Source organism: Oncorhynchus keta, chromosome 34, assembly GCF_023373465.1.
Source record: "Oncorhynchus keta strain PuntledgeMale-10-30-2019 chromosome 34, Oket_V2, whole genome shotgun sequence".
Lineage (NCBI taxonomy): Eukaryota > Metazoa > Chordata > Actinopteri > Salmoniformes > Salmonidae > Oncorhynchus > Oncorhynchus keta.
In genome coordinates, this window is record NC_068454.1 from 57,194,155 (window position 1) to 57,338,333 (window position 144,179).

Genomic DNA, 144,179 nt, shown 5'->3' on the forward strand with positions numbered 1-144,179 from the left:
AATCAAAATATATTTTATATTTCAGATTCTTTAAAGTGATCATCCTTTGCCTTGATAACAGCTTTGCACACTCTTGGCATTCTCTCAACCAGCTTCATGAGGTAGTCACCTGGAATGCAATTTCAATTAACAGGTATGCCTTGTTAAAAGTTCAATTGTGGAAATTCTTTCATCTTAATGCGTTTGAGCCAATCAGTTGTGTTGTGACAGGGTAGGGGTAGTATACAGAAGATAGCCCTTTTTGGTAAAAGACCAAGTCCTTATTATGTCAGGAACAGCTCAAATAAGCAAAGAGAAATGACAGTCCATCATTACATTAAGACATGAAGGTCAGTCAATCTGGAAAATTTCAGAAATGTTTCTTCAAGTGCAGTCGCAAAAACCATCAAGCACTGTGATGACACTGGCTCTCATGAGGACCGCAACAGGAAAGGAAGATGTAGAGTTACCTCGGCTGCAGTTCATTAAGGTTACCAGCCTCAGATTGCAGCCCAAATAAATGCTTCACAGAGTTCAAGTAACAGACACATCTCAACATCAACTATTCAGAGGAGACTGTGGCCGTCATGGTTGAATTTCTGCAAAGAAACCACTACTAAATTAAATCAAATGTATTTGTCACATACACATGGTTAGCAGAATGCTTGTGCTTCTAGTTCCGACCACGCAGTAATATCTAACAAGTAATATAACCTAACAATTCCACAACAATTACCTTACACACAAGTGTAAAGGAATGAATACGAATATGTACATAAAAATATATAAATGAGTGATGGCCGAACGGCATAGGCAAGATGTAGTAGATGGTATAGAGTACAGTATATACATATGAGATGAGTAATGTGGGGTATGAAAACATATAAACCGGCATTGTTTTAAAGTGGCTATTGATACATTACATCAAGATGGCAAGATGCAGTAGATGGTATAGAGTACAGTATATACATATGTCGTGACGTTGTATTAGTTAATATGACGACTGTTGTTCATCGAAAGATTAAAAGTTTCTAATTGCGTGATTAACTGAATCAAGCAATTAGAAACTCATTAACCTGGGGCACCATGGGAAAATTAGTTTTTATTGAGTTTCTATTTCCCAAATTAACTCAAAGAACATCAGAATTTCGATTTTACAGCCGCTAATTAACCAGTTACCTCTACAATCTCGGTCTGAACGCCGTATAGTCCGTGAATCTGCACGGACCCGGGTCTCACCAATGAGTTCGTACCACACCAATCTTAGTTGAATATTTATTTACAAGAAAGCCAAAATGATGATAAAAGATACACATAGACAAAACACAATATAGGCTATTGATTAGAACTTAGTTTAACAGCCAACACACTATGGCGCGTGTTACTGAAAATGGGGATTTCAAAGAGAGAGAGGAAAAATAAAGTACACAAGAGAAATATACATTTGGGTGAATTTGTCAGCTATGCTATTCTAACCCAAGCCTTGCCCCAAACTGCCGCTCTTATGGGTCAGAATATAATCATGTAATTACGTGGGGAAGACCTCTGAGGATTCTCTGCGTGGACCGTTCAAGGGACCGTTCAGGCTGCTCGATGACGCACTTCTCCGGCGCACCTTTCTGGTCATCCTCACGATGTCAGTGTCATTTTGGCTTAGGAGTCTGTTCCCTCACCCTTGCTCTGGAAGGGGTCTTCTGAGGACAGACAGCTCTGTAGCTCAGAGAATAGGAATGAAACTGTTTAGATACCACGATTCGCTGAGATTGGATGCTAGGGGGTCCGGCTTGAATTCATCCGCTTAGACACAGCTACTCATCTGTAGCTTGGGTAGAAAAATAATTATTTGTCTTCAAACTTGTGTTGCGTTCTGGGTTCGTTGACTTTTTAGACATTGGCTGCAGCTTGGGTCACGTAGTCTTGTCTGTAAATTCTTTACTCACAGGTTTATACCCTTGGGTCAGAAGTGGGCGTAACCGCCTTTAGGGCAATTCTCTGGGCGTACCAAGTTAAGAGCAAGGTCTAGGTTTTTCTCAATTCCAATTTTAGACAACTAACTTCACATTTCCTCTTTACCAAAACATTCCCTTTGATTTGGACATTTTCCACACAACGTACAATGTATAAACATCAAACATATACTAGGAAAACTCTTCAAGTTACAATATTTTCATAATAACGTCATCTATTAACCTCTTTCAGCTAGGGGGCACTATTTTTATGTTTGGAAAAATAACATTCCCAACGGCCTATTTCTCAGGTCCAGATGCTAGAATATGCCTATAATTGACAGATTAGGATAGAAAACACTCTAAAGTTTCCAAAACTGTCAAAATATTGTCTGTGAGTATAACAGAACTGATATTGCAGGCAAAAACCTGAGGAAAATCAAACCAGGAAGTGGCTTATATTTTGAAAGCTCCATGTTCCATTGCCTGCCTTCACTCCATTTAAAGGGATATCAACCAGATTCCTTTTCCTATCGCTTCCTCAAGATGTCGTCTTTTATTTTGAAAAATTTGCGAGAAAGATAACATCGCATCAGTGGATAGCTGGGTGTTCGCATGAGTTTTGCTTGCCCAACAGAGTGGGGCAGCCATTGTCTCTCCCTCTCCTACTGAAAAAGAGAAAGTCACAGTTGATATATTATACATTTACATTTACATTTAAGTCATTTAGCAGACGCTCTTATCCAGAGCGACTTACAAATTGGTGCATTCACCTTATGACATCCAGTGGAACAGCCACTTTACAATAGTGCATCTAAATCTTTTAAGGGGGGGGGGTGAGAAGGATTACTTTATCCTATCCTAGGTATTCCTTAAAGAGGTGGGGTTTCAGGTGTCTCCGGAAGGTGGTGATTGACTCCGCTGTCCTGGCGTCGTGAGGGAGTTTGTTCCACCATTGGGGAGCCAGAGCAGCGAACAGTTTTGACTGGGCTGAGCGGGAACTGTACTTCCTCAGTGGTAGGGAGGCGAGCAGGCCAGAGGTGGATGAACGCAGTGCCCTTGTTTGGGTGTAGGGCCTATTATTATTATATTATATTTATATTTATTTATTATATTATCAATTATATATTTTAAAAACAACCTGAGGATTGATTATAAAAAACGTTTGACGTGTTTCTGTGGACATTACGGATACTATAGCCTGTGGATTTCTTAACATAACGCGCCAAAAAAACTGAGGTGTTTTGGATATAAAAACAATCTTTATGGAATAAAAATAACATTTATTGTGTAACTGGGAGTCTCCTGAGTGAAAACATCAGAAATTCATCAAAGGTAAGCGATTCATTTTATTGCTTTTCTGATTTTCGTGACCAAGCTACTTTGATGCTAGGTGTTCATAATGTTTTGTCTGGTGATCGATAAACGTACAAACGTTTGGATTGCTTTTGCTCTAAAGCATATTTTCAAAATCTGACACAACAGGTGGATTAACAAAAAGCTGAGCTGTGTTTTCTTATATTGCACTTGAAATTTCATGAATATAAATATTTGTAGTATTTTTTTATTTATGTGGCGCTCTGCAATTCAGTGGTTGTTGATGAAAATGATCCCGCAACATCCCGTTGCTTCAAGAAGTTAACCTTTAATAACGAAACAAAAATGATATGCATTTTCATATTCCATCTATCGTCATGACCACCATTGTGGCTAACGGAAACCATTGTTCCAAATTCCTTTATTTCATGTTTAAAGTTCTGAGGCTGGTTCTCCATAGTAACAGGACAAAGGAATTTGTCTGTGGCCTGAGATTTACCAGGGGCGTGAGGGGTCATAAAACCCCCACATCTTCAGACCCCTAGATCTCTCCTCCTCTGTTGGAGTTGAGAGATAATCCATAGGGTTGTGGTCTCCTGTAACCTGATCTGATCAGGACAGTCATGACACATATGAGATGAGTAATGTGGGGTATGAAAACATTATATGAAGTGGCATTGTTTTAAAGGGACTAGTGATACATTTAATTACATCAAGATGACAAGATGCAGTAGATGGTATAGCGTACAGTATATATACTTGAGATGAGTAATGTAGGGTGTGTAAACATTATATGAAGAGGCTAGTGATAAATTGAATCACATTATTAAAGTGCCTGGAGTTGAGTCAATATGTTGGCAGCAGCCACTCAATGTTATTGATGGCTGTTTAACAGTCTGATGGCCTTGAGATAGAAGACGTTTTTCAGTCTCTCGGTCCCCGCTTTGATGCACCTGTACTGACCTCGCCTTCTGGATGATAGCGGGGTGAACAGGCAGTGGCTCGGGTGGTTGTTGACCTTGATGATCTTTTTGGCCTTCCTGTGACATCGGGTGGTGTAGGTGTCCTGGAGGGCAGGTAGTTTGTACCCGGTGATGCGTTGTGTAGACCTTGCTGCCCTCTGGAGAGCCTTCCGGTTATGGGCAGAGCAGCTGCCGTACCAGGTGGTGATACAGCCCGACAGGATGCTCTCGATTGTGCATCTGTAAAAGTTTGTGAGTGTTTTTGGTGACAAGCCAAATTTCTTCAACCTACTGAAGTTGAATAGGCGCTGCTGCGCCTTCTTCACCACGCTGTCTGTGTGGGTGGACCATTTCAGTTTGTCCGTGATGTGTACGCCGAGGAACTTAAAACTCTCCACTCTCTCCACCACTGTCCCGTCAATGTAGATAGGGGGTTGCTCCCTCTGCTGTTTTCTGAAGTCCACAATCATCTTCTTTGTTTTGTTGACATTGAGTGTGAGGTTATTTTCCTGACACCACACTCCGAGGGCCCTCACCACCGTCTTGTCGTTGTTGTAGTCTGCAAACTTGATGACTGAGTTGGAGGCGTGCATGGCCACACAGTCGTGGGTGAACAGGGAGTACAGGAGAGGACTGAGAACGCACCCTTGTGGGGCCCCAGTGTTGAGGGTCAGCGGGGTGGAGATGTTGTTACCTATCCTCACCACCTGGGGGCGGCCCGTCAAGAAGTCCAGGACCCAGTTGCACAAGGAGGGGTCGAGACCCACGAGTTTGAAGGGTACTATGTAGTTAAATGCTGAGCTGTAATCGATGAACAGCATTCTTACATAGGTATTCCTCTTGTACAGATGGGTTAGGGCAGTGTGCAGTGTGATGGCGATTGCGTTGTTTGTGGACCTATTGGGGCGGTATGCAAATTGGAGTGGGTCTAGGGTTTCAGGTAGGTTGGAGGTGATATGGTCCTTGACTAGTCTCTCAAAGAACTTCATGATGATGGTAGTGAGTTACCTTAATAACTTCCTGCGTCGATCCATCCCGGATCCGGTATCGTGACTACAGCCTCAAGCTCATTACCATAATGCAACATTAACTATTCATGAAAATCGCAAATGAAATGAAATTAATATATTTGCTCTCAAGCTTAGCCTTTTGTTAACAACACTGTCATCTCAGATTTTCAAAATATGCTTCTCAACCATTGCAAAACAAGCATTTGTGTAACAGTATTGATGGCTAACGTAGCATTTAGCGTAGCATTTAGCATTAGCATTCAGCATGCAACATTTTCCACAAAAACCATAAAAGCATTCAAATAAAATAATTTACCTTTGAAGAACTTCAGATGTTTTCAATGAGGAGACTCTCAGATAGCAAATGTTCAGTTTTTCCTGAAAGATTATTTGTTTAGGACAAATCGCTCCGTTTTCTGCGTCACGTTTAGCTACAAAAAAAAACCTGTATCCAGGATTGTGTAAATCTATCAGCAAGCTCATTAGCATAAAACAACGTTAACTATTCATGGAAATCGCAAATGAAATGAAATTAATCTATTTTCTCTCAAGCTTAGCCTTTTGTTAACAACACTGTCATCTCAGATTTTCAAAATATGCTTCTCAACCATTGCAAAACAAGCATTTGTGTAACAGTATTGATGGCTAATGTACCATTTAACATTAGCATTCAGCATGCAACATTTTCCACAAAGACCATAAAAGCATTCAAATAAAATAATTTACCTTTGAAGAACTTCAGATGTTTTCAATGAGGAGACTCTGTTAGATAGCAAATGTTCCGTTTTTACAATTTTTTTTATTTGTGTCGACTAATCGCTCCATTTTGTTCATCGCGTTTGGGTAAGGAAAAATAATAATAATAAGTCATTAAAACGCGAACTTTTTTCCAAATTAACTCCATAATATCGACAGAAACATGGCAAACGATGTTTAGAATCAATCCTCAAGGTGTTTTTATCATATCGACGATAAAATCCATTGTGGCAGTTTACTTTCAATTCTGAAGAAATGGAACGCGCATGGACATACAGATTACGCACACAGGACACCGGGCGGGACACCAGGTAAATGTAGTCTCTTATGGTCAATCTTCCAATGATATGCCTACAAACATGTCACAATGCTGCAGACACCTCGGGGAATAGACAGAAAGTGCAGGCTCATTCCTGGCGCATTCACAGCCATATAAGGAGACATTGGAACACAGCGCCTTCAGAATCCGGGGCATTTCCTGTATGAAACTTCATCTTGGTTTTGCCTGTTGCATTAGTTCTGGGGCATGCACAGATAATATCTTTGCAGTTTTGGAGACTACAGAGTTGTGTCTTTCCAAAGCTGTCAATTCCATGCATATTCGAGCATCTTTTCGTGACAAAATATTGAGCTTAAAACGGGCACGTCTTTTTATCCAATAATGACACAACGCCCCCATAGGTTCAACAGGTTAACTTTCTTGGGAACAAGAACAATGGTGCCCCTCTTGAAGCATGTGGGGACAGCAGACTGGGATAAGGATTGATTGAATATGTCTGTAAACACAGCAGGCAGCTGGTCTGCGCATGCCCTGAGGACGTGGCCGGGGATGCCGTCTGGGCCTGCAGCCTTGCGAGGGTTAACACGTCTAAATGTTTTACTCACATTGGCTACAGTGAAGGAGAGCCTGCAGGTTTTCTACGGCGCCGTTGTTTTGAGTTACCAGCTGGGATCCGATCCATTGTCCTGGGTGGTAGGTCAAATAGAGGATCCGCTTCGGGAAATTCGTATTCCTGATCGTAATGTTGGTGAGTTGACGTTGCTCTTATATCCAATAGTTCCTCCGGACTGTATGTAATAAAACCTAAGATTACCTGGGGTAACAATGTAAGAAATAACACATAAAAAACAAAATACTGCATAGTTTCCTAGGAACGTGAAGCGAGGCGGCTATCTCTGTCGACACCTAAAAGACACCAGTAAGAAGAGACTTGTTTGGGCTAAGAAACATGAGCTATGGACATTAGACCAGAAGAAATCTGTCCTTTGGTCTGATGAGTCCAAATTTGAGATTTTTGGATCCAACCACCATGTATTTGTGAGACGCAGAGTAGGTGAAAAGATTATCTCCACATGTGTGATTCCTACCGTGAAGCATGGAGGAGGAGGTGTGATGTTGCTTTGTTGGTGACACTGTCTGTGATTTATTTAGAATTAAAGGCACATTTAACCAGCATGGCTACCACAGCATTCTACAGCTTTACGCCATCCCATCTGGTTTGCGTTTAGTGGGACTATCATTTATTTTTCAATAGGACAATGACCCAATACACCTCCAGGCTGTGTAAAGGCTATTTGACCAAGAAGGAGAGTGATGGAGTGTTGCATCAGATGACCTGGTCTCCACAATCACCTGACCTCAACCCAATTGAGATGGTTTGGGATGAGTTGGACCGCAGAGTGTAGGAAAAGCCGCCAACAAGTGTTCTGCATATTGTGGGAACTCCTTTTTGGTTACTACATGATTCCCTGTGTTATTTCATAGTTTTGATGCCTTCACTATTATTCTACAAAGTAGAAAATAGTACAAATAAAGAAAAACCCTTGAATGAGTAGGTGTGTCCAAACTTTTGACTGGAACTGTAGCTGGTGTGCCAAGCAGAGAGCCTCTGGGTTGAACCTCACAATGCCCAGGCCTATTCTCTCTCTCTATTTGTTATCTCTCTCTCTCTCTCACTCCCTTTTCCTCCTACCAGTTGTTGTGACTTTGGCTATGGATATAGAAGATGATTTACTGGAATAATTAATTGATCTAATTAATTAAGTTATTTTATGCAAAGTAACAAGTGCACCATGAAGAGTTTTGATTTAGAGAATCCCCTTGAATTAACTCTATTAGAAGTTATTTAACCATTTTACCCGTAATCCTACATCAACAATAGTCTTAATCAACAGGCAATTTACTATATTCTCATTCTGAATGGTTGTCGAGCTCTCAGACTTCAAGAATCCAATCGCTTGTTAAGGACTTCAATGCAACAACGGATTTACTTCAAATTTGTATTACTAGAGTAACATAGTAACATTGAAAAGGAGGTAGGTACAGTTCTCTTAATAGACACAAGATACAAACGAAAGGTAGTACCATTGATGTGGGGAACTCTATAGATTAATTGAATATGCTTATGTAGCCTACTCGCAGGCAGATATGACAAGACGTTAAAAGGACTTTGGAGAATTGGAAATTCTTATTCATGAAAACAGGAGAAGTGAAGGAGAGACTGCATCAGTAAAATTTCACTGCTGTGAAACTATAGGCTCCCTAATCAGGTTAACATCCACCAAGGACAGTGCAGGGATAGTATTGGTTTTTCATATGGAATTCAGTCTTACAATAATAAGTTACTGCCACCACTTTTAAACAAACACAGTGTCCCCCAAAGGGAAATTAAATGCAATGATGTATTTACGTGTATTTTTTGCTGAGTGTCGTCTGGTTCAGTTGGGTTTCCGTTATGGCAGACGAAACAGGGAAAAGGTCAGTGTTCCTGGCATTGGAGATTACAGCTGAAGAAGCTTTATCCCTCATCAGAGCTCGTCGGTCTCGTCGTTCTCTCTCAATTTGTTGTCAACTCCGTTCAGATAAAGTTTGTTGAAACTTCTTGACGCACCCATCCCTTTAGCGCAATCATTTTCATCAACACCCGATGAATTGCAGCGCACCAAATTCAAATTAAATTACTAAAAATATTTAATTTACATGAAATCACAAGTGCAATATAGCAAAACACAGCTTAGCTTGTTGTTAATCCACCTGGCGTGTCAGATTTCAATACAGCTTTTCGGTGAAAGCATAACAAGCGTTTATGTAAGGACATCTCTCTCAGTAGACAAAATATTACAAACACTAGCAGCCAAGTAGATTAGTCACGAAAGTAAAACAAAAGCAATAGATTAAATCGCTTACCTTTGATGATCTTCGGATGTTTGCACTCACGAGATTCCCAATTACACAAATGTTATTTTGTTCCATAAAGATTATTTTTATATCCAAAATACCTCCATTTGTTTGGCGCATTGTGTTCAGAAATCCACAGGCTCGAGCGGTCACGACATTGCAGACGAAAATTCCAAATAGTATCCGTAATGTCCACAGAAACATGTCAAATGGGTTTTATAATCAATCCTCAGGTTGTTTTTAAAATACATCAATCGATAATATATCAACCGGGACTGTCGATAGGAGAGGGAGAGACAATGGCTGCCCCACTCTGTTGCGCAAGCAAAACTCTGCGAACACCCAGCTATCCACTGACACGATGTTATCTTTCTCGCTCATTTTTTAAAATAATGTCTAAAGACTGTTGACACCTTGAGGAAGCAATAGGAAAAGGAATCTGGTTGATATCCCTTTAAATGGAGGCAAGGCATCCAATGAAACAGAGAGCTTTCAGGAAAAACAGCACTTTCTGGTTTGTATTTTCCTCATGTTTTCGCCTGCAATATCAGTTCTGTTATACTCACAGACAATATTTTGACAGTTTTGGAAACTTTAGAGTATTTTCTATCCCAATCTGTCAATTACATGCATATTCTAGTTTCAGGGCCTGAGAAATAGGCAGTTTCAAATGGGTATGATTTTTTATCCAAAAACAAAAATCCTGCCCCCTACACTCAATAAGTTAAGGCACTAGGGTGCAGTAGAAGGTTTGGGTCTCCATAGGTGAGATAAAAGCTCAGCGGTTTGTTGTGAGTGAGCAGAATGCAGGTTCAGCAAGTTCCTATCAGCAGATGGCTAACTCTCTGTGCGTCGGATGGTGCAGGTCAGAGTTGCGTTAGGTTTGTCAAGGCGATAGATCATCGAACTGCTAAGGTGTGGCCACACCTCACGAAGATCTAATCTAACTAGTCTGAGTACTCACTAAGTCTCACTAATTATAGTGTGGGAGGACTCAGCCAGGAAGTGTCTCGAAGACTGCCCTTTCGTTCCTCTGAGTTTAGCATATGGCATGGCAATATTAGAATATAATCTGAGATTTGCTCATGAGTGTACACACTACATAGAAAAACAGTTCACATTTCCTAAAAGGAAATAAGCAACTCTTTGATTCTAAACATCTGGAATAAGATACATACATTTTATGTAATATTGAAAAATTGCACATTTAATAACATAGGAAAAGCAGAGGGAAAATATCACAATGTACACTAAACGTACAACACATTGGGAACACCTGCTCTTTCCATGACAATCTAGGTGAACGCTGTGATCCTTTATTGATTTCACTTGTTAAATCCACTTCAATCAGAGTAGATGAAGGGGAGGAGACAGGTTAAATAATTATATTTAAGCCTTGAGACAATTAATGCGTGGATTGTGTATGTGTGCCATTCAGAGGGTGAATGGGCAAGACACAAAATTGAAGTGCCATTGAACAGGGTATGGTAGTAGGTGCTAGGCGCACCGGTTTGTGTCAAGAACTGCAAAGCTCCTGGGTTTTTAATGCTCAACAGTTTCCCATGTGTTTCATGAATGGTCCACCACCCAAAGGACTTCCAGCCAACTTGACACAACTGGGGAAGCATTGGAGTCAACATGGGCCAGCATCCCTTTGCAACACTTTCAACACCTTGTAATCCATGCTCTGACAAATTGAGGGAGAAAGGGGGAGAAACTCAATATTAGTAAAGTGTTCCTAATGTTTGGTATACTCGTGTATATTGGGTTCATACCAATTATGTGGTGAGCCATTCATTTTTATACAGTGTTTAGTAAAGTGGTAAAACGTCCCATGTCGCATTTGGTGTTATTTCCCTCATTTGAACAGGAAAAGAGGATCAGGCAAAATATTTTTTCATTAGAATTAGCACATTTGCTGTAAGAAGGGTAAAACACAGCCAACCAGTCTCTGGTGCTCCACAACAGGAGAAGCCTATGGAGTGGCACCCCAACACCACCACCACATGGCCATGGCTCACAGGTCACTCCAGATGTTCTGGGATCAGGACCACATTACCCCCACCAGGCTGTCAGCCCACAGGCCTCAGCTGATTCCCAGGCTCCTATAGCCTCGTCCAGCTGAACCTGGATCAGATCCTGGATCAGTCCCCCTCCATTGACATGCCTGCAGTTAATCAGATGGATCTGTATATGAATCGATCTCCCATCACCCCCATGCTAGAAGCTAGGGCTCATAACACAAATCCTTGCCCAAATCAGTTCCACCCTACTGGATGAGTCACAAGTTACCATGATGGTCTTGACAACTGTCCTCCGATCAATTCCCATCCCACTAACCAGCCTAAGGCGACCTTCGTACATCTATATCCAAGTCAGTCATCTTCTCCGATGGACAGCTGTGTGGCTGCTGCCGCTGTTCTGGATTAATGGTGGTCCCTTCCATAGATGCCTTCTACACACAACAAACTGCAGACACCATCTGGCCCTGCCCTCTGGACACAAATATAAAACAAATGGGTTTTAGAGGAAGACAGGGCAACAGTCCATTCGGAAAGTATTCAAACCCTTACGTTACAGCCTTATTCTAGAAATTGATTAAATTGTTTTTAATCTACACACAATACCCCATAAATGTTTACAAATGTATTAAAAATGTAAATCTGTAATAATACATTTACATATGTATTGAGATCCTTTACTCAGTACTTTGTTGAAGTGTGTTTGGCAGCGATTACAGCCTCGAGTATTCTTGAGTACAGGGCCACTGAAGTAAATTCAGAGACTTCTTCCGAAGCCACTCCTGCGTTGTCTTGGCTGTGTGTTTAGGGTCATTGTTCTGTTGGAAGGTGAACCTTCGCCCCAGTCTGAGGTCCTGAGCACTCTGGAACAGGTTTTCATCAAGTATCTCTCTGTACTTTGCTCCGTTCATCATTCCCTCCATCCTGACTTGTCTCCCAGTCCCTGCCGCTGAAAAACATCCCCACAGCATGATGCTGCCACCACCATGCTTCACCATAGGGATGGTGCCAGGTTTCCTCCAGACATGACGCTTGGCATTGAGGTCAAAGACTTCAATCTTGGTTTCATCAGACCAGAGAATCTTGTATCTCATGGTATAAGAGTATTTAGGTGCCTTTTGGCAAACTCCAAGTGGGCTGTCATGTGCATTTTACTGAGGAGTGGCTTCCGTCTGGCCACTCTACCATAAAGGTCTGATTGGTGGAGTGCTGCAGAGATGGTTGTCCTTCTAGAAGCTTCTCACATCTCCACAGAAGAACTCTGGAGCTCTGTCAGAATGACCATTGGGTTCTTGGTCACCTCCCCAACCAAGAACCCTTCTAATATAATAATAATAATAATATATTGTTCCATTTGTTCCATTTTGCTGGGCGGCCAGCTCTGGGAAGAGTCTTGGTGGTTCCAAACTTCTTCCATTTAAGAATGATGGAGGCCACTGTGTTCTTGGGAACCTTCAATGCTGCAGACATTTTTTGGTACCCTTCCCCAGATCGGTGCCTCGCCACAACCCTGTCTCTGCTTAAGATGCAACGTCAACTATGGGACCTTGTATATACAGGTGTGTGTCTTTCCAAATGATGTCCAGTCAATTTACCACAGGTGGACTCTAATCAAGATGTAGAAACATCTCAAGGATGTTGTTCAGATGATGGATATACTTTTTATAATTAATTATACTTCTTATTTATTTATTTACTTATTGTCCTATCATGGTGGAACAGTTTTAAAATAAATTATACATTTAATGTATGTATTGTCCTATCATGGGAACTAAATTTAACTAAATTATATCTAATTTATTTATTTATGACCCTATATTGATGGAACGGTCCACAACCCTTTACCCTAGACACCCACCTGAATGACCCAGATATTAAGGAGAAGTCCCTAACTGTTTTATGGGCCTGCTGTAAGCGGTCTGTATGCAGCCAAAATGCAGTCAGAGACCTAGAGCAGCACTGCCCCCTCAAGATGAGCCAGCTTGGCAGGGTTGGTCCTGCAAATTCAAAGTCCCCAAAAGGGAGAGCATACTATACAAGGACATTCTCAAAGCTGCTAATGAGAACCTTGACGATCTTGTACCTAGCCAGTGGGGAATCCAGTGGGGTGCCCCCATCCAGGCAGTGGCAGTGCTTGCAACACTAGCTGCAGTAACCCATGGGGAGGGGGTCACACACGGACATCTAGAGAGGGGGAATATTATTGTGGCCCTGGTGGCACAAAATCAAAAGTCTGACTGCATGGAGATGTTTGGGAATATGGTCAATACGGGGGACCGTGTTGTGGGTGTTTCAGGGAAAGGTGTACATTTGACCTCCATCTAGGATGTGACAATGGTTAATAAAATCTCTCCATTTCTGGTAATTTTTTTGCACGGCCTTGTCATACAGCTGCAACTGTAAATCAAGACCATTCTTGAGTTGGGCTCTGGGATGGTGCAACTGTTGAGAATGTGAGCCTTTGGTTGTGTGCGGGGAAAGGGTTGAGTGTGTATGAGTGTGTGGGTGTATGTGTGTATCCCACAACTGCTGAGAAGGAGTAAAATATGTTAGGGACAATAGAGGATGATTCACAACAACTGTTTGCTAATATAATAATTGCTTGTAATTATGTAATTTTGAAAACGGCGAGACTGGTGAGAGGTAAAATCCTTTTTATAAATTGCCTACTACAATTATGAAACAGGATTCTCATATATATATATTGATGGCTTTATATAATACAAATCGAGGGGAGGGCGATGGAAATGTACTTGGCAGTTGATCTACTTCTGTAAATGCCACTATGTGCTCTTTTCGAAGGATGGATCCCATTCTTTTCAGGGTTATGGGATACGGGGCGTCGCGGGTGGTCTGCCGGGCATTGGGATGACAACCCAACTTGGGATGAGGAGGGCTCTGGGGAAGAAAGACCCAGAGTTGCCTCTGCCGCAGAGGATAAGTCCATTAGAGTTACCAGCCTTAGACATTTCAGCCAAAATAAAGGCTTCACAGAGTTCAAGTAACAGACACATCAAGTAACAGACACATCTCAACATCAACTGTTAAGAGGAGACTGTGAATCAGGCCTTCGTGGTCAAATTGCTGCAAAGAAACCTCTACTAAAGGACACCAATAAGAAGAAGACACTTGCTTGGGCCAAGAAACACAAGCAATGGACATTAGACTGGTGGAAATCTGTCCTTTGGTCTGAGTCCAAATTTGAGATTTTTGGTTCCAACCATTGTGTCTTTGTGAGACGCAGAGTAGGTGAATGATCTCTGCCTGTGTGGTTCCCACCGTGAAGCATGGAGGAGGATGTGTGATGGTGTGGGGATGCTTGCTGGTGACACTGTTTGTGATTTATTTCAAAGTCAAGGGACACTTAACCAGCATGTCTACTACAGCATTCTGCAGTGATGTGCCATCCCATCTGGTTTGCGCTTAGTGGGACTATCATTTGTTTTTCAACAGGTTAATGAACAAACACACCTCCAGGTTGTGTAAGGGCTAATTGACTAAGATGCTGAGTGATGAAGTGCTGCATATGATGACCTGGCCTCCACAATCACCTGACCTCAACCCAGTTGAGATGGTTTGGGATGAGATGGACCGCAGAGTGAAGGAAAAGCAGCCAATAAATGGTCAACATATGTGGGAAACATGGCCTTTAAAACCAGTTAAAGCGAGGCGTCCCTCTCAGGGTCCGCCACCCCACCTTGTTCATCTACCCAGCATGTCAGATTTTTTAAGTGTTTTACAGCAAAAACACAGCACATATTTATATTAGACCACCACCGAAACAAAGACAAGAGGCAGCCATTTTGTCCCAGAAAATATAAAATTATAAAAGCAGGATTAAAGAATAAATCATTCACTAACCTTTTGAAAATCTTCATCAGGTGACAGTCATATGACATGTTACACAGTACATTTATGTTTTGTTCAATAATATGCATTTTATAAGCAATATTTCTCCGCTAACAGAAACTTCATCAAGCTTTACAGATGGTTTTACATATAGTTGAAGAGGAGACTGGTTCTGAAAGGCCGCTGTGTCAGATTTGCTAAAATACTAAATGTTGAGTCAACAGAAAGACAAAATTACAACATAAATATTCCCTTACCTTTGATGGTCTTCAATCAGAATGTAGTGGAAGGAGTCATACTTACCCAATACATCGTTTTGTTTCAGTTTGTGTGTCCTTATAGTAGCATCTGCTACCACTTTCAGCTGAAATGCATCCAAAATGACTGGTCCCGAACAGTTGCGCATCAAAACTTCAAAATTACATATTATATGTCGACTAAACTGGTCAAACTAAGTGCAGAATCAAGCTTTAGGATGTTATAAACGTACAAAACAATTCTCAATTCAACCGGACAATCATACTTCTTCTCAGGCAAGCTGGAACAGAGGAAGGTCTGTGTCCAATTCGTGCCCGAACGCACATGTATTTTCTCGCGACACCCACTGTTTTTCCTCCCAAAGGGTTAAAGCTCGCGGGATTTGCACAATTAAACGCTCTACTGAATGAGGACATCTAGCGGAAGACATAGAAAGTGACTCCAGATCCATAGCTGGTTGGGAAGGGTGGGAGCGATGACGTCAAAGTTGCCCCAAGTTTCAGGCTTCCAAAACTAGTTTGGGAGATTGCCTGCCCTGTAAGTTCTGCTATACTTACAGACATAATTCAAACGGTTTTAGAAGCTTTATAGTGTTTTCTATCCAATAATAATTATTATATGCATATATTAGCAATTTTGGGCAGATTTCTTTTCAGTTTACTATGGGCATGCAATTCATCCAAAGGGGGCAGTATTATGCCTAGCCTTAACACGTTTAACATTGTGAAAGAATCCATGTGTCCTGGCTAAATTCCCATTCTGGCCTTCATACTGTACCATCATGGCCACCTAATCATCCCCAGTGTACAATTGGCTCATTTATCCCACTCTCCTCTCCCCTGTAACTATTCCCCAGGTCGTTGCTGTAAATGAGAATGTGTTCTCAGTCAACTTACCTGGTAAAATAAGGGTTAAATAAATCAAAACAAATAAATGTTACACAGAGCAAAAATATACCCAAATGATCTAACCTGGACTGGTTAAGCTGATAGATTGTACATAATTTTGACAGATGATGAGTTCATTTGAGTTGTTACATAACCTCACAGCATTCACCACGTATCTCAGCCCGCCATTCTCCAACTACTACATTCAGTACCATGCTGTAGCCATGAATCTAGAGAATTATTCGGATAACATTTTCTTAGATGGCAGTAATAAGGCAAAGAACATAAGACACGGTTATTGATGAATGTGTATTTGTTTATCTGCCTCTTGCTTGAGTCTCATGCCCTCTGTATGGACTAATTAGTCCCTGAATGCAAAGTTACGCTGAGGGAGGGTGGAGGAGGATGGGGGAAGGTAGCACAGTGCAAATGTGGAATTCACAGCATCTAAATTAGTCCTGACAGGTGACTGCATCCCTGCTGCACCCTGGCTCACATCACATAACAGCCAGCCATGAGGGGGGTATTTGTTCTGGAATATCATTGGCGATATTTGACAACAAGTTTTCTTCCCTAATTGGGACAGAATATAAAGGAGCCATCACATTGTCACTGTTAATTATCACTGTGTGTTGTCTCTTTGCCGTGTCTCGACACCGCGCTTCGCCTCAACTCATTTGGAAAGTACAGGGATGGCGACAGATTGTGTCCCAACAGTCATTGTTCAGTCGGTTTAGAGACGAGAAGGGTAGAAAACAAGATTTCCAAATTAATTGTTGTGCGAGACTCTGCCGGCCCGATATCTTGCTTTTCACTTTAATGAATGTTGTTTGAACACAGGATGAATTGGATGACTTGGTAATGTGGTAATGCAAAGACAAAATAGGTTCTTCTCTCTCAAACTCACCCACCCACCCACACACTCTCTCTCGCTCTCTCTCTTACTTTACCACCATTCCTCTCTCCAATACCATCTATTCCTATTTTATTCTAACTCTATTCATTATTCTAACTCTATCTTCCCCTCCCTCTCTTCTCCCTCCCTCCCTCTGCTGATTGAAATTCATGCTGTGGGCTAGCTTCAGCCCTAGAGCCTCCAAGAGCCTGGTGTCTGATGACCACACCGGCAGGCAACAAAGGTAGTGGGAGGAGAAGGAGGGAAACAAATGTGAAGACGAGTTCAAGACAGGCTATCCTGCCTCTGAAATAAAGATGGTGACCACACCGGCAGGCAGCTCAGGTAGTGGGATGAAGAGGAAGAGGAGAGGGGAGGAGGAGTAGGAGGATGTGGGGGAAGATGTTAATACAAGTTCAAGATTCAGGCTATCCCCTGAAACAAGAGGGCAATAATGAGTCATCAGCCGAAAGGCCAGTGGCTACGTGGAGTTGCCAAGGGCAGTAGGGGAGGGGGAACGGGGGACTAGGCTAGACAATGCTAAAACTCCAATACTTCCTCAGGCCTTCTACCTCAGTGGGCAGCGATGGAGTGAGCAAAGCAAAAAAAAAATACACACACATAGACACGCACACAAACCACTGCAAAACACACACCTGGGCAAATATTTTTTACTGATTCAGGGATTGGGGCTTAAGAGGTCAATGTTCAGCAATTCAATACACGCAGTAAACACTCTTAATTGGATTGTGTGCTTATGGGCTTTGATGTGTTTCAATCCTCAGAGGACAGCGTATTATAAGGCCTAATTGATTTTAATATATATTAACATGGGTTTAGGACAATTAGCCGAAAACAAACCTCTGGGAAAGAGTTATAATTATGTGTCCAATCGGGAGTATATGCCCGATACAGTCCAGTTACAGACCTTTATTTTTTATTTCCATAATAGTTGTGGATGGTTGTCGACTGGTGGTTAACCAGAGAAGTATGGGTCTAAGTGTCTTCCAGGGCCAATCCTGTGGAGGTGACATCGAATACCCCGGCTAGCCACAAATTGGTCCCCAGAGGCGAGACAGAGGCCAGGGGGGCCAGAGTGTGGGGACCAGCTTCAACCCTCCACGGCTGACACTGTACCCCCAAAGGGCTCAGCCAAGCTCATGCAGGAATGTCGGTGAAATAAGCCCCCTCGCTAAACCTCCACTTGGGATATGAATCGTGTTAACACTGTCCACCAATCACAAATTTGAGGGAAAGAAGGGAAAGCAGTCTGAAGGTGAAACAATTTACTTTCTTTTTTTCCCCCTCCTTCACAAGGATACTTACATTTGAAGTTGGTTTGGGCTATACTTTTGAACACACATTTATTTATCCTTTATTTAACCAGGCAAGTTCATTAAGAATCAGGCAAGTCAATTAAAGGGATACTTCGGTATTTTGGCAATGAAGCCATTTATCTGTCTTCTTCCATAGAGTCAAATGAACACATGAATACCATTTTTATGTCACTGTATCCAGTATGAAGGAAATTAGAGGTAGTTTCGCAAGCCAATGCTAACTAGCGTTAGCGCAATGACTGGACATCTATGGTATCTACTTGCATGCTAGCAGTTACTATAGACTTCCAGTCATTGTGCTAACGCTAGTTTGCAATTGTGCAAACGCTAGTAAGAATTCTGCACGCAGAGACATAAAAATGGTATCCACAAGTTCATCTGACTCTGGGTAAGTAAATAAAGGGCTTATTTGCCAAAATCCTGAACTCTCCCTTTAAGAATGTATTCCTATTAACACAGAGTAATGTAGGTACAGTCAATCTAACCTATGGTAATGTAAATATGCTTTCTGATTATAAAGGAACAATACTGTAGGCCGTCCTTGGTCCTCGGAAGGTTGCTCCATTAGATTTGGATACATCTCTTCCCCAGTGACACCCTGGCCAGGAGAAATGTGAGCTCCTTGGCTCAGCAAGCGTTCACATCCTTGGTTTCATATCATCTTCAATTTGAATTCCATTACCTGCTGTGCCACATTTCAAATAACGGTAAGCCTTATTAATTACCAAAGTATGGGTCTAGGGTAAAGGTGAACGTGCAATTACAGAATTAAATCAAGCCGCCGTTTAGCTTGTCAGTCCTGACAGAAATAATTTGGGTGAATTATTAAATGCCTCTGCTGGTCTACTTAGCTTTATCGTCAGACATCCCCACACTGCACGAGTCAAAGCAAAGTATTTTCTTCCCTTTAATGAAATAAAATGAATCATGTTTTTTTTCTCCTATTAGATTTCTACAGTCTTCCGAAGTCGCTGAAGTAACACCAAAACATGTATTTTTTTACTGACCAAATATATCTTGCAAGGGGGGTCGGTCATCTGTCGTTCATTTCATCTGAGGCGATTGTGGGCCTTTAAGTCTAATATTTTTCCAAATGGCAGATTATCATGATTTTCTGTCCATTTAATTGCTAAATGCAATTACTGCATCTACACAAGGTACTACCATAGGAAAGCACTGTCATAGGAAGCTTGTGGATCACATCACATTTGGTAACAAAACAAAAATAATGTGTATATTTGGGAATTATGAAAATTGTGCGCACCTATGATTACTCAGCTTTTTACCTCATTCTTACCAATTCGAATATGAAAGTCAGGGCCCGTATTCACATGATTTATTCTGAAATTAAAAGCTAAACTGATCCTCGTTCAACTGAGATGCTTTGGCTGCGTTTAGACAGGCAGCCCAATTCTTATTATTATTATATTATATTTTGTTCCACAAATTGGCCTTTTGACCAATCAGATCAGCTCTGAAAAAGCTCTTATGTGAAAAGAGCTGATGTGATTGGTCAAAAGACCAATTAGTGGAAAAATATCAGAATTGGGCTGCCTGTGTAAACACAGCCATAGTCTGTAATGATGATGATTTTTATCATATTCGTTTTATCATTTTTATCCTGCATACGTAAAGATTGTAACATTCCACATTCAAAAGACCTGTTCAATTCAAATCATGCTTTACAGCTTACTTGCATGTTAAAAAAAATGGATGGTTAAACCACATATATATAGAACACTGTTTAATATCGATGGGTTAAACCACCACAATACTGCCGCTGAGCACACATTTCTATCTAATCAGCTGGTGTAATGAAGCAATTTGCCTAATGGTTGAGTAAATTAAATGTTTGGGTTCGGTCTCCATGACAACCAGCTGTCCATAATTAGTTCATCAAGACAGGCAGAGTTGAGGCTAGAGTGGCTGCATGTCAAGAGGTCGTAAGGTGCTTGAATCATTTGGTCATCAGGTAGTTTGGGTCCATACCACTGAAACAATGCATCGAGCTCTGCCCATTTATCTAAGGTAATGTTTGTGGCTCTTTAAAAATGCTTATCTTACTAGATCATGCATTTGTATTGAATTTCTTTATCTCTTGCAGTTCTCTTTTGATTGGCTCTGTCTTTGCTGGAGGTTCCTGGTGTGCCAACACAGCAAGAGGTACCCTGTGCATGTCCTCCATGTTGTTCCTTCATGTCATTTTTGCGTAAGATACTTACACTAACATTTCTGTTTTGTTGCTGTCTTTTCACTAGCCCGAGCAGCTGCCCTGGGTTTGGTCCTCCCTAGGACCCAGTTTGTCCCTTCCAGCCTTCGACCAACACGCCATAGGAGTTTTGATCCCAGAAAAACCCACTATGAAAATAATGATGGGCCCAAAGAGGCTGAGTTTGAGCCTAGCCTTCTGCGCAACAGTAAAATCCAAGGGGATGGCTATCCAACTGACTGGGCCTATGGACAAGTCTTCGCCAGAGGCTTTCAACCCAAACCGTATTCACCAAACTATCACGGTTCTGATCCCAGTTTGGCTGACTCCTCTGTCAGCCATTCTGTCTACACTCCCAAGGGAGAACTTGTTAGCAGCCACAAGCCCAACTTTGAGCAAGTCAAGAATTCTGCGCCTCGATCAAATGTAATGGTAGCCCCTGGTCAGTTTGAGTACTCAGACAAAGTGGACATTCGCAATTACTATAAGCCTGTTGTAGTTCAGCCTTTCCCCAGCAGACGTAGAACAACCCAGAGTGTGGTTCCACGACCCCAGAGCAGAGGTGCTGTACCCTATGGAAAAAGTATCCTATGGTCCTGGCCACAGTAGAGACTTATCCTCTCCACCATCCCAGAGTGGACTCATCAGCCTCCGGGCTAAAGAAAAATGTTGCCAGACCCTGGTGTTGTCCATTCAGTGATCAAAGAGCCAAAAATTAAGTGTCAGAAAAGAACAGATCCTGTTGGTTAATAAGCTCCTAATGGACAAACTCTCCTTTGCAAACCACCTTTGGCTCCTCAGACATGCATACCAGTGGTGAGCAAATCCGTGACCTTGTGCACTTTTAAGGGCAAAACATGTAAGCTGTGTTTTGAAGTCATTACATTTAATTATCCATGACATCACTGTTCTGAATCACTATTTGTTTATGGCTCTTCCCCCACTGCCCAGTGTTTATCCTTCAAATAAAATGTCTGTTTTTCAGATTGTGTTATTTACATTTATTACTAGAGAAATCAACTGATAGACCAAGTAAAGATTAACAATGTGCTACGTTTATAGAATGTTGGTTTTAAGACCAGTTATCCAGTAGCCACTCACCAGAAGTGTATTTTAAAAGATACACTTTCAACTGAAATGTCATTTTGATAAATTGTTCAGTTTGCTTTTGACCTACAACTTTTGATCACATCTTGTGATTATGTCCCTGTAAACCAATTTGATAGAAACTTAAGTGAAGGTTGTCTCCAAATAAATGTCACAACTACACCAAAGATTGTGGATAAATTAAGAATGGTTCACCTAAGTTGTTTAAATATATATTCCTGTAAGTGGGTGTTCCTCTTGCGTGAGCATGCTTTCCTAGATGAACTTACAGTTTCTCCATATTAGAGCCCCACAATTGAGGTGTCATAATACCCATAAAACCTAGAGGTCAAACAAGGAATGGTTCCAATTGTTTTTCCATTCATTTCTCCCATTTTGGATTTTAGAATTACTTAAAATAAGGGCTGTGTTTTGTGTAGGCTTACCCTGGTGTGACATTTTGATAACTATGTAAATCTCTCTCGGACAAGGTGACTTATCAATATATTTGACTATTTACTCTGGTTTGAAAATGCTAATTAGCATCAAAGTAGACATGCAAAACTGCAAATCCCTGCAAGCTCATACACGTCATCTCTAGCCGGCATCTTTGCTAACAGCTGTTGTGTCAATTTTAAACTTGCACAAGATAGTTCATAGAATTGTCCATTTAAAGAAATGTAGCCAATTTATTCATTGCTAAATTTAGCTAACAGATACAGTGGTTGTAAAATAAGTAAGGAAAAATACTTTAAAGTACTTAAGTCCTGTTTTGGGAGATCTGTACTTTATATTTTAAAAAACGTATTTTATTTCACTACATTTCTAAAGAAAATCATGTACTTTTTACTCCATACATTTTCCCTGACACCCAAAAGTGCTCGTTACATTTTGAATGCTTAGCAGGTCAGGAAAATGGTCCAATTCACACACTTCCTCCTTTGATCTGGCAGACTCACTAAACACTGTTTTCTTTGTAAATTATGTCTGAGTGTTAGTGTGCCCCTGGCTATCTGTGAATGTAAACAAATCTAGAAAACTGTGGTGTCTGGATTGCATAATAAGGAATTAGAAATATTTTTACTTTTGATACATAAATCTATTTTAGCAATTACATTGACTCGTGATACCTAAGTATATTTAAAACCAAATACTTTTAGACTTTTACTCAAGTAGTATTTTACTGGATGACTTTCTATTTTACCTGAGTCATTTTCTTTTAAGGCATCTTTACTCAAGTATGGCAACTGGGTACTTTTTCCAACACTGATTAGATAGTTAATTCAGAGATTCTTACCTTTGCCTCGATTTTGCAGTCTCCTCCAGATCATCATTGCATTTGTAGTTCTTTCTGATAGCCATATTTGCAGCTAATTAGGATTTCCTTTTTGGGGAATAAATACAGGTGAGTACATTGATAAAAGTCACCTTGCCCTAGACCTAGAGAGATTTACACGGTTATCAAAACTTCACGCCAGGGTGAGCCTACACGAAACACAGCCTTATTTTAAGTGTTTCTAAAATCCCCTATGGGAAAAATGAATGGTGGAGAAATGATTTTAACCATTTCCCTATTTGACCGCTAGGTTTTCTGGGTATTATGACTCATACTGTGGTACTCTATATCTGTGATGCTAACACGAGAAAAGGAACAGCTGGCTCTGGTCTACTTATTGTCCCCAAAGTGGCCAGAATATCATGTACATCACACTTATACCTGTACACTCGTAACAAGCCAAGCAGTACAAAACGTATATTAAATCGAATAAGTGCCACGTATCAAAATAGCAATACATTATTATCTTGACTAAATTCAACACTCTCATTGGCCCACATACAAAAACTCCTCACTTGCTTAATAATTCATGATCTGCTTAATGTGGGCAGAATTTGAGCAGAGTACATCCTCTCTCTTAGCCTCTTCCTCTTTGCCTACACTTCATTAACCTCAAGATTATTTGCTGTAGGACTCACATGATCTACTGTCAAATGTGTCCAAGCTTACTGATCTCAGAAGGCTTGCTGCTACCAGAGTGCCATCTATTGGTGCAAGCAAGCTGGTGCCATATTGGATTGCACTGTTCTCCAACCAGTGCTATGAATCAAACATATTATCCCCTGGCAAATACCATCATCTCAGCCTCTTGTTTTACCAACAGGATTATGATGTTAATTTCACCAAGTAGACTTGATCTTCCAAAGGCTCAATGTTTGTTTTCTGACATTTAACACTTGAACTAAGGCATACATTCATTTGCTTTGCAGAGGTCTTTGGAAATATCTTACGGTATTTCAAGATGTTTAGGCAGTTTACATGTTAAAGGGACATGACAGTCCAAAATCAAACTTTGCCACTTTTTTTCAGACCTCAAATTTGGTCTTCTGTTGATGTAAGTCCACTTCCCACTGGCCATGTGTTTAGTAGATCCTGGACAATATATAGTGACATTTAGGACAATATACAGTATGCACATTTCTTTCTGCCTTTTGAATGGAGAGCAGGCATGAGAAACCCAATTGAATGTGCCATTGGTGAAGATTAATTAAAGCAAGGCTTCCTTTGCCTTCAGTGAAAAGATCGCACATGTCACTCCCGGCTTTCATCTCTCCCTGAAAGGCAGTTTGAGGAGTGCAAAGAGGGAGAGAAGGATAAGGTTACACAGAACACGCCATAAATCAATCTCAGACGTGCAAAGAGAGCCAGCTATGAACACTCGTCCAGAACGCACGTAGGAAAGTAAGTGACAGAACAAAGTGAAGCAATTAACTGGGTTTTTAAAAGAGGTGTGGGCAGGAGAGTGTGGTGATACATCTACAGTCAAATGGGTGGTGTGTGGGCAGGTGTGAAGGGGGAGGGGCCTATCATCCACTAGTGGAATACACCTGGTGAAGGTTCACCTGGCTCAGAGTTACACGCTTTATCATCTCTGCACCCAGAAGCCAAATATTTAGTGTACGCTGGCCAGCTACCCCACGTTAAAGGAAGATTACATTCCTAATTATACCGACAGTATTTTGATGGCAAAACAAATGATCAACCTCTTAATTGTTGTCACTCACAATATCATCTCATCAAGCTTTTGCATCTGTGCCTCTCATGTAATCCCAATTTATCAAGCATGTGGGGGCATAGACTTCACATTCTCTAATTGAAGTGTGACAACAGCTACACTGTCACAGAGATTATCCCTGGAACAACACATAAGACACAGCAAAGAAAATGAATAATTAACTACAAATTGTCTAATCAATCTCCCATCGATATTAGCACCATACAGTATTTACTATACGACACCACCGGTATGCTTCTGTTTCCTCTCGGTCAATGAATTAATGACCCGGTTCCCTCGTACAGCACAAGGAGAAACTTTGGGGCTGTTGGAGCCAACCTCTGCCTAACCCACACTTGTTTCACAAACACGACAAACACTCTTTGACTAATACTGTGACTCACTCTCACCCACCATGTGACTCATGCTCCAGGGGAGCCCTCTGTATTTGTCTGTGTGTGTGTGTGTGTGTGTGTGTGTGTGTGTGTGTGTGTGTGTGTGTGTGTGTGTGTGTGTGTGTGTGTGTGTGTGTGTGTGTGTGTGTGTGTGTGTGTGTGTGTGTGTGTGTGTGCACACTCGCTCAAGTGGGTGTTTGTGTGTATGCATTTCCAGAGAGATGACAGGTTCTCCAAGCCCTCCAGTGGAGCACCTCTCATTCCCATAACTAGGGAAAGGAAAAGGTCAATATTATAGAGCGAGCTTATTATGTAAAGGATGTTGTATTTTCTACTCTGGGTAGGCACACAAGTGGACATTGCCTGAGAAGGAGGCTACGTCCCAAATGGCATCCTATTCCTTATATAGTGCAATACCTTTGACCAGAGACTCATGGGCCCTGGTCAAAAGTATTATATAAAAAATCAGGTGCCATTTGGATGCTGGTGGAATTTAGATGGGCCATATACACTGAGTACACCAAACACTAGGAACACCTTCCTAAAATTGAGTTGCAACCCCTCCCCCACTTCCATCTCCTCTTTTGCCCTCAGAACAACCTAATTTCCACAGGAAATGGACTCTACAAGGTGTCGAAAGCATTCCACAGGGATAATGGCACATGTTGACTCCAATGCTTACCACAGTTGTGTCAAGTTTGGCTTGATGTCGTTTAGGTGGTGGACCATTCTTGATACTCACAGGGAAACTGTGAGAGTGAAAAACCCAGCAGCATTGCAATTTTTGAAACAAACCGGTTCGCCTGGCACCTACTACCATACCCCATTCAAAGGTACTTACATTTTGCGTCTTGCCCATTCACCCTCTGAATGACACACATATACAATCCATGTCTCAATTGTCTCAAGGCTTAAAAATCCATCTTTAACCTGTCTGAAAATCTGAAGTCAGTTTTGCGTTGTAATCAGTCATTGTTGCTCTGGTTTTGGGCAACATTCTCTGACATAGTTGACTCTTTGAATGCGCCTTATCTTTTCTGGATCATGTCGATAAACCCTCAAACACCTTTTCAAACGTAATTATCTTCTTAACACATAATCCCAGGAGGCACAGTGTGGTTAATACGACTGTGGTTACCCCCTACCATCCATCCCTCACTCCCTACCTCCCTCGTCCCCTCTCTCCTCCTCTTGTCCTCCCTCCCACAGCAGCCTCTCTCTGTGAGCCCACTAGGCTGCCAGTGCCACTGACCTGTGGTAAGAGGGAAATCAATAGTCAATTCCATTTTGCGGCCAGCGTTTGACAGGTACTAGATAGGAGTGGATTGGGTGCATGTAAGGAGCAGGAGCGTGAGTCTGAGCCTGTCTGACCCTCCCTGCCTCTCTCTCACCCTCCCCATTTCTATCCCCAAGCTTCTCAGAGACAGCTATGAAGTGCATGCAGCCACAGTCCTATTTCCTTTAACTATTGCCAGTTCAAAAACACTATACCAGCCAAGCAGCAGGGTCGGGGGGACAAACTGTGTTGATGTCAAACAAGTGAATCACATATTGTAGATGTTGTACAGTAAACATGTATAGGTAAATCCATGAGGGAAGCTTCAAATGTGTATGGGTTTATCTTGAATACGTTACGGGTACTTCACTAGTTGCAATAAGAGCTTTGACGTGTATCTATTACAATATACACTGAGTGTACAAAACATTAGGAATACTGTCCTCATATTGAGTTGGACCCCCTCAGAACAGCCTCAGTTCTTCAGGGCATGGACTCTACAAGGTGTCGAAAGCATTCCACAGGGATGTTTTGTACACTCTGTGTATTTCACCAGAAAAGGGTCCTGGAAAAGATATGGTGCCGAATATTTACCCTGAAATGGTAAGTCTCTGTTAACTTGCGTAAGAAGCTAAAGGGGAGAGACCGTCAGTGAGCAGTAGAAAAGAGTACATACACAGGATTCCCAATCAAGCGAGGATGGTTCATCATCAGCCCGGGTTCACTCGGGGCCCCGAGCTAATTTTACTGAGATGTAACATGTAATACCCAATAGATTGAGAGCACGCCGTTCATTAACGCTGATTAAAGGAAATGATCAAGCAAAATATGTCAACTGCACGATAATCAGTTAATGCATTTTTAATTAGTGTCTACTTCTCTTTTCTCTGTTGATTTTCACCCAATGACTTGGTTATGCATTCCTTTAATTCTCTCTCTGGCGCCCTCTGATTAACAGTTAGGTTTCATTATGGTTTGTGAGGACGCAGGAGAGTGGGAGAGTGGGGATATGGTAGTTAGATGAAAATTTGAGTGGGTGAGCCTCTATGTTTGAAACCGAGGCCTCCAAAACAAAATCATTTTACAACTTAATAAGCGAATAAATGTGACATGGCGACTGGCTCCGAGTGCCCTTGAGAGTCAAGGCACAGTTTAAAATCACATTTAAGAGCTGTTTCTATTAGCAAAGCAACAAAAGGTTAGACAGACAGAGAGGGGCCACTACACATTGGAGAAGACAGTGGTGTATATAGCTTAAAATGGAGGAAACTCAAAAACAGGAGGTCATATTCTTATGTTGTTCCTAGATAAGGGATCTGTAGATATGCAACATAGTCTCATGCACTATAAGTTCCATTTTAACGTATTTGCTAAATAGTTATTTATGAAAATGTGTGTTTTTTGTTTGCAATAAAACTTTGCATATGAACAGATTTCAAAATGTATAGGTTTCTATCAGGGTTGAGATATTGGTGTTCTGTACAATATTACTGGAATCTGAAGCCATGTTTGTTTATGAAAAATATAGTCTTAATGTGACGAAGAGGAAGAGCTTTAATGGCCAGTCAATAGTTCTAATACCTCATTCCTATTTGTCTTCAGATGTTTCTCTTTGGGAGCAAATATAGCAGCCTTTTACCAGGCCATTCCAGAGAGGAAGAGGCAAAGCGAGAGGATTGACTCAGGAGGCATTCGGGAGGAGGCTTATACTGTAGCGTTAAGAAGACCAAGTGAAGGGTTATTATATACATTCGTAATGTTTATGTTGTCATTAGTGTATTGATATGTTTTCTACAAAAGATCATTGGTTAAATAAAGGTTACATTTTTTAAAAATCTAAATAAATTGACTAGAATTCTCCCATCTGATCTCACCTTCTCCCGCCTGCCCCGGCATGCGTGTGGGTGTGGTCATGTATTTCCATTGTTAGAGCTTTTCTACGAAAGAGCTCAGAACAGGTTTTTGGCTGTCATTTATAAGGGTTTGCTTGTAAGAAGTAGATAACAGGAAATGGCAGTTATTTCCACTGGATAAATCTAACAACCAAGCAACTGTGCTTTCACAGGTACTTGACTTGTTAATGACAGAGTTCACCAAAAGCTAACCAAAAACAGGGATACACAACCTATCTGACAAAAAAAAGAGAGTGAAAACAGTCAGCCACTGCTTTGAAGCTGGTCCATTGTTAGGCCTGTCTAACATTTTATTTTTTTTTATTCTAAATTATCATTATTTGGCTAATAATGGGGGCCTCAAGGGGGAAGAAAATGGGCTGGTGTGTTAGAAATGCCGGGTACGATTCTGTTTTCAGTCGCCACTTCTTTTATTAATTAAGCACATACAGTAGTATTGCAATTTGAATACACAACGGAAAACAATCACGTTTGGCTTAGGAAGACGGGATCAATATGATGCTTGGAGCACAAACAACATATCTTCTCAGAACACTCGATCAGACCTCAGTCATTTCTTCAAAAAGACTGCACGGAACCCAAAATGGTCGCCTTCAGAGAAAGCTTTACGAAGTGCTTTTATATGCCTACATTTTACAGACTGTTCTATGAAAGAGCTCAAAACAAAACCATTCTTAAGTAATGCATGGTATCTGTAGATGCCACACACTGATCTATTTCACCTGTCCTTGTGATTGTCTCCACCCCCTCCAGGTGTCGCTTATTTTCCCTGGTGTATTTATCCCTGTGTTTCCTGTCTTTCTGTGCCAGTTTGTCTTGTATGTTTTCAAGTAAATCAGTGTGTTTTCCCATACCCTGTTTCTATTCTCTTTTTGCTTGTCCTCACGGTTTTGACCTTTTCTTATTTTCTGGACTCCATTCCCGCCTTCCTGACCATTCTGCTTGCCCTGACCTCGAGCCTGTCTGCCCTTTAGTACCTCCTACACCCTGAACTGGTTTTGAGTTTTTGCCTGTACACGACCATTCTTTTGCCTACCTCTTTTTGGATTTAATAAACTTCAAAGACACTTATCATCTGCCTCCTGTGTCTGCATCTGGGTCTCGCCTTGTGCCCTTTTAAGATAGCATAATAATCAATTTGACAGTCTTTAATTTACTTTCCAGCTCTCAAATGTCAAATTTGTCCTTCACAAGAGTTGGATTAGTGTGCCTTTCTTTGAAGATGGCTGTGACAATTGACACCTGTGAAAATTCTAAATACTCAAACTTAAAATATGTTTATTTCAAATAGCTTGACTAATTTATTAATCACGTGTGGACAAATGCACATAACATCGAGCATCTGACTCCATTACGTGAGATTTTTCCTATGGGTTTCTCTCAAGGCATTTAACTTAACTTCCCTATCTCTCCTGTTATGTGCCCCACCACCCCATGTCATGTTAACTTTCCTGTATATGGTGAATTCAAAATAAGGATGTGGCTGGCTGTTCAACTCAAATGGCTCTGGAACCGGAGTTTCATTTCGCCACTCTGTTCCATCTGATCCTGTCTACACCAGAGTCTAATGAAAGCCTTTCTGGGTGCTGAGGCTGTGTGGTGAGTGGTGTTGCTCTCTAATTGATTTTCTTTATCTCTGAATCACGCTACCTACCAAACCTTCTGATTCACTTGAATCTAACAGAGCAGAGGGGGGGATAAAACACTATCTGTTATTGGTGAGTGAGTGAGTGAGTGAGTGAGCGAGTAAGAAGCTCAGACAAGGACATTTAATCTCCCTGTTCAACTGTGTGGATATGTCAAATTATTTACTCATTGGTAATTTAATAGGATTTAGTGACATCATCAGTACATGTATCTAACTTGAAAAGTTTTGAATCCAACCTGACATCATGACCTTTTCAGTTTTAATGTGACAATTATACAACAATTTTGGCATCACTACTAGCTGATCACTATCTGCACTCATACTATTTATACTCTTTTGGAATATTAATGGAAAAAACAAAGTATATCTCTCATTCCTGGATAGGTATAAGATGTCTATGTGCTGTCAATATATGCAAAAGAGGATGTGAAAGAGTTTGTTTTTCTCTTTCTGCTCTTTTATTTTTATGACAAAGTATTAGTCATTGAGAGGTCTAGTGTCTCAGGTCACCTTCCAGCAAAGAGGAAATCTCTAATCGAAAATTAAAGGTCAGATTGTCAAATAGTGATTTGTACATATCTATGATTTGTACATATCTATGTTTACCAAATGAACTAGAAGTACAATTGAAGCTTTGCGGAGAAAGAGAAACAAAAGGAGAAATAGGCAATGATTGAACTTTGTCAGCCTGTTGGAGGATATTGTTGGAGGATATTGCCTAATCGAGAAAGAGGGACTGTTGTAACATTTACCGCAATGGCTTAAGAGAAGAACACGTTTAAGGGGAGACAGAGGAACAAGGTATAGAACATGTTGAAATATTGTATCTTTGCGACACATCCATTACACAACAAAGGGTGTCAAAATCCCTCTGAAACAATAACATACTTTTGTGAGAATAATGTGCCATCGTAGGTAGTTTGGGGAACAAACTTTTCGGGGGAAAAAAAAGTCCACTCCATACTTGTAAATGACATTATAAAATCCAACCATTCCATGGAATGCCTGTAGACATGGCATCTAAAGGTACTCAAACATTTGACATAAATTAGGAATGTTTATTGACCATCCTGACATATATGGATTACAATGATAAGTTAGCCTATAGAAGGAAAATATATCATAACCCTGCTTTCCTTTAATCGAAAACAGGAAATTGGCATTCTCATTTGCGTTTACAAGCATACTAAATAATGACGCGAGAGAGCGACATGCTAGCCGGTGACAAAATAAATCACTCCAAATGTAATAACTTTTTTTCTGTCCGTCTCCCTCTGTCACTCTCTCGCTCTCTCTCCTGTCACGCTCTGTCTGTCAGTCTATCTCTCTGTCACTTTCTCTTTCTCTCTCTCTCAAGGCAGCAAGGGACATTTAGGAGCCATAGGCAATTAGCTCCCTGCAATAATAATAAGGTGAAACTCTGCATAGGGAGGAAGAGCGAAGTGGAGGCCTTTATGCAGACAGATGATAAGCAGTAAATAGAAGGAGACTTCAATGGCCTCACATCACGCATCCACTACATTGGTTGCATCCCAAATGTTGGGAATAGGGTGCCATTTGGAAAGCAGGCGTCTTTTCCGTCCCCTACTATAGGCCAAAAATATACAGGTTAGGACAAGGGGATTCTAATATCCCATAAATCTTTGCATAATTGCGGAAAAAGTCAATACAATGGGATCAGCAATACGAGCAAAAAATGACTGGAAGTTAATGTTAGCAGTACAGAAAATGTGTCATCAAAGTGGAAAATAAACATAATTGTAATGAATTTCATCTAACTACTCAGCAAAAAAACATGGCATAACTGTTTTACTGTCATTCTATTAATTTAAACGTTTTTCAGATTATCCACATACAATGTATTACTATTAATTTTCAGACCGCTGAATGGTAACCAAAGGGTAGCCAAATTCAGAAACACATTTCAATTTCGACTGTTCTATCGCAGTTATTTCCCTATTTCAGTGATTTTTAATATTAATTGACGATAAATAATTTGTCAACGTTTCAGAACCTGCAGAGCCTTGGTAGACTGGCAGAGAGACAGGCATGTTTGAGAGAGGGAGGGAGGGAGAGGGAGAAAGGAGAGAGAGAGAGAGAGATCTCAAGGATGTACATGTTACCGTCCTCAAATGAGCAATAATCGAATTCCCAACACACACTCTCATTGGTCATGGCATCCTCCATCTTAGCTATTAGGGCCTAGTTACATTACACCTAGTTGGCATATGTATTCTAGCCAAATAACAGTAATGGGGGCAAGGCTGTGATTGGTCCATTGCCAGAGGGTTGCCAATACGTTTCACAAGGATGTCATTTTCTCAGTTATTTTCCTATTTCAGTGATTTTAGATATTAAGTGATACATTATTTGGCAACTGTTCAGAAACTGCAGAGCATGGCATTTTGAGTGGTGCAGTAGTCTAAGGCACTGCATCACAGTGCTAGCTGTGCCACTAGGCTCTGTCGCAGCCGTCCGCAACCGGGAGACCAATGAGGCGGCGCACAATTGGTCCAGTGTCGTCCGGGTTAAGGGAGAGTTGGGCCGGCAGGGATGTCCTTGTCACATCACTCACTTGCGACTCCTGTGGCGGGCCAGGTGCAGTGCACGCTGACACAGTTGCCAGGTGCAGTGCACGCTGACACAGTTGCCAGGTGCAGTGCACGCTGACACAGTTGCCAGGTGCACGGTGTTTCATTCGACACATTGGTGCGTCTGGCTTCTGGGTTAAGTGGGCATTGTGTCAAGAAGCAATGTGGCTTGGTTGGTTTGTGTTTCGGAGGACGCACGGCTCTCGACCTTCACCTCCCCCGTGTCCATACGGGAGTTGCAGTGATGGAACAAGACTGTAACTACCAATTGGATACCACAAAATTGGGGGTAAAATAAAATAAAATAAGAAACTGAAAGGCCTTGGTCCACTGGCAAAGAGACAGGCAGGTTGAGAGGCTTGTAACTGGAGAGAGAGCAAGAGAGAGAACGAGAGAGAGAGAAATCAAGGATGTACATGTCAACACCCTCAAACAAGCTATAATCTAATTTCCGAACACACACACTCATTGGGCATGCCATTCTCCATCTTAGCCCTGAGGGCCTAGTTACATTTCACAAGAGGTTTCACAAGGATGTGGTTTTCAGTTGCCTGTCACCAGTATGTGCCTGCTCAGCATGGAGATAACACAGAGGTTTTAAAAACAAGTGTCATATTCATTAGGCACCGAACGGAAGAAAAAGAAGAGAGACAAGCTGATCTTGTCCAATAAGAAGCGCTCAAATTTCATTTTGCATTGTGTAGTGTTGTTGCTACAGTGTACCTGAAGGGGACAGTCCCAAATGACAGAGAGGAAATAACCGACCTCTCTTTTTCCTCACAGAACATATAGAGACACAAGCATGACCTGAGTGAATCGGCTGATGGCCATCTTGCCATTGGTGATTGGTGCACTCTGATCTTTAGACTTTAGAATCAGTCTTTAAGTCATTAACAAATTTCCTATGACTGAGGAATTGTGAGTATCCCAAGTGTTTCTTTGTTTGTCAAAGACAGCTGTCTAATCTTTATTTCCCTCGTAATTTCCGTGTATCAGTTGTGGATGATGCATCTTCGCTCATGTCAGCTTGTACTGTCAAACAGTATATTCATGACAGGTTAGAAAAATATATAGTCATTATCATTTCCATTACAATTTATACACTGCTGTCCATAAGAGCTCTGGAATTTCAAATGTTGTTTTGATTCCATTGAATGCAATGTACTTTCACCCGTTCTTCTTCAAAATCACTCATTTCACATCTTCCCCTCTCACAGGTTTGTATCACCATGGCATCAGCCTGGATAACAATGTTTGCCACGCTGCTGCTGGCTTTTGTGAACGGAACGAAAGATGGTGAGTGCTATCTTTGTAATAAATAACCTTCTCTAAATGGCAACACCTTGCCAGCAGTAGCACTGATAATAGAATAGACACTTCACATACCACTGTCTTACAAATGTTGTTTTGAAATGTGAATCTTGAAGTGATCAGTGTCATTTGAGTTTCACTGAGACATGCGAATATACAGTAGGCAAGAAATATGGAGCTGTATCTCACGATAAGTATTTTATTTGGTGTCTTAAAGAGCCCCTTTTCTACCTTCTCCCTCAATGTAGCTGATGCATTGATCTGCTCTTGGCTCTCTTTCCATTCCTGACAGAGGTTCACACGTCTCCATCTGTGCGGGTACACACTTCCACCCCTGTGGTGGCCTTAGGGTCACCGGTGACTGCCTCTTGCATCATCAGAGATGACTGCCCACTCATAAAGGGGGCAGTCTGGCACCTCAACCACATTGTCTGGCACCTCAACCAACGCCTTATTCCCAGCAGTCCTGCAGCAGCCAATGAGAGTGGTAGAACCTCTGCAGCGGCGAATGAAAGTGGCTGGATCTCCACCGTTTTATATTCTGTGGCCAATCAGAGTGGCTGGAACTCAACAGTGTTTATACCTAGCTTCACAGACACCAAGGGATATCTCACGTGCTGTGTCCTCCACACCTTCCCGTGTCAGATCGTAGGAGCAGTGGAGATAAGAGCTGGATGTGAGAGACGTTTTTTTCTTTCTTTGTTTTATTTATGCCTGTTCAGTGGTGTGCTGTATGTATGTTCTACCATAGCTCCATTGTCATTCATAGTAAGGGATATCCCTGACCCCACATAAAAAGATTACAGATGGGACCATGGTAAAGAATGGCATTTCTTAATTTTTTTAAATGTTGGAATGAAAAAAAATGCAGGTTTGTCTTGTAGTGCCACACCTCCCTGGTTTCCCTCATGTCCAACATCTAGTACTGAACATGCTGTACTTTCATTTCAAAGAGCAGTTCTGGGAAATCTGAGCATAAAATAAGAATTCATTCTAATGTTTTTAAAGGTGGATTTGGCTCTCACACAGTCGCGCACAGTGTCTGTGCATGTGCACGGCTTCGCCTCACAGCTGTTGCAGCGTGGTAGCCGCGCGACCGAAACAGCTGTGAAGTTGAGCCTCCTGCTTCAACTCTCTTAGTTGTTGAGAGAATTGACACACTATACTGTTTACTTTCTGCGTCAACCTCGTATCGCTGAGTCGACCTTTACATGTTGTAAACATACGTTTCACCTCAGATAAAGAATTAAAAACCTGAACTGATAATGAACAGTTCAGTAATGCAGTTCTGAAGACTTGATCATTTTCTGTTCCAAAATCAAATCAAAATCAAATCAAATGTAATTATCAAGCTCTTTTAACATCAGCAGATGTTACAAAGGCGTTATACAGAAACCCAGCCTGAAACCCCAAACAGCATGCAAGAAAGATGTAGAAGCAAGCTGGCTAGGAAAAACTCCCTCGAAAGGCAGGAACCCACCCAGGCTCTGAGTGGTGACTAAATTTGACACTGTTTTGCTCACCCCAATAATTGTTATTTTCATAGTTCCACCCACAGCACCACAGAACCTTAGCTGCCTGACTAACCTGACCAAGCCGGAAACCCTCTCATGCCAATGGGACCCAGGACAGGACACCCACCTGCCCACACAGTACACTCTCTACACTGAGATCAGGTAACAAGTGGCTATTGGTGGAGGACAAGTGCATCTGTTGTATTTTTAGATTTACATTTACATGTCAAATGTAAATGTATATTGTAATTACGATGCTATTTTTTAAATGCCCGCATATGTGTGGTGGTTATCCATAGAGAACCAGTTTAGATGCAACCTCCTAATATCACTGTGCATAGGTGTGGAGGTTATCCAAAGAGCTTAAAGGGGAAGATGCGTAACTGTGATTTGGTCAGGAAGTTGTATTATTTCTTCATCTTAACAGGGACTTACCAGAGAGCAACACGTACATGCTGCCGCCAGGGGTACATCACTACAAGATACCACGGACCGGCTTTGTTCTCTTCTCAGAGATAGAAATATATGTCAAGGCGGTGAACGCCTTGGGTCAAGCCACCTCAACACCTTTGCTTCTGGAGCCAATGGAGTCAGGTAAGGAAGTAGTGATTTGGGCCGTGATTTACAGAATATGGTTGTTCATATGAGGACAACCTCCGTCACACCGACTTGGTGTCACTTGTGACTCTGAAGCTGTCCTTATGCAGACACTGTAAAAAGATAGTCATTCTGAAGCTCACTGTATTCTTTAAATCTAAACACAGGACCGTATGCACAAGTACTTTGTGGCATGGTATTGAGATTAAGCTATTGACATCATAGGAGTTCTAATATAACTCTCATATTGCAGCCAAGTTTGACCCTCCAAAAGTTCTGAAGGTCCAAGCAGAGCCAAACAGGTATGGCTGCCTAAGTCTCAGCTGGGGTCTCTCTGAACAGCAAGCGTGGGTGACCACTGTGACCTTGGAGGTGCGACTGAAAACAGCAAACAGGAAGCAGTGGAGTGAAGAACCAGTAAGAGAATGTCCATTTCCTAAGTGTCCACATACTGCAACCGTTTGAACCAAAATTATTTTGATTAAACAAAAATAAAAGATCATACCAACTGTACCAGGTAACCATAGAAATAATGACATTACTGTGTTTGTGTGTGTGTGTTTGCGTGTGCATGTATGTTTGTGTGTGCGTGCGTGCGCGTGCATGTGTGTTAGGTCCCAGTGCAACGCTTAATGCGCCAGAGACCCATGGAGGTGTGTCGTCTGCTCCACGGGACAGAGTACCACATCCAGATACGGGTCAGGTATCAACAGAGTCCATGGAGTGAATGGAGTAACAGCAATACTGCAGTCACGCTTGAGAGGGGTATGTCCTGCATCAATTCTGTTTTAATATAATGTCATTTATCACTCCCATGGTACAAATCTTTGAATCTATTTCTTATTTCTCCGTTCATTGGGCTTACTTTTCACTCTGTGCTAATGAAATGTCCTACATTTTCTATCCCTCTTTTTACAGCTCTGGTAGAATGTATGTATTGACAAACACTAGGCTCTTTGGAAGTGAATTTATAGCCTACACCTGCCTAGTCTGGAACAATTCTTTGCTTCTCCTCACAACTGAGAGGCACAAATGTGACGAGTTTCAAAATGGACACTTCTGTTTCTTTTCAGCTCCCACCGGACGACTCAACTCTTGGATGAAGGAATCTAGGGAGCAGAGGCATAAGTCTCTCAGTCTACACTTGTTTTGGAAGGTGAGAACGACACCCAGAACACATTCAAATTTGACACATCACAAACTTTGTTTCCTGTGATAGTGGTCCACACAACTTGCCCTTCCTCATTCATCTCCTTTCTGCCTTTTGTAGCCATCGAAGCAGTTTCGTGCCAATGGCAAGATCCTGTCCTATGTTGTCTCGCGCCAGAGACAACCCCTGAAAAAGGGACAGCTGTGCATCACATTGGATAGCCACTGTGTTTTCCAGCTTCCCAGGGGCACAAGGAAAGTGTTCCTCAGCGCTGGGAACGCTGCAGGGACATCCAGCCCTACGGAGGTGGAGGTGTTTCAACACAGAGGTAAAGCTTTATTAATAGTTAGATTGTGTATAAAGGGATATTTTACTCAATCTTTTAGCATTTTGTGTATTAGTCCACTGTTAATAAAATCCCAATAAATAGTATGTCAGTAGTACATTTTTCAAGATAGAGCACTTCCAGTATAGAGCGAAAACGAAATATCCCTGTTGCTGAATTCAAAACCATCCCCTACACGGTAGGCACTCCTGTAGATCTGAGAGGATTGCATATATATCCGCATTATGGTAATAGCTTCCTCTGATTGGCTGGGTGGAAATGTCACCATATTTCGTCCACCTATGCAATCCTCTGATCTAGGCCTGGGGTCAATTTAGAAATCATAATATATGCATTAGCAGAAGGTGTTATGTGTGTTATGTCAGCATCCCTAACACCCACATAGTGCACTATTTTTGAGTCCTATGTGCACTATACAGGGAATATGGTGTCATTTGGGACTCAATCTATGGGTGTTTAAGCTTACCTGTGATATATTGTGTGGTAAAAATCTCTATCTGTCTCCAGCTCTGGCAGCAGTCTCTGACGTCAATGTCCTTCCTCATGATGAGAGATCTCTACTGGTCCAGTGGACAAGCATACATTCATCCAGTGTCACAGGCTATGTGGTGGTGTGGAGACCATTGTGGAAAATGGACCCTTCCCTCATCTTGTTTGACCACATTGACAGGAATCAATCCAGCGCTCTAATATCAGGTATGGTTTATGTCAGTTATAACGGTATACATTCATAATGTACACTATGTGGTTTCATTCACCTGTCATGTGTCTCCAGTTCTGTGTTAGAAGTTTGTGGGAGGACTATGTACTTCTTTGATGTACAATTCTCCTGGCTGCACAATTCATTTATCTGCAGGGACAATAACGTTTTCATTGGATTGCATCTACAGTATCAGCTTGTGAGCGAGTGTGTTCTCTAGTTTGTTGTTTGAGTTGATTTGTGCAGACTTTTTCTTTGCAGGATTTGTCCACATACTATGCATTTATGAACTTGGATCCACTGTTATCTCTTGTTATCTCACTGTATCTCACTGTTGTCTCTTTCACCGTCTACAGAGAGCATTGAGCCATACAATCCCTATGAGATCTCTGTGTATCCAAAGTATAAGAACGGGATTGGCCTTCCTCAAACCGTCGAGGCGTACTCTAGACAAAAGGGTAAGTCGGTAAACACTAACCCTTATACCTTGGACTTTGTAAGATCTTTACAAGATCAAGGGAGTTGTTGCAGGCTTCCTTTGACTCAATGGGGTGTGAATTAGCTACAAAATAAGCTGATGAAAGGTGTTACAATGCCTCCCTCTATTGGAGACATATAGCAAATTACACTTCCACATACTGCTACCACCATTACTATACGTCTATTCTACTCTATTTATATCAAGCGCCTACGTTGTAGCTCTTTGTCAGCATGACAATACCCACAAATCAAAGCACCATTAGGTTTATGACATTATATAATTGATATGGTAATCACCACTACTTTGATTGCCATTTAATCCATATAATCCTTAATGTTCTCCGTTGTTTATGGCAGCCCCATCTGCCGCCCCAGATCTGAGGGTGAGGGAGATTTTGCATTCTCGTATTGAGCTTACTTGGGAGGAGATTCCACTATGCCAGAGGAATGGGATCGTGCAGAGCTACCAGATCTTCTACTGGGATGAGCAGGGAAACACCAAAGGTGGAAAGATGCTTATTGTGACGCTGTTGATGATTCACCATTGATGATACAACTATAGATGACTGAAAGTTCATACAAAAGCCTTATTTTGCCAGGCTGTCATTGTAAATAAGTATTTAGGTCACACTGTGTTTGGATAGTCTAGATGCTCTACAGATGGTCATATGATCAACTGCTTTCTAAGGTTATGGTTAGGTTTAGAATAAGGGTAAGGGTTACGTTTAGGGTTAGGATAATGGTAATGGTTAAGGTTAAGTTTAGAGCTAGGGTTAGTAGTAGTGGAGCATCTACAGATGGACTATCCAGATAAAGTGTTACCAGTATTTATTCCCAACTGACTTGCCTGGTTAAATAAATGAACATGTAAACTCATACTGCAGCTGCTGTGTCACTCTTTTACAGTTGTGACTGCTGAGCTGGAAAAGAGGAGGGTGGTTCTACGAGAGCTTGACCGTTCATCCTCATACAAAGCCTTTATTATGGTTAGCACAGGTGGCGGGAGTCTGAACGGATCAGAGGTTACACTCAAAACTGAACCAATGGGTTGGTATTAGAATTTTGTCAAAAAGTAAAGTCAATCAGTGAAGTGCTTTTAAATAAAAGTAATGTGCGGTGTTATCTGAGGACTAGTCTCGCTTGCCAGGCTCATGGCGCTCCACCCTATGTGAGGTCAGATACTGTATCAGTAAATTGTCTAAAACATATGTCCTAAATCTAAATCTATATATTTTCAGACGACTTGGCTATCATCTTGATAGTTATTTCCTCTGGTGTTGGGCTGTCATTGCTTATCATTATCTCAGTTCTGGTCTGCTTCTCAACACATGAACGGTGAGAACTCAACATTGACTTCATGTCAGTAAATACTTGTATGTGTGTGTGTTATTTAATAACAATACAAGTTTCTGTTCTTATCCAAAGGTTGAAGATGTGCTTTTGGCCCAAGATTCCCGACCCTGCCAACAGCAGCATCAAGAGGTGGAACACATTGGATTCAATGCAGGTGCAGTATTAGGATTATCATGACAAACCATGTATTCAGTGTGTGTTGATAATCCCTAAACACAAGGGTCACTAATATTTTAGGCATTTATGCATTTATTCTATTCTATTTAATGTTTCTGTGGTTTGACAAAGGCGATACATGTTTATTTTTATTTTTGAAGGATACTCCCCCTGTTGAGGACATGCAGGAATCCAGCCTGGTCTATCTCTCAAATCTCAGCCTCCTGGACCTGCCCAAGAAGGTTCTTGAGAAGAGGGGTGGCGAGATCACCGATGACCCCTGGTGCCGCTGCAGTGACACCAGTGACCTGGGCGAGTCCATATGTGGCTCCCCCCAAGCCCTCAGCCCTAGCTACATAGGGTCACATCAACACTCTGTTCCGTATGCCACTGTGGTCTTTGATAGCCCATACTCAATTCAGCCACCAAGCCAATCCCATGCCTACCTGCGCTCAGAGTCCACACAGCCACTCCTGGAGGAGGACCTCGAGGAACCCTCTAGCCCAAAGGAGTACCAGAATGTTCCCGTCCATGGGACATCTGGGGAGCAAGTTTCCTTTAGAGAATGCCTGAATGACGGCCCAGGAAGGGGAGAGTTATGCATTCTTTGGGATGACTTTCCCTTGCTTAGGGCTTTGGCAATGAATGATGTTCGAAGTCAAACCTAATCAGTGGTATTGAGATTTTGAAATGTTTGCAAGTATTGTGAGATGTATGTCACAGAATGGCAGATACATGTTCAACACCAATGATGTTTTCAAGACAGGGACAACATGATTATCCAGTTTGGGAATGTTAGTGCTACAAAAAAAGTGCACTGAAAAATAGCAATTAATAAAGTTCATGTGTGTTCACGTTGATCAATATTTTGTCTCTTCTGGTCTGACGTTAATCATAAAATAAATGTCTGATCAATACATACAACTCTGAACATATTGTAATTTATAATACTTTATAATGCAGTACATTCCGTCTTAAATTTGATCGATTATTTACATTTTAGGATACCTTAGGTTGGATTTGGAACGTTGTTTGTGATGTTTGGACCAGGTTTACAGGTAACTTATTAGATAATTTGTAGTCATATTGGGCGAGTTGGAACCGGTGTATTTCTGAATCAAACGCGCCAAATAAATTGACATTTTGGGGATATAAAGAAGGGCATTATCAAACAAATGATGTTTCTGGGACATTTTGAAGTGCCAACAGAAGAAGATTTTCAAAGGTAAGGCATTTATTATATCGTTATTTCTGACTTCTGTGTCGCCTTCTGCCTGGTTGAAAATTAATTTTCATGTGTTTGTATGCGGGGCGCTGTCCTCAGATAATCGTATGGTCTGCTTTCGCCGTAAAGCCTTTTTGAAATCTGACACTGCGGCTGGATTAACAAGAAGTTAAGTTCTTATGGCTACCCCTCGACAACATTCTGCTGAAAAGGCAGTGCGCAAAATTAAAAAATATTTTTTTGAAATATGTAACTTTCATACATTAACAAGTGCAATAAACCAAATTAAAGAAACGTCTTGTTAATCTACCCATCGTGTCTGATTTCAAAAAGGCTTTACTCGATAAAGTGCGTATTTATATTGAAAAATCTCAGTTTACATTGGCGCGTTATGTTCAGTAATGTTTTGCTTCCAAAACATCCAGTGATTTTGCAGAGCCACATCAATTTACAGAAATACTCACAATAAACATTGATAAAAGATACAACTGTTATTCACAGGATTAAAGATATACTTCTCTTAATGCAACCGCTGTGTGAGATTTTTTTTTAATTTAACGGAAAAACCAAACCATGCAATAATCTGAGTACGGCGCTCAGATAACAAATCAAGCAATACAGATATCTGCCATGTTGGAGTCAACAGAAGTCAGAAATAGCATTATAAATATTCACTTATCTTTGATCTTCATCAGAATGCACTCCCAGGAATCCCAGTTCCACAATAAATGTTTGATTTGTTCGATAAAGTACCTCTTTATGTCCAAATACCTCATTTTTGTTAGAGCGTTCAGCCCAATAATCCAAATTCATGACACACGAGCAGACAAAGTCAAAAAGTTCCATTACTGTCTGTAGAAACATGTCAGACGAAGTATCGAATCAATCTTTAGGATGGTAACATAAATCTTCAATAATGTTCAAACCAGAGAATTCCTTTGTCTTCAGAAATGCAATGGAACTCAAGCTAACTCTCACGTGTACGTGCGTCACGAGCTCATGGCACTCTGCCAGACCACTGACTCATTCAGCTCCCATTCCCCCCTCCTTCACAGTAGAAGCATCAAACAAGGTTCTAAAGACTGTTGACATCTAGTGGAAGCCTTAGGAAGTGCAATTTGACCCCATAGACACTGTATTTGATAGGCCAAGAGTTGAAAAACTACAAACCTCAGATTTCCCACTTCCTGGTTGGATTTTTCTTCGCCTGCCATATGAGTTCTGTTATACTCACAGACATCATTCAAGCAGTTTTAGAATCTTCAGAGTGTTTTCTATCCAAATATACTAATAATATGCATATATTAGTAACTGGTACTGACTAGCAGGCAGTTTACTCTGGGCACACTTTTCATCCAAACGTGAAAATGCTGCCCCTATCCCAAACAGCTTAAAGCTTTATTGTATTACACTTATATTGTCGTGAGTCTTGAATATTGATATTTCTGTAGTTTGAATTTGGCGCTCTGAAATTTCACTGGTTGCTGTCAAATCGATCCCGCTAAAGGGACTGGCGCGCGAAGGGATCACTAACAGGATAAGAACTTGTCACAAACCCAGCCATGGTCCCAGCAATTTTGAGCCCTACAGGCAATATAAAATGAGCAAAAATTAAGAAATAGGTTCAATTACCAGAAGTTCTCACATGGCCCTTACAGTGCCTTGCAAAAGTATTCATCCCCTTTGGCTTTTTTCCTATTTTGTTGCATTATAAACTGGAATTTTAATGAATTTTTATTTGGATTTCGTGTAATGGACATACACAAAATAGTCCAAATTGGTGAAGTGAAAAAAAAAAAAACGTTAAAAAATTCTATAAAATGTAAAACGGAAAAGGTGTGCATGCATATGTATTCACACCCATCGCTAGGAGGCCCCTAATTAAGATCTGGTGCAACCAATTACCTTCAGAAGTCACATAATTAGTTCAATAAAGTCCACCTGTGTGCAATCTAAGTGTCACATGATCTCAGTATATATACACCTGTTCTGAAAGGCCCCAGAGTCTGCAACACCACAAAGCAAGAGGCACCACGAAGACCAAGGAGCTCACCAACCAGGTCAGGGACAAAGTTGTGTAGAAGTACAGATCAGGGTTGGGTTATAAAAGAACAGATCAGGGTTGGGTTATAAAATAATATCGGAAAGTTTGGACATCCCAAGGAGCACCATTAAATCCATTATTAAAACATTTTAAGAATATGGCACCACAACAAACCTGCCAAGAGAGGGCCGCCCACCAAAACCCACAGATAAGGCAAGGAGGGCATTAATCAGAGAGGCAACAAAGAGACCAAAGAACCTTGAAGGAGCTGCAAATCTCCACAGCAGAGATTGGAGTATACAGTATATCACAAAAGTGAGTACACCCCTCACATTTTTGTAAATATGAGTATATCTTTTCATGTGACAACATTGAAGAAATGACACTTTACTACAATGTAGTGAGTGTCCAGCTTGTATAACAGTGTAAATTTGCAGTCCCCTCTAACTCCTTAGTACACCCCTAAGTGAAAATGTCCAAATTGGGCCCAAAGCGTCAATATTTTGTGTGTTTTCCAGCACTGCGTTAACCCTCTTGGGCATGGAGTTCACCAGAGCTTCACAGGTTGCCACTGGAGTCCTCTTCCACTACTCCATGACGACATCACGGAGGTGGTGGATGTTAGACCTTGCACTCCTCCACCTTCCGTTTGAGGATGCCCCACAGATGCTCAATAGGGTTTAGGTCCGGAGACATGCTTGGCCAGTCATCATCTTTACCCTCAGCTTCTTTAGCAAGGCAGTGGTCATCTTGGAAGTGTGTTTGGGGTCGTTATCATGTTGGAATACTGCCCTGCGGCCCAGTCTCCGAAGGGAGGGGATCATGCTCTGCTTCAGTATGTCACAGTACATGTTGGCATTCATGGTTCCCTCAATGAACTGTAGCTCCCCAGTGCCGGCAGCACTCATGCAGCCCCAGACCATGACACTCCCACCACCATGCTTGACTGTAGGCAAGACACACTTGTCTTTGTACTCCTCACCTGGTTGCAGCCACACACGCTTAACACCATCTGAACCAAATAAGTTTATCTTGGTCTCATCAGACCACAGGACATGGTTCCAGTAATCCATGTCCTTAGTCTGCTTGTCTTCAGCAAACAGTTTGTGGGCTTTCTTGTGCATCATCTTTAGAAGAGGCTTCCTTCTGGGACGACAGTCATGCAAACCAATTTGATGCAGTGTACAGAGTATGGTCTGAGCACTGACAGGCTGACCCCCCACCCCTTCAACCTCTGCAGCAATGCTGGCAGCACTCATACGTCCATTTCCCAAAAACAACCTCTGGATATGACGCTGAGCACGTGCACTCAACTTCTTTGGTCGACCATGGCGAGGCCTGTTCTGAGTGGAACCTGTCCAGTTAAACTGCTGTATCTTCTTGGCCACCGTGCTGCAGCTCAGTTTCAGGGTCTTGGCAATTTTCTTATAGCCCAGGCCATCTTTATGTAGAGCAACACATTTTCTTTTCAGATCCTCAGACTTCTTTGCCATGTTGAAATTCCAGTGACCAGTCAGTATGAGGGAGTGTGAGAGCGATGACACCAAATTTAACACACCTGCTCCCCATTCACACCTGAGACCTTGTACCACTAACGAATCACATGACACCTGTTAAGGAAAATGGCTAATTGGGCCCAATTTGGACATTTTAACTTAGGGGTGTACTCACCTTTGTTGTCAGCTGTTTAGACATTAATGGCTGTGTTATTTTGAGGGGACAAAAAATGTACACTGTTATACAAGCTGTACACTCGCTACTTTACATTGTAGCAAAGTGTAATTTCTTCAGTGTTGTCACATGAAAAGATATACTCAAATATTTACAAAAATGTGAGGGGTGTACTCACTTTTGTGATATACTGTATGTCCATAGGACCACTTTAAGCCGTACACACCACAGAGCTGGGCTTTACAGAAGAGTTACCAGATTAAAGCCATTGCTTGAAGGAAAAAAAATAAGGAAACATGTTTGGTGTTCACCAAAATGCATGTGGGAGACTCCCCAAACATATGGAAGAAGGTACTCTGGTCAGATGAGACTAAATTTAGCATTTTAGCCATCAAGGAAAACGCTGTGTCTGGCACAAATGCTCGGCTATTACACAGAACCCAAACTTGCGGCATGCGTGCGCCATCGTGCGCAAATGTATTTTGTCCCCCTACACCAATAAGACACCAGGTTAAAATATCAAAACATCAAAACAAACTCTGAACCAATTGCATTAATTTGGGAATAGGTCTAAAAGCATTAAACATTTATGGAAATTTAGTTAGTAGCTTGCACTTTCTAGCTAATTTGTCCTATTTAGCTAGCTAATTTGTCCTGGGATATAAACATTGATTTGTTATTTTACCTGAAATGCACAAGGTCCTCGAGTCCGACAATTAATCCACACATAAAACGGTCAACCGACTCGTTTCTGGTTCTCTCCTCCTGCCAGGCTTTTTCATCTTTCAACACTTATATGTTGATTGGCATCTAAACTTTCATAGTATTACTACACAGACCGGCAACACAGTTCGTCTTTCAATCACCCTCATGGGTATAACCAATGAGGAGATTGGAGAGGCAGGACTTGCAGCATCGATCTGCGTCAGAAATAGAATGGAGTTCTATTTTAGCCCATGGCAATGTAGACGCTCGCGAGCAGTGTGGGTGCACTAACTGAATAACACGGAATTCTAAATTTTTGCAACTCTTGCGCACGCGGAATGAGCGGTGTGGTCAGCTGATTAAACTATTCTTTAGTAAAGATTGAATAGTCTATTGTTCAGCTATTAACCCTCCCCAACTTGCAACAAATTGCTGTTCCCATCTCATTCCTTTCCCTCTTTCATGTGTCATCATTCTGCACCTGAGTGGCTCGCTTGTGGGTGTTCTGGCAGGATATGGCAGCATCTTCAGGTGTGCATCAAGAATTCTGCATACAGTAGCACGTTTGTATTAAGGTATGGTTATTAACAGTTCATTTGTTATATGATATGGAGGTACATTTGTATCTTTTTGTCGAGAGCAAAACTTTTTTTATTTTCAATCAAAAATAATTATTCTGAAAGCAACTCTTTTTCAGACACAAAGGAAGTCAAAGCGGACAACTACGAAGACTGCATCTCAGGTAAAGCAGCACCGGACTGTATTGACGTATCCTAAAAATGACATCTGCTGCTTTAAATTGAACGGTCTTTCAGAGAGCGAGCTGATCAAGGGGTCAAATGTAGATATTGCCAGATGTTCACTGTCCGAGGAACAGGCTGTGAAAGCTTTATTGCTGGAAAAAGTCTCCATAACCAGAGGTAATTAAACTGTTCTGTGTTCTTTTTCTCCAAATCTGCCGGTCTTCTTGTACATGGAACCTGTCTCGCATGCATGAATTTTTTTAAAACTCAAGATGTCAGCTGCTAATTTTCAGATTTACACCACATGGTCCAGTGAAAATGTCTGTTCATCTGTTGCTGCCAAGTCATTATTTCCCTGGGGGTTACCCTTGTAATAACCAAGTGGTGAGACACATAGCCCTCTGTATTTAAATGTTTCAGGTACACTCCGATAGGTGTCTGCATATTGTCTTGTATTGACATTATCTTCTATTTGTTTGTCCTAATGTGTCTGTCCTAATGTCTGTTTTTCAGCATGAAGTGCTCTGTAACCACTTAGTGTGGAGACCACACGCACTAACTCTCTTCACTTCTTCCCTCTCCCCCTTCTCCCTAAATCCTCTAGGTTATATCCGCTGTTTTGGTGAACCCCTCCAGCATCTGAAATGGCTGAAACAGGGGGCACAGCATGATCATAGGTGAGATGTCACTTGGTCGGGTCAACAGGAAGTATTACTAAAGAGATGCTTTTCATTGAAATACAGACCAAGTTGTAGTAGTCCCAGAGTTAATGATCCAAGGTCAGTTTTGCATTTCACCTCCTGATTTGAGGTGACTGATCGTGTTAGAATAAAAAAAGAAGGCTTAATCATGCTCTCTCTCTATCCATCTGTCACTCGTCTGCAGGTATGTTTTGATGTGAGAGGAAGCCAGTCCCGTCATCGCCACCTCATCAACTCTTCCACGCCTTCTGGGGGCCCAAGGCTGGTTAGGAGACACCGCAATTGTGATGAACTGAGAATTTTAGGGTAGCACTGTAATTCATGAATCGTATGTTGTCTGCTGCTGTTCTTACCTCTTTCCCTTTGTCTTCTACACCTCTCTCCCCACCTTGACTTTCTTCCTCATTTTATAATGCACACCATACAGTTTGAACTTGTATTTATAATATTACAATTATCATAATTATAATGCATTTATGTATTTATGAAACCTGGATAATGAACTTCTTTCAATAGTGTTTCACATTCTCCACTGGTTGAAATTAAGTATCTCATTGAAATACTATCCTGTGTCCTCAGATTAATGCAGATGAAGGGAGTTAGATATGCATAGTTTTTTTCAGTATATATGAATTACAAATCAATTATGTTTCTAGTCTATTGCATAGTTGCAATGTGTAATCATTGATGTTCCAGGAGCAGGAGGGGTAAACGCATACATGCAGACACGGCATCATTCAAATAATGCAGTTTGATATGACAAAGAATGTCTCAGATTCATACCTGAACCGCACCTTTATTTGCCAAGGAAGAGTACATGATCAGTGAATATATTCAATGTACAGGCTACAATGTGGGAATGTCATGTGTGGTAATAACTACAGTACTTGCATCCTTGGCACAATACAGTTATATTCTACTCTATCCATATGCTTCATAATGCCATTCAGATTTGAAGTTGATACAACTATGATAGCTGAGGTTGATAGGTTCCAAACTAAAATTCATTCCCAATGTTTTAGGGTAGCTATAGCTAGCTACACATCCATAGGCATACAGTTATTTTTATCCTCCACTACACAATAAGTAGATAGTTAGCTAGCTATGTTACTTCAGCAGCATTGCAAGGCAAGCTTACACAATTGTACATTCAAGTTACAGTAAATGCTTTAGCTAGCTAGATTTTTACATCCTGTTTCACAAGACGACTGCCTGGTTCTCAGGAGTCCCTAAAACATTAAACAACCCTTATTACAAATTCATTCTCCTAACACTAGCTAGCTGGCAATGTTAGCTAGTCAGAACTTGCTAAATAGTGATTTTTGTAAATTAACTTTAACAAAAAAATATGCACAAATGTTTGTTTCTACATTAACTAACATATTCCTCTCAATTGTAAATGTTTTGCTCGACTCGTTATGACCTAACTTACATTTAGTTCCGCCGTAATGTTTTGTCAGCGCTCTTTGTTGAATGCCACAAGTCAAGGGTGGCTCGCATCAAAATTTGTCATTGAAACAACTCGATGTGATTGGTTGTATAAAAAACTTGGGACCCAAATGCATAATGAGTGCTGTAACTCCCCCTTGTGGTGGTCTGGAGCGATGAAGCCGTAACGCTGGGTACATTTAAGTCCCGCGTTGTTCGCAACTTTTAAAGGAGGAACCACTGTAGGCATGTTGTGTAAATCAACTGATACAATCCCCCCAAAAATAGATTTTAATATCAGGTTGTAAGTCAACAAAATAAGAAAAATGCCAAGGGGGGTGAAGACTTTCGCAAGCCACTATATTGTATTACTAGGATATGCCAGCCAAATGCTAGATGTAGTTAGAAGAGAGACGAGTTGGAGAGATTTCACTTTCTCTTGAGCTATTTTTGTAGCCTACCTTTTAGGAGATTGGAAGATTTTCAGACGAAGAAATAAGGGCAATCAATATTTAGGCCAATTTATAGGCTATGTAGTAAACTACAAATCAAAGGCCTATTTAGGAGGTACATCTCCTTGGAAGGATAACTGCTCCGTGCTTCTCTGCCCATGCATAGGCTATAGCCTATTCTCTTTAATTGAGACCACACGCACACCTGATCTCGCAGGTATGGCTACTGAACTGAAAGCAGCAAGAATGACACAGCGACACTTGCTACGTTTTGCATAGGTCTATTGGATATTGCCTATCTTTTAGAGGGACAATTTGCAGGCAAAGACAAATAAATGGGTAATAAATACTTATTGACAATGAAAAGACGCAACGCTCGCTCATAGTAGCCTAACCTATATGCACCTTGCGCCCTTTTCAATTATGATTTTTTAAAATACAGTTGAAGTCTGAAGTTTACATACACCTTTGCCAAATACATTTAAAGTATTTAAATACTTAAAGTATTCAGTTTTTCACAATTCCTGACATTTATTCCTAGTAAAAATTCCCTATCTTAGGTCAGTTAGGATCACCACTTTATTTTAAGAATGTGAAATGTCAGAATAATAGTGTTAGGAATTTTATGAATAATGACTAAACAATATCTACATTTAAATTTAACTATAACTAATTAAACTCTACCCTGTTTTATTATATCTGATTAATAATGTTAATTCATAAGGAAGGGATTATGTAGCATGAACAAGGATTAATTCAAATGTAATAAACACAATTCCAACTTAGTTGGAAAGGTATTTTTTGTGGGTTTTTAAGTAAGCAAAAAGGATCGTTAACCTATGGTTGAACCGATTCAACTTAGCTCTGGGATGTTTAGATAAGGCAGTGAGTGCCTCCCTAGGTTTTCCATTATCTGGAACTGTCTTCTAAATAGTGATGGATGAAGGTGAGACTTCAGAAGTTACATTTTGATATAGTGTGTGTCTGGAGTGAGCTAGGAGGTTGGAATAAACTTTTGAACCTGTTTTGTCTTGGTCGAGAGGAGGAGATTCATTCTATAACCAATGACGTCATATTTTGTATACAAACTGTTTGTGGTTCCATGGCAGCGAGCTCCGAGAATAAATACTATTATCTCATTTTGATAAGACTGGTTTCTGTCTATTTTATGCAAATAAGAATTTGACAAATTCTTACAAATAGACTGAGTGATTTAATTAATGTACACATATAGGAATGTTGAAATTCTGATGACTTAGAGAGAATTACTTATTTCAGCTTTTATTTCTTTCATCAGATTCCCAATGGGTCAGAAGTTTACATACACTGAATTAGCATTTGGAAGCATTGCCTTTAACTTGTTTAACTTGGGTCAAGCGTTTTAGGTAGCCTTCCACAAGCTTCCCACAATAAGTTGGGTAAATACATTTTGGCCCATTCCTCCTGACAGAGCTGGTGTAACTGAGTCAGATTTGTAGGCCTCCTTGCTCGCACACACTTTTTCAGTTTTGCTACAACTTTGGAAGTATGCTTGGGGTCATTGTCCATTTGGAAGAACCATTTGCGACCAAGCTTTAACTTCCTGACTGATGTCTTGAGATGTTGCTTCAATATACCCACATTATTTTCCATCCTCATGATGCCAAAGCACCCCCACAACATGATGCTGCCACCCCTGATTCCTCCAAACATAACGATGGTCATTATGGCCAAACAGTTCCATTTTTTTTCATCAGACCAGAGGATATTTCTCCAAAAAGTACAATATTTGTCCCCATGTGCAGTTGCAAACCGTAGTATGGCTTTTTTGTGGCGGTTTTGGAGCAGTGGCTTCTTCCTTGCTGAGCGGCCTTTCAGGTAATGTTGATATAGGACTTGTTTTACTGTGGATATAGATACTTTTGTACCTGTTTCCTCCAGCATCTTCACAAGGTCCTTTGCTGTTGATCTGGGATTGATTTGCACTTTTTTCAATGTACGTTAATCTTCTAGGAGACAGAATGTGTCGCCTTCCTGAGTGGTATGATGGCTGCGTCATCCTATGGTGTTTATACTTGCATACTATTGTTTTTACAGATGAACGTGGTACCTTCAGGCATTGGAAATGACTCCCAAGGATGAACCAGACTTGTGGAGGTCTACAATTTGTTGTCTGAGGCCTTGGCTGATTTCTTTTGATTTTCCCATGATGTCAAGCAAAGAGGCACTGAGTTTGAAGGTAGGCCTTGAAATACATCCAAAGGAACACCTCCAATTGACTCAAATTATGTCAATTAGCCTATCAGAAGCCTCTAAAGCCATGACATCATTTTCTGGAATTTTCCAAGCTGTTTAAAGGCATAGTCAACTTAGTGTATTTAAACTGACCCACTGGAATTGTGATACAGTGAATTGTAAGTGAAATAATCTGTCTGTATACAATTGTTGGAACAATTACTTGTGTCATGCACAAAGTAGATGTCCTAACCAACTTGCCAAAACTATAATTTGTTAACAAGAAATGTGTGGAGTGGTTGAAAAATGAGTTTTAATGACTCCAAACTAAGTATATGTAAACTTTCAACTTCAACTGTATATTTTTCTTCGGCTCACGTTGGTTGATCGCCCTCCACTTCATTCCATTATCAATATTTATTTACAGACACTGTAGTAAACTAGTCTAATCATATTTAAGTTAATTTCATATTCAAGTTAAGTGCAACGTGATTCTCCGCCCATGTAGGCAGCCTATTCTATTCAATCAGACCACACATAATAGGCATACTTGATCTCTCATGACCAACTTGGAGAGGTAGGCTACTGAAGTTGAAGCAGCAAATTCTAAGTGTGTGAAAAATGCAAAAATGTGTCCTTTTAATACAGTAGGTAGGCTAACGCATACAAAGCAGACAATATTTTCATCCCAAAGTCGTCTGTCTGACCTCCTGCTCCTGTCTGCAGCATGAAAAATGCCGCCCACGCCGCAATGATCTGTTGGGGCCGCAGTTCCTGCGGGATGCAGCCCTCTAGTGCAGTCAGTACACAACACTATCCTCATCATGTCTAAGCAGGATCAGATGGTGATAGGGGTCCCAGCCGGATCAGACAGCCAGAGAAGACCAGTCTACAGAGCTCATGTGAATTTTGCAGTATATTAACAATATCAGTGAATGATACAAAGTTCCATCTGGAATTGGTGGGTAGACCTACAGTAGCTACAGGACAGCATCTTAAAGCTACACTCTGGGATCTGGGAATAATGGTCATTTTAATGATTGAACCATTGATTCTATTCTTGGATAATATAATGCTGAAATGTACACCAAGGTCATTCTTTGTCATACCTCATTTTAAGAGGATCAGATGGTGACAGGGATCTCAGCAGGGTCAGGCAGACAGGGAAGACCAGTATGTTACGGAGGTGAGGTACATTTTTGCAGATGCAAAACTTTATTCTCTGTGCAGCAAACACTGGACAAGCCAGATGCTATTTTTAGGCAGTCTAACAAACCTCCAATGTTGATTTCCAGACTGTATCAAGAGTTGATAGAGGTTTATCTCGATGACACAAAACATGTCAAACAAAAATGTGAGGAAACCAGGTAGAAGCTATTGATGATAATGAATGGATACACACATGTTTGAATGCCCAGTCATGTTCATATCATCTCAGACATAAATTGCTGCAGTTACTGAACATACTATATGCCAGTGAAACTGATTTACATGCACTAAGAAATGTAAGTCCTCTGCTGGAGGTGTAAAACACAAAAGGGGACATGTTTGCATTGGTTATAGTCTTGTGAAGGCTGGCTGAATTCTGGCAAATAGTATGTTATTTTATCTCAGCATGTGTACAGATGGTCCCTTCTCCCTGTTTTTAGTTTGCTTGGAAATGTTGATACTGCAAACTGTTATCTGAGGAGACTGTGTAACCAAGCATTTATAGTGGCTAAGAAATGCAATAATTAACGTAAAACTAAGATCTAAAAGCTGAGTAGGGTGTGTTGGGTTGGGGCGCTGCAGGGTGGTGGACTCCTAGGGACAGGACAGGCGATCCAGATATATTGTGTGCAAGTAAAAAGTGTTCTTCAGTACTATTAGTCCTATGAGATTAATTATATGGAGGATTTACTGATCATGTTTTTGAATGTATATTTGAGGTATGTGTTTTTTAAATTTGTTTTTGTTTCCAAATCTTTTCTTTTTTTGAGTGAACTGGGAAGGAAATTGTGTTGGGAGAGAGAGTTGAGTAATTGACTAGACGGGTGGGGGTCTGGCGTACTGGTGGCGTGTGTGAGCAAGGAGGCCTACAAACCTGACTCAGTTACAACAGTTCTGTCAGGAGGAATGGGCCAAAATTCACCCAACTTATTGTGGGAAGCTTGTGGAAGTCTACCCGAAACATTTGACCCAAGATAAACAATTTAAAGGCAATACTACCAAATACTAATTTGTTTGTAAACTTCTGACCAACTGGGAATGTGATAATAGAAATAAAAGCTGAAATAAATCACTCTCTACTATTATTCTGACATTTCACATTCTTAAAATTAAGTGGTGATCCCAACTGACCTAAGACAGGGGATTTTTACTAGGAATACATGTCAGGAATTGTGAGGGGAAGAATTAGTTTAAATGTATTTGGCTGAGGTGTATGTAAGGTGTATGTGAGGTGTATGTAAACCAACTTCAACTGCGTATGTATGGAGCCTAATGTATTTACAGTTTTATTCACGATTTCAAGTACTGGTGACAAATAATGCATTCCGATTATTGCAAAGATTGTAATGGACATCTATGGTGTGTGTAAAATACTTTTTTGAAGGTTGTATTGACTATGATGAGCTAATGCTAAGCTATTTGCCAGTGGCACCATGTTTGTTGACATTATACAATGCATTCTGGGTGTCACGCAAATGTAACATATACGCTGGGAGTCAGGTGCAGAAGTTAAAGAAACGATACCGATAAACAGAAATGAGAAGCATACAGAACGTGAAAGAAAACAATACTACTTCATGACTGATGTCAACTGAGGGCTATATAAAGGGGGAGTAATCACAGACAAAATTATGACCAGGTGTGCGTAAAAATAGTTGCCAGGACCAGTGGTTAGTAGACCGGTGACATCAAGTGCCGGAGGGAGGAAGCAGGATTAGACATGACAGTTGTGGGATTCTGTGTTTTACATTATAGCCATTACCATATATATGATTACATATCTGATGTTGGCTGTGTGAGGTATCTGCATTTGTGCACTTGAGCATCATCATGAGATTAAACAACTGCTTGCTACATCTGGTTGCCTGTGTGTGTGTGTGAAAAGAACTGAGCAACATGGTGTGACTTGCATGTTGCAAAGCGGTGTACTGTTTGCCACATTTGCCTTGCCTGTCTGTGTGTGACAATATTGAGCACATGGTGTGATTTGCTGCATGTTACAAAGTTGTGGTTAATCAGGTACAGGGAGGGGAGGCTCATCACGAGGTTTGATTGAAATGGAAAAATACTGAATAACACAATAACAGATAACGGGACCTAAGTAGTTGCAGTAACTAGGGTGTGATACCAGAACAGTGAGGATCTATACATCGACAGAGGGTGAACTCCAAGAAGCGCCAAGAGGCTAGGACTAGTCTGAGCGCCTGCGATAGGCTGAGGAAGTCTAAACCACGCTCAGCCTCTACTGTGATAGGCCAACAGACGGGTTGGAACTATGTTATCACAGTATAAGAACAGCTGTTTATGTACATCCTGTCAGTTCTCTGTTTGCCCTGCGAGGTGGGACAGTGAACCCGTATATACGAAAATTGCATTTACCATTTATTGCTTGAATTTAATTCAAGATAATTAACGACAGATTCTGACTTTTATTCTTCCTGATAACGGATTTGAAAGACGCAGCCCTATCACAGTCAATGTCTGTCAGACCAAATATGTTATAATTAAGTGGAGGAATGGTTCACTCATCTTTTGAGTAAACTAAGTGAATGAAGGGAAGTGAATGATTGTAGAGGACACACCCCCTTCAACATGCACAAGGCAAACAGACCAAACTTATCTTGTCTCCTCTTATTATCTTAGGTTGACTCGAAAAAAACAAACGTGGTGGCGTGCACAAACTATCCATCTTCGGATTACTTACAATTTTTAGAAAGTGTTTTATTCAATTATTTTTATCAATGGTGAGCTCACCCGTAATGTGATGAATTGTAAATAATTGCCATTCGATAATTCATATTGTGCTTTCTGTCAGCTGAGAGTTAGCTAAATATGACCGCTTGTGTTACATCAATCTTACCTTAGTTAGCGCTAGGACTAATGTAGCCTACATTTTCCGGTTTGGATGATTGTGATAATGCTTTTGCTACTTCTGTGAAAGTCTGAACATTGCACCCCAAAATGAACTGGTAATATTCAGGACATACAGTGCCTTGCGAAAGTATTCGGCCCCCTTGAACTTTGCGACCTTTTGCCACATTTCAGGCTTCAAACATAAAGATATAAAACTGTATTTTTTTGTGAAGAATCAACAACAAGTGGGACACAATCATGAAGTGGAACGACATTTATTGGATATTTCAAACTTTTTTAACAAATCAAAAACTGAAAAATTGGGCGTGCAAAAGTATTCAGCCCCCTTAAGTTAATACTTTGTAGCGCCACCTTTTGCTGCGATTACAGCTGTAAGTCGCTTGGGGTATGTCTCTATCAGTTTTGCACATCGAGAGACTGACATTTTTTCCCATTCCTCCTTGCAAAACAGCTCGAGCTCAGTGAGGTTGGATGGAGAGCATTTGTGAACAGCAGTTTTCAGTTCTTTCCACAGATTCTCGATTTGATTCATGTCTGGACTTTGACTTGGCCATTCTAACACCTGGATATTTATTTTTGAACTATTCCATTGTAGATTTTGCTTTATGTTTTGGATCATTGTCATGTTGAAAGACAAAAAGCCATCCCAGTCTCAGGTCTTTTGCAGACTCCATCAGGTTTTCTTCCAGAATGGTCCTGTATTTGGCTCCATCCATCTCCCCATCGATTTTAACCATCTTCCCTGTCCCTGCTGAAGAAAAGCAGGCCCAAACCATGATGCTGCCACCACCATGTTTGACAGTGGGGATGGTGTGTTCAGGGTGATGAACTGTGTTGCTTTTACACCAAACATAACGTTTTGCATTGTTGCCAAAAAGTTCAATCTTGGTTTCATCTGACCAGAGCACCTTCTTCCACATGTTTGGTGTGTCTCCCAGGTGGCTTGTGGCAAACTTTAAACAACACTTTTTTTATGGATATCTTTAAGAAATGGCTTTCTTCTTGCCACTCTTCCATAAAGGCCAGATTTGTGCAATATACGACTGATTGTTGTCTTATGGACAGAGTCTCCCACCTCACCTGTAGATCTCTGCAGTTCATCCAAAGTGATCATGGGCCTCTTGGCTGCATCTCTGATCAGTCTTCTCCTTGTATGAGCTGAAAGTTTAGAGGGACGGCCAGGTCTTGGTAGATTTGCAGTGGTCTGATACTCCTTCCATTTCAATATTATCACTTGCATAGTGCTCCTTGGGATGTTTAAAGCTTGGGAAATCTTTTTGTATCCAAATCCGGCTTTAAACTTCTTCACAACAGTATCTCGGACCTGCCTGGTGTGTTCCTTGTTCTTCATGATGCTCTCTGCGCTTTTAACGGACCTCTGAGACTATCACAGTGCAGGTGCATTTATACGGAGACTTGATTACACACAGGTGGATTGTATTTATCATCATTAGTCATTTAGGTCAACATTGGATCATTCAGAGATTTTCACTGAACTTCTGGAGAGAGTTTGCTGCACTGAAAGTAAGGGGCTGAATAATTCTGCACACCCAATTTTTCAGTTTTTGATTTGTTAAAAAAGTTTGAAATATCCAATAAATGTCGTTCCACTTCATGATTGTGTCCCACTTGTTGTTGATTCTTCACAAAAAAATACAGTTTTATATCTTTATGTTTGAAGCCTGAAATCTGGCAAAAGGTCGCAAAGTTCAAGGGGGCCGAATACTTTCGCGAGGCACTGTAACTTTGTAAGGACTGTGTTTGTGCAAAATGTTTACGTGAAAAAACAGTGTGGCCAGCTCAAACGCTCACTGTTGTGTCAATCGAAACTGGACATTCTAAATAAACAATCTAATCACACCGGTTTGAGCATAGAGCTGTACGGACCACTATAGCATGATTACACCCGTTTGTTGGTATGTGTCAAAGGGTTAAACATATTTAATAATGATGACTGGACATTTTTTCTTACTTTTTGTTCCTAAGAGAGACGCCATATTGGATTGTGTAGAAATGCAGGAAATTAGCTTTATGCACCAAAAACATTCCCTCCCCCAGACCCCCTGCCAAGTTATGTTCTCCCCACTTCTAAAACCAAAGTAATGCCACAGACAATGCATAATATAGAGACATGTAATCGTATAAAATGTTAGTAAGGCTTGAAATTATTATGTTTTATGTATGGCTTCTTGCTGTCAATGTTTTGTCAACAAATGATTTGTAATTATGTTCCAGCCCCCCAACCATCCGCTCAAGAAACAAATTGGCCCGTGGCTGAATATAGTTGATCCCTGTTCTATGCTGACTCAGGCTTTAATAATTATTGTGAAGAAGTGCATCATTGAACTAACTGTATTCTGTAGTTAGTTACAAAACAATGGAAATGCAATTGTGTATTGCTGTTTGTCTGATATCCAACAATCCATGATCAGCAACGCTTACCATGAGAACATTTTGCAGAGATAATGGGTTGAGACAAACTATTTAGGCTCAGAATTACATGTGGTCCATTGTTTACCTTGTCATCAATGACATGTGGCCCATTGTTTAGCTTGTTACTTGGCAACGACCACAAGGGAGTTTCAAAGAGCTGTCAGTTTCAAGTTTTACTGTCACATGCACAAGTACAGTGAAATGCCTTTCTTGCAAACTCAAAACCCAACAATGCAATAATAACAATGTATTACTAGAAAATAAAAACAAATTGAAATACACAATAAAGTAAGTAAGTAAGAAAGCATACAATATACAGGATTCTCTTTTTGAAAAGTCAGTTCCAATACCATATTTACATGTGCTAGTCAGCAGTAGCAGTGTGAAATTAATAAAACACATATGTAAAGAGATGCCCTGGTGGCCGCAGTGCAATTTAGAATTAGCTCAAAAACCTACAACCCGCGACCAATACATTTTCACCAGCAGCATAGTTTTCAATGTAGCCCAATTACCGGAAAACTGCAGACATAGCAACCCGGCTCTGCTCCCTGCCCACTCAACCTATTTTTTTCCCGGCTTCCTGATAGTTTGAGATTATTTATTAAATTCTGAACATTTTAATAGCATGAAAATATTATGGTTGATGTTTTGGTCATTCAAAGGCTATTGTTACTTGGGAAATAGGATGAGTGTGCAATACCTTTAATGTATTGGTATTGGCCCTATACAGTTTACTATTTTTCACTCTTGCATAAAAAAAAGGATTATGTAAAAATGTAACTCGTTCACGTTAATAAAATAAATACTGTAAATACCAAGGATAATAACGCTAGAGTCTGTTTTGAATATACCGGTACGATTATTCAAGCATCCTTCTCATTTCCTGAATTGACTTCTCCGTCTGATTGGTTATGTCTAATCAAAATGGCGATCCTCATGTGAGGGACGAATGCTGTTTACTCGTTACATTTTGACCATTAATACCGGACATATATCAAATCATCTCTGAATCAGCCATGTTATCAAGCATGGCTTTAAGAAGTGCTTTTAAATCGACATCTGTCGTTCTGCGAGAATGTGGTGTTTTATCCAGGCTGAAAGGAACCTATGCGTCTCTCCAATTGAAACATGGGGCATTCACCTCTGTCACCACAGGGCCTTCACACAGCCACAATGAGACTGCATTGACAGGTAAATAAATATATATGTATACTCCTAATTTCACAGAGTAGACATGTGTGCTTGCGATATGTTAGTTAGCTAAGGAGGCCGTATAAGTCAATGCAACAATGAAACGTCTTTTCGATGCGCGCGGCTGTTAATTTTCTGCAATTGCTCGCATGCATGTCAACTAGCTAGCTGCACACGCCGAGCAAGAATCAAGGAACCATTACTGAAAAATACGAAATAGGTAGATTTTGTGTGAAACCCCACTTAACATCATCATCATCAGAACACCTCGTAAAAATGTTTTTCCATTAGTCATGTAGTGAGTACAATTCTTCCTTGGGTAGGCCAGGAGAGGGCACTGCAGCAATTAGCTAGGATATCTAGTGCACATATAGCTAATCACAACAGCAGCAAACATGATAGACAGGGACACGAGTTATTCTCTTTGTGTACACAGTGACACAGGCTTTCTATTTGGATAGGGGCTTTAAGAAGATTCACTACCCAATTGTCCTTATCATCCTGTGTACTAACTAGGCTAGATATATGGTTTCATTATAAAAATAGTTTACAGAAAATGTATCCTTATTGTATACTAATGTAGTGATAACTATAGCTAGTAGCTACCTATCTAACCAGCTGAAATGAAAGGAATATTTTTTTAACCAGACTGGTGTGAAGGTAATGCCATTTTAACCCAGACATATGACTAATACATTTCCTATCATTTAATCAGTCGGTCTACTATTAAGTGTTTTTTATGAAAAGGATGTGGGAACCAGAGTTATTTTCCCCAAAGGCCCCCTGCAATGTGTTTGCAGCAGCTTTTCTCTTCTCACTCCACCACTCTTGGTCATGTATGCAGAACATGACACTCAACTCTTGTTTCTATTATCTCAGCACTACAGTTCACAAAATGTAGGCGTACATCAAAACAAGTACTACTACAGTAAGATATCCCAACTCTTACTGCAAGCCATGTTGCTGCTGAACATGCTTACAGATGCTTTCTCATGCAGACACATACACCGAGTGTACAAAACATTAAGAACAGCTTCCTAATATTGAGTTGACCCCCCCCATTTCCCCTCAGAATAGCCTCAATTCGTCAGTGCATAGACCGCGTCGAAAAGCATTCCACAGGAATGCTGGTCATTGTTGAGTCCAATGCTTCCCACAGTTGTACCACGTTGTCTGGATGTTCTTGGGGTGGTGGAGTGCACAAAATGTTTTGTGCACTCAGTGTAGTTGCAGGCAAAAATCTGGCACCATCCTATGGTTCATAAAGCAATGGACTATGAGTAATTATGTATTGTTTGATAATTTGTTTAATTCTTACCAGGTATTGGGAGTTTCGCCATTCAGTCTGTGAGAAACTATGCCCGTGTCGTAAGAAAGAAGAAGCCAGGTATGGAGGACCAGGGTCAACTATTTGATCTAAGACCACTTGGATGTTTGATATTTACTGTCTAAGTTTTTTTTCCATCAGTGATGACAAGTCAGTTGAGTGATCTTCCTCCGACAATGCTGAAAATGGAATATGCCGCTGTTCCACTCGCTCAAACGTATGTACATTTAATTTGTCCAAACTTAAATTAAATGTATTTCATGTCATGCAGACATGGCTCATGTATGTTCAACTCTCCCATGTCCAAACAACTACAGCATTGAGATGATGTTGTTTAAAATAGTTATTCTGTCTTTATTTGTACAATATATAGGCCTACTCTGCCTTTGTACTATACCTCTACTATACAGTACATCTCTTCCTAATGCTGATCTATTATTATGTGTTTACAGAGCTGATGACCTTGTCAAAAGACTTCTGACACTGGAACTAGCAAGCCATGTATGTTCTTTTCACCTTGTTACTACGTTCTATTCATCTAGTCTTTCTCTTTGCGCTCATAAGAATAACTACAATAGAGTAACGACAGTTTGTGTATACCTCTGTTCGTTGCTGTAGTTTACATTATGATACGACCGTTTTTCTATACCTATGCTGGATATTGCATAAATAAAAAAACACCATGTTGTGTGTCACCAGAGCGAGAAGTTGAAATTGAAAACGGAGCAGCTGATTGCAAAAGTCCAGAGGGATGAAGCTGACCGCAGCTCTTCAGAAGTCAAGGGTAGGTTCCCGTTTTGGGACTAGTGAACAACCGTGCTTTTCCTCTGAGGAACCACTTTATTTCAGCAATCGTTTGTTCATTCCGTAACCCCTTTCTTGACCTTTTTAGTGGCCATTTTGACCTCCAAAATCCGAAACTACCAGGAGCACCTGCACAAACATACAAAGGTGTGTATGGGCGACGGGTAAATGCAAGACTGTAATTTTAAGTCCCTATAGTAACAGTGACGTGAATGCATATTATTTCCACACGTGTAATTTCCTATCCGCTCCCTATCTGGTGTGAGGTTTGTCAACAGGATTTCCTGTGTAGTGCATACACCCACCATGACATTTGACAGAGTAGTAGAGGTGGTGCTGCTGCATGCTGGGAATTTAAACTGTCACAACGTATACACGTAACATTGAATCAAACATTTTTGCAGACATATTGCAAAATATAACTCCTTTAGCACAGCTAAAATGTTAAAGCCAAGGTTAGGCAGTCTGTCACTATACTGTGTCTCACTTTTGTATCTCACTCCCCATACGCTTTTTTTAGTTTGGTTTTGAAAGTCTCAAAATCACTATGCTATTTTTAATTAGAAAAAAAACCTTCTCTATTATGTAAAATACATGTTCCCAGACTAGAGGTTTGACTCAATCTGTAGCCATGAAGAGCTGCGTTACAGCACAATATACATTTAAAGGCAATATTCTTGCGGAGACATCATTCACGGTGGTCAGCTCAATGAGATATTACCTTTACATTTCAATCGCCCTACAGTGCTGCTCTTCAGCGCTATGGATTGAATCTAGCCTTAACATTATTTATCTCTTTAAGCTTATTTTTTCTCCATTTGACCTCTGACTCTGTGTTTCGGCCCCCCATCTTTGTATCAGGACAAAGCGAACAAGCGATGGATGCTCATGGCCATTGACCGCAGGAAGAAGCTGCTCAAGCACCTCAGGGTAACGCGCTACGACGCCTTTGAACATGTCTGCCAGCAGCTGGGCATCACCTACACTTTCCCTCCGGAGTACTACAGACATGCCACCCGACGCTGGCTGGCCAAGAAGGCCCTGTGCATAAAGGTACACAACAAAACTCTATTCACTTTATTTAGTGCAATTTTCTAGCTTGGTTCCAGAGTGGTTTGTACTGTATGGTTGGCAAGACAGCACAAACAGATCTGGGACCAGACTAGCAATTTTCTTGTTACTATTTCTGCTGTATGCAGGCTGTTGAACCATGGCTTTTACCATTAGTCTAATGCATGACTTAATCTAAAAGTCAAAGCAAAGGTTTTTTATTTTATCTATATTTAACTAGGCAAGTCAGTTAAGAACAAATTCTTATTTTCAATGACGGCCTAGGAACAGTGGGTTAACTACCTTGTTCAGTGGCAGAATTACAGGTTTTTGTCTTGTCAGCTCAGGGATTCGATCTTGCAACCTTTCGGTTACTAGTCCAACGCTCTAACCACTAGGCTGTTTGCCGCCCCAAAAGAAGACATTTATAATTTGGTTGTTGTTGTCATTGTTGTTGGGTGTTTTTCTGTAGGTTTATCTGACTGTGTCCTTTCTTAGGTCTTCAAAGAGGTGCAGAAACAGAAACTGGAGCAAAGGAAGAAAATTAAGCAGACCCCTCCCCCCACGTTGGCAGAACCAGCCAGGACAGCAGCTACAGGAACCCAATAAACTGCCAGAGTATCCAATGTCTGTCTTACTCTATGCATTCAGTCTTGCTCTCAATGGACAAATTAGTTTTGCATGGCCCAGTGAGCGGGGTTTGCTCCTTTTCGACCATTCCATTTGTCCTAAGGAGAAATCTCCACCCACCCATGCCACCAGTTCATGTAAAATTAATTTTCCCATGTATTGTTATACTGTAATAAGAAACATGAATAACTTATTGTCTGTAGTACACCAAGTCTTCATTCTTCTTGTCCCTTCTGCAAGTAGATGCATCATCAAATAAATGCAGTGATGCAGATATGTGGTTTTGGTGTGGGCAATGTCTATGTGCTCTGCATATGTGACCTGAGAGTGTCAAATAAACCCACAATGAATAATTTAATACAATTTATTGTATAATCCATTTGTTTGCTCTTTTAAAAAAAAAAACTTTTATCTCATATAGTCACTTGTGTATGGTGATATGTAAATACCCCAATTGAGAGAGAAAACACTTCTACTTGATGCTGATTAAAATGCTAATGAAAGATGAGAAAAGAGAACATTACGCCCTATGGTTGAACTGTGGTTGAAACTGAAGTGTAAGATTAATCATATGATGACTTTCCTGAACATAGCTTGTAATCGTGTTTACGAGAACTGAAAGAACATCAGATATCTGGTGTTTATCGACCGACCTATGTTAAACCAAGGTTATACTCATGATCTGTCACCTGTGAATTGACCTTAAAACCTATAATACTGTGGAATGGTGAGGTCATTAAACAACTTAACTGTCCTACTGTGAATTTGGTGTTTTCACTGCTGTTGAGAGTTGTCTTGAGAAACATTGTAGGAGTGTGTAACCAGCGCTTGTTCACAGCTTTAGTAACTTCCTGTTAGTGTATTGACTCAGATCAGGAGAGGCTCAGAGCTGCAGACAAGATAGGTAAGTGACATGCTCTTTCCTCTTCTCACATATGTAGAAAAAGCTACAATAGAGTAACTACTTATCAATAACTACCTAAAATGTTTCTGAGGAACAGTTGAAAGTGGTGTACATGTATGACATTTGGTATATTTCTATACTAGAGTATACAAAGTATTTGAAGTGGTTTCCCAGAGATTGAACACCATGTCTTGTCCTTTTGATGATACATGACAGTTATACAACAGTTATTATTAGTCTTTGTTTAATGAAATGGCAATACAACAATATCCCATTTTACATATGTAATTATATTAAAACATATTGCAATACATGAGAGGGTTGTAGTATATGACGTAAGATGGTGGTTCAGGGTATGAATGGACCTGTGTATAAACTTGAGTACCAAATCAATTACTTGAGTACCAGTGTATGTGGAACCTTTATTTGAACTTTCCTATGAGCAATTATCCCAAAGGAATAACATGCTGCTAGTTTTGTTTTATTACTTTATTGGGGAAATGATCAAACTTCAACCACTGTGCTAACTGTTGGATGTGGTTAGTTTTTAGGTGACTGAAGCTGACCCCATTTGATTGACATGTCAAACCCAGTCATCACCCACCAGCCAGGAGCAGGCTCTTATGGGACAAATGTGCAGACGGGCAAGTGGAGCACTGGGCTGTGCTCCTGCTGCAGTGACATCCTAGTCTGTGAGTATTGAGACAAATAACAAGACCTTAAGTATCATCACTAAGTAGGCCTACCTCGTACCATACCATAGGGTTTAATGGTTGTCAAGTGTTTCAAGTAAAAAGTGTTTCCTATTTTCTGGATATTACAATAAGGTCAAATGTTGTCATACAGGTGCCTTGGGCTTCATCTGCCCAATAGCATTAAGTTGCTACACAGCTGACAAGTACGGTGAGAATGTGTGCCTGGCCTGTGTTCCAGGAGGCATGACAGCCATGAGGACCCACATGAGATTGACCTATGGGATTCAGGTATGTTACCCATAGGAGCCTAAAGAAATTAGGGATAGTGATGCATTCATGCATTGAGTATGTCATTTTATAGCATACTAGGGAGAACTGCAACACATTCCTGTCTGAGCCAATCTCACCCTTTTATTATGAAAGACAGGAATGGAGTGTTTCATCAGTACACATACTGACAAATAAATTATAGCCTCATGATTTTCCCTAGTTTGAGGAACTTGAACTGTCAAATATTTGGTGGATTCATTCTCATCATATTTGAATATATTTTCTTACAGGGGACAATATGCAATGATGCATTGATGACCTGTTGCTGTGGATTCTTTGAGACGTGCAGGATGGCCCGTGAAATTCGCATCAGAAATGGAGACGTTTGACTTGTACAGTCACTTGAAGACATTTTCAAGTGGAAGTTAAATTAACCTTGTGTCACATATTGTTGATACATATTGTCAATGTTATACTATGTACAGTTTTACTTTTGTATTGTTTAAATTTGACCCCTACCCTCAACCAGTACTGCTTAAAGAATTCATGTATGAACATAAGATGCACAATAAAGTTGTGTTTTTTTCTTGTTTTCAATGGCATTTGGGTTCTTTTTCAGGATGATTTACAGGCTGCTGTCCCAGTGTCTCATGGCCGTTCACAACACAGGTATAAATGAACAAAAACGGTCGAGCCTTCACAAATACGTCTCAATTTATGATTTGCACAAAACATGAAACATATTTGCACGTTAGCCTACGTGCTACCTGATTGGTCCTTTTTCTTTGTGACCTGGCAACCAAGTGGAAGCTTACATACGCTTAAACAAGGCAGAAGGGACATTTCGCTAACTAGCTATCCAGCACAATACGACAAATATGTCTTCGAGGACGCTACCCCTGCTTTTTATTAATCTCGGTGGAGAAATGCTATACATCTTGGATCAACGTTTAAGAGCTCAGAATATTCCCGCTGACAAAGCCAAGAAAGGTAACATTATAGTTAGCTAGCAAAACTGTCTGGTTGCATTAGGCTAGATTTCAACTAGCTACAGGTGAATCACTGACCTTGTCATGTCCACAAACTGGTTGCCATAAATTGGAGCACATTCATTTGTCTCCCTGCCTGTGTTTTAACCTGCAAATTCTTCATTGTACTTGTAGCTGATTGGATAGAGGATGACAGAAGGAGAGGTATTTTGATATTTCTCATGCAATGCATCACTAGGCCTACATGCTCTGCTTTGAGGCCTTCGAGGAAACCAACAGAGTGTTCTACAAATGCAATAATCTGGATGAAATCTTTGCCCAGAGATATTCATTCACTCTGCCTCCAAGATGGTAGAGATTTCAGCCATGGGCTTCATTAAGAAGAGATCCGGTTTCTACCTCCCAATCAAATAACTTTGCTAGCTGATAATGCTGCTGATGGTTTAAAAGGCTGTTGCTTTCTTAGAGCAATTGGGAATAGGTGGACGTTAAACCTTGCCTATAGAATGCATATCTGCTTGCTTAAAGGTAGACTCCTTTGAGCACGGAACTTCTTGATTTTAAAGGTAGACTCTGCCAGGGGTGTAATCATTACGCCGATTCTGTTGCAAAACATTTCGTCTGTTGCGAAACGTTATGTAACAGAAACCGTTTACTCCTAACTGAAAACGCAAACGAGAGTTTCTATGAGTGGGTATAATTTGTGGAACGTTCCAACAGGAATATGTTACAAAAACTTCGTAAATAACACGGTTGCCAACAAACAACGCATACAAAGTTGTATAGCGGCAGAATAGAATACCGGGTAGGGAGTGGGCTATTTAATTACGTTTTTCGGAAGCTAGTTAGCTAGGTGACCTGATCGTGCTACTTTGTATGCGTTGTTTGTTGGCAACCTTGTACTTTACGAAGTTTTTGGAACAGATTCCTGTTGGAACGTTCCACAAATTACACCCACCCAGTTTCTATTGGACACATTCAGGTAGGTCCCGCCCCGTTTCGTTCTGTTTGCTCAGTTTGTTTCTGTTTGGTTCTTTAACGGTTTCCGTAATGAATACACCCAGTTGTACAAATCATAAACAAGGGGGCGACTTCACATCTACAAACATCAACAGTTAAATCCAGGGCTCGAATTCATAATACATTTGAGTATGAGTGCTGATCCAGGATCAGTTTTGCCCTTTATATTATAATTAATGGACAAGGGGACCTGATCCTAGATCAGTACTCTTACTCAGACACTTATTGAATATGGGCCCAGTTCTATCAAGACTGCATTATATCATGGGCTCTTTACAATTTGCACGCCTACATTAGAAAGAGCCAATAATAACAATTTTAGCAGATTTGGTTGTTTGCGAAAGTTGGAAAGACCTCCCAATGTTTATGTTGAAGATGTCATCTTGATGAGTCTAACTTTACAGACTGACATTATTCCAGTCCCCACTTGTGAACTGACATCAACCTTGTGTCCCGTGCCCTCACTCTGCCAGTTATGAATGACATCATCACCACCATGTTCAATAAAAAGTTTTTGGAGGAGCTGTTCAAGCCACAGGAGCTGTACTCCAAGAAGGCCCTCAGGACTGTGTTTGACCGACTGGCCCACGCCTCCATCATGAGACTCAACCAGGCCAGCATGGACAAGGTATGGATGGAATCGTGTCACCTGGTTCATGTTCAGGGCACGCTGTACCAAAACATTTCAAAATGTTTTGCACCAGAAAACAAAACTAGGCTTTCCTTATTGGACAAGGATGTGTAATCCCTCTGTGCTTCAGTCTGTTTTCTTCTGTTTCATCCCTGATTAAAAGGACCCTTTATTGGAAGTGAAAGGCCATCGAGTTATCTCTTTTCTGAGAAAGATAGAAGTTTTTAGATAAATCTCTATCATTCACCTCGTTTTGGAGTCAGCTGAGAAGCTGTCATGGTGACGTTACCACTTTTATCACATTCTCAAAATCACGTCCTCTTTACCAAGTGACCCTTTAATACTCTTAATTCTAGGTACTTGGGGAAATTGCCCAAGTCACTGAAAACCCTATGTAGACCTATCATTTTCAAAGCTTTCATCATTTATTGCACCATCATTGCTTGACTATTTTGAAGAGTTATATATGTTGTGTTTAAAAAGTGTTTTTTATGTAGGCTATCAAACAGAATATCTTCAGCATTTTGACGTATTAATCCTGATTATAAGTTTAATGTTGCATAAATCCACCTGCAGAGCATGATCCTAGTTTGTTCAAATATGCTGACGGCTCCATCTGGTGTACATTATGAACTGGCAGCAGCTATTTTTGAGCATAACAATAACCCCTCATCATCCATATGACTGTTGTTCATGCACACAGCTGTATGACTTGATGACCATGGCCTTCAAGTACCAGGTGCTCCTCTGCCCGCGGGCCAAAGATATCCTCCTTGTGTCCTTCAACCATATGGATGCCATCAAGGATTTTGTGAAGGACACCCCAAGCGTTCTCAGCCAGGTTGACGAGACATACAGACAGCTCATAGAGGTACAATAAACTTCCCTTCAATTGCTCAAACCTCAGCTAAGTGTTCAGTATGATCTCTTATTCATTGCATGTTTTGTGCTCTTATTTCTAGATGTACACACCCTTGTCTAGTGGTGAATTTCAGCTCATCCGGCAAACGCTCCTCATCTTCTTTCAAGACATGCACATAAGGGTGAGTTCAGGATCTCGCAGAAGTTTGTCAAATTTTTTCGACAGATGATGAGTGTGTTGGGAAGGGGGAGTGTGGCATATTTTGATGGGTTTCAGAGATTGACAGAGTTCTGGTACTATTAACATTTTTAAACGCTAAAACGTTAGCATTTGAAAACCGTGCTAGGGAAGCTAAAACCAAAGCATGAATTGCTGTCATAACTTGTCCGTAAACAGCTTACAAAGTGAGGAAGCCAGTATTTAATTTTGTAATTTGGGTGATTTATCCTTTTACAATGCATTATAACTCCATCATAAGGAATTATACACATTGTAATCTCGGTTAACCCAGAACTAAAGTCTTGCGTAATTGGTCAGATGCTAACACCTGCGAAATATTGATTTGTCCAAAGCACCGGAACTAATGCTGCTCGTTATCTCACTCATCCCGTTGTATCAGGACAGATCTACAGTATAATTTCTGTTTTAGTAGTCTGTCCACGAGAGATTACACAAAGTGTTACACAATTATCACTACGTTTTGCTCATCTGTCTTTGCAGGTGTCCATCTTCCTCAAAGACAAAGTGCAGAATTCCAATGGACGTTTTGTCCTCCCGATCTCGGGTCCTGTGCCCCATGGAACACACATCCCAGGACTTATCAGGTACCACCGCTATAATTGTCCATGCCCACATAACATGGAATCTCACCAATCCAACCAAGCCAAGTTTGTTGCAGTAGAGTAAAATCTCAATTTTATTAGATGCATTGAATATGGCTCTATCCATAGTTACATTTAAAAAAAAAATAAAAAAAAATCTTTACTGTTTTGTTGTGCTTTTTGATGGCAACTATTTGCTCTCCTTTCACAGATGCTGTCGGCTTAATTTAGACCAGCATATCTGCAGCTAATTGCATTACTGAGGGTGTTGAAGGAGCAGCTGTCTAAATTTAGAAAAGCTTACTTTTAGCACAGCTGTATTTGCCAAGGGATTGAGTGCAGCCGGGGCTTAAAACTCATTTATTGCGTCTTAGGAACTTAAGCTCACGTGGCGAACTTGAGATTGAACAATGTGAAAGTGTAGACAGATGAAATCAAAAATCAGAGTGACCACTCTGTTACAAGTACATTGCAACCGCTTAGCTAAACGTCTTTGCATTGTTAGAAGTGTCTTCTGGGAAACAGGAGAAGTGTCAAATTATCTTTTGGAAATTATTGGTTGCCTCATATGATGTTAAAAGTGTTTTTGCTGAATATTTTGTGTGTGTGTGTGTATTTTTTTGTTACCATCAGAATGTTCAGCTGCAATGGCGAAGAGGTGAAGAGACTGCAGTTCCGCAACGGTGGGAACTACACCGGTGTTCTCCGCGAGGGTTCCTTTGAGATGTTTGGAGAGCGGGTCATCAAGCTGGGCACCAACATGTATGTGCTGCTCCACACTTACCCCCACTGAGACTACTACATTCTCTACTATTTCCTCTACTGTCGTCAATGGTCATATACTGTAGGCCTAAATCAACATGGTAGCTAAAAGTCACTGCAAATTGTTTAGTAATTTACACAGTGACATGTTTATTTGCCTCCCCCTTGATGCGACATTGTATTTCAGCTTGTCAAGTGCTTGGCTTCTGTTTACCCACAGGTACAGTGTAAGCCGTCCGGTAGAAACACACATGTCAGGGACGTCCAAAAACTCTACACAAAAAAAGTCGGTGAGTTGAAATTATGCTTAACCACTACGCTGTACTATTTCTCTCACAGGCATGTATCCTGCAAGGCCTTGCATTTTTGCTTATAAATGTCATTTTACAGTATGTCCTATAATATATTTTTGACAGAGGGTCGAAATTGTATTGATATCTGTGTTATTTCATCATTGATTAGGCTACAGAAAGGACAATCTGTCCAAGTCAGACTAAGCTTCATCTGTAATTAAGCCTTAAATGTAATGGAAACCAGCCTTAAATTAAATGAAAAATGCCCTAATCAGCTAAATCATGCAATTCATGCGTTGTGTTAATGATTATGCGCACCTTCACTGTGTATACAGGTCAACACAGCTCCAAACCCCCTGGCAAAAGAGGAGCTGAACATGTTGGCCAGGTTAATGGGGGGTATGGAAGTCCAGAAACCAGGAAATGCAGACAGTGGCTTCCGAGTCAACCTCTTTGCCACAGATGAGGAAGAAGAGTAAGTCCTCTTATGTTATGAGCATTGTTTTGTTGTATTTTTGTGTCATTGTGGTTAAATTAAATATGGAATTACAACCGTACCGTGTCTCCCAAGTGACGCAGTGGTCTCAGGCAGTGCTAGCGGCATCACTACAGATCCGGGTTCGATACCGGGGTATGTCACAGCTGGCTTCAACCGGGAGACCCATTGTCCCAGCGTCGTCCGGGTTAAGGGAGGGTTTGACAGTCTGGGTTGTCCTTGTCCCATCGCGCTCTAGCGACTCCTGTGGTGGGCCTTGCGCACGCACGATGACACGGTTGCTAGGTGTACAGTGTTTCCTCTGACACATTGGTGCGGCTGGCTTCCAGGTTAAGCGAGTAGTGTGTCAAGAAGCAGTGTGTCTTGGCGGGTCGTGTTTCGGAGGACGCATGGCTCTCGACCTTCGCCTCTCCCGAGTCCGTATGGGAGTTGCAGTGATGGGACAAGACTGTACCTATCAATTGGATATCACAAAATTGGTACTCCTCACAACATGATGAAACGAACTGAACCTGATTTTTGAATTATGTTAAGTTAGTGTTAAAAATCACTGTCAGTGTTAAGAATCAGTATCAGCGTTAAAGGTCCAGTGCAGCCGTTTTCATCTCATTATCAAATAGTTTAAATGACAATTAAGTACCTTAATTAAAGGTAGAATTATGTACTTTACATTTAAGTACCTTACTGTGATTGTTTCCAATAAAAATGGTCAGAAAGAAACAACTAGCTTCTTAAGCAGAGCAAATTCTCAACTAAGAATTTTGCTAGGACTGTCTGGGAGTGGTCTGAGTGGGGAGGGGAAGCTGAAAACTAGCTATTATTGGCAGAGAGGTTTTCAATTGGCTTTCTTAGTGGTCTATTAACTAATTTACTGCTTGATCTCACCAGGCAAGCCAAAACTCCATCCCACCAAAACAGGCTGATATTTCAGTCTTTTAAAATGGCTCTTACACAAAAAGGGCATTATCGTAATTTTCACAGTATTATTCCAACCTCATTGTAATATAATAATAATAATAATATAATAATATAATCATTGTGTGGAAATATATACTAATGTATGTGGACGCCCTTACAATTAGTAGATTAGGCTATTTCAGCCACCCCCGTTGCTGACAGGTGTACAAAATTGAGTACACCTCCATGCAATCTCCATAGCAAACCATTGGCAGTAGACTGGCCTTACTGAAGAGCTCAGTGACATTTAATGTGGCACCGTCATAGGATGCCACCTTTCCAACAAGTCAGTTAGTCAAATTTCTGCCCTGCTAGAGCTTCCCCGGTCAACTGCAAGTGCTGACACGGTGAAGTGGAAACGTCTAGGAGCAACAACGATTCAGCCACGAAGTAATCGGCCACACAACCTCACAGAACGGGACCACTAAGTTCTGAAGCGCGTAGCACGTAAAAACCGTATGTCCTCGGTCGCAACACTCACTACCGAGATCGAAACTGCCACTGGAAGCAACGTCAGCACAAGAACTGTTCTTCGGGAGCTTCATGAAATGGGGTTCCTTGGCCGAGCAGCTGCACACAAGCCTAAGGTCACCATGTGCAATGCCAAGCGTCAGCTGGAGTGGTGTAAAGCTCGCCGCCATTGGACTCTGGAGTAGTGGAAACGCGTTCCTTGGCGTGATGAGTCATGCTTCACAATCTGGCAGTCTGACGGACGAATTTGGGTTTGGCTGCTGGCAGTAGAACGCTACCTGCCCCAATGCATAGTGCCAACTGTAAAGTTTGGTGGAGAAGGAATAATAGTCTGGGGCTGTTTTTCATTCAGGCTTGGGCCCCTTAGTACCATTGAAGGGACATCTTAACGCTGCAGCATACAATGACATCATAGCTGCTTCTGTGCTTCCAACTTTGTAGCAACAGTTTAGGGAAGGCCCTTTACTGTTTCAGCATGACAATGTCCCCTTGCACAAAGCGAGGTCCATACAGAAATTATTTGTCGAACCCGGTGTGGAAGAACTTGAATGGTCTGCACAGAGTCCTGATGTCAACCCCATTGAACACCTTTGTGATGAATTGGAGGGCCGGCTGCGAGCAAGGACTAATCGCCCAACATCGGTGCCCGACTTCAGTGCCCCGCTGCAATGTTCCAACATCTAGTGGAAAGCCTTCCCATAAGACTGTTATAGCAGCAAAGGGGGGACAAACATCATATTAATGCCCATGATTTTGGAATGAGTTGTTAGATGAGCAGGTATCCACGCACTTTTGGTCATATAGTGTATAAAACACAGAAAAATCAAGTTTTTCACTGCACTGGGCCTTTAACAATAATGTGGATTTGTCTTCCTCTTAGGGAGGCCTTGATATCGAGACCAGACGAGTTTTCATATGAAGTCATAAAAATCCAAGCGACTAAGGTAAAGCTCATTCTAACCTATATTATTTCTGTCACAGAGGCTAGATAAATATTCAACCATATAACATGCTTTTATGTAACTTGAAGGGATGATATAGAAGCATTTCGTAGATTGAGAGTGTCTTACTGTACATGCTGTGGTGTAACCATCAAACCGGTCCCCCATGAAAACCTGTCACAGGAGACTTACTCTACCCATGCAGTCATCTCTTAGCACTTACAGAATAGCTTCTGTAATTGACAGGCTAAGGATTGTAGGCTGCACTACGATCAGGATAGGCCAGTCTAACAAGATGTACTATAATCAAATGTAAGCCCCTCCCCAATCGAGACCTTTCAGATCTACCATTGGTGGTTTGCTTTCTTTTTCAGAACCAGCAAGCCAATGCGGAGCTGGCTAAGATTATGGGGGACTTCACGGAGGAGGCTGGTGAGCCGTGCTCATCGAGTGCCAACAGTAAAGGGGATGACCTTCTGGCCATGATGGACGGGCTGTGACATTGTTACCATGGTGACCAGAATCCAAGGGCGGGGCTCAAGGCTGAGTTGGTTAGGAACGGTGTGTTCTACTGTAGGACAGTGTCTTGTCTGCTCTGCTGTGCTTAGCCGTCTGTCTCACTCTGCAAATATGGCAGCTGTCTAACAAAAGCACACACAACACCAACCTCATCTTTGTTCGTTTGTCGAGCTTTTCGATGCTGATGTGACGTGAACAGGTTAATTCATTTGTTCAGCAAGGACTGACTGTTCATTTTGCAAAAGTGGGAAAACTTTACGCTTACACTCAGTGGCCCGTTTATTAGGTACACCCATCTTGTACCGGTTTGGACCCCCCAGTAGCCATGGAGGGATGGTCAGCAACAATGTTTAATTGCGCTGTGGCATTCAAACGTTGATCAACTGGTATCAAGGGACCTAACCTGTGCCAAGAAAATATTCCCAACACCATTACACCACCTTGTACGGTTGACACTTGGCAGGATGGGGCCATGGACTCATGCTGCTTATGCCAAATCCTGACTGCCATCAGCATGACGCAATAGGTTCCAGGATTCGTCGGACCAGACAATGTTTTTCCACTCCTCAATTGTCAGTGTTGGTGATCGCGTGCCCACTGGAGCCGCTTCTTTTTGTTTTTAGCTGGTAGGAGTGGAACCCGGTGTTATCGTCTGCTGCAATAGCCTATCCGTGACGAGTTGTGCACAGAGATGCCAATCGGCGTTCAGAGATGCCGTTCGGCACATCACTGTTGTACTGCTCTGTTATTTGTCTGTTTGTGGCCCGCCTGTTACCTTGCACAATTCTTGCCATTCTCCTTCGACCCCCTCTCATCAACAAGCTGTTTTTTTTTACCCCAGGACTGCTGTTTTTAATTTGTTGCACCTTTCTCGGGTATTCCCTAGACATTGTCGTGCATGAAAAGCCCAGGAGGGCGGCCGTTTCTGAGATACTGGATACAGCGCACCTGGCACCGATAATTATACCACGCTCAAAGTCGCGTAGGTCACTCATTTTGCCCATTCTAACATTCAATCGAACAGTAACTCAATGCCTTGAAGCCTGTCTGTCTGCTTTACATAGCAGGCCACATGACTCACTGTCTGTAAGAGCGATTCATTTTTTGTGAACAGGGTGGTGTACCTAATAAACTGGCCGTTGATTGTATTTTGTGCTATTATGGTGGTAATCTCAAGAGTTTTTAAAAGTTACAGATACAACAGTTCTGTACTCGTTAGTCGCCCTGAAATGTCAAATGGGACATTTGTTCCACTTCAATCAATGATTTCTGCTCTGCTGATCCTGCTTCAGTCAATGTATTTCAAGTTGACATTCCATGGATGTCACATTTAAACAATATTTCTTTTGCCTATTTATCTGGAAGGAAAAGTAAGTTCCTCTTTCATTTGTTATCACGGCATGATGTTAAGATAACGCTGTTTTCTCTCACATACCTGCTGTAATACAGTATTTATATTTTTGCTGACTTTCCTAATCTGATTTACTCTGACTGAGTAATCAACAGGACCTAAACTAGAGGGTGTCAAACTCAATTCCTGGAGTGCCTTGTGTCTGCGGGTTTTCGCTCCTCTCATCTAGTTCTCTAGGCCTTAATTTGACATAAATGACAAAAAACAGCAAGCACACAACCTTCCAGGGATTTATTTTGACACCCCTGACCTAAAGAGACTGGTGGAAATGAAAGAAACACAAGTGCACTTGTCATTGTAATTCAAAAACATGGATCCCCAAAAATATTTTGAGAAATTTCTACTGTACCTTGATTTTTGTTTTGGTATCGGATAAATATATACTGTATGTTTAGGGTGACCTTTAGTGTCTTCAAATAAAGAAAGACAAATTATTTGTAAATATATTATATTGCAATAATTCCCGTCACCAAATGGGATGGTAATAGATTAATGGATTAAGTGTGACACAACACTAATGTATCGAAGCAGCTGATCCTTTGATGCAATATGACAGATGGTCCAAAATGTATATTTATGGAATTATTTATTTATTTATTAATTAGCATGGTGTACATGTTTATGTATTTTGTCGGGTGAAATATTAACGATTGTTAAAAATGGAAGTTTTTATAGAAATGTCGTAATGCATAGATTGAAAAGTAAATAAAATATGGAGCTCTCATTAGCTTTTATTTATGTACTGTGTTCATTTATATTTAAAGGGGCAATCTGAGGTTGCTACATACATTTTTTGGACTAAATTAATTATATATACCCATTGATTCTTGAAGAATATAACTAAAGGGGCTCCCAGGTGGTGCAGCAGTCTAAGGCGCTGCATCTCAGTGCTAGAGGCGTCACTACAGACACCCTGGTTCGAATCCAGGCTCTATCACAACCGGCCGTTGTATAAGAGTCCTGTCACTAGAGGGCGCTGTTGCTTTAACTTTTTGTATTTAGTCATGTCTATACTGCTTGACTGGCAGTATGAGAGTGCAGAATTTTTTTTTTCTCTCAGGAGTTTTCGTTACATTCAGAGTACAAACACGTTGCCTTGAGGCAACCATGATTCAGCACATTCATTCAATCCCTCCATGTAATTTTCAAGGGGAGAATATTGCTCCTCATTTCTTGTCGTCTAGTTTATTCTCGCCCACACGATCACCTCCTTGCCCACACACTGCTCAGACATTTAGTTTTTAATGAGTTTTTGAATCGAGCAATATTGAAAAAGTTGTGTTCTTATTACAGGGGTGACAAGTCTACTCCCACTCCCTGGGTTGTGACTTTAGCACTCATTTACCTTTGCATAAAGACACTCACATTGCCCATCTAATGTCAGTCAACTCATATTGGCACCTAGAAACAAATCTGTCATGAAAAACTATAGTCAACTCATCTCTATATAAACATCACAGGATTGTATGGAACATTGGATTAGCCATCATAACATACAAACCTAATATCTGACACAAACACTATGTCCAAATAAATCTCACCCATCCCGAATTTGGCCTCAACTCCCTCCTTGCCTGCGCCAACAATTCAGATTGCAGTGGAAACGGCACAATGCTGTACCTGCATGGGTTTGGGTTATTTGAGTGCCTCCTCAAATCAAGTCAAAGAGAACTGGATAGTCTGGGCATGTCTCTGAAGAACCCTCTCTCCCAGTCAACCATTCATCCACACATTCTCTCTTTCACTCACTCTCTCACACACACACACACAGACACAAGATCAGTGCATACCAAGCAGTCAAAACATGCTGAAACATGGCTGTGCTGAATGGACCTGTGGTGGAGGATTCAGGTGAGGCCTTCCTGACAGTCTGCTGGGGAGAGAGAGACGTCAGACCAGCGCCTTACCCAAGGGCATGGTTTATTTGGAAAACAAAGTCACTGCAGCACTGCAGCACCCTTCTCTCCTCTGCTACTCATCTCCAGGTTGTTCCCGTTAAGGAGAATTCTCAGTCTGCTTATTTTCTTAAACAAGGGTTAAAAAACAAACAAACCAACAAAAAGATACATCATATTCCTAAACCAAACATCCACCATGTTTCATGTTTGAATTAAAGCATGTAAAGAGGGAATGTGCCTTATCCATGGATGCAAATTGATGACTCTTACAAGGCTGGGTCACTTCCCACAGAATTAAATAGGACACTTTAGAATGATATTGTATGTCCCTCTGTACCTCTAAGCTCTCTTGAGGTATGATTCACAGTTTCCTCATCAAAAGCTGTGGGCTGGAACAATGTTAACCACACAGGCTGACAAGTGTTTCATGTGGCCAGGGGCATACAGTGTGCTGAGTCAACACAGGAAGACTAGTGCAACCCAAATCACTTTGTGCCCTTTATATCCCCCTATACCCACCCACTGGATCGAAACTAGTAGGTGGGGGCGGGATTATTGTTCCATAAGAGGGATGCTAAATTTGAATCAGCATGGGAGGGTCTGCTTGTAGAAGGATTCATTTTTTGGAGCCAAAAGACATGTTAGTCAGCATAACAGGTCAGGGAGGAAAGGGAGCACATTTCAGACACATTTTTTATTCAGATTGAATCTACACCTTTCATTTATGCTTATAAGATTTCTAATCAATCAAATACATGTACTGGATGTATAACTGTATAATACTCAAATGATCTCGTACAATATGTACGATATGTACGACAGGCATTCATTTGAATGAAGGTGTAGATATGTTTGGGAGTTAAACCAAAAGACTGTTATCCATCTGAGTAGAGATGAGGATAAGGATAGGAGTATAAAGTTATTGTAGCCAATTTCATTCTCAATGGGCTTTCCTCTCACTTGCTAGATCCTGAATGGAGGAATTGTTAGCAATCAAGGAAATAATGTTAGAATTTTTCTAAAGCACAAATCTATCACAGCATGTGAGTGGAGAATGGAGTGTAATGCTGGACCTTTTGTTGCCACTGATTAGTTGAATGGATACAATATTTTCCTCCAAGCTCATAATTTACTTTTTCATCTTTGTATAACAGTGTTGTAAAATCACGTGTGCATTTTGAAACTATATCGAATTGAATTTGACACATAGTTGGGCACTGCACCTCTGCTCAACGTTATGTTGTTCCTAGTCAGTCCTATTAGCAAACACATGTAATCAAATTCTTAAACAATCAGCTGTATCTGCTAGACAAAATTACTCAATCAAATGATGTTTCTCTTTTTATTGGCTGGGCAAGTCTGTCAGTCATTCAATTTGCGTCATTTCCGTTGTCAGGTGGCGCTGCTATGGAAAGATGCGATCAGAAAGCTGACGAATGGAAGCTGTTGCTGAGTGGTCATTTCGGTAATAGTGGCTAAAACAAACATAGCGCGATATCAATCCTCCATATACAGTCTCCTTTCGTTGGGTATAACCAACTTCGTATGCACCGAACAAATACGTTTAAAGAAATGTTCATGCTGTAGTAATACAACGCAGACTTTCCTCGGCGTTTTCAGCTCGAGGTAAGTTGTTGATAAAGAAGAAAAAAAAGACCTGAGTGAGCGAGGTGGCGAATGAGTTTGCTCTAGCGGTAGTAACGTTTAGTAGTAGTAGTAGTAGTAGTAGTAGTAGCAGCAGCAGCAGCAGCAGCTATCTAGCTAGCATGTACTTTGTTTAAATGGCCTCCCCGCTCTGCGCAATGTGTATTGTTTAGCAGACAATTGGTAAATTCAAACTGAACAAATGTGTTTCCACAAATACCATGCATATTTGTCATTGGGGTTGCTCCTATGTGTGAGAACGGCGTGCATTGTTGTAGTTCGCTAGCTTTGGGTTGTTCGTGACAAATGGAACGTGTCCGATTAAGCTAAGGTTACCTAGCGTAGTTTTAATGACGCCGATTATCGTACATGGTTTTGTAATTAACATACCCACTGTTCCCATACACCGTACATGCGCGGTTTTTCACTAATTCATATTCATTTACAAACTTATTTTGCTTCAACATTGCGTTTGGGCGTGGGGCTCGTTTCGTTTGGAAACGCTTCTGGGTTGTCGGTCAGTCGGTACTATAAATGGTACCTAGTTAGATTTTACTCATGACATAAGAGCAGGATGGCTTGAGGACAAATTGTGATGGTCGGCACTAGTGTCTGTTGTAGGAGTCAAAAGGGTTCGTGTACACTACTTGCGGGATTGCATCCGTGCGATGCGTGCTCCTTTTCGTTTGTCTTAAATGATAGCCTGATACAATGTTGCAACTAACACCACCTTGCAACATTCTGTCGTCATTCCGCTCTAGTTAATTTTGGTGACCTTGTATGGCTAAGGGCATTCAAAATGTAACAATAGGCAGCCAGCTGCAAGATGGTAGGTAGCTAGGGCGCAGAAGGCTGAGCTTTCATCCAGGTACATCAAAAAACCTAGCAAGCTCGTAATGGGCATCTTTATCATGATGTCCAACATATTGACTGGTGCAACCTATAAATCATCTCCTCTGACAAATGTTGATAGCTTGGACTATTATGTATTCGGATGTAGCCTCGGTTCCAGGTATGAATGTGTAAAGATGACATTTGGATCCGTAAGATGTATTTAGGGTTGGCTCCTTAACTAGTGCTTTTAGCTAATTATTTTGTTTTGCAACAGAACACTGGAATGCATGATTCATGCCGCTATAATAGGACGTGGGTGGTTCTCCGGTCACCTATCGCGGCCGTGTGCGCGCTCTCTAGCTATTTAAAGAGCGCATGTTCCCGTGGATGGCGTGGGATATTGTCTCTGGTGCCTTTTGTCTGATATGATTCAGTAGGCTGTGTTCCTAATCTTGCCAATCATTGTGCTTTCCTCGGGTGGTTTGACCTTTTGGTTCTTGAACTTTGGTTCTTGAACTATTGGTAATTTGCTTACATTCATCAAATGCCAAACTAATCTGAAGTCAAGTTGTGAGCTGCCCATTTCAGGCAAGCCTAAGGCGCATGCATTACAGAAAGGTAATTGTTTTGTCACATGGTTTTAGGGCAGTACAGTGCTCTTGTAGAAATCTGAATCAGAGCCGACAGGTGCTGTTTGTAATAGTTATCTTGTTGGACAGTCATTTTAGCAGCATACCCTGTGTACTATTCCATCTTTGCAAATTGCAATGTCTAACATTTAGTTTAGATGACTTGTGTAAATAAATAGTGTGGTAATTGATTGAGTATGCTGCTCTCCTACAGTTGCACATTTGACTGGGAGTCATATGAAAAGCACTGTTCATAAGCCTGCCTCCCTTGTTGATTGATGACTGGTTGAGATGGCGACAGACAGGCGAGAGACATGATTTCGACACTGTATGCTGTTTGAGATTTGAAAAAATCCTCATAGAAGTGAGAATTTGTGTAGGCCTGCTGACTTCTGCAACCTGTCCTGTCCTCACCAGAGCCAAACTGTGTGGCCCATGGCGGAAGTTTCAAAATGGAATGTTTTCTTGTTTTCCTTGGGTTCACTGTTTGCTAATGTGTGAGCATTTTGACGAGTGTTGCCTGCACTGTATACTTTGAGTCTTTTGGTGGTGTCAGTTTCCAATATCGACTCTCATGCAGGTTGTTCAAATGTGTTGTTGCTCTCTGCTGCCACTTTTATCAGCACGAATCATCTCTTTGGAATGTCTCTAGTAGGGTTGAGCTTGTACTCTCATGTGTCCACTAAAGATCTACGGTCACCACAATGCTCTCTTTAGGCACATTGACCTACCATCTTTGTGCTGCAGTTTCACTACAGTAATTCACACGTGTTTTCTCTCTGAAACGATGCCCCCCTTTTACACCCTGGGACATGTTTCAGTTTACACTCTTATTGGTGTCATCCCTCTGACATTTTTAGCATTTCTGACAAATCCTAGTCCATGGTAACCCTGGGGCGACTGAACCGAGTGATTCACTCTCCTCTAGTTGGTTCTGAGCATTACTTTCCTGTTACGGGAACCAGAGCGCGTTTCATCACTTAAGGACTCCTTATCAGCAGGCAGCAAACAAAGCATATACCCCTCAAAGATAGAGTACCCTAGGTTTTTATAGAGGTTGGCATGTTACTGTAGGCAGATGTCACACAGGTTCCCCTGGCATGTGCCTTCACTTCCTTATCGGAAATGGTAGGGTTGCTATTTATTTTTCGGTCATGAAAAAAAGCCATGAGCCCAACCTTTTATGGGAAACTGTCTTCTGAGAGAATGTCGTAGCATTTTACTGTCAATGGTTATAACTCGCCACAGACTTAGAGAACCACGAACCAGTGCAGGTTGCGTTTCAAGTTAATGTCACATGCGCTAGTACAGTGAAATGCCTTTGGCTAGCTGTAAACCCAACAATGCAGTAATCAATATTAATGTAGTACTAATAAGAACACAAAGTAAGAAACTACATAGAAACCACACAGGTAGCCTAGTGGTTAGATCTTTGGGCCTGTAACCGTAAGGTTGCTGGATCGAATCCCCGAGCTGACAAGGTGAAAATCTGTAATTTTGCCCCTGAACAAGGCAATTAACCCACTGTTCCACAGTAGGCAGTCATTGTAAATAAGAATTTGTTCTTAACTGACTTGCCTGTTAAATGTACAAATATAGAGATAGATATAGATACATGCATACATAGTCAGTTCCAATATCATATTTACAATGTGCAGGGATACTGGAGTGATAGTTAGATATGTATTATGATGATATATGATATGATATATGATTAACAGAGTAGCAGTAGCATAAATGATGAGTGCATGTGTGTGGTGTCAGTATGAATGTGAGTGTGCGTAGACAGTGTAAAAAATGAAAGGGTCAGCCCTTGTAGCCATTCTGCTAGCTATTTAGCAGTCTTATGGCTTGGGTATAGAAGCTGTTCAGGAGCCTGTTGGTGTCAGACTTGATGCACCGGTACCACTTGCCGTGTGGAAACGGAGCGAACGGTGGGGTGAGTCTTTAACGATTTTCCGGGCCTTCCTTTCACACAGCCTGATGGAGGTCCTAAAAGCCGCGGCAGGATTTTCAGAAAGTAATTGCTAAAGATAAAATGAAACCAGCATGAAAAAGCATCTATGCACAAAATGGCATTCAGCCTAATACATGTTTTGCCATCTTTAGCATTTCACCAGAATTCCACCCTTGCAGGATTTGATGTTGCAGTCATCTTACTGCATTCTGCATCAAGGCATTTGTCATTCAATGTGAGCACATGGATGTTTTGTTTGCATGCCACATTGAGGATTAAAGCTGAGGCGTCATCTTTCTCACCAGAGACAACATCTGAATGAGCCTATAATGGCTAGCCATTCACACTGTGGTGTTAAATTTGTGGGAGGAGTTTTCTAAAGTGGTTGGGCGGGGTTAAACCCTCTCCTCTCTCATACCACAAGACAGTCTGCTGCATTAGTCAAGTCTGGAACTTTCAGAGAGACCCCATGTATGCAGTGCCAGGTATTAATGTATTTTATACTGTATGACACATTGGTAGAATTTTGGTCATTTTAGCAGTTTAATTATGCAACTCAAGATGGATATTTTGCTAGTGGCCTGGAGGAACATCAAGACTATCAGTTAGTTTGAGAGTTTTGCTTCCTTGGTCACATTTCTGTCCTACACCACTTAATGTACCTATCTTGATCTGATGTTATCTGATTAGCTTTTTGCTGCTGTGTTCTTCCTGCAGAGCTCCAGCATGTCTAAGCGGCGCTCTTTGGAGAGGGGGGCTGGAGAGACTTCAGGCAGGGCCAGCAAGCTCCTCTGTCCTGGAATTGCTGGAAGCAACGCGAAGAGGGCAGGTCCCTTCATCCTGGGTAAGAGATGGTGGTACCCGGGGGCAAAAAGGGGAAAAGTTGGCCTCTTACAACTGTTTGCGCAGGAAACTAGGAAAGAGGTGGGGGGATTCAGTTAGCTTGAGGCAAGAATGTGAACTATTTGACATTGGGTAGATGGCTCAGAATCTATTCTGCAAAGTTTCTTCAATCTTTTCAGGAAATGTATACTGTAAACTTTGAAATGTTAGCATAAGGCTTCTGCTGTCTGCTAGATTATGTTAGGGCTGTTGAAGTTTGCATGCCTCCTAATTGTTTGCTTTAGGGCACACTCTCCTTACCTTTTGGTCATGCAGCTGTTGCCACTTCTTCCTTACAGGGCCTCGTTTGGGGAACTCGCCCGTGCCAAGTATAGTGCAGTGTCTGGCCAGGAAGGATGGGACGGATGACTTCTACCAGCTAAAAGTGAGTGGACACTATCTGTTTCTTTTGAATGATCTATTTTCACTGTTCGATGGAGATGAATTAGTGTCTTCAAACAATGACTAGTTAGCTACAGTCCCCCAATAGCCTTTTGAACCTTTGACCTTCCTAAACAGACTTCTTTGTTGGTGTTCAGTTATGCCTTTACGGCCCTATTTCAGTGCAGCAGCCTGCGCTTGCTTAGGCGGAAGACAAACTGTAGAGGCTATTTGTTTATTGGGGCAATCCAATAATCTGTTTTACACACAAGGTGTTTTTAGGAGGAAGAGCGAAAAAAAAGGTGGCACCCTGCCTCGACCCCAATGCTAAATCCCAGTGCAAAGTCTCTCTACCCCCCTCAGTGTCTCCTGAGTGTGTTGACCGTAGCATGTAGGGACATGTTTTTGCAAAGGATGAAATGAGCATGAAAAACAAGTTTTATTTTCGTCAATACTTAACACTTTTTTTTTTTTCTGAAAACTGCATTGTTGATCAAGGGCTTGTAAGTAAGCATTTCACTGTTGTATTCGGCATGTGACAAATAAAATATGATTTGATGTGCCAAAAATGCAGGCCTGTCTTGTCCCCTCTGGCTCTCAACCCCTCCCCTCCCCCTTCCTCTCCTTTCCTAAGTTCTTTCCCAAGGCCTAGATCAGCTGCTGGCGTCAGCTGTTAATGGGACATTTTTAGGCATTGTTGTAGGGGTGAGGACTCCATGTGGTTCAGAGATTTCTCCCCAGTCCCAGAGCTTGTGTTCTCGGGGTCGAATTCATTAGGCGACACTAGCAAGATGTTTTGCAATGGGAAACAAAAACCAAGCATTTCTTATTAGACAAATCTAGGTAGGCCCTGCCTGTTCCAGTCAGTTTTCTGTTTTTTGGTGCCTAATGAACACAACCTTGCTGCTGCTTTCTGTTGTAGATCCTGACGCTGGAGGAGCGGGCAGACGTGGCCGCAGAGACCCAGGAAGAGAGGCAGGGGAAGATGCTGCTGCACACAGAGTACTCCCTCCTCTCGCTGCTCCATAACCAGGACGGAGTGGTGCACCACCATGGCCTGTTCCAGGTAAATGGCAATAGTTTACTTGGTGCGTCACAAACTTTCAGGTACATCGCTTGGTGCTGCAGCCCTTTGTAATGTCTTTCAATGATGAGAACTTCACATACCTGTACTGAATTACTGTGATTGTACATTATTCTTTCTGATGAGAGACTTGCATAGTTTTTTACTTGCCTCCCAAAGACACCCATTCAGGGAAAACAATATATTCACATCCCCTACCAACCACACTGCACAGTCCCAGTCCAGTTGAGCTTAGACACTTCCATAGAAATATTGAAGCACCTTTTTCTTCAAGCCATCACTTTCCTAGTCGACCACTCGCACAGTGACTCAGCCCTTCCCATTTCTTTATAACTTTGTTATTGTTCCCTCTGCCGCCTCTCTCTTTCACAACCCTATTCCTCCTCAACGCGCTCTTCCTAGAATAGCTACATTGAGCCGTGCGGCATGATTCATTCAAGGCTACAACGCTATTGATTGGTTTATTATAGTTCCGTCTCCAAGAGGGCCAGTTAATAATGATTTGTCTCAGGAAAGCCTTGAGGCCCAGCCATCTAAATCTGGACAAACCAATACCAATGGGGATCAGCTGGGAACGGTGGCTCGCTCTGAGGTGAATAGAGAAGAATGACCTTTGTTATTCATCTCAACCCCCAGGCTCAGTAGAGGTGAATGTGTCCTATTCACATTGGAGATGGGATGGTTGTGCACAGATCACTGAGCCTTGTCATCTCCTCCACTGTTCTCTCTCATAGCTGATCGTCAGACTGCAATTTTACTTGACAATGGAAGCCGTACAATTGTCATGGCTTTAGTCCGAATTTGTTCTTTCTTACAGCTCTGGGGCATCTCTTTAGAAGATTGTATTGTTTAGGGCACATGTAGCAAAATGTTTTGCAATTAAAAAAAAATTAAGGTTTTATTGGACAAGCACATTTTAATTCTGTTTTTTGGCCTTTTGTTTGTGCTTACTGAACACTACCCATAACAACAGATTGAAAAGCGCGCTGATAAAGGATACGGTTTCCTCTTTAATCACCCTAACCAATCCGCTCTCTCTCCCCTGTCCACTTTAGGACCGGGCGTACGAGATTGTGGAGGACCCGGAGGCCAACAATGGCAAGGTACGCCGGATGAAGAAGCGGATCTGCCTAGTGCTGGACTGCCTCTGTGCGCACGATTTCAGCGACAAGACTGCGGACCTCATCAACCTGCAGCACTACGTCATCAAGGAGAAGCGGCTGAGCGAGCGCGAGGCCATCGTCATCTTCTACGACGTGGTGCGTGTGGTGGAGGCCCTGCACAAGGTGAGTCCGACCAACAAAACATGTACAGCACGTTTTTGAGGAAGACGAGGTGCGGAAACGCTAATCTTGATCACAATGCGTATGCCTAATTATTTGGAACACGAGGCGATTTGTAGATCAGTGATTCAACTCGGTCCGACTACAATGTAGCTGTTTGGATTTAGGCTGTTTCGAACACGTCCATCTGCTTCTCGACTAGGGTTCAGTCTGTGCTTTGCAGGTTGACCAGGCTTTAAATTATCTGTTGATGGCCAGTTGTTGGGAAATTGTATGTCAGATTATCTGGTCACTGCCTAGTGCCTTCACAGGCTGACCTTCATGATCAAGTAATTGGTCACGGACTTGACTATATAGTCATCTATGACCCATAGCTTTGACGATTATGTTCTTGAAAATATGTATGTATTAAAGTGTATTTTCTTTACGGTCTCCAACTTAAGTCTTGGGCGGGTTCAGACAAATCAAAATGTTACGCTTTTTTTATGTAGCCCCTCCGTTGAGTCGTCCAAGCTAAACCGCTCCTATAGAGCAGTAACAGCATTGACTTGAGTTGCTTTTGTTCCAGTGCTTCATTCAACAACCGTCTGACAATCTCATCCGTCTCTACCTCTTTCACCCTGCAGAAGAACATTGTGCACCGAGACCTGAAGCTTGGAAACATGGTGCTGAACAAACGGTAAGGACACAGTCATGCTTTCATATTTGGTTTAGCCATGCGAGAGGCCCCATGCAGTGTGTATCCGGTGTGCAACTGGGCTTCAACCCGAGCAGGGTCAAGTCCTCGCAGCCTCGAGGAGACAGATCTCCCAGCCCAGTCCCTTCACCCCTCTTTCTTTCTCTCTTTAGTACGAGTCAGTGACTCATTCCCTGTGGTCGTGTTTTGGAAGGCAGTGATGGGAACCTAGTGCGAAAAAGAGGTTGAAGAACATGCCCTCTTTGTGCTCTGAGGGGGGTGGTGGAACTGCACATGGTTGGAACCGCACATGGTTGGAACTCTGGCTCAGGTGCACATCAGGGGACAGTGCTGTGCTGCCATTAATCTGATGGGCCCTGCAGAATTCAGCCAGCTCCTTATCCATAAAGCCCCCCCCAAAAAAATCTATTTTCAGTCTTATGTTCCATTATTTGATTTTGTTTTACATTGGGTAAAAGTACAGACTCAGAGCTTCAAAATGGTACATCCTACACTGTAGTTGGAGAAAACATGGAAGTAATGCTGCTTTTAAAAGTTAATAAACTTATCCCATTTAAGAGAAGGGCATTCAAACATTTAGCTGTGATTTTTCACACGTGCTCCACATTAATCCTTGGGAAATGTATATTTAGAAAAGGATTACTTTCACCAAATTGCCAAAATGATAAGTTCACACATTAGGCAAACCATTAACCGTATTAAATTGCCTATTGTATCATAAAGATAACCTTTCACATTGAAGAACTACAGTGTTGCTCTTTGTTTACACCCGTTAAGCCTTAGACCCAACCATCTCTTAAAGAAGTCACGTGAACACTTCCAAGTGCTAAAGGTAGTAGTCTAAAATTAGAACTTTAACACAAGGGTGTCGTTAAAGCACTACCTAGGCCTTTATCATGAGATCCTTTGAGTGACTTTGGTTCAGGTTATGATATGAGCAAACTGAAAATATTTTTGTCTTGCCCTTTGGAGCAGGGCATGTAATGTCCATGGCCTTTGTCATTGCAATAGTCCTGATCGTATGTGTTTGCTGGGTTGTGTCCAGTCCAATGGATGCTTGCTCATCTCTGGGAGGAAGGACATCATCGTTGCGCAGCAGCTGATAGCTAGTTCCATCAGTGTGAAAGGTCCTTGGCCAGAACACCAGGCTCCAGACAATTTAAGCTGTGGAGAAAGGCAGACAAAAGTAGACAAGGCATTAAAACCTTGCATTTAAGTACCAAGACAAATACCTGTAGTGCTGTTTGTTCATCTCCTTACACTTGTGGGGAGAGCAGGTTTCTGCTGAAAGACAAATTCCAGATCAATAGGTAAAGAAAATGTGTGAATTAATCTCCTATAGCTTGTTATTGCCTGTTACTAAAATGCCCTGTATACACTCAACTTGTATCCAGCCAAACAATGGCAATGCAGACATTACAAGATAACTAGCTAATAATTAGCAAACGTTTAACTTCATCATTACCAGCAGACTAGATGTGCATGGTATTCATCTTGCTATAAATGCCATGGTTACTCCATGGAATTTTTTGGGGGTTGACCGAAGTCACGCTAAAAAACAATGTAATATTCTCTACAAGCCAGTATATTGAATGAAATTGTATTTCCACTTTACCGGTTGTACATGCTGTTGATGGGAGGTAGAGATGGGGTATCCACAGGATAGTGCTGTTTACCTGACTCTTTGCAGTGCCGGTAGTTTGTTGCTTGTATTAATAGCCGAATGTAACCGAAATGTCGCCTGACACACGTTTCCTTGCAATAAGCTAGAAGTGTTTGCCTTTTAGTTAGGCTTGGCCATATTTTTCAAGTGTTTTGTCATGTGCAAATTGCATCAGTATTGAAAATAACAACTGGAAATACAGACCAGTGTACTAAAGGTTGGGTTGGTAACACTTCCCTGTGGATATTGTTTTATCAAATTACCTCCGACATAGATTAGCAGTTGTCAACCGATGTCCCTAAATTGAAATGAAGTTAACATTCTGACTGTTTGGGAATGCTGAGCCTACATGTTAGAGATAAGTGTAACTATTTCACTGTCCGATTTCTTTACGAGCCTAGTATTAATCTAGCTGGTCAGCTAGTTGAACATGTCGATGTCTAGCTATTTAGCCATTTCATCTGTGCCTGTCACTTAACTTGGTTTGATTAACTTGCTCCACAGTGGCTATTTTCATTAGCTAGCTAGTTAAACATAACAAACTGACAAACATATCGTCCTGGCTTTGTACATCAGTAATCAACATTAACCGCAGAATGCAACTGGCCATCTCAGCTAGCTGGCTATAACATTACTTGGATGCAACTGTCTAGCTAGCAAACAAGATAATTAAGCCTTGTGCTTTTCTGGAAAAAAATTGTCCATTGTGGTATGGGTCAGGTTGACCCGCACAGTTTAAACAAAGTGTAAACAAAGAATCAAGTGAAAAACACTTTTTTTCTTGTCAGATCTTTCAGAAAGAAATACAATACAATTTGATTTAAAAAACTATCATTTTGTGAGAAATATTTAACAAATAGTTCTTAGTTTTTTTAAATCAAATTTTATTGTGTTTCCCCAGGTAGGCTTTTCCCCCCTGGTGTTTTCCATTAACACTTAGGTGTGATTTGACTTTATTGGTCAAGCATCCCTTCAGTCTTTCTCTCCACATGTTGAACCCAATGTACGTGTGCTTTCTGCAGATGTATTTATCGCATTCTACACAAGTGGTGTTGGTTTTACTGTCTTGGTGAGAATGGCAGAGCAAATTGTGTAGTTCCTGGAACAATTTTGAGTACGTTGGAAGCTGACAGTCTACCTTGACTTTGTCGTGGTGACAGTGACCATTCTATATTACTGTCTTTGGACTTCCGTGTCCTCTCTTCTCTGGATGATGGTTGTTGCATGCGCTCTCATCTGAAGGAGATGGTATGGCAGACCCCTCTGAAACCTCTTCACCAAAGCAAATTCACAATCAGGAGGACAATGCTGTTGATCCATTCTCTGAAACCTCTTCTATTTCGCAGTCCAGAATTTGTGATGAGGCTTCATTGATTGAATCTTTTGGAGCTCATTTTTGACTGTCTCTGTCAGATCTGCTGCTCTCGCACTGAGAAGGTTGGGCAAGTCCTTTTCGCCCATAATTATAAAAGTGCAACCAGAACCAGTCAAAGCCAAATCCATCAAAGACACTTGGTTTATTTTTGGACCCGTGCGAATATCTATACACATGAAATTCTCCAGGTCAAAATGACCCACATGTTTGTATACAATCTGCAGACATTCCCCAACACATCAGTATGTGCACATTTTGAAGTTGGGTTCATGACCCTAAATGAGAAGTCATTGAGAAAGAGGTTAACTAGTATTTTTGGCAACTCAAAAGTAGAAATGGATCAAATTGACCCACAACAATGCCCGAGGGTTAAACAACGGGAAAGTGGCATATTCATGGGTCTGAATGAGTTTCATTCATGCATACACATTCATATCTAATTACTATTGCCCATACATCTGTTTCTCAAACTAGACACTAATGTACTTGCCCTGTTGCTCACCGGGGCCTCCCACTCTTTCTATTCTAGTTGGAGACAGTTTGCACTGTTCTGTGAAGGGAGTAGTACACAGCATTGTATGAGATCTTCAGTTTCTTGGCAATTTCTCGCATGGGATAGCCTTCATTTCTCAGAACAATAATAGACTGACGAGTTTCTGAAGAAATGTATTTGTTTCTGGTCATTTTGAGCTTGTAATCAAACCCACAAATGCTGATGTTCCAGATACTCAACTAGTCTGAAGAAGGCCAGTTTTATTGCTGCTTTTAATCAGAACAATAGTTTTCAGCTGTGCTAACATAATTGCAAAAGGGTTTTCGAATGATTAACTTGCCTTTTAAAATAATCTACTTAGATTATCAAACATGATGTGCCATTGGAACAGAGGACTGATGGTTGCTGATATTGGGCCTCTGTATGTATATGTAGATATTACATTAAACATCTGCTATTTCCAGCTACAATAGTAATTAACAACATTAACAATGTTGTTTTTTTCTGATCAATTTGATATTTTAATGGACAAATGTGCTTTTCTTTCAAAAACAAGGACATTTCTTAATGACCCCAAACTTCTGAACAGTAGTGTACATTTTGCACAATGAGCACTTGTCTCTCAAATACATTGTTAGCTAGCTAGTCAATGCTAGTAAGGCAAAAATTCACATGAAATCAGTCAACACCTCAAGGCATTGTATCAATAATATGAAACGAGCCACTTATGATTCCCCACATGGCAGTTTCTTGTCAGCTCTTTCTAGCAAAATTTGGCCATCCAGAATCTCAACACGCTGACTTCTGCACCATGGAAGCGCGCACATCATTTTCCTGACATGGTCAGCTAACCCATCTATAGTGAATCTAGAATGATATCGCAGCCTCTTGCGATATAGATATTGTGGATGTCAGTATTGCAATCTTATATCAAAAGTAGATTAATCGTGCATCCCTAGTGAGCACCATTCGGCCGCCGTAGTGGTGATGAAACAAAGTGTTTTGTTGTGGCCGGTTGGGCTGCTGCACAGAACAGAGCAGACGAGTAGAACACTCTGTCCCAGCTGGAGACAAAAGGAGAGGCCTGCCAAAGGCCCTCCATAGCTCAGGGCTGACTCACCATGGACACACGTCTCTCGCTCTCTCACACTCTCAGCCCTCTATTTACTTGCCCTCCCTCCCTCTGCTCTGTCTGTCAGAAGCTCTTTTTTTCTCACAAACTCTTTGCTCCTTACTCCTTTCTGTTTTCTCATGCTTCCTTTCTTCCATTCCCTCATTGTCTTCCTTTTTTGGCTTTTGCCTTTGCTCTCTGTGGTTTCATGTGTCCTCGCTGAATGTGCATGCATACAGTATGGGGGCCTCTCCCAGATTTGGGGTATGCAAAAAAACAATTTTACACCAGACACTTGTACATGTGAAGCAGGACAAATGTAAACACCCCTGATTTGATATTCGATCTCTGTGCACTTTCACCACCCTGTGAAGTTCATAACTTATTTAATCTGCCTAATAAACTACATGCTTTTCCCAGTCCTAGTGGTGGGCTATGTTGTGTGGTCTTATCATCGAATTAATCCATGTTTACTTTGATATGATTGTTATTATATAACTATTTGTGCATAAAGGCGTTTACACGGTTATTTCTCGTGTAATTTTTGACAAACACTGCTTGCCGACAATAAAGGCACCTGTATTTCCTGTTTCCATCATCGTTCGGGTCATTAATCCACAGGAGATGGATGGAAATGAGGCTATTATTGCATTTAGCCAGCAAGTTGTTTTAAATAGCTGGTGTTTGTAGGCTAGTAATACTTAAATAACCGAGGGTGTACTTTAGGGTTGTAAGATGTTTGGTTGATTGCTAACTAGACATGAGCCTCCTTGTCAGGCAATCGGTCTTTAGACTGCGAGGTGCTTGTTTCTCATCATGCTTCTGTCAGCTGCCACTGGCGGTGACATCAGCCGCTGCATATATTCCCACTGACTGTGCTGTACAGGTGTAAACTAATCTTCAATCTTCCCTTCACCAACTTCCTGTCCTGCAAAGCTGTGTGCTGTATCATTGTCAGGAGTTTGCTTATGCTGGAAATAAACATTGCAAACCAAATTTAAAAAGGGTGGGGCAGGGTTCACAAATAAGTAAAAAGGCAACATTTCAAAAATAGGAGCAGCTTTTAGTAGCATTTCAAAGTCAATCTGTGTTTAAAACTGGAAAGCAAAGTTGACTTTTTTTATATTGTAAATTGTGTTTGATTGTAAATTGTGTTTGATCGGACACTAGTCGCACACAGGTAAATCCCAAAATGTTTGAGGGAAATCCTTGACCTCACCACATTGTTTAAATTTTTTTTTTTTTTTAATCTCTCAAATATAGCATCAATTTTAGGGACACTCCTGCTGAAATTTGTTTTTAAAAAAATTGTAAACATTTTTTGTGCAATTTGAGCTTCATGTAGAGCCAGAGGATGCCATGTTCAACCCCTTTCCCATCAGTCTGGTTATTTTGGGCAGGATGGGGGGTCACAAGGGATGTGGAGGTTTCTGGTTTCCTGTCTCCTGGGGTCACGTGACCAGAAAGCGGAGACGGTGTGGTTCTTTTGGTCAACCCAGTCCTAAAAGGTCCCTCTCACGAGGCGAACACGCTATCTCTTTCATGGAGAGGATACAGCGTAAGAATAGCAACCGCAGTTGTGTGATGCATGCAGGCAAAAGAAAGGCCCCCTTCATAAAGCAGCTTTTTATCTAGAGCCCTTCAAGCGCAGCTTCCTGTCATTTAAGTTCAAAAGGCTACTGCATTATAGACAATTCATGCTCACAAATTTTGAACAGCCTCCTCAGATGGTAGACTGTCAAGACAGAATTGTTTCATCTTTAAAAATGTTTTTACAATGTGGCATTTTTAGCAAGCATGTTTTCACAGGAATTAACCTTAGCCTAAATGTGGCCTTCTGTCTGTGAGCAGAATGTGAACAGCATACAGTGTGAAAGTGAGAGCATAGGGGAAGCTGCATTGACCTCGGTCCTTGGAGAAAGGGGTGAGAACGTGAACTTGAGTGGACTAAGGCGCTAAATTTCAGTTGTGATTTGTGTAGCCTGTGCATGCGTTGTGTGGGTGGACTTAAGGAAAAGTGCACACACAAGCTTATTACTGCATACACATTTGTCAATTCAATTCCATGCAGGATTAGTCATTGAGATAATTAGCCCAAACTACAGGTTGACTCACATGTTTGTCAAAGTGCAGCCTTATTTATTTCCTCTTTCTCTCTACTGTCTCCCCCCCCCCTCCCCCACACACACACACACACACACACACACACTGTTTATCTATGATGACTCATGCAAACATCTGATAGGCCTATGTTTCTACAGAAACCAATATGATGTCCCTAGCAACGGCGCTTGAGTGCCAGACTGTCTGGAGTTTACCCTGTCTCTAGATATCACTGTCCTCCTGGTTTGGAGTTGTTCCTTCTGCTGCTTGTGATCATGTAGTCTTGTGTTTCTTTGTAACCTCTTAGCATAAAAAAAAAGAAACGAGTCGAATGCTTTGCTCAGTTAAATGTGCTGCAGTCAAATTAATTAGTGAGTTACCTACGCCTCCCAAGTCAGTCTGCATCTATTTAGTTTCATGCATCTATTTAGTTTCATGAAGCATTGTGTATCACACAGGCCTACCAGGCAGACCATTAGTCAGGAAGTAGAGTACAGTTTCCTTGGGTCATATTCATTAGGGCATACTGTGGTGCATTTCTTTCATGCAGTTTCTGACAGTACTTCTGTTTTGTATCTACTGAATATGACCCTGGTGTTGGTGTACCCTAGGACTCACCGGATTACCATCACCAACTTTTGCCTGGGCAAGCACCTGGTGAGCGAGGACGACCTGCTGAAGGACCAGCGAGGAAGTCCAGCCTACATCAGCCCTGACGTACTGAGTGGTGAGAGGACGCGCGCGCACACACAGGCATGAGAGGGGAAAGGAGAAGGATATTCTGTCAGTCTGTCACAAATGCTACTGACTGATGCCAAACACAATCTCATAACAGTTCAATTGAAACTTCCATATCTCCATGCTTGCTTTATGTAACAAGTGGACACAAATCATGTAGGCCTATTGATTTTTAAGGGTAACTCGCATGTTATTTGTGAAATGTGTTGAAGGTTTGACTGATAAGCTCCTGTTATATCTTTTACTGTTCTGTTGAAAGGGTCAGCCAAGTTTAATCTGGGTCGAGCTGGGAAACTGCGAGTCAGTCAGTAGGCTTGCGTAATGTTTGGCAGGCCACTGTTGCGTTGGATATTTCCGGTTATTAGGCAAAGCCTATTTTGCAAACTTGGGAACATTAGTGAAGGCTGAATCTCAAGGTATTTTGTTTTTCATTTATTGACTTGATCATCTCCGTTGCATGATGTTCTCTCGTGATAAGCTACGTGTTAGGGTATGTGGTGTTGATTTTGTTTGGGTTTATTGCAAACATGTATACTGTGCTACATTTAGCTTTTAGATTAATCGCTTGCTGCAGAGACGGCACACAATATTCCATCACTCTGTAGTTTGTGCACGCACTTCGTGCACACCGTTTGAAAAGTATTCTTAGCCCTTCAGTCTAGACACGATTGTCAGGGAAACGTGTGAAACGAGCAGATTTGGATGGTGTCTTCTTCCCCGCTTCATTTTAAAACGCAGAACCCAGGCCTATATGAGCAGAACATGACAAGTTGGAGACAGAACAATGAAACTGAGCTCCGGTGAGTCACCCTGATGACTCACCGAGAGAAACTACTCCCAACCCCCCCCCCCATCTGTGTGTCAAATGCATTACCATTATTGCCCCATGGGCGGAGTGCGGGAGACAAGCGACTGCCGACCACTTTATAACACTTTTCTCTGGTTCTAAAGAAGAGCACCATGCTCATTTGTCCTCCCATACATAATTTGTCTTCTGACTCCTCGTGCCTTTACTGTTTGATATAGGTTTAAGCATAATGGGGATATGGTATTGCCAGATGGGATTGCGGTTGGGAATTTCTTGGAAGATGAGTCTAAAGCTGCAGTTGGAGTGTTGAGTCACATTGTCTTCTGTGTCCAATTGGTTAATTATTCATTCTGAGGTTGATTAATGAGATATTATGGGTGGTTCTGGAGGAGGACAGTGGGTTGAAGAATAAAGAGAAACAATGTTTGTGGTTGAATTAAGATTCGATATTGTGATTGTACTGGTGCATGTACGTACATGATGTGAAAGCCTATATGCAAAACATGTTTTTTAAAGAAGTGTCATTTTCTCAGTCGCAAAATGTCAAACATTAACCCGTTTTCCCTCCACTTTTCATGCGTGTATATATCGGATACAAAATGTAATGACGGGAATAATGGAAACGGTACATTTTCATATTGTCAATGTTTTTTTTGTTCAACTTTCAGAATGTCGACTTTTAAACTTTGTCAGTGAAATGCTGGTGCAAATGCTTTTATGCTCATGAATATAATAATATCGTATCAAACTTTGAGTCAGGCGAAGACGTGTTGTCTTCCCACTATGACTTGTCACAAAAGCATGCAGTTTAGGCTACAGATGAAATAAATGATGCACTTCACAGAGTGGTGAAAGTGCGTAGTGATGAGCTTGATGCTGCTTTCCAATAAATATCAAGGGTCTTATTCTGGTGACAGGATAGACGATGCTTGGCTGCCGTTAGACAAAAATGCACTTTTTTGTTGTCCATAACGGTAATCTCATGTTAGCTAAACGTGTTCTCTAGCCAACAGTGCCCAGATAGCATTGATTTTTTTTTTTTTTATCCGGTACATGGGAATTTAACTACAAAAGGTATTTTAATGTGCATTACGTCATCACTTACAGCCTTATCTGTACAAGTCCAGTTGATGGAAACGCATCTTTGGTGGGAAAATTCACTTATTGTAATAACCTAGTACGTGAAACATTTTTTAAATGAATCTATTGTCTTCCTTTGCAGGCCGGCCGTACCACGGTAAGCCCAGTGACATGTGGGCCCTTGGCGTGGTGCTCTTCACCATGCTCTACGGCCAGTTCCCCTTCTACGACAGCATACCTCAGGAGCTATTCCGCAAGATCAAGGCTGCAGAGTACTCCATCCCAGAGTAGGTCAACATACAACCCCCCACCAATACAGTGCCACACATCCCATACTAGACCACACAAGCATTATTACTCCAAGCACCCCATACAGAGTTGCTACAATGATGCATGTCATGACAGTTGGTCTACTCAAGGACTTGGTGCAAGTCTGCCAATATCAATTAATTTCTGAGCCATACACTATTCAAATCAAATTTTATTTGTCACATACACATGGTTAGCAGATGTTAATGCGAGTGTAGCGAAATGCTTGTGCTTCTAGTTCCGACAATGCAGTAATAACCAACAAGTAATCTAACTAACAATTCCAAAACCTTATAGACACAAGTGTAAGGGGATAAAGAATATGTACATAAAGATATATGAATGAGTGATGGTACAGAGCGGCATGGGCAAGATACAGTAGATGGTATTGAGTGCAGTATATACATATGAGATGAGTATGTAAACAAAGTGGCATAGTTTAAAGTGGCTAGTGATATATGTATTCCATAAAGATGCAGTAGATGATATAGAGTACAGTATATACATATACATATGAGATGAATAATGTAGGGTATGTAAACATATTAGGTAGCATTGTTTAATATGTGATATATTTTACATCCATTCCCATTATTAAAGTGGCTGGAGTTGAGTCAGTGTGTTGGCAGCAGCCACTCAATGTTAGTGGTGGCTGTTTAACATTCTGTTGGCCTTGAGATAGAAGCTGTTTTTCAGTCTCTCGGTCCCTGCTTTGATGCACCTGTACTGACCTCGCCTTCTGGACGATAGCGGGGTGAACAGGCAGTGGCTCGGGTGGTTGTTGTCCTTGATGATCTTTATGGCCTTCCTGTGACATCGGGTGGTGTAGGTGTCCTGGAGGGCAGGTAGTTTGCCCCCGGTGATGTGTTGTGCAGACCTCACTACCCTCTGGAGAGCCTTACGGTTGTGGGCGGAGCAGTTGCCATACCAGGCGGCGATACAGCCCGACAGGATGCTCTCGATTGTGCATCTGTAGAAGTTTGTGTGCTTTTGGTGACAAGCCGAATTTCTTCAGCCTCCTGAGGTTGAAGAGGCGCTGCTGCGCCTTCTTCACGATGCTGTCTGTGTGGGTGGACCAATTCAGTTTGAGGGCTCAGAACGCACCCTTGTGGGGCTCCAGTGTCTCAGGATCACCAGGGTTGAAATGTTGTCGCCTACCCTCACCACCGGTGGGCGGCCCATCAGGAAGTCCAGTACCCAGTTGCACAGGGCGGGGTCGAGACCCAGGGTCTCGAGCTTGATGACGAGCTTGGAGGGCACTATGGTGTTAAATGCCGAGCTGTGGTCGATGAACAGCATTCTCACAGGTATTCCTCTTGTCCAGATAGGTTAGGTCAGTGTGGTTGAGATTGCATCGTCTGTGGACCTATTTGGGTGGTAAGCAAATTGGAGTGGGTCTAGGGTGTCAGGTAGGGTGGAGGTGATATGGTCCTTGACTAGTCTCTCAAAGCACGGAAGTGAGTGCTACGGGGCGGTTGTCATTTAGCTCAGTTACCTTAGCTTTCTTGGGAACAGGAACAATGGTGGCCCTCTTGAAGCATGTGGGAACAACAGACTGGGATAGGGATTGATTGAATATGTCCGTAAACACACCAGCCAGCTGGTCTGCGCATGCTCTGAGGGCGCGGCTGGGGATGCCGTCTGGGCCTGCAGCCTTGTGAGGGTTGACACATTTAAATGTTTTCCTCACGTCGGCTGCAGTGAAGGAGAGTCTGCATGTTTCAGTTGCGGGCCGTGGCACTGTGTTGTCCTCAAAGCGGGCAAAAAAGTTATTTCGTCTGCCTGGGAGCAAGACATCCTGGTCCGTGACGGGGCTAGTTTTCTTTTTGTAATCCGTGATTGACTGTAGACCCTGCCACATTCCTCTTGTGTCTGAGCCGTTGAATTGAGATTCTACTTTGTCTCTACTGATGCTTAGCTTGTTTGATTGCCTTGCGGAGGGAACAGTTACACTGTTTGTTTGTATTCGGTCATGTTTCCGGTCACCTTGCCCTGATTAAAACCAGTGGTTCGAGCTTTCAGTTTCACGCGAATGCTGCCGTCAATCCACGGTTTCTGGTTTGGGAATGTTTTAATCGTTGCTATGGGAACGACATCTTCAATGCACGTTCTAATGAACTCGCTCACCGAATCAGCGTATTTGTCAATGTTGTTCTTTGACGCAATATGAAACATATCCCAGTCCATGTGATGGAAGCAGTCTTGGAGTGTGGAATCAGATTGTTCGGACCAGCGTTGAACAGACCTGTCTGTAGGCAGGGATCAACAAAATGGAGTCGTGGTCAGCTTTTCCGAAAGGAGAGCGGGGTAGGGCCTTATATGCGTCGCGGAAGTGAGAATAGCAATGATCCAAGGTTTTCCAGCCCTGGTTGCGCAATCGATATGCTGATAAAATTTAGGGAGTCTTGTTTTCAGATTAGCGTTGTTAAAATCCCCAGCTACAATGAATGCAGCCTCCGGATATATGGATTCCAGTTTGCAAAGAGTCAAATAAAGTTCGTTCAGAGCCATCGATGTGTCTGCTTGGGGGGGAATATATACGGCTGTGATTATAATCGAAGAGAATTCCCTTGGTAGATAATGCGGTCGACATTTGATTGTGAGGAATTCTAAATCAGGTGAACAGAAGGACTTGAGTTCCTGTATGTTGTTGTGGCCACACCACGTCACGTTAACCATGAAGCATACACCCCCACCCCTCTTACCAGAAAGATGTTTGTTTCTGTCGGTGCGATGCGTGGAGAAACCAGCTGGCTGCACTGACTCCGATAGCGTCTCTCCAGTGAGCCATGTTTCCGTGAAGCAAAAAACGTTAGTCTCTGTCCCTCTGGAATGCTACCCTTGCTCGGATTTCATCAACCTTGTTGTCAAGAGTTTGGACATTGGCGAGAAGAAAGCTAGGGAGTGGTGCACGATGTGCCCGTCTCCGGAGTCTGACCAGAAGACCGCTCCGTTTCCCCCTTTTACGAAGTCGTTTTTTTGGGTCGCTGGCTGGGATCCATTCCGTTGTCCTGGGTGAAAAGGCAGAACACAGGATCCGCTTCGCGAAAGTCATATTCTTGGTCGTACTGATGGTGAGTTGACACTGCTCTTATGTTTAGTAGTTCTTCTCGACTGTATGTAATGAAACCTAAGATGACCTGGGGTACGAATGTAAGAAATAACACGTAAAAAAACTAAAAACTGCATAGTTTCCTAGGAACGCGAAGCGGCCATCTCTGTCGGCGCCTGAAGTCATAACCTCTTATGGTGCGATCCCCGTACAGAGATCAACATCAGGGGAAATTTCAGAGTGACAAATAAAAATACAACGTAACATTAAACATTCTTGAAAATGCAAGTGTCTTACATCCTTCAAAAGATTAGGATCTTGGTAATCGAACTACGTTTTCCGATTTAAAATAGTTAATACAGAGAACAAACACCATGCTTTTGTTTGAGAAGAGCAATCAACAACAAATATTTTCCTCCATGACAGGGTAAAAATATGACTTGCATTCTGATATCTTGTTCTTATTTCTCTTCCTGAGGGTCCCAGTGATCAAATGAAGTGCGATTTTCTGTGATTAAATCTATTTTTATACCCTAAATCAAAACATTTTGAAACCTGTTTGTGCCATGAATTCCATCCCTATCATTTTTTTACGGAGCATTCGACGTAATTACACACGGTAAACAATCGTATATCTAGTCATGGTTGGTTTCAGTGCATTCCTCTGGATGTTTGCAACGCAACCAAACATCATTGGTTTCTTGCGGGGAGTATTGACCGAAGTGAACTGATTTGAAGACGACGAGCAATGACTACCTTGTGCACCACTTATTTTAGCAAAGCTTCGTTGATCGACTGTTTCTGCCCAATGACCACTGATCTTCTTTAAATCTAGCTGGGTAGGTAGCCAATGAGTTGAGGTAAACGCCAGTATGTAATAGTTTTGGGTTGGACCACCATTCCTTGTTTGTAAATGCACGCGTAACAAACTCCATTCTCACCTTGAATATCAGAGGAGTTGCTGTGACGCTTGTTACGCGCAGCAGTATTTCGGAAAGTTGTATTTTCAACGATTTCATTGAAGACATCATGGCGAATAAATCAGGAAATGCGAAGTCAAAGTAAAAGTGAGAATTTTGTTTGCGGAATCTTGGAGTGTTATAAATCAAACAGGAACTGAGGAGCTGTTTCTGCAAGGACAGGACGTACTTCTGGACAGGTAAGTGCTAATGCCATTTTATGATATGATATATATATATATATACTGCTCAAAAAAATAAAGGTAACACTAAAATAACACGTCCTCGATCTGAATGAATGAAATATTCCAATGAAATACTTTCTTTACATAGTTGAATGTGCTGTAAACAAAATCACGCAAAAATGATCAATGGAAATCAAATTTATCAACCCATGGAGGTCTGGATTTGGAGTCTCACTCAAAATTAGTGGAAAACCACACTACAGGCTGATCCAACTTTGATGTAATGTCCTTAAAACAAGTCAAAATGAGGCTAAGTAGTGTGTGGCCTCCACGTGCCTGTATGACCTCCCTACAACGCCTGGGCATGCTCCTGATGAAGTGGTGGATGGTCTCCTGAGGGATCTCCTCCCAGACCTGGACTAGAGCATCCGCCAACTCCTAGACAGTCTGTGGTGCAACGTGGCGTTGGTGGATGGAGCGAGACGTGATGTCCCAGATGTTCTCAATTGGATTCAGGTCTGGGGAACGGGCGGTCCATAGCATCAATGTCTTCCTCTTACAGGAACTGCTGACACTCCAGCCACATGAGGTCTAGCATTGTCTTGCATTAGGAGGAACACAGGGCCAACCGCACCAGCATATGGTCTCAAGGGTCTGAGGATCTTATCTCGGTACCTAATGGCAGTCAGGCTACCTCTGGTGAGCACATGGAGGGCTGTACGGCCCCCCAAAGAAATGCCACCCCACACCATGACTGACCCACCACCAAACCGGTCATGCTGGAGGATGTTGCATGCAGCAGAACGTTCTCCACGGCGTCTCCAGACTGTCACGTCTGTCACATGTGCTCAGTGTGAACCTGCTTTCATCTGTGAAGAGCACAGAGCGCCAGTGGAGAATTTGCCAATCTTGGTGTTCTCTGGCAAATGAAAAATGTCCTGCACGGTGTTGGGCTGTAAGCACAACCCCCACCTGTGGACGTCGGGCCCTCATACCACCCTCATGGAGTCTGTTTCTGACCGTTTGAGCAGACACATGCACATTTGTGGCCTGCTGGAGGTCATTTTGCAGGGCTCTGGCAGTGCTCCTCCTGCTCCTCCTTGCATAAAGGCAGAGGTAGCGGTCCTGCTGCTGGGTTGTTGCCCTCCTACGGCCTCCACGTCTCCTGATGTACTGGCCTGTCTCCTGGTAGCGCCTACATGCTCTGACAGACACAGCAAACCTTCTTGCCACAGCTCGCATTGATGTGCCATCCTGGATGAGCTGCACTACCTGAGCCACTTGTGTGGGTTGTAGACTCCACAAGAGCACCGCCAGCATTCAAAAGTGACCAAAACATCAGCCAGGAAGCATAGGAACTGAGAAGTGGTCTGTGGTCACCACCTGCAGAACCACTCCTATATCGCGGGTGTCTTGCTAATTGCCTATAATTTCCACCTGTTGTCTATTCCATTTGCACAAAAGCATGTGCAATTTATTGTCAGTGTTGCTTCCTAAGTGGACAGCTTGATTTCACAGAAGTGTGATTGACTTGGAGTTACATTGTGGTGTTTAAGTGTTCCCTTTATTTTTTTGAGCAGTGTATATTTTCCATGTCAGATATATATTTTTCCATTTTTTTTTTTTTATTCAAATGGAATGGAGTAGAACAGCAAACACATATGACCACTGTGCCTGCTACTCCTCCCCATTTCCATATGAAATAGCCATTTGGTGCTGTTCAGGGGAGGGCAGGCCCACAATGGCTGGAGTTGAATGGAACAGCACTTCACCTTAGTGACTGTTCCCTCTGCTCTATACAATACATATGTTTATTTTATGTGGTGATAGAAGGTTCATACAATACAAATATTTTTTTAATGTTTTCATTCACAGTGATTGCGACTCAGACTGGGAGCCTCCGGTGCCAAGCTGCCCGCTCTACCTCTGCCCCCTCTACTCCTGCCTCCAGTGGTGATCATATGCTACAGTTCATTACTGCAGGCATGACTGTGCCTCATGGCCAAAAGGGCACAGCATGGAGGTGTCGTTGGGTTCTGTGTCGCATGAACTGCACCACTTGTAAAGCAGAGGCAAACTGAACATCAGAAAGAGACTGGTATGGGACATGGCACAGGCAGCAAAATATTGTGTAGAGGACTTCCAAAGGGTGTACTTTTATTTATTTATTTTTTGCTTTTTGATATGTTTTGTTAGAATTGCTTTTTGATATGTTTTATATAGTTATTTGCACTGTTGTATGTAGTTATTTGCACGTGTGTGTGTATATAGGTCATTTCACCAATTTGGCCACTTGGGTACATTTGGGAAACTTGTGTGGGACACCTGGGTGACTTCATGCTTAATGTCATGTAGCTCACCCATTCCTGAAGTTATCAGTCTGAAACTTTGCACACCTACAGTTGCACTCTTGTGTTATCCATCAAAATGATCTCCAGCATCATATCTGACTGTGGCTATTCTAGTACATGTGAAAGATGGTGCTACAACAATAAAAAACAGAGTGTATGATCTTTCTTTTCCACCAGATCTACTGTTATATTCTCCTACATTCAATTAACATTTCCACAAACTTCAGAATGTTTCCATTCAAATGATACCAAGAATATGCACATCCTTGCCTCTGGGGCTGAGCTACAGGCGGTTAGATTAGGGTATGTCTTCAGGCAGAAATTGAGAACAAGTGATGCAGCCATTAGAGGTTAACTAATAGTAATGTATGCTGTTTAGCAGATGCTTTTATCCAAAGTGACTTAATCATGCATGCATTTTACATACAGGTGGTCCTGGGAATCGAACCCACTATCCTGGCTTTGCAAACGCTATGCTATACCAACTGAGCTACGGAGGACCGTGCTCTTATTGGTTCCTCCTATGTATTATGCAACAGTTTCTCCTTCTGGTTTTGATGGCCATAAATATAACTATTCCCCCTCTATCCTTTCCTCCCTCTCTCCCCTCAGGGACGGGCGTGTGTCGGAGAACACTGTGTGTCTTATACGGAAGCTGCTGGTGCTGGACCCCCAGCAGAGGCTGACCGCTGCTGAGGTCCTGGAGTCTCTCAGCGGCATTATTGCCTCATGGTGAGTCACGCCCCCTGGTGGACGGGGAGAGAACTGTAAATATTGCCAGTTGTGGTTTAAAAAGTGCATAACAACAATGTATTCTCATCTGGTTTGAGAATCATGTTTAACTTGGTGGCATTAATATAATCATCAGTCAACCCTTGCTGTGTCTATAAACTGCCTTTTGTGTGTGCGCTTTGCAGGCAGTCAGTATCCTCATTGACCGGACCTCTTCAGGTTGTACCGGACATTGATGACCAGGTCAGCCACCCAGAGCATCTCCAGGAGGTGAGATCCCTGTGGTCAACAGCCCCTTGATCCTCCTTTAGCATTAGCACATTGCTAATCCTCAGAACTTCAGCTCACCCAAAGCCTTCTGGGCAATAGAGCCAAATGCTCCTCTTACTGACTGGTGCCTTGGTGTTTGATCTCACTGCGCCACCATGAGGCTAGCACTTTCATTACATTTGAATCCAATCTTCTTAAATCTAAAGGTGTTGTAAGAAATACAGAAGTGTATATAGTATAGCTTGACATGCAGTGAGGGGGGGGGGGAGTATTTGATTTTGTACGTTTGTCCACTGACAAAGAAATGATCAGTCTAATTTTAATGTTAGGTTTATTTGAACAGTGAGAGACAGAATAACAACAAAAAAATCCAGAAAACCCATGTCAATTTTTATAAAATGTCCTAATCTCAGTTTGTTACCTGTATAAAAGACACCTGTCCACAGAAGCAATCAATCAATCAGATTCCAAACTTTCCACCATGGCCAAGACCAAAGAGCTCTCCAAGGATGTCAGGGACAAGATTGTAGACCTACACAAGGCTGGAGTGGGCTACAAGACCACCGCCAAGCAGCTTAGTGAGAAGGTGACAACAGTTGGTGTGATTATTTGCAAATGGAAGAAACACAATAACTCGGCCTGGGGCTCCATGCAAGATCTCACCCCGTGGAGTTGAGATGATCATGAGAACGGTGAGGAATCAGCCCAGAAATTCACGGGAGGATCTTGTCAATGATCTCAAGGCAGCTGGGACCATAGTCACCAAGAAAACAGTTGGTAACACACTACGCCGTTGATGACTGAAACCCTGCAGCGCCAGCAAGGTCCCCCTGCTCAAGGAAGCACATATACATGCCCGTTTGAAGTTTGCCAACATCTGAATGATTCAGAGGACAACTGGGTGAAGTGTTGTGGTCAGATGAGACCAAAATGGAGCTCTTTGGCATCAACTGAACTCGCCGTGTTTGGAGGAGGAGGAATGCTGCCTATGACCCCAAGAACACCATCCCCATTGTCAAACATGGAGGTGGAAACATTATGCTTTGGGGGTATTTTTCTGCTAAGGGGACAGGACAACTTCACCGCATCAAAGGGACGATGGACCGTCAAATCTTGGGTGAGAACCTCCTTCCCTCAGCCAGGGCATTGAAAATGAGTCGTGGTCAGGTATTCCAGCATGACAATGACTCAAAACACATGGCCAAGGCAACAAAGGAGTTGCTCAAGAAGAAGCACACGAAGTTCTCGGAGTGGCCTAGCCAGTCTCTAGACCTTAATCCCATAGAAAATCTGTGGAGGGAGCTGAAGGTTTGAGTTGCCAAACGTCAGCCTCAACCTTAATGCCTTGGAGAAGATCTGCAAAGAGGAGTGGGATAAAATCCCTCCTGAGATGTGTGCAAACCTGGTGACCAACTACAAGAAACGTCTGACCTCTGATTGCCAACAAGGGTTTTGCCACCAAGTACTAAGTCATGTTTTGCAGAGGGGTCAAATACTTATTTCCCTTCATTAAAATGCAAATCAATGTATAACATTTTTGACATGTGTTTTTTCTGGATTTTTTTTCTGTCTCACTTCTCAAATAAACCTACCATTAAAAGTATAGACTGATCATTTCTTTGTCAGTGGGCAAATGTACAAAATCAGCAGGAGAAAATACTTTTTTCCCTCACTGCACATTCTCAGTTATAAAGCTGTAGATTCAAATCAAATCCACATCAAATTTGATTTTGTCACATGCGCTGAATACAGCAGGTGTAGGTAGACCTTACAGTGAAACGCTTACTTACAAGCAATGCTAACCAACAATGCAGTTAAAGTAAATGATTAGAAATAAAATTAACAAATTAAAAGAGCAAAAGTAAAATAACAATAGCGAGGCCATATACAGGGGTACCGGTACAGAGTCAATGTGCTGGGGCACAGGTTAGTCGAGGTAATATGTACGTAGAGTTATTAAAGTGACTGCATAGATAATAACAGAGTAGCAGTATTGTAAAAAAATAAATAAATAAAAAATGGGGGGGGGACAGGCAATGCATATAGTCTGGGTAGCCATTTGATTAGATGTCCATGAGTCTTATGGGTTGGGGGGGGTAGAAGCTGTTTAGAAGCCTCTTGGACCTAGACTTGGCACTCTGGTACCGCTTGCCATGCGGCAGCAGAGAGAACAGTCTATGAACAGGGTGTCTAGAATTTGACCATTTTTAGGGCTTTCCTCTGACACCACCTGGTATAGAGGTCCTGGTTGGCAGGAAGCTTGTCCCCAATGATGTACTGGGCCATACGCACTACTCTGTAGTGCCTTGCGGTTGGAGGCAGTTGCCATGCCAGGCAGCGATGCTCTCGATGGTGCAGCTGTAGAACCTTTTGAGGATCTGAGGACCCATGCCAAATCTTTTCACTCTCCTGAGGGGGAATTGGATTTGTCGTGCCCTCATCATGACTGTCTGTGTGCTTGGACCCTTTAAAAAATACACGGCTCAAAAAAATAAAGGGAACACTAAAATAACACATCCTAGATCTGAATGAAATATTCTTATTAAATAATTTTTTCTTTACATTTTTGTGTGATTTTGCTGACAATCACACAAATTATCAATGGAAATCAAACTTTATCAGCCCATGGCTGTCTGGATTTGGAGTGACACTCAAAATTAAAGTGGAAAACCACACTACAGTGCCTGGGCATGCTCCTGATGAGGTGGCGAATGGTCTCCTGAGGGATCTCCTCCCAGACCTGGACTAAAGCATCCGCCAACACCTCGACAGTCTGGTGCATGGAGCGAGACATGATGTCCCAGATGTGCTCAATTGGATTCAGGTCTGGGGAATGGGCGGGCCAGTCCATAGCATCAATGCCTTCCTCTTGCAGGAACTGCTGACACACTCCAGACACATGAGGTCTAGCAAACCGGTCATGCTGGAGGATGTTGTAGGCAGCCGAACATTCTCCACGGCATCTCCAGACTCTGTCACGTGCTCAGTGTGAACCTGCTTTCATCTGTGAAGAGCACAGGGCACCAGTGGCGAATTTGCCAATCTTGGTGTTCTCTGGCAATTGCCAACTGTCCTGCACGATGTTGGGCTCTAAGCACAACCCCCACCTGTGGACGTCGGGCCCTCATACCACCCTCATGGAGTCTGTTTCTGACCGTTTGAGCAGACGCATGCACATTTGTGACCTGCTGGAGGTCATTTTGCAGGGCTCTGGCAGTGCTCCTCCTTGCACAAAGGCGGAGGTAGCGGTCCTGCTGCTGTGTTGTTGCCCTCCTACGGCCTCCTCCACATCTCCTGATGTACTGGCCTGGCTCCTGGTAGTGCCTCCATGATCTGACACACAGCAAACCTTCTTGCCACAGCTCGTATTGATGTTCCATCCTGGATGAGCTGCACTACCTGAGCCACTTGTGTGGGTTGTAGACTCCGTCTCTTGCTACCACTAGAGTGAAAGCACCGCCAGCTTTCAAAAGTGACAAACATCAGCCAGGAAGCATAGGAACTGAGAAGTGGTCTGTGGTCACCACCTGCTGAACCACTCCTTTATCGGGGGTGTCTTGCTAATTGCCTATCATTTCCACCTGTTGTCTATTCCATTTGCACAACAGCATGTGACATTTCCACCATTTGCAAATAAATTCATTAAAAATCCAATGTGATTTCCTGGATTTGTTTTTCTCCTCATTTCGTCTGTCATAGTTGAAGTGTACCTATGGTGAAAATGACAGGTTTATCTTAAGTGGGAGAACTTGCACAATTGTTGGCTGACTAAATAATTGTTTTGCCCCACTGTAGTTCTATAACAGTTTGGGTCTACAGTGTCACCCCCTTTTGAAGAGGGGGGTGACCTCGGCAGCTTTCCAATTTTTAGGTATCTCGGACAATACGAAAGAGGTTGAACTGGCTGGTAATAGGGGTTGCAACAATGGCTGTGGATAATTTTGAGGGTCCAGATTGTCTAGCCCAGCTGATTTGTACAGGTCCAAGTTTTGCAGCTCTTTCAGAACATCTGCTATTTGGGTGAAGGAGAAGCTGGGGAGGCTTGGGCAAGTTGCAGTGATGGGTGTGGGGCTGTTGGCCGGGTTTGTGGTAGCCAGGAGTAAAGCATGGCCAGCCGTAGAGATGCTTCTTGAAATTCTCGACTGTCGTGGATTTATTGGTGGTGACAGTGTTACCTAGTCTCTGCAGTGGGTGGCTGGGCGGAGCTGCTCTTATTCTCCATGGACTTTAGTGTCCGAAAACTTTTGAGTTAGAGCTACAGGATGCAAATTGTTGGCGTGTTGATGTGGAAGCTCTCAACCTGCTCTGCTACAGCCCCGTCGATGAGCTTGGTGGCGTAGGTTCATCAGCTCGGTTTTGACAAGGATGCTGATCTCTTGATCATTAACCTTGGCTCTCTAACTTGTGTTCCTTGTGTAACAGTATCTCTGTGTAACAGCAGGGTCGTGTTCAGGAGGCACCAAATGGAAAACGAACGAACTGGGAAGGGACTATGTGGACTTGGTAGACCTGGTCCAATAAGAAACCCAGTTTTCTGTTGCAAAATGTTTCAAGAAGTTTTCCATGATGTGCCCTAATGCAGGGGTCTTCAAACCTTTCCTCAGGGACCTCTAGACGTTCCATGTATTTGAGCTATACCAGATCTAGTACACTTGAGTCAACTAATCAATAACAAAATTGTAAACTGTCTGGGGGTCACTGAGAAGTGGTTTGAAAATCAATGCCCTGATGAACACGACCCAGTGTGTAACTAACTAATAAGCATCTCTGTCTCTATCCCAGGTGAAAATGACAGAGGAGTCGTCGCAGTACGAGTTTGAGAACTACATGCGCCAGCAGCTGCTTCTGGCCGAGGAGAAGAACACTAGTCACGAGGCCAAGGCCAGCTTCCTCACCAAGCGCCAGTTCGGCGCCATCCCGCCTGTGCGGCGCCTGGGCCACGATGCCACACCCGTCAGCCCTCTGGATGCCGCCATCCTGGCCCAGCGCTTTCTCCGGAAGTAGCCCCTTCATTCATCGCCTTGACAAGTGGCGTGAGGGACACAAGGGTGGGGTCGGGAAGGTACCCTAAAACTGAGAATATCTGTGGGAGCTTAGCCCCAGCTCGACCCTCCCTTGGGTAGAGAGGCCCCTAGCTGTGGTAAGTTAGGTGGTGTGGGAACAGATGTGGGGAGGGGGCACCAGAACTGATCACTCACCTGACAACCTCTCATAGTTTTCACACGTCAAGTCTGGGTGTTGGCAGTGTCCACGGGAATGGCAAGGCTGGAGGATCTGAACCAAAGGCTCCCACTGATCTTGAACACACGGTTCTCTCAGCCAGCAATGGGCACATATGGAGTCTTGCAGGCCAGGGGGATACCAGACACGGTTGTATGTGTGTTTGGACATGGAAAGCTTCCCCATTGTTTCCATCTGCTGAGACCTGGCCATCGCCCTCCTACCTACCCCATTTCTTCTTGAAAACCCTGAGCAATACAGGGCCAAAAGAATCATGTAGCAACCTTCCTCTAACCTCCCTCCCTCAACTCTCCAAACTGGGATCACTTGATCATGGACATCACTCACGTGCCCACCCGCTCCACTCTTTAGTTTCCTCATAACCAAAATGATCTGGACTAGTCCTGTCTCTAAACTACGACTTCAAATCTACCTCTCGCAATCTTTTTTATCATCTTTTTTTTAGTCCATTTTTCACTATGTCCATCATTCTCAAAAAACAAGGAATTGTTGGTAGTGTTGTCACCGTAGACAGAAAGGATTACTATGTTTTGGCGCGTAAAGGTTTGGAATGTGGAATATGAATAAGCTTTTTTCTTTATGAATAATAAGTAGCATTTTACCCATCTTACATTGAAGATGCTAACTATCAAAGGGTGGCCAAATCGCCTACTTCTGTCTACGTCTAGCCGATTGCTTTGCTTTCTTGCTTTCGCTCACCCCCTGTGGAACTTTTTTTTTTTTTCCATTTAGACATCTAGTGTCAAATACCTGGAGGTTGTGACGCTGGATGGGGGATGTTTTATTAGATGTTTAAGGTTGATCCTCTCTCGTTATTGCTGTTCTAATTGGCATCTTTGATTATTAATCATGACGTGGATGCTATAATTGTCTGGGGGGTGAAAAATCATGTAGAGTCTTAACGGATTGTTAGCCAAGGAAATGATACCTCCCCCTCGTTCACCACTGAACAACTTCCAGATAGTCAACTTCCCATTTATCCTGTGTGACATCATCATTGTGGGACAAGTATTGGGCATGAATGTGAATGATTGGTAATGCCAGTGATTGTCATTGTGTAGATAAGTGTGATTTTGGGCCAGGGGGCTGTATTGGACAAAGCCATGTCCTTTTCAGTGGTAGGTGTCGACTAGAGCCACGTTATTTAAGCCCAGTGAGTCAGTGCACACCCTTAAACTAGCCATCCTCTCAATCTCTTTATCTTGCCTGCCTCAGTTGCTTGCACACACTGAGAATATATAGGCTTTTCTAAGACTGTCTGGACTGAATGTGTCCTCTATGAAAGATGGGCATCCCTCATGTTGGCACTGTCTTAGTCGTGAATCCTCTATTGCGTAGCGATGTCTTAAGTTTAAAATCAAACAAAACTGTAATGATCACAGTAGCTCTCAAGCCCTTTTAGCTGTTTGTAAGTGATATTGTAGTAGCTGATCATGAAAGACTTACTATGATGTTGATAATGATAATTGAATAGATAGTGTGATATTTTAGAGAAACTCAACAATGAGGTTGCGTCTCCATCACTCGGTCATGCCATCGTTATGCACTTTCTCAAGCCTCCCTCTGCTGGCGGTGCCATAGTGGTGCCAAACGTCATGATCAATCCAATCATTCTCCACAGAGGCTAACGGCTGTTTCGTCTAAATTAAACCAGTGTCCTGGAAATACAATGGCATTGCCTAAAGTAGGTAGATATTTAGTAGGAAACAACTTTGCTGTCAAATTTACTTTAGGCAGATGGCAATGTCATAAGTTAGCAAAGTTTGTCCAAAAAAGCTATCTATGTTGCTAAGCTACTAACTTGTGAACGATATTAGGCATCTGTTCACATAGGCTTGCTCATCTTTATGGGTATCCGCATTGCTTAGACCTTCACCCGATTTTTTTTTATATCCAAATTGATCACATGATTAGAAACTCGAGTCAGTTTCCTCTTATTTCTTTGTATAGTCTTTTTCCTCAATTTCATGTTTGTTGATTTTGTTATTTATTCACTGTCCATTTTCAGGCATCAAATCTCTGCCATTTAGCTTTAAGCAAGAAGTCTTCTGGTTCCATTTGTTTCTCCAAACATTCAAACTTGAGCCACCATTGCAGTTTTTTTCTCTCTAAAGGTCTTTTTTTTATTTATTTTTACCATTGCCACACTTGTGGTCAATTTAAGCTACACTACTAATAATGAGACTGACTGCATAATAGTTCTATTTTTTACACAGAAAATCGCACATTATAATGATTTATGGTAGTGATGTTTATTAGCCTGGTCACAGTTCTGTTTGTGCTGTCTTGCCAACTGTTGCCTTGACAGTGACAAACAGATCTGGGACCAGGCCAACTGTTTATTGCCCCATACCAGACTATTGGTCAGTATGTAAATATAATACCATCATGGCAGCGACAACACCAGTAGAGCTTCCATCTAGTGGAACGAATCCAGCTCTGATCAGGGGTACATTCAGTGAGGTGAAATGTTGCAGATAGGAATGTGTTGAATAGAACTGACAAGATTTCCTGTCATGTTGAATTCAGAATCCTATCTTAATTTCTATCTGAAAGTTTTGTAACATTGCACACTCCTGAACAGCCCGCTGTAACACAAATTATATATAGACATGAGTTAGAGGCAGTACTAGCCACCCCATTTGAATGAAAAAATATTTAAATTAGATTTTGAGGAATGTACGCCCCCCCCCCCCACCTCAATGTGAATTTCTGGGTATCAAAGCAGTATTGTAGTTGATAGTGTCAGTAGTTCATGAGAAAAAATGTATTTTGTGAACACTACAGCCCTTGCTGAAGTTGAAGGTAAATTTCTCATCCCATCTTACTTGAGGGTGACCATAACCCCACTATTGGATATAAATATGTAGGTTTATTGGATAAGACCCTTATAGTAATGTATTATCTGTAGCATTATCAAGATAGTGTTCACATTTAGCTGTTGGAATTGTCCCATTTGTCTATGAATGTTGTCTCCTTCAGACAGTCTGTGGACTGAAAGCACCATACGAAGCATGATGTTGAGCTCTTTGCATGATTTTTTTTTTACTTGCAAGGTGGTCCCACAATATAATTCCCTGTAATCCACCAACTGAGAAGAATTGGGAATTTGAGTCTTAAGGAAAAACCTAATGTTTTTCATAATACAACCGATTTTCATTTACTGAACATTCAACATAATTTTTCATTTTTACCATAATTCTAAAATGGAGGAAATGTCTGTCAGTTTAATGATGTATTTGATTTGCTGAATATTTGAACTGGAAAATAGATAATGGTGTATGATATGTGGTGGTAGAAATGGTTGAAAACCAGCAGGATTTGTTGTAAGCTGCTTGGTTGGATATGGGCATCTAATACAAAAACCTGGCTAATTGTACAGAGATGGAAGAAAATTTAAAAGTTTGTATAAAATACGTTATTTTTGTACTTCATCAAATCTCTACATGCATGTCAGCAATAAACTTTGATATGGAAAAATTCTCTATATTCCTACTCTTTATTTCATGTGATACTTTGAATGTTGACAATACTTCCTATTTCCAGTAGGTGGAGTACTGTGTCAAAGAATAGAAATGCATTTGCTATATGTATAACCAAGAACACCAGATATTCTGTAGTACTGATAATGACCCAAAGTGTTGAATCCTATATCAATGAAACACTATGTATTCAGTTCACAAAATGGAAAGGAATGGTTATCTTCCTATAGTTTCTACTCTCTTGGGTCTGTCTCATGCCATTACAGAATGTGTATAGACTCCCTGCAGCGAGTGATTGTGTCTTAAATACTCAATTGAAATGTTGTGGGGTTTTCTTTTCTCTCTGAGGGAGTACTGGACCATGGGCCAAGGTAGATCTGCTCCAACAGGAAGGCCCCTGCTGATTCCCCCTGCACTGCGGTCATGTGCCCCTACGCCGCTGCCTCACCTCAGCCTTTTAAACCCACACCCCCTGTTCTAGTGGGGGGATTCATTTCTTAACACGTCTTTGCATTTGCTAACAAACACACGCTCCTGATTGGTCCTGTAACATGGATTCCTGTGAGATAATTTAGAGTTCTGGATGTGCCTTTTTTTAAATTTCATTATTCATATTGCTGGCTGAGCTGGAAGATATTGGTCTCACGGAACAGGGCACAAGCTGTGGCTAAAGATTGTTACTGCCTTATGTCCCCCCTGAGATGACGAGGACTCTAAAGTAAAGTGTTAATACAGTGATTGGATAGCTATTTCGTATGTACATTCAGGACCTGAAAAACAAGAACTCTGCCATGATGCTGCTTTGTTTATAACTTTCTCTGACCAGAGGTCACCAAACACCGCATCACTTAGTGACATAGCGGTCTCTGTAACGGCACAAATGTGTGGACGGACAAGGGGTTTGACACGCTACAGCGCTTTTGACCATCCCTCAGAGACTCCTACAACTAGAGTATTTCATGGTTGGCTGGGCCTTGGCCACTGGAGGCCTGGCTCGCTTGGCTGTACCCCACCCTTTCATCCTCAGCTGGGGGAGAAGAGTGGTCTCCATGAGGGTCGCCTCCAACCATGTTACTAGAATGGTCATCCCCATTCAAGCAGACATTCTGAGTGTCCAGCCAAATTGATGCTGCATGAAGATCTTTTTTTCCCCCCTCAGTCATAGAAATTCTAGAAACAGCTGGAGGTTGAGGGTCCATCTAGAATTCCTGTGTGTTTCAAGTTGGGATGCTTCATTAAAGGCAAACACCATGGGCTGTGATGTCTACTTTATTACATTGGAGCATTACATAGTTTTGAATTGAGAAAGCAGGACATTTTCTCAATCTGGCCACTGAGGACATTGAGAGTGCGCTAGATCCCCACATGTGTGTGTTGTACACTTTAATGTTTCACTATGCAGATATGTTTAAAGTGTGCGTGTGTTTCAGCTGTGTGTCCTGTTGGGCTGACACGTTCTCTGGCAGGCTCCGAACAAAAGACAACACTGCACTTTGGCTTCACCATTGTCATGTCCCGATTCGCTCATAAGGGTTTGTCTTTCATGCAACTCCATGTCAACAAAGAGTATCTCATTTTGCAGAGTCTAACAAAAAAAAAGATGCCACAACTGATCATGTTGACGTCTATTGTAAACACTTCAGTGTCCAAGGTTGGAAATAAACGTTCAAATAGTTGAGATTGGGTTCCTACCCTTCAGTTATTGTTCAAACAACCATCCATCTAGTTTGATATATGGGTGTAATTTTTGTTGTCCCACTCTAGTAAATACAGGAAATAAACCCAAAGATCTAAGAATGGATTAAGATGCAATAAACTGAAGGATTCATTGACCACAGGGTAATTTGGTTGTACAGTCACTGCCGTGACTATGTACATCTTTATTTTAATTTGTTTGGTGATGCAGTTTATAGCCACGGAATTCCTGTTGACTTTAGTTGATTTAATCAGATGGACACAGATCAAGTCATCGCTGCTGAACTTGATACGACTAACGGAGTTCTGAATTCCACGTTAATTAAGACTTATAAATCCAGCTGGGTCTCTCGTCCAAACCACAAGGGATTATTTCTGTCCCCACATTAAAGGGGACAGACAAATCCAACGATGGTTACTGACTTTGACACAGTTGTAAAGCTGGTGCTAGCTAAAATGAATACTTTTTGTGGCATTGGAGTCAGTTATGCGATGTACACATGGGGAGTGTCCATTCTAAATGGATTAAGACAACTGCACAGGCCCATGTTCAGAACACATCACTGCTCTCGGTGAAAGACTTGTTCTGCACAAGACATGGCAATTAGGAGTGAAACATTTTTGACATGTAAAGGTGTGATTTTCATTGCCTGGCTACCCAAACTCTTTACTCCGGCCACACCAAGCTAGTTTCTTCTCTGCAATGAGTCTGGATCTGAGTACCTCCCCGACAATTTCTAAAACGCAAACGCAACATTCTGATTGATCCCAGAACCATTGGGTTCGGCCAGAGCCAGAACATACAGTTGAAGTCAGAAGATTACATACACCTTAGCCAAATACATTTAAACTCAGTTTTTCACAATTCCTGACATTTATTCCTAGTAAAAATTCCCTGTCTTAGGTCAGTCAGGATCAGCACTTTATTTTAAGAATGTGGAAAGTTAGAATAATGGTATAATAATGGTGATAATGGTATCACATTCCCAGTGGGTCAGCAGTTTACATACATTCAATTCATTTTTGGTAGCATTGCCTTTAAATTGTTTAACTTGGGTCAAACGTTTCGGGTAGCCTTCCACAAGCTTCCCACAATAAGTTGAGTGAATTTTGGCCCATTCCTCTTGACAGCTGGTGTGACTGAGTCAGGTTTGTAGGCCTCCTTCCTCGCACACGCTTTTTCAGTTCTGCCAACACATTTTTCATGGGATTGAGGTCAGGGCTTTGTGATGGCCTCTCCAATACCTTGACCTTGTTGTCCTTAAACCATTTTGCCACAACTTTGGAAGTATGATTGGGGCCATTGTCCATTTGGAAGACCCACTTGCGACCAAGCTTTAACTTCCTGACTGATGTCTTGAGATCTTGCTTCAATATATCTACATACCTTTCCTCTTCCCTCATGATGCCATCTATTTTGTGAAGTGCACCAGTCCCTCCTGCAGCAAAGCACCCCCACAACATAATGCTGCCACCCCCTTTTTCCACGGTTGGGATGGTGTTCTTCGGCTTGCAAGCCTCCGCCTTTTCCCTCCAAACATAACAATGGTCATTATGGCCAAACAGTTCTATTTTTGTTTCATCAGACCAGAGGACATTTCTCCAAAAATAACAATCTTTGTCCCCATGTGCAGTTGCTAACCGCAGTCTGGCTTTTCTATGGCGGTTTGGGAGCAGTGGCTTCTTCCTTGCTGACTGGCCTTTCAGGTTATGTCGATATAATACTCGTTTTACTGTGGATATAGATACTTTTGTACATGTTTCCTCCAGTATCTTCACAATGTCCTTTGCTGTTGTTCTGGGATTGATTGGCACTTTTCGCACCAAAGTATGTTCATCTCTAGAAGACAGAAAGCGTCACCTTCCTGAGTGTGATGACAGCTGCGTGGTCCCATGGTGTTTATACTTGCGTATTATGTTTGTACAGATGAACGTGGTACCTTCAGGCGTTTGGAAATTGCTCCCAAGGATGAACCAAACTTGTGGAGGTCTACAATTTGTTTTCTGAGGTCTTGGTTGATTTCTTCTGATTTTCCCATGATGTCAAACAGGCAGTGAGTTTGAAGGTAGGCCTTGAAATACATCCACAGGTACTAAACTTGTGACGCACTGTAATTATGATACAGTGAATTTTAAGTGAAATAATCTCTCTGTAAACAATTGTTGGAAAATTGCTTGTGTCATGCACAAAGTAGATGGCCTAACCAACTATCCAAAACTAAAGTTTGTTTACAAGAAATTTGTGGTGTGGTTGAAAAACAAGTCTTAATGACTCCAACCTAAGTGTATGTAAACTTCTGACTTCAACTGTACGTGGGTAAAGCATAATTTTTCAAAAAAATGTGCCATTGGCTTTGATACCCTAAATGGTTAGAGATGATCCAATCGCTGATTACTTTGTTTTGTACAACACCCCTCATTTTGATGTCACACCAAACAACTTCAACAATGGCAGTCTCAGACTGAAGTGTGAAGCAAACATCGAGAAGAGGAAGAATTCAGTCATCAATTTGAGTCATCAGGCAATGGTTTTGAAGGTGAATTCCTAGGATTTTACATGATCAGTTTCAAGAGTACATTTTTTACCTATTCCACCACTGATTATAACTGTCTCAATAACTGTGTAATTTACATAATGTGATACAACAACATTTTAACCTCTCTAGGGTACGTGGGACGGTAGCGTCCCACCTCGTCAACAGCCAGTGAAACTGCAGGGCGCTAAATTCAAAACAGAAATCGCATAATTTAAATCCCTCAAACATACATGTATTTTACACCATTTTAAAGATACATTTGTTGAAATCCAGCCACTGTGTCTGATTTCAAAAAGACTTTACGACGAAAGCAAACCAAACGATTATGTTAGGTCAGAGCCAAGTCACAGAAAAACACAGCCATTTTTCCAGCCAAAGAGAGGAGTCACAAAAAGCAGAAATATAGATAAAATTAATCACTAACCTTTGATCTTCATCAGATGACACTCATAGGACTTCATGTTACACAATACATCTATGTTTTGTTCGGTAAAGTTCATATTTATATCCCAAAATCAGAGTTTTTATTGGTGCGTTATGTTCAGTAGTTCTAAAACATCTGGTGATTTTGCAGAGAGCCACATCAATTTACAGAAATACTCATAATAAACATTTCTAAAAGATACAAGTGTTATGCATGGAATTTTAGATCCACTTCTCCTTAATGCAACCGCTGTGTCAGATTTCAAAAAAACTTTACGGAAAATGCACACCATGCAATAGTACGGCGCTCAGAGACCAAAACAACCCAAACAGATATCCGCCATGTTGTGTAGTCAACATAAGTCACAAATAGCATTATAAATATTCACTTAGCTTTGGTGATCTTCATCAGAATGCACTCGCAGGAATCCCAGTTCCACAATAAAAGTTTGTTTTGTTCGATAATGTCCAGCATTTATGTCCAAATACCTCCTTTTTGTTCGCGTGTTCAGTACACAATCCAAACGTGCGATCACTAGGAACAGGCGAAAAGTCAAAAAGTTCCGTTACAGTCCGTAGAAACATGTCAAACGATGTATGAATCAATCTTTAGGATGTTTTTAACATAAATCTTCAATAATGTTCCAACCGGAGAATTCCTTTCTCTGTAGAATTGCAATGGAACAGAGCTAACTATCACGTGAACGCGCAAGACTGAGCTCGTGGCTCTCTGGTAGACCTTTCTCGGAGCGGATCCTGTGTTCTGCCTTCCACCCAGGACAACGGAATGGATCCCAGCCTGCGACCCAAAACAACGACGTCGTAAAAGAGGCAAACAAAGCAGTCTTCTGGTCAGGCTCCGGAGATGGGCATATCACGCGCCACTCCCTAGCATTCTACTCGCCAATGTCCAAACTCTTGACAACAAGGTTGATGAAATCCGAGCAAGGGTAGCATTCCAGAGGGACATCAGGGACTGTAACGTTCTTTGCTTCACGGAAACATGGCTCACTGGAGAGACGCTATCGGAGTCGGTGCAGCCAGCTGGTTTCTCCACGCATCGCGCCGACAGAAACAAACATCTTTCTGGTAAGAAGAGGGGCGGGGGCGTATGCTTCATGGTTAACGAGACGTGGTGTGGTCACAACAACATACAGGAACTCAAGTCCTTCTGTTCACCTGATTTAGAGTTCCTCACAATCAAATGTCGACTGCATTATTTACCAAGGGAATTCTCTTCGATTATAATCACAGCCGTATATATTCCCCCCCAAGCAGACACATCGATGGCTCTGAACGAACTTTATTTGACTCTTTGCAAACTGGAATCCACATATCCTGAGGTTGCATTCATTGTAGTTCGGGATTTTAACAAGGCTAATCTGAAAACAAGACTCCCTAAATTGTATCAGCATATCGATTGCGCAAGCAGGGATGGTAAAACCTTGGATCATTGCTATTCTAACTTCCGCGATGCATATAAGGCCCTGCCCCGCCCTCCTTTCGGAAAAGCTGACCACGACTCCATTTTGTCGCTCCCTGCCTACAGACAAAAGCTAAAACAAGAAGCTCCCACGCTGAGGTCTGTTCAACGCTGGTCCGACCAATCTGATTCCACGCTCCAAGACTGCTTCCATCACGTGGACTGGGATATGTTTCGTGTTGCGTCAAACAACAACATTGACGAATACGCTGATTCGGTGAGCGAGTTCATTAGAAAGTGCATTGAAGATGTCGTTCCCATAGCAACGATTAAAACCTTCCCAAACCAGAAACCGTGGAGTGAAACTGAAAGCGCAAACCACTGCTTTTAATCAGGGCAAGGTGACCGGAAACATGACCGAATACAAACAGTGTAGCTATTCCCTCCGCAAGGCAATCAAACAAGCTAAGCGTCAGTATAGAGACAAAGTAGAATCGCAATTCAACGGCTCAGACACAAGAGGTATATGGCAGGGTCTACAGTCAATCACAGATTACAAAAAGAAAACCAGCCCAGTCACGGACCAGGATGCCTTGCTCCCAGGCAGACTAAATAACTTTTTTGCCCGCTTTGAGGACAATACAGTGCCTCTGACACGGCCCGCAACCAAAGCATGCGGACTCTCCTTCACTGCAGCCGAGGTGGGTAAAACATTTAAACGTGTTAACCCTCGCAAGGCTGCAGGCCCAGACGGCATCCCTAGCCGCGCCCTCAGAGCATGCGCAGACCAGCTGGCTGGTGTGTTTACGGACATATTCAATCAATCCCTATCCCAGTCTGCTGTTCCCACATGCTTCAAGAGGGCCACCATTGTTCCTGTTCCCAAGAAAGCTAAGGTAACTGAGCTAAACGACTTCCGTCATCTTGAAGTGCTTTGAGAGACTAGTCAAGGACCATATCACCTCCACCCTACCTGACACCCTAGACCCACTCCAATTTGCTTACCGCCCAAATAGGTCCACAGACGATGCAATCTCAACCACACTGCACAATGCCCTAACACATCTGGACTAGAGGAATACCTATGTGAGAATGCTGTTCATCGACTACAGCTCGGCATTTAACACCATAGTACCCTCCAAACTCGTCATCAAGCTCGAGACCCTGGGTCTCGACCCCACCCTGTGCAACTGGGTACTGGACTTCCTGACGGGCCGCCCCCAGGTGGTGAGGGTAGGTAACAAAATCACCACCCCGCTGATCCTCAACACTGGGGCCCCACAAGGGTGCGTTCTGAGCCCGCTTCTGTACTCCCTGTTCACCCACGACTGCGTGGCCACGCACGCCTCCAACTCAATCATCAAGTTTGCGGACGACACAACAGTGGTAGGCTTGATTACCAACAACACCGAGACGGCCTACAGGGAAGAGGTGAGGGCCCTCGGAGTGTGGTGTCAGGAAAATAACCTCACACTCAACGTCAACAAAACTAAGGAGATGATTGTGGACTTCAGGAAACAGCAGAGGGAACACCCCCCTATCCACATCGATGGAACAGTAGTGGAGAGGGTAGTAAGTTTTAAGTTCCTCGGCGTACACATCACAGACAAACTGAATTGGTCCACCCACACAGACGGCATCGTGAAGAAGGTGCAGCAGCGCCTCTTCAACCTCAGGAGGCTGAAGAAATTCGGCTTGTCACCAAAAGCACTCACAAACTTCTACAGATGCACAATCGAGAGCATCCTGTCGGGCTGTATCACCGCCTGGTACGGCAACTGCTCCACCCACAACCGTAAGGCTCTCCAAAGGGTAGTGAGTCCTGCACAACGCATCACCAGGGGCAAACTACCTGCCCTCCAGGACACCTACACCACCCGATGTCACAGGAAGGCCATAAAGCTCATCAAGGACAACAACCACCCGAGCCACTGCCTGTTCACCCCGCTATCGTCCAGAAGGCGAGGTCAGTACAGGTGCATCAAAGCAGGGACCGAGAGACTGAAAAACAGCTTCTATCTCAAGGCCATTAGACTGTTAAACAGACACCACTAACATTGAGTGGCTGCTGCCAACACACTCACTCAACTCCAGCCACTTTAATGATGGGAATTGATGGGAATTGATGTAAAATATATCACTAGCCACTTTAAACAATGCTACTTAATATAATGTTTACATACCCTACATTATTTATCTCTTATGTATACATATATACTGTACTCTATATCATCTACTGCATCTTTATGTAATACATGTATCACTAGCCACTTTAAACTATGCCACTTTGTTTACCTCATATGTATATACTGTACTCGATACCATCTACTGCATCTTGCCTATGCCGCTCTGTACCATCACTCATTCATATATCTTTATGTACATATTCTTTATCCCTTTACACTTATGTGTATAAGGTAGTAGTTTTGGAATTGTTAGCTAGATTACTCGTTGGTTATTACTGCATTGTCGGAACTAGAAGCACAAGCATTTCGCTACACTCACATTAACATCTGCTAACCATGTGTATGTGACAAATAAAATTGGATTTGATTTGACCTCTGACTCATTCCCCTCTCATTCACCCCCAATTCACAGTAGAAGCATCAAACAACATTCTAGTGGAAGCCTTAGGAAGTGCAATATGACCCCATAGGATTTCCCACTTCCTGGTTTGATTTTTTCTCAGGTTTTTGCCTTCCATATGAGTTCTGATATACTCACAGACATAATTCAAACAGTTTTAGAAACGTCAGAGTGTTTTCTATCTAATTATATGCATATTCTAGCTTTTTTTGGCTGAGTAGCAGGCAGTTTAATTTGGGCATGCTTTTCATCCAAAATGTCCAATGCTACCCCCTACCGTAGAGAAGTTTTAGGTAGGAAAATGTCCAGAGACTATCCGGTGCATTCAATCCAAATCTCTGATCTTGTTTAGCCTCTCATGTCCAATCATAGGCTGATTTTCTCTTCCTGACACGAGTACAGCATCATCCTACCCACCCACCTCTGAGCGAAACCAGGATCTTGTTTACTGGCAGGAAACGAAGGAAAATGGTCCGAAACTGAGTGATGCGGTAAGGTACTGTTCGAACATGCTCGTTTCCCGTTGCACAATGTTTTGAACCATTTTGCTATAGTGTGCCCTCATGAACTCAACGGATAATAGAGGCAATTTCTACTAAACATTCACATACTGTACCTGCAAAATAACCTCTAAATCATAATCATCTGAAACACATCAGCTCCAGTTTCAACTGTTCTGCCTTACTATTATTCAACCATGCTGGTCATTTATGAACATTTGAACATCTTGGCCACGTTCTGTTATAATCTCCACCCGGCACAGCCAGAAGAGGACTGGCCACCCCACATATGCTCTCTCTAATTCTCTCTTTCTTTCTCTCTCTCGGAGGACCTGAGCCCTAGGACCGTGCCCCAGGACTACCTGACATGATGGCTCCTTGCTGTCCCCAGTCCACCTGACTGTGCTGCTGCTCCAGTTTCAACTGTTCTGCCTTATTATTATTCGACCATGCTGGTCATTTATGAACATTTGAACATCTTGGTCATGTTCTGTTATAATCTCTACCCGGCACAGCCAGAAGAGGACTGGCCACCCCACATAGCCCGGTTCCTCTCTAGGTTTCTTCCTAGGTTTTGGCCTTTCTAGGGAGTTTTTCCTAGCCACCGTGCTTTTACACCTGCATTGTTTGCTGTTTGGGGTTTTAGGCTGGGTTTCTGTACAGCACTTTGAGATATCAGCTGATGTACGAAGGGCTATATAAATAAATTTTATTTGATTTGATTTGATCAGTAATGGCCTCTTCCCATAACAAATGGTTGCTTTCAGCTGCCCCCTCCTGCTCCCTGCCTCTTGCTCTCCTCTCTCTCTCTCTCCTTCCCCTCTCTCTCTCTTTCCCTTTGTCTTTTTCTCTGTCTCTCACTCAATCTTGTGCTCTCTCTCTCTCTCTCTCTCTCTCTCTCTCTCTCTCTCTCTCTCTCTCTCTCTCTCTCTCTCTCTCTCTCTCTCCCACTCTCTCGCGTTGCAGTGAAGCTCCTGCAGCGGCCCTGTCTTTGGCCAACTTTGCACTGGTTCTTGTCTGTTTGGAGTGGGCATTAATGATTCTTTCTCATTCCGTTTTGTGCAGCACAGGCACACATTGTTCATGTTTGACATGTTGCAGGGCAATGGGGGTAAGATTGTCCATTCCTTTAATATTTCTCTCTGGACTCCACTCCGCTCTACGTGGAGAAATGTACTTCTTACATAACTCTCTGGGGTGAGAGATGAGATGAGCCAGTCCAACTGAACTGGGCCACTCTAGGAATTAGGATAAACAACATGTTTGATTCTTCAAAGAATGACGCATCTGAGTCTGGTCACTGTGCTAGAGAAGAATGGAATTCAGGCAATAAAGAGACATGCTTTTTAGAGTCCTCTGAAGGGGCGAAGATTTCCGGGACTGTTGTGCAGTCACTCTTCTGTACCATAGAGATTCATAGATGTCAAGTCACTTGTCGATTGCTGCATACAGCAATGTAAGGTAACTTAATACATGCCACTTAGTGAGTGCATATGTTTTTAGTATGTCTATGTGATCCCTGTGGGAATGAAACCCTTGACATTTCTAGCGCCACCAACTGAGCCAGACGAGACTATCCCGTACATTTAGCATGTGATGTATGCATGGTTTCTCTTCCTTCCTCTTTGCCTCTCTCCCTCTGTCCATGACATGTCTCAGGGTATTTGCGATATCTAAAATGGCGCGTGAGCGTCTGTCATTATCAAACTGCCCGCTAACTCTGAACATCTGCCATGGGGGAGTAGAAGAGTGAATGTTTCAATGGGAGTCCTTGTGCACCGCTGTCAACGCAGGATACCGACCTACCACAAGGTGAACAAGGAGGTGTGTGTGGCTGTGTGTGCGCACGCTCTGGCTGCCTGCCTGCGTATGTGGGTGTGTGTATGTGTGTTTGTGTCCCTGTGCGAACGTGCAAGCATGTGTGCACAAAACACGTACAAGAGTACGCATGTTTGAGTTCCTGTACATGTATGTGGACACTGTGCAGAACAGTATTGAGTGTGTTCATGTGTACATTTGTGGTGTTTTGTTGGTGTTTGCACTTTTACTAATAGTATGTCTTAGGAGTGGTAAAGTTCATCATACAGGTGTGGGCATGCCAAAGTTAACCTGCACTGCAGTTCAGGTAAAAACGTTTGCTTTAAAAAGGGACGCAATTGCACTGTCGGGTATATTTGAGAAATGTATTTAACTGCATAGGTTATTGTTAGATGATCGCTGATGGCGTTGCTGCTTGGCGTCACCCAGCAAGAGAGTTTGTCACAGTAACAACCGTTACTGCAACAGACATTTTGAACAAATATTTGAAAAAATAAATAATAATATCCACAACTGTACTGTGTCCTTGGTGTCTTGTCTCATTTTTTGCTCCTCCTACCATACTGGGTTGTGTTTATTGGTGCACATCGTAGCAAAGCACTATGCAACAGGAAACAAAAATGAGTGTTTTTTTATTAGACAAGTTCAGGTAGTGCCCTCCCTGTTTGGGTCTGTTTTATCCCAGTTGGTGCCTACTGAATATGACCCAGTTTTCTGTTCCACTTCAGGAATGTCTATCCTTGCCCTTACAGGAAGCCAGTGTTGGTTCCCAACTGTAAGTATTGTATGAAGCCTCACAAATGCAAGCACCATTCATATCTACTTTTCTTATTACAAACACTCATTCATGGATAGAGTTACCTGTATCCACTCACATATTAACACTATGCTGAATTCATACTGAGGCGCATTAGTTGATGAATTGAAATAAGTTGTGGATGAAAATAACTTTGCTAGAGTTTTCATTTGGAATGCATAAAGAGACATCCAAGCCGATAAAAAGAGAACAAATTTACTTGAGTCTGACATGAAATAAAAGTGGTTTGAACAAATGGGCTTTTAATGTTTTCCAAACACCAAATGTTGAAATACGATGGTGTCCCGTCCAACCTTTCAGTCGTTTTGAAAAGGAAAACATTTTTGGTGCCATTTAGTTTGATATTACTCAAATACTCTAGCGGTCTTGCTGGATGGTAGATCCAAGTGCAGCCCAACTTAATGGACATACACACACACACACACACACACACACACACACACACACACACACACACACACACACACACACACACACACACGGTCACCTATCCCACAGAGGTCTAGCGCTGGCCAAATGTGGGGAAAGTCTCGAACACTTAGTGATGACAACCCTAACAGCTGTCCGCATTCACACTGTCAAAACGCACGCACGCAGGCACACACACACACACACACACACACACACACACACACACACACACACACACACACACACACACACACACACACACACACACACACACACACACACACACACACACACACACACACACACACACACACACACACACACACACACACACAGCTCCCAGGGAATGAGGAAACATTGGGCTGCGCTTCACATTGGTTCCAGTCAGAGCATCGGGAACGTTCCAGGAAAGAGACACAGCTGTCTTTCTTTCCACACTTTCCCTTCCTCATGATGTGTAGAAGCATACTCCCTCAACCCCTCACTTCTTGCTCACAAATGAGATGACACGGATAATTCAATTACTGTACATTCACCGTGTTCGCCAGTGAAATATGTCATGTTTTCATTATGTTGCTGAGCTTCGACATTTTAAATGATGATGTCAATGGTTGACTACACTTGGTCCAGTCTTGCTTTGGTGATAGCTGTACATACGATTGACATGAATGATAGTGGGCTTGTTTGACAGAAAGGCTAAAACAATTGACTGCTGAAACAGATTTAAAGTCTTAATTTTGTTATTTTATGCAAGGGCTCTCTTTGTCTTGGAGCTCCTACTTTTCACTTTCATACTCTGCCGTAGAAACCCCTAGTGAGGGTAGAACATTTCCATTCACATGAACCTCATTTGCAGGCACCCCATTTAAGGAAAGGTGATATGGGTCTGTTGAATAGGTTGAGCACTTTGAAGTGGCTAATACAGTAGCTTAGCCTACCATGTTACCTTCTCACCTTGGGTGACTGTAAGAAACAAAAGGGGAATGGAGACCATATCACAAGGGATTTACTGTAAGTATATACATTGCTGTATTACTTTCACTGGGATGAACATATACCATTAGCAGCAGCAGAAAACTGAAGGTGCGTGGATTTTCCAACCGTGCTGTTGATGCTTTTCCAGGGCTATGGATACGAAAATAACCGGGGGTGGAATTGGGAGGAACGCTTAAGAACAGAGTTATACGACATATCAAAAGTGGTTTTTAAAGGGAATTTCTAGGATGTTGCATTGGAAGTTTCATGGAGTGACCCCCCCCCCATATCACCCCTGCAAGTAACCAACCTCCTCCTTTCTCCCCCTCTATCTAGTGATGGGAAACAGCCCTTGGACTTCCTCTGTCTCAATCCGCCCCTTCAAAAGGAGGCTTTGGTGTGGGTGGGCGGTGGTAGGAGCACATCTCCCTGTAACATGCAGTAAATAGTTTCTGTAATTAAAGCGCCCAAACTTCAGAGCCCAGTTTAATCTGTTAAAGCCCATCGCTGCAGCTCTCATCAAAGAACAGGATGAGCTAGGCACAGGACTGCGTACATGAGTTAGTGTGTGTGGCCGACTGGCTGTGTATGTGTATGGTTTGTGAGGTACATCTTACTGCAACTCGGTTGGCTTACATAATGTGACTATTAATAAATGACATATTTGCCATACATCAACCTTACAGCTGTCGACACACAGTGATATGGGAATATTGTAATGGGCTTTTCTTAAAGAATTCGGACTGCAATTATACCGTAGGTCAATCTCCTGCACACTTACAACCCCTACACACAATACAAACAGACTGTTCTGATTGCCTTTATGAACATGGGAAGAAGGAGAGAACCAGGGGGCGGGAGAGAACAACAACCAATGGAGCGCTGTGGCTGGAATAGCTACTATTTTTAACGAGCTCTCTCTTTCTCTCTCAGTCAGTCCTCTTAGCCACAGAGAGGCCAACACAACTAGGTGGTCATTATGGGATTACGTGGGTAACGCTTAACTGACGACTCCCGTCTTCGGCAGTCTGATTCAGGCCCAATCTTAGAGGGTGGCGGTGGTTCTTAGAAGCAGTGTAGCGTCAAACAACCCTGCAGGGTGTAATTCTTGTGGCTGTCCCTTCGGCTACAATGGGATATGGGTGGAGTGCTGTCCTACCCATAAGCTAAGGGGAAAGGAGTGGAGTCTCCTGGGTAGTCTGGTAGCTCGATTATGCCCATGTTTGGAGCCTGTCTGAGCTGTGGGGGTCACCTGGTGCAGTATATGGTCTGTTATGAGGTCAAGCCGTCGCTGTCAATCATTTAAACAATCTGGCCGAGGAGAATGGGGCTCGGTCTGGTCGACATCATAACAAGCCTCCTCGACAGTGTCATCACCTCTCTAGCCAAAGTAAAGAAGTGTGTTTATGTTTTCATTCCAGGCGTGCGTAAAGGATGGTGTCTCTGTAGCATAAAATATGCGCTGTCTTACTTTGCTGAACTGCACTGTACCATTTTTCATATACTCTATAGTCATAGCTTTCCACATAACCTAGGGGTCTAATTATGGAAATATAGGAAATCTTCCAAATCCCAAATACAATCCCAAATAGTTTTAATGTAGATAATTAATTTGCAAATGTTCAGTCTATATCCAATGAGGAGTTACAAAATGATCCAACTTCCTTATAGCAGTATATCACTGTAAACGGGCGGTGTGCCACAGATTTGGAAACTAAAAACCTTTGAATTTGTCTGATTTAGACATTCTAAGAGCAGTAGAGTTTCATTTTAAATTTGAAGGAGTTTTTTTAGGCTGTTGAATTCCTGAAATGTGGTGGAAAGGTCATAACTTTGTTCTTTCTCTGGGTGGTGACGCATTCTCAGACCGTTCCATGTTAAGAAACACTGAAATAACACAGAGAAATGAACTGTTTCAGTCAGAATCGCAGAATATTATGCCAATAGCGTCTCTTCCTGTGTTAATTGAATTCAGCTACCAAAGGGGGTATTTCAGCTTCAGCAAACATAAAACCCAATCTCTCTCTCTATATATATATATATATATATATACCAAAGAATAGTGTAAGCCAAGCCATAAACGCAAAACAATTAGTCAACACATTCCCTGAAGAAATGCAAGTAGAGGGCTCAGGACAGACTGAAATTCTGCACCTGAAAGAAAAACTTAAGCCTAGGATTTGAGGCACTTCAAATCTCCCCAAACAGTAATAAAATAAGCCTGTACTCCTGGTGTACGTCAGGGCAATATAACTATCTTCCATCTGTGGAAATGCTTTGGAGATCTTGGCACTGGGGGCGAGATTGTATTTTGTGCTGTAGTGCTATTGTTATTATTATTGTTATTATTATTATTATTATTATATTATACTATTGTTGAAAAATGAGAACCCACTGTAAAATGGCGCTTTAAAGGCAGCGCACGGTGCTTCTGTTATTTATTAGGCTACCCCACCAATCACCCTCCATCATCCACACAGTCACCTCTGTCCTTCACCACTGAGGTGTATGTGTGCGTTACGTAGAGGCCCTCATTCAAAACACCTGGCCCATCCAGACCAGACCGGCTGATAAACATACTGTATCGGTACAGTAGGTCTGCAGACAGTGGATGACGTGGAAGGCTTTTGCAGGAGAGAGAGGAGAGGAGAACGAGGCACTGTGGTTTACTGCAAGACCTTCAATTCGCTTGCAGGCACTTATGAGGAGGATGGAGCATACCTGTGAATGGACTGTGTGTGTGGTTTGTGTTTGTGTATGTGCGTGTGTGTGTCTCTCTTCATATGCCTGTGTGTGTTTCTTCATACGCCTGTGTGTGTGTGTGTGTGTGCGTGCATCCATCCAATAGTTTTTTTTTTTTTTTACTTCTCTTGACAAGGTATCAGCTGTGTTTATGCTCTGATATAAAACACAGACAACCCCACACGGGGAGGAAAGATCTGAAGCGTATTTACTTATTGCCCCCACAAACAGCTTTTTAGTTTCAAGGGAATTATTTGTGAGGCCATTTTCTTTTTGTCTGTGTCCTGGAGTGAACTCACCATGTCCACATTTCCAGATTATAGGTCTGACCTTCCGTACTTAGTTTTATTTTTGGTTAGAGATAGAACAACAATGATTCAAAAGTGACCAACACGTTGAGACACAGTGATACTGTGTTGAATGGTTTGAAAACTGAGAACTGACAGAGTTTTGTCCGACAACTTCCAAATATGGATGCCGTACAACTAATTTCACAGAACATATTGGTGGTTGATCTGAAAATCAAATTTGTTTCAATTCTAGGCCAGATAAAAGGACAGTCAAACACACCTTTAATTTTAGGATGAGTAAAGCTTAGTTTAGATGAGGAGACACGGGAACGACAGTCCCAGACTATCGGGAACGACAGTCCCAGACTATCGGGAACGACAGTCCCAGATCTGAGGTCAGACACCTCAGTTTTTCTCAACATGTCATACACGCAATTTATACCAGTGCATTAATGGTCAGATGTGGTGCGTACAATTGTAGTGATAGCACTTTGGGAGACAACTTCCAACAAGATTTTTCAGGAGAATCTGAATAAAGGGCATCTGACACTGTCTCACTGCTCCAAACTTAGAAACGGTTGGATGGTAGATAACCAAGTGGCTAAGAGTTGGACCTGTAGCTGGTTCGAATCCCGGGCCTGGCGCTGGAAAAAGGGGATGTACTGACCTGGCAAGTGGAGGGCTGCTCAGGCTCAGATCCTGACATTGTTTTCCTGAAATAAATCTATAAATAATAGTAATGTAATAAAGCAAATAACATTTTTTGGGGGGGTCTCAATTTACTGTTGAGAGTGAGAATAGTAGAATACACAAGGTGTAATTTCAAAATGTAGTTGTGCATCAGCAGTTTCTCTTATGTCAGTCACTGACAATTGGTTTGAATATTTAAAAAATCTGCATAAAAACAATATGCACAAATTCCCACCAGAGATGTTTCCATATAATTGACTTGTTGAGGATAAAAGGATGTGCACGATGACATAACGCACATAAATATTACTTTTGTGGTTAAATTCCAATCTATCCCAATAAAAATTTGAAGTTAAAGGAGTTTACGTCGCATTTTCAACTCTACAAATGGGTTTGTCCAAAAATAATTTTAGTTATGGTCTTGGTACATGCACTCTAGCCAACAGCTCACATATACAGTGTGTGTAGGCTTGCCTACATGATGACATTATTATGGACAAAATAGCTCAATTATTTTATTTGTCAAAAGGAAGCCAAGCATTGATCATCATGTCACCAGAATAAGAATTTAAGATCCTCAGTATTTCTTGGAAAGGAGCATCAAGTTCATTAACGTGCACTTTCACCACCCTGTGAATCTCATCATTTATTTAATCTGTAGCCAATATACTTTATGCTTTCCCGAGTCGTAGTGGGAGGAACACACAACATCACGTGACTCCACGTTTACTTCGATATGATGGTTATTATATAAATATTTGCTCATAAAGGTTATTTTCTCTCACATAATTAAGTTTACAGACACAAAAAGATCCCACCTTTTGTCGACATTTGGAAAGTTTACAAACAGATTTGCTGTTTCCATCAGGCCTGTCATCAGGCCTGTCATAAACCTGGTTAGAAACTCAATTAGCCATGTAATATTTCTTTAAATTTATTGGTAAATTAGTCTATTGGCCAGCTATCTAAACTTGTAGTAATCATGGTCAAATTACCGACCGGGGGGACTCCATTGATTTTGTTAGTCACTCGCACTCAGATATCATATAAAAAACTGCAAAAACGGATCTCCACCCTGTCACACCCTGACCATAGTTTGCTTTGTATGTTCTATGTTTTGTTTGGTCAGGGTGTGATCTGAGTGGGCATTCTATGTTGGATGTCTTGTTTGTCTGTTTCTGTGTTTGGGCCTGATATGGTTCTCAATCAGAGGCAGGTGTTAGTCATTGTCTCTGATTGGGAGCCATATTTAGGTAGCCTGTTTTGTGTTGGGTTTTGTGGGTGATTGTTCCTGTCTTTGTGTTTGTTACACCAGATATGGCTGTTTTTGGTTTTTCACGGTTCTTGTTTTTGTATATTGTTCTATTTTCATCTTTATTAAAGATGTATCAAAATAACCACGCTGCGTTTTGGTCCGTCTCCCCTTCAACAGAATAAAGCCGTGAGACACCCTATGGCAAAATGTGTAGAATTTCAGGAAATTAGCTGTAAAACTGATTTTTTTTTCTCTCAGACCCATGGCAAAATTGGAAGAATTTCTAAATCTTCTCTCCACCCCATGGCAAAATGTATAGAATTGCAGCAAACTTCCTTTAGAACTGCAACAACATTTTTCTCAGGGCCCCCAAAATGCTACGGCTGGCTCTGACTATATGTGTGGGTATGGATGTGGGTACGCAGACCCGCAAACCACTACGGCCCCACTCTGGTTTGCCCCTTAGGGTCACCGTACTTAACCTACCAAGGATTAATCCTGGACTAACTCTCAAATCACATTTTGGCATTTCCAACCAATTTTCCATTTGATAGATTAGTCCAATTTAAAGGTCGAATGCAGCCGTTTTTTAGAATCTCAATATCAACTTATTTCTGGGGAACAATTAAGTACCTTACTATGATTGTTTTGAATTAAAATCGTCAAAGAAAAAATAGATGTATTCTTAGCAAAGAGCACTTTCTCAAGAAACAGTTTTGATAGGACTGTCTGAGTGGGAAGGAGGAAACTGATAATTAGTTGTTGTTGGCAGGGTGGTTTGGAATCCTTTCTTATTGGTCTATTAACTAAGTTACTTCATGGTGATGTCACCATGTAAGGCCAAAACTCCATCCCAGCACAACAGACTGAGATTTCAGGCAGTCTTTTCAAACAGCTCTTACATTAAAATGGCATTATCATAATTATTACAACTCCATTGTGTGGAAATATATATAAAACACAGGGATATCACGTTTTTGACTGCACTGGGCCTTTAATGACCTATCTCCAATAGAATTATCACCCTATTGCACCCTTGAGAAATATGGTGTTTAACTGATGGGGACATATGGACTTGTGCTACGTGCTGTTTCAGAAGGTGAATCATCTGCGAGCAGAACTGGGTTAAAAAAACGATACAAAATCATTAAGCGTTTGCTTTGACCTGCCTTGGATGACAGATGGAAGGGGTTTGCACTTTCCATGACTAATCTATTGGTTCCATTGGGCCAGGCAAGCAAAATCAAGCCCAGCTGAAGTTTTTGAAAGTATTTCAAATAGTATTTGAACACAGGTATGTTCGTGAGACTGGGTCACATATGCATCACTAAAGCCAGGCCTGCTTTGTAGATGGTGGCCACAGCTGCACGAATGGAATGCATGTGCGGTAACAGGAGATGTTTATTACATTTCACCCAGTGGAGCAACAGGAGATTTCTACGGATTGTGTGATTGAATGAATGCCATTGGGTTCATTGTACTGTATGCAGAGAGCAGACAATGCACTCTGGAGTTTCTGCATTCTTTAATAATAAAGAATCAAGGTGTGTTATAGCCCATGCACAACACTCTCAAGACTCCATCTCATTGTTGAAAGAACTTTGTTATGATAGAACTATACTGAACAAAAATATAAAGCCAACATGCAATGATTTTACCGAGTTACAATTCATATAAGGAAATTTGTCATTTGAAATGTATTTATTAGACCCTGATCTATGGATTTCACTTGACTGGGCAGGGGTGCAGCCATGGATGGGCCGGGGAGGGCATAGGCCTACCCACTGGGGAGCCAGGCCCAGCCAATCAGAATAGGCTTTTCCCTACAAAAGGACTTTATTACAGACAGAAGTACTCCTCAGTTTCATCAGTTGTCCGGGTGGCTATTCTCAGACGATCCCACAGGCGAAGAAGCCTGATGTGGAGGTCCTGGGCTGGCGTGGTTACACGTGTCCTGCGGTTGTGAGACCGGTAGGAGGTGGCTTATGGTAGAGAAATGAACATTAAATTATCTGGTAACAGCTCTGGTGGACATTCCTCCAGTCTGCATGCCAATTGCAAGCTCACTCAAAACTTGAGACATTTGTGGCATTGTGTTGTGTGACAAAACTGCGCATTTTAGAGGGGCCTTTTATTGTCCCCAGCACAAGGTGCACCTGTGTAGCATTATGATCATGCTGTTTAATCAGCTTCTTGATATGCCACACCTGTCAGGTGGATGGATTATCTTGGCTAAGAAGAAATGCTCACTAACAGGGATGTAAACAAATTTGTGCACAACATTTGAGAGAAATAGAGTTGAAGTCGGAAGTTTACATACACTTAGGTTGGTAAAACACGTTTTTCAAACCCTCCACAAATATCTTGTTAACAAAATATAGTTTTGGCAAGTCGGTTAGGACATCTACTTTGTGCATGACACATGTAATTTTTCCAAGATTTGTTTACAGACAGATTATTTCACTTATAATTCACTGTATCACAACTCCAGTGGGTCAGAAGTTTACATACACTAAGATGTGGTCCTTCTGTGGCACAGTTGGTAGAGCATGGCGCTTGTAACGCCAGGGTAGTGGGTTCGATTCCCGGGACCACCCATACGTAGAATGTATGCACACATGACTGTAAGTCGCTTTGGATAAAAGCGTCTGCTAAATGGCATATATTATGACGGTGCCTTTAAACATCTTGGAAAATTCTGGAAACTGATGTCATGGCTTTGGAAGCTTCTGATAGGCTAATTGACATCCTCTGAGTCAATTGGATGTGTACCTGTGGATGTATTTCAAAGCCTACCTTCAAACTCAATGCCTCTTTGCTTGACATCATGGGAAAATCAGAAGAAATCAGCCAAGACCTCAGAAAAAAAGTCTGGTTCATCTTTGGGAGCAATTTCCAAATGCCTGAAGGTACCACGTTCATCTGTACAAAAAAATAATACCAAGTATAAACACCATGGGACCATGCAGCCGTCATGCCACTCAGGAAGGAGACTCGATCTATCTGTCTCCTAGAGATGAATGCACTTTGGTGCGAAAAGTGCAAATCAATCCCAGAACAACAGCAAAGGACCTTGTGAAGATGCTGGAGGAAACAGGTACAAAATGATCTGTATCCACAGTAAAACAAGTCCTATATTGACATAACCTGAAAGGCAGCTCAGCAAGGAAGAAGCCACTCCTTCAAAACCGCCATAAAAAAGCCCGACTAAGGTTTCCAACTGCACATGGGGACAAACATCGTACTTTTTGGAGAAATGTCCTCTGGTCTGATGAAACAAAAATAGAACTGTTTGGCCATAATGACCAATGTCCAGTCTTGACAACAAGGTTGATGAAATCCGAGCAAGGGTAGCATTCCAAAGGGACATCAGAGACTGTAACGTTCTTTGCTTCACGGAAACATGGCTCACTGGAGAGACGCTATCAGAGATGGTGCAGCCAGCTGGTTTCTCCATGCATCGCGCCGACAGAAACAAACATCTTTCTGGTAAGAAGAGGGGCGGGGGCGTATGCTTTATGGTTAATGGGACGTGGTATGGCCACAACAACATACAGGAACTCAAGTTCTTCTGTTCACCTGATTTAGAATTCCTCACAATCAAATCTAGGCCGCATTATCTACCAAGGGAATTCTCTTCGATTATAATCACAGCCGTATATATTCCCCCCCAAGCAGACACATCGATGGCTCTGAACAAACTTTATTTGACTCTTTGCAAACTGGAATCCATATATCCGGAGGCTGCATTCATTGTAGCTGGGGATTTTAACAAGGCTAATATGAAAACAAGACTCTCTAAATGTGATCAGCATATCTATTGTGCAACCAGGGCGGGAAAAACCTTGGATCATTGCTATTCCAACTCCCGCGACGCATATAAGGCCCTGCCCCGCCCTCCTTTCGGAAAAGCTGACCACGACTCCATTTTGATGATCCCTGCCTACAGACAGAAACTAAAACAACATGCTCACACGCTGAGGTCTGTTCAACGCTGGTCCGACCAATCTGATTCCACACTCCAAGACTGCTTCCATCACGTGGACTGGGATATGTTCCGTGTTGCGTCAGACGACAACATTGACAAATACGCTGATTCGGTGTGCGAATTCATTAGAACGTGCGTTGAAGATGTCGTTCCCATAGCAACGATTAAAACATTCCCAAACCAGAAACCGTGGATTGATGGCAGCATTCGTGTGAAACTGAAAGCGTGAACCATTGCTTTTAATCAGGGCAAGGTGACTGGAAACATGACCGAATACAAACAGTGTAACTATTCCCTCCGCAAGGCAATCAAGCAAGCTAAGCGTCAGTAGACCATATCACCTCCACCCTACCTGACACCCTAGACCCACTCCAATTTGCTTACCGCCCAAATAGGTCCACAGACGATGCAATCTCAACCACACTGCACACTGCCCTAACCCATCTGGACACGAGGAATACCTATGTGAGAATGCTGTTCATCGACTACAGCTCGGCATTTAACACCATAGTGCCCTCCAAGCTCGTCATCAAGCTCGAGACCCTGGGTCTCGACCCCGCCCTGTGCAACTGGGTACTGGACTTCCTGACGGGCCACCCCCAGGTGGTGAGGGTAGGCAACAACATCTCCACCCCGCTGATCCTCAACACTGGGGCCCCACAAGGGTGCGTTCTGAGCCCTCTCCTGTACTCCCTGTTCACCCAGGACTGCGTGGCCACGCACGCCTCCAACTCAATCATCAAGTTTGCGGACGACACAACAGTGGTAGGCTTGATTACCAACAACAACAAGACGGCCTACAGGGAGGAGGTGAGGGCCCTCGGAGTGTGGTGTCAGGAAAATAACCTCACACTCGTCAACAAAACTAAGGAGATGATTGTGGACTTCAGGAAACAGCAGAGGGAACACCCCCCTATCCACATCGATGGAACAGTAGTGGAGAGTGTAGTAAGTTTTAAGTTCCTCGGCGTACACATCACAGACAAACTGAATTGGTCCACCCACACAGACAGCATCGTGAAGAAGGCGCAGCAGCGCCTCTTCAACCTCAGGAGGCTGAAGAAATTCGGTTTGTCACCAAAAGCACTCACAAACTTCTACAGATGCACAATCGAGAGCATCCTGTCGGGCTGTATCACCGCCTGGTATGGCAACTGCTCCGCCCACAACCGTAAGGCTTTCCAGAGGGTAGTGAGGTCTGCACAACGCATCACCGGGGACAAACTACCTGCCCTCCAGGACACCTACACCACCCGATGTCACAGGAAGGCCATAAAGATCATCAAGGACAGCAACCACCCGAGCCACTGCCTGTTCACCCCGCTATCATCCAGAAGGCGAGGTCAGTACAGGTGCATCAAAGCTGGGACCGAGAGACTGAAAAACAGCTTCTATCTCAAGGCCATCAGACTGTTAAACAGCCACCACTAACATTGAGTGGCTGCTGCCAACACACTGACTCAACTCCAACCACTTTAGTAATGGGAATTGATGGGAAATGATGTAAAATATATCACTAGCCACTTTAAACAATGCTACCTAATATAATGTTTACATACCCTACATTATTCATCTCATATGTATTCATATATACTGTACTCTATATCATCTACTGCATCCTTATGTATTACATGTATCACTAGCCACTTTGACTATGCCACTTTGTTTACATACTCATCTCATATGTATATACTGCACTCAATACCATCTACTGTATCTTGCCTATGCCGCTCTGTACCATCACTCATTCATACATCTTTATGTACATATTCTTTATCCCCTTACACTTGTGTGTGTATAAGGTAGTAGTTTTGGAATTGTTAGTTAGATTACTTGTTGGTTATTACTGCATTCTCGGAACTAGAAGCACAAGCATTTCGCTACACTCGCACTAACATCTGCTAACCATGTGTATGTGACAAATAAAATTTGATTTGATTTGATCCTAACTAACGTAAAACAGGTAACATTTACTAGGATTAAATGTCAGTAATTGTGGAACTGAGTTTTAATGTATTTGGCTATGTGTAAACTTCCGACTTCAACTGTAAGCTTTATGTGTGTTTGGAACATTTCAGGGATATTTTATTTCTGATCATGAATCATGGGACCAACACTCTACATTTATATTTTTGTTCAGTATAGATGCTGACATGCTAATAACAATGTCTTTTTTCTTCTTCTTTTTTTACAATGTATCATTCTATGAAATAATAACATCTTAGGTTATGTGTGTTCACATTTCCATCCACTATTGTAGATTTCATCTGATGTCATAAATGATATGGATTGGGAGTTAAAGTCTGATGTATTTTGACCCTCCACGGCAGTTAGAGGTGCCTATTAACAATTCAATGTTTCTGGGCAAAGCTCTCTGGCTTGAGCCTCGACATGAAGTCATTGCTGATAAGCAACATTAAGCATAGTTAGGGTGAATTACCTATGTGCCTGCATGCGTGTGTGTGTGTCTTCATACGCAGTGGTGTAAAGTTCTTAACTTCTTGATGCTAAGCAACATTAAGCATAGTTAGGGTGAATAACCTATGTGCCTGCATGCGTGTGTGTGTGTCTTCATACGCAGTGGTGTAAAGTTCTTAAGTAGAAATATTTTAAGTACTACTAAAGTCGTTTTTTGGGGTATCGGTACTTTATTTTATTATTTATATTTTTGATTACTTTTACTTTTACTTCACTACATTCCTAAAGAAAATGATGTACTTTATTCTCCATACATTTTCCCTGACGCCCAAAAGTACTTGTCACCTTTTGAATGCTTAGCAGGACAGGAAAATGGTCCAATTCACACCCTTATCAAGAGAACTTCCCTGGTCATCTCTACTGCCTCTGATCTGACAGACTCACTAACACTAATGTATGTTTGTTTGTTTGTTAATTATGTCTGAGTGTTGGAGTGTGCCCCTGGCAATCTGTAAATACAGTTTTTTTAAAACAAGAAAATAGTGCAGTCTGGTTTGCTTAATATAAGGAATTTGAAATTATTTATACTTTGACTTTTGATACTTAAGTATATTTTTGCAATTACATTTACTTTTGATACTTAAGAATATTTCAAACCAAATACTTTTAGACTTTTACTCAAGTAGTATTTTACTGGGTGAAATTCACTTTTACTTTGGTCATTTTCTATGAAGGTATCTTTACATATATATATTCAAGTATGACAATTGGGTACTTTTTCCACCACGGTTCATATCCATGTGTGTATGTGTATCTTCATAGGTCTGTGTGTGCGTGTGCGTGTGTGCATATGTCTGTATGTGCGTGTGCTCTGTGTGTGTCTTCATGGAAATTGATTAATGGTGGAGTCTGAGGGTTTTTCAAACTGTTCGGTTTCACTGTAAACACTCTGACACGGCACAAGCCAATTACAAGTGAAGCAAATGGTTGGACTTCCAGGGAGTTGTGTTTTTGCATTCCACTGTCACGGGAGAGCTGAGAAATGCAATGCAACCCCCACACACACACAAACCCCACAACAGTGCCGAAAATATTGCCTTCATGTACTGTACTCCGAACTGGGACTCAGTTGATGTATTTGGTTTTCACACTGGAGACCTATATCTATCTGAGTTATATAATTATAGTTGTGCATTCCCTGGGGTGGATCAAGGAGATCGATCTCAGTAAATGTTGGCTGTGTGTACTACTTCTGTTATGAAGGGATTTGTTGCTAGGCACAGAGTGCTGGATGGGCTGGCCCTGGGGGAAAGTGCAGCACCAAACTCCATAATGGGTTGAAGAGTTGAGTTTCAAGTCCCAGGGTTTGGATGAAAGTTCTCAAATTGATATCCACATGCATGGGCCGTGAATAAGGCCTCTTAATGTCTTATAAGGCCAACACTATCATTGCATGGACCCTCTGAACTCCCTACATTTCAGCCCTCCCTACTTTGATGCCCGGTGTCCTAATAAGGACACCGTATTGGACAGTAATCAGTGGAGGCGGGTCCAGGTAGAGGATGGAATGTAGCTCCCTTGTAAATGTGATGGACAGTAATTAATAGGCGGTGTCTATTCTCAGCTGTGCCTGCAGGAAGAAGAGCCTATTCTAGAGTAGGTGCGATGCTTCGACATGTGCCAACTGTACACAAACGGATGAGTGCGTGGAGCAGAGGAGATAATGACTAAATCCTTTTGATATTAATGCATTATTTGAGATCCATGCATTGATGATAAAGGTTCAAACAAAATGTGGCTATGATGGTGATGTGTACATTGCACTGTAACCCCCAATGTGCTGTCATTACTAAAAACTTTTGAGGAAACCCGTTGCACTTAATATATCTGAGTACAGTTACTTAAAGTGATTTTGTAGTCATTATTCTAACTGATAGTCACCGTGATGCTGTAGGGCAGAGGTGTCAAACTCTTTCCATGGAAGGCCTAATGTTTGCAGGTTTTGGGTTTTTCCTTTCAATTAAACCCTAGACAACTACAGTTGAAGTTGGAAGTTTACATACACTTAGGTTGGAGTCATTAAAACTTGTTTTTCAACCACTCCACAAGTATCTTGTTAACAAACTATAGATATGGCAAGTCGGTTAGGACATCTACTTTGTGCATGACATGTACATGACAAGTAACTTTTCCAACAATTGTTTACAGACAGATTATTTCAATTATAATTCACTGTATCACAGTTCCAGTGGGTCAGAAGTTTACATACACTAAGTTGACTGTGCCTTTAAACAGCTTGGAAAATTCCAGAAAATGATGTCATGGCTTTAGAAGCTTCTGATAGGCTAATTGACATCATTTGAGTCAATTGGAGGTGTACCTGTGGATGTATTTATGTAACGCTCGTCAAAATGGGTAGACCAAGGCGCAGCGTGATTTGGGTTCATCATAATTTATTAGAATGTGAACCAGCAACAAAACAATAAAAAGAAACAAACAAATGAACGTAGGCCCTGTAGGGCTCAAAAGCAACAATACAAAAACAAGATCCCACAAACAACAGGTGGGAAAAGGATACCTAAATATGATCCCCAATCAGAGACAACGAAAGACAGCTGCCTCTGCTTGGGAACCATAACAGGCCAACATAGAAATACAAAAACTAGACTACACATAGAAATAATAAACTAGAACACCCCCTAGTCACGCCCTGAACTACTCCACCATAGAAAATAAAGGCTTTCTATGGTCAGGATGTGACAATTTCAAGGCCTAGCACCTTTGCTTGACATCATGGGAAAATCAAAAGAAATCAGCCAAGACCTCAGAAAACAAATTGTAGACCCACGTTCATCTGTACAAACAATGGTACGCAAGTATAAACACCATGGGACCACGCAGCCGTCATGCCGCTCAGGAAGGAGACTCGATCTGTATCCTAGAGATGAATGTACTTTGGTGCGAAAAGTGCAAATCAATCCCAGAACAACAGCAAAGGACCTTGTGAAGATTCTGGGGGAAACAGATACAAAAGTATCTATATCCACAGTAAAACGAGTCCTATATCTACAACCTGAAAGGCCGCTCAGCAAGGAGGAAGTCACTGCTCCAAAACCACCATAAAAAAGCCAGACTACGGTTTGCAACTGCACATGGGGACAGAGATCGTACTTTTTGGAGAAATGTCCTCTGGTCTGATGAAACAAAAATAGAACTGTTTGGCCATAATGACCATTGTTATGTTTGGAGGAAAAAGGGGGAGGCTTGCAAGCCGAAGAACACCATCCCAACCGTGGAAAAAGGGGGTGGCAGCATCATGTTGTGGGGGTGCTTTGCTGCAGGAGGGACTGGTGCACTTCACAAAATAGATTGCATCATGAGGAAGGAAAATTATGTGGATATATTGAAGCAACATCTCAAGACATCAGTCAGGAAGTTAAAGCTTGGTCACAAATGGGTCTACCAAATGGACAATGACCCCAAGCACACTTTCAATGTTGTGGCAAAATGGTTTAAGGACAATAAAGTCAAGGTATTGGAGTGGCCATTACAAAGCCCTGACATCAATCCCATAGAAGATTTGTTGACAGAACTGAAAAAGTGTGCACGAGCAAGGAGGCCTACAAACCTGACTCAGTTATACCAGCTCTGTCAGGAGGAATGGGCCAAAATTTACCCAACTTATTGTGAGAAGCTTGTGGAAGCCTACACGAAACGTTTGACCCAAGTTGAATAATTTAAAGGCAATGCTACCAAATACTAATTGAGTGTATGTAAACGTATGACCCACTGGGAATGTGATGAAATAAATTAAAGCTGAAATAAATCATTCTGTACTATTTTTTTTTACATTTCACATTCAATAAAGTGGTGATCCTAACTGACCTAAAACAGGGATTTTTTCCCAGGATTAAATGTCAGGAATTGTGAAAACTGAGTTTAAATGGCTAAGGTGTATGTAAACTTCCGACTTCAACTGTATATCAATCAACAAAGAGGTAAGCATATGTAGGCTATAAGAACATGTTGAAGGCTAGCTGTATTGGGTGCAGATGACTGAACTGCTCACTTTTGTGTCTGTGTCTGCAGGTATACAGATGAGGAGGCAGACTAAGGTATGTCAATTGGTGTTGGTATGGTATGCCGATCACATGTACCATCCTCCTTTACCTCTGTGAAGAAAATCCCATAAGCCTCTACATTATGGACAAGGTATGTGTATCAAAACCATTATCAAAACATTTTTTTTTCATTCACATTTACCACAAAAACCAAGGTATGGAAAATGTTGTGAGCATGTTTTGTTAAACATCTGTATAATTACTACTTTTGGGATTCATAGACTTCACTCTCCCTACATCTCTGATGAATATGACAGGAAACCTGTTCAATCATCATGCAATTTCGACAATGAGGGTGCCGTGGAAAATCACATAATTAGTCATGCTATCCCGTGTTTTTACTGCTTAAACAATAGTCCCTTGTTATATCCCAGTATTTTTTCTAACCTGATACAAACTTGTCTTGGTGTGACTTAGTCATAAGACTGGGCTTACAGCTAAGAGATGTTTGGGTGCAACTGCAGCATGTGAAATCCCATGGGTTTTACTATCTACAGAACGTCACATGTATGGAACCTTGCAGAAAGGAGTCAAATATAGTGTTTGTTGTTGTCTGCACAGACAACTAATGACCTTTTACACACAATCTGCTGATTGCCACATATACAGAAAGGGGTTGTATTTTCTATATAAAAGCAGAGACCTGGCTATGTTTGTTAAGCTTTCAACTCTGAACCATTCTTGGCGATGTTGACTACTTAATTTTTGAAAATCTTATAATAAAGCTGTTGTTGGAAAAATCTACAGTCTCTCTCTTCCTCTAGAATTTCCCTGACAAATTGGTGACAAAGATGGACGGCTAACTCCGCTTGCTGATTACTCCCGATGGAGACGAGGTTACATGCGCACGGGGCTGCGATAGATGTGGCTCAGGGAGCCCACACTCCGACTAAAACAGAGCAGAAAGGGACCTGCCCCAGACCGGCTAGGAGCGTCAGTGAGTGAATATGCCATTCCGAACATGCAGAGTTAAGGGTGAGACTGATTTTCTTAAATGCAAACCTCCAATTGGGAGGTTAACTTTGTGTTAGAGATACCAGGAGAGAGCCCTGATGAAAGCGATTCCAGAATAAGATCCTGGGGTACTATAGAGATACCAGGACAAAGTCCTGAAGAAATATACCATGGGTTACGATCGAAAAATGTAAATGCATGAGCTATGTGATTCCAGGACAGGGTCCTGAGGTTCAAGTCAAAAAATATTCCTGCAGCTTAGAAAATTAATAAAATTAATGAATCAGTGCACTGGTAAAACAGTTGTTTAGGATTGGGAAACCAGCTATAAATGTAAAACCTACATTGGGAATTTGCATAGGAGGAACTACCATATGGGTATAGCATTTAAAATTACATAATATAATTAAATATATATATAATATATAAAACTGCGGAAAAAAGGGAAAAAAATTTACCGGAACATATTGAAACAAACCTACCAAACAGGGGGCATCGGGGAGGAAAACCGGACCTTCACCGAAAACAACCCTTTACAACCCACATACCGTGGCTTGCAAAAGTATTCACACACCTTGGTTTTTTCCCTATTTTGTTGCATCACAACCTGTAATTTAAATTGATTTCTATTTGGATTTCATGTAATGGACATACACAAAATAGTCCAAATGGTGAAATAAAATGAATAAAATAATTTATAAAAAAACAAACAGATAAGTGGTGTGTGCATATGTATTCACCCCATTTGATATGAAACCCCTAAATAAGATCTTGTGCAACCAATTACCTTCAGAAGTCACATAATTAGTTAAATAAAGTCCAGGTGTGTGCAATCGAAGTGTCACATGATCTATCACATGATCTCAGTATATATACACCTGTTCTGAAAGGCCCCAGTGTTTGCAACACCACAAAGCAAGGGGCACCAGCAAGCAAGCGGCACCACGAAGATCAAGAATCTCTCCAAACAGGTCAAGGACAAAGTTGTGGAGAAGTACAGTTCAGGGTTGGGTTCTAAAAGAATATCCAAAACTTTGAACATCCCACGGAGCACCATTAAATCCATTATTAAAAAATGGAAAGAATATTCCACCACAACATACCTGCCAAGAGAGGGCCGCCCACCAAAACTCACGGATCAGGCAAGGAGGCCATTAATCAGAGAGGCAACAAAGAGACCAAAGATAACCTAGCATCTGGTCCTGAGAAATAGGCTGTTTACTTTGGGAACATAATTTTTCCCAACATAAAAATAGTGCCCCTAGCTTCAAGCAATGGCTTTTTTTCTGGCAACTCTTCCGTAAAGCCCAATGGCTTAAAGTGGTTCTATGGACAGATACTCAAATCTCCAGTGTGGAGCTTTGCAGCTCCTTTAGAGATTGGAGTATCTGTCCATAGAACCACTTTAAGCCATATACTCCACAGATTTGGGCTTTACGGAAGAGTTGCCTGAAAAAAAGCCATTGCTTAAAGAAACAAATAAGCATGCACGTTTGGTGTTTACCAAAAGGCATGTGGGAAACTCCCCAAACATATGGAAGAAGGTAATCAGGTTAGATGAGACTAAAATGGAGCTTTTTGGCCATCAAGTAATACGGTATGTCTGGCTTAAACCCAACAACACTCCCCACCCTAAGAACAGTGATGCTTGGTGGCAGCATCATGCTGTGGGTATGTTTGTCATCGGCAGGGACTGGGAAACTGGTCAGAATTGAAGGAATGATGGATGGTGCTACAGGGAAATTACTGAGGGAAACCTGTTTCATACTTCAAGAGATTTGAGACATGGACGGAGGTTCACCTTCCAGCAGGAGAATGACCCTAAGCATACTGCTAAAGCAACACTCGAGCGGTTTAAGGGGAAACATGTCTTGGAATGGCCTAGTCAATGCCCAGACCTCAATCCAATTGAGAATCTGTGGTATGACTTAAAGGTGACTTAAACACCAGCGTAACCCATCCAACTTGAAGGAACTGGAGCAGTTTAACCTTGAAGAAAGGGCAAAAGTCCCCGTGGCTCGATGTGCCAAGCTTATAGAGACACCCCAAGAGACTTGCAGCTGTAATTGCTGAATAGTTATGCACGCTCAAGTTTTCAGTTTTTTTGTCTTGTTTCTTGTTTGGGTCAGGGAAATTGCAAGATTATGTTATAATGCTTGTATTGCATTATAATGGTTGTTTTATTCGACAGAATAGAGTATTCTGTTAACTATTGTGTGTGTGTTCTACTGAGGATGGGCCTCTATGAGAACACTGACAGAGGAGATTTATGATGTCTTTGGATGATAAAACCTAAAGAGCATTCCAGAGAACACGAGTTAATGTTTCTGCTCTATACCATACCAGGAAGAGATGGTTCCAGTTTGGAGTCTTAACCTT

General features: G+C 41.9%; 6 protein-coding genes across 11 annotated transcripts; all 6 read left to right on the forward strand.

Annotated features, from left to right (window-relative positions):
• The first annotated feature begins 20,216 nt into the window (after nt 1-20,216).
• On the forward strand, nt 20,217-21,588 carry LOC118367346 (uncharacterized). The gene is made up of 3 exons (XM_035750708.2): nt 20,217-20,423; nt 20,500-20,558; nt 20,654-21,588. The coding sequence occupies exons 1-3, from the start codon at nt 20,326-20,328 to the stop codon at nt 21,211-21,213; spliced, it is 717 nt and encodes a 238-aa protein (XP_035606601.1). The 5' UTR covers nt 20,217-20,325; the 3' UTR covers nt 21,214-21,588.
• Nucleotides 21,589-29,783: 8,195 nt separating this feature from the next.
• On the forward strand, nt 29,784-41,094 carry csf3r (colony stimulating factor 3 receptor (granulocyte)). 4 transcript variants are annotated; one of them, XM_035750706.1, is made up of 17 exons: nt 29,784-29,923; nt 33,347-33,481; nt 33,781-33,859; nt 34,167-34,550; nt 35,421-35,550; nt 35,816-35,982; nt 36,239-36,402; nt 36,600-36,750; nt 37,059-37,141; nt 37,256-37,463; nt 37,989-38,177; nt 38,538-38,639; nt 39,019-39,165; nt 39,568-39,708; nt 39,900-39,996; nt 40,087-40,168; nt 40,332-41,094. In XM_035750706.1, exons 3-17 carry the CDS (start codon nt 33,793-33,795, stop codon nt 40,836-40,838), a joined length of 2,619 nt encoding a protein of 872 aa, XP_035606599.1. In that variant the 5' UTR covers nt 29,784-29,923; nt 33,347-33,481; nt 33,781-33,792; the 3' UTR covers nt 40,839-41,094. The 4 variants fall into 4 exon arrangements, with proteins under 4 accessions (XP_035606599.1, XP_035606597.1, XP_035606600.1 ...); XM_035750704.1 differs by having other exon boundaries at nt 33,347-33,859; XM_035750707.2 differs by lacking the exon at nt 33,347-33,481 and having other exon boundaries at nt 29,805-29,923.
• A 17,670-nt stretch (nt 41,095-58,764) lies between these two features.
• On the forward strand, nt 58,765-63,628 carry mrps15 (mitochondrial ribosomal protein S15). Its single transcript, XM_035750712.2, has 8 exons — nt 58,765-59,063; nt 60,385-60,450; nt 60,532-60,607; nt 60,843-60,891; nt 61,090-61,174; nt 61,283-61,341; nt 62,056-62,247; nt 62,743-63,628. Exons 1-8 carry the CDS (start codon nt 58,889-58,891, stop codon nt 62,851-62,853), a joined length of 813 nt encoding a protein of 270 aa, XP_035606605.1. The 5' UTR covers nt 58,765-58,888; the 3' UTR covers nt 62,854-63,628.
• Nucleotides 63,629-63,633: 5 nt separating this feature from the next.
• Nucleotides 63,634-65,340, forward strand: LOC118367349 (cornifelin-like). Its single transcript, XM_035750713.2, has 4 exons — nt 63,634-63,778; nt 64,323-64,470; nt 64,625-64,761; nt 65,034-65,340. Exons 2-4 carry the CDS (start codon nt 64,359-64,361, stop codon nt 65,130-65,132), a joined length of 348 nt encoding a protein of 115 aa, XP_035606606.1. The 5' UTR covers nt 63,634-63,778; nt 64,323-64,358; the 3' UTR covers nt 65,133-65,340.
• On the forward strand, nt 65,281-75,650 carry oscp1b (organic solute carrier partner 1b). Of its 3 annotated transcripts, XM_035750709.2 has the most exons (11): nt 65,476-65,733; nt 65,907-65,936; nt 67,226-67,380; nt 68,087-68,254; nt 68,346-68,426; nt 68,966-69,069; nt 69,700-69,828; nt 70,049-70,118; nt 70,457-70,596; nt 72,926-72,989; nt 73,361-75,650. In XM_035750709.2, exons 1-11 carry the CDS (start codon nt 65,622-65,624, stop codon nt 73,484-73,486), a joined length of 1,179 nt encoding a protein of 392 aa, XP_035606602.1. In that variant the 5' UTR covers nt 65,476-65,621; the 3' UTR covers nt 73,487-75,650. The 3 variants fall into 3 exon arrangements, with proteins under 3 accessions (XP_052350095.1, XP_035606602.1, XP_035606603.1); XM_052494135.1 differs by lacking the exons at nt 65,476-65,733; nt 65,907-65,936 and adding an exon at nt 65,281-65,412; XM_035750710.2 differs by lacking the exon at nt 65,907-65,936 and having other exon boundaries at nt 65,499-65,733.
• Nucleotides 75,651-78,200: 2,550 nt separating this feature from the next.
• Nucleotides 78,201-112,157, forward strand: LOC118367350 (serine/threonine-protein kinase 40). The gene is made up of 11 exons (XM_035750714.2): nt 78,201-78,440; nt 82,596-82,722; nt 83,060-83,145; nt 84,064-84,207; nt 85,281-85,511; nt 86,135-86,187; nt 93,562-93,677; nt 95,719-95,863; nt 103,045-103,164; nt 103,350-103,434; nt 108,217-112,157. The coding sequence occupies exons 2-11, from the start codon at nt 82,605-82,607 to the stop codon at nt 108,436-108,438; spliced, it is 1,320 nt and encodes a 439-aa protein (XP_035606607.1). The 5' UTR covers nt 78,201-78,440; nt 82,596-82,604; the 3' UTR covers nt 108,439-112,157.
• Nucleotides 112,158-144,179: the final 32,022 nt, after the last annotated feature.

Excerpts from the sequence above, each read along its gene's own strand:
- LOC118367346 (XM_035750708.2), top strand. The coding sequence starts at position 20,326 with ATGTCAAGAGGTCGTAAGGTGCTTGAATCATTTGGTCATCAGGTAGTT. Across the intron at positions 20,424-20,499 it reads GCTCTGCCCATTTATCTAAG|TTCTCTTTTGATTGGCTCTG; the intron begins GTAATGTTTGTG and ends TATCTCTTGCAG. Across the intron at positions 20,559-20,653 it reads GTGTGCCAACACAGCAAGAG|CCCGAGCAGCTGCCCTGGGT; the intron begins GTACCCTGTGCA and ends TCTTTTCACTAG.
- csf3r (XM_035750704.1), top strand. The coding sequence starts at position 33,718 with ATGCAATGTACTTTCACCCGTTCTTCTTCAAAATCACTCATTTCACAT. Across the intron at positions 33,860-34,166 it reads TGTGAACGGAACGAAAGATG|AGGTTCACACGTCTCCATCT; the intron begins GTGAGTGCTATC and ends CATTCCTGACAG. Across the intron at positions 36,751-37,058 it reads TGCAGTCACGCTTGAGAGGG|CTCCCACCGGACGACTCAAC; the intron begins GTATGTCCTGCA and ends GTTTCTTTTCAG.
- mrps15 (XM_035750712.2), top strand. The coding sequence starts at position 58,889 with ATGTTATCAAGCATGGCTTTAAGAAGTGCTTTTAAATCGACATCTGTC. Across the intron at positions 60,451-60,531 it reads CGTAAGAAAGAAGAAGCCAG|TGATGACAAGTCAGTTGAGT; the intron begins GTATGGAGGACC and ends TTTTTCCATCAG. Across the intron at positions 60,892-61,089 it reads CACTGGAACTAGCAAGCCAT|AGCGAGAAGTTGAAATTGAA; the intron begins GTATGTTCTTTT and ends GTGTGTCACCAG.
- LOC118367349 (XM_035750713.2), top strand. The coding sequence starts at position 64,359 with ATGTCAAACCCAGTCATCACCCACCAGCCAGGAGCAGGCTCTTATGGG. Across the intron at positions 64,471-64,624 it reads CTGCAGTGACATCCTAGTCT|GTGCCTTGGGCTTCATCTGC; the intron begins GTGAGTATTGAG and ends GTTGTCATACAG. Across the intron at positions 64,762-65,033 it reads GATTGACCTATGGGATTCAG|GGGACAATATGCAATGATGC; the intron begins GTATGTTACCCA and ends ATTTTCTTACAG.
- oscp1b (XM_035750709.2), top strand. The coding sequence starts at position 65,622 with ATGTCTTCGAGGACGCTACCCCTGCTTTTTATTAATCTCGGTGGAGAA. Across the intron at positions 67,381-68,086 it reads ACCAGGCCAGCATGGACAAG|CTGTATGACTTGATGACCAT; the intron begins GTATGGATGGAA and ends TCATGCACACAG. Across the intron at positions 70,597-72,925 it reads GCCACAGATGAGGAAGAAGA|GGAGGCCTTGATATCGAGAC; the intron begins GTAAGTCCTCTT and ends TCTTCCTCTTAG.
- LOC118367350 (XM_035750714.2), top strand. The coding sequence starts at position 82,605 with ATGTCTAAGCGGCGCTCTTTGGAGAGGGGGGCTGGAGAGACTTCAGGC. Across the intron at positions 95,864-103,044 it reads GCAGAGTACTCCATCCCAGA|GGACGGGCGTGTGTCGGAGA; the intron begins GTAGGTCAACAT and ends CTCTCCCCTCAG. Across the intron at positions 103,435-108,216 it reads ACCCAGAGCATCTCCAGGAG|GTGAAAATGACAGAGGAGTC; the intron begins GTGAGATCCCTG and ends TCTCTATCCCAG.